The sequence below is a fragment of the Larus michahellis genome, chromosome 1, assembly GCF_964199755.1.
Source record: "Larus michahellis chromosome 1, bLarMic1.1, whole genome shotgun sequence".
Classification (NCBI taxonomy): Eukaryota; Metazoa; Chordata; class Aves; order Charadriiformes; family Laridae; genus Larus; species Larus michahellis.
In genome coordinates, this window is record NC_133896.1 from 202840282 (window position 1) to 202984460 (window position 144179).

The following is a 144179-nucleotide window of genomic DNA, read 5'->3' on the forward strand; positions in this document are numbered from 1 at the left end:
GTTATTAAATTAAAGCTATCATTTTAAGGCATTATGTTTTCTGAACTGTTAGTATCATAGTAGCAATGTACCATCGTCCATTACAAAAGAAATGCACTTTCTGGGTGCTCTGGTGAGCAAGTAACGTATTAAACCAATCTAATATTTAACAAATGTGAACTATGCTTCTGTTTTCACCCCATGCCAAAAGCTCAGGCTAGGACACTCTACACAAGCATGGAACTCATTTATTTTCTGCAAGGGAGAATTCACATCTCCTTCACATTCCACCTCCCTGTGGCTCACAGTTAACCCTAGTTATTTCCCCTTGTTTGTTCCACAACTGTTTTATACTGTCCTGCTCCTCCCCTCGGTAAACCCACCTTCTCTCCGCAGCCAGTAGCAGTTTTCAGCTCCTCACGTGGGGCAGCAAAGGAGCATGCTCAATAGAAAGAGACCAAAAACATGGAGGGATCAACTTTGCAGCTCCCAACACAAGTCAAGTGTGCTCCTACTGCTGTTGGACTTAGAAGAAAGAATATATACATTGGTGAGTGTATATTTGCTCTACTTGGGCCTCTCCTGCTGCCAGTACAAGCCCTGCTTTTAATTCCCTAATGGAGCCCAGGACCTTTAACCATATTATTGTTACAGGTTTTTGACATTTCTGAGCTTAGGGCACCTTCTCTTGTTCCCATGTGAGTTGCAGGAGAGGGAGGAGAATCACTGTCCCTTATTTGTGGAGGCTGCAAGTACTGGGCCTAAAAATTCTTATGCTATTACACAAAAGTGAAACTTTGCTCTTTTAAAAAAAATCATATTTTCTTCCCTTGACTTACACTTCTGAGAATTTAATTCTTTGTATTTTCTGTTCTTCTTGTGAACCTCTCTCTTTATCCACTTTTGAACTATTCAGTTTGGACTCATCAGTGTGTCTGGTCACCACAATGGGGAAGATGGCTGCTGTCATACTCTAATCAAATAACCAATGCAGAGCTACGCGGCTTTGTCACTAATATATGGATGATAATAATATAGTTCAGATTTTATTGCCATGGACCCCTTGTTTTGTTCACCAACAGAACTTAAAGGCCCTGTAATTGCTATTATGACAGCTGTGATTAGCTCTGAACCCCCTGTAATAACACCTCCTGAACAGTTTAATGGAGCTTTTAATTCTGCTGAATCAATTTGTCTGTCTGTAATGGCTTTTCTCTCTAATGGTCTATTACTTAAGACAACTTAAGGTATAAATACACATCTCAGGAGGTCAAAGAATATTAAAATAACTGGTAGGTACTTCCAAATGGGACTCATGGCGACCTTGTTCTGAAAACCATGTTTCCAAAGCCCAGGAGACATTAGTTTTGTGTTCTAGGAACATAATTTTATTTCTTTGAAGTAAAAACTTGAGTACACAAAATAAGTATACGTTGATTGCTTCAGTTACGCTTTGGCTAGAAAAAGGTCTTTGTGTTTTGAACACGTGCTAAGTCATGCCATTTTGAAGTAGTCTTCAAAGGAGCAAAGTTTGTACTTGCTAAAACCATAGAATTGCTTTCTACACAAGGTACGAGCAGCGGGACTGGCAGGGCATCCCACACCCATCTGTCCCACTTCCTTCGACCTTTCTATGGCCCAGTTATGGCCCCTTTGCTCCACCTGCATTTCCCAGCTACTGGCAGGTCTTGGGTTACGTGGATGGTGCTCAGGTTGGGAAGTCAAGGAGACGCTAGTTTGGTTTTCCACCTGCTATCCATTGAGTGGTCTTTGTGAAGCCTTTAGGAATTTATACTTTTGAGATCTCTGTCTCCTTGTTGAATGTATTTGGAATTAGCAAAAAGCTAGTGAGGACGATAGGTGTACAAAGTGATTATGTACGTCTTTTATCTTAGTTTTTTCTTGGAAACTAGAAGAAATGATAGCCAAACAAAGGTTCAAAAGATATCCAAAGGTTCACTGAACTTCACCAGTAACTATGAAATGTTTATTCTGGGAACAGATGTATTAATTTTCAACTTTATTTTTTTCAGAAAGCCAGAAACACGAAAAAGCTTGCAAGTATTTTTCAGCTATTTAAAAAGTACAGTAATATAATCTTTGATAACAAGTAAGCATTTGAAATGTTAACTTTTGTTTCTTTTCAGGAATATAAGCATGATTAGAGAGCAATACGCAGATGAGTAGGAACTACACAGAATTAGAAAAAATGAGTAATGCAGCATGCCATCAGGAACAGAAGATATTGTAGAGCAGCTTAATGAATTATGTTGATATTGTAATGTCACATTTTTGCACAATTATTTTAAGTTTTTCTATGAAAACCAAGGACAGCCAAAATATGTTTTTAATTGAGAATTCATGAAGGAAGTATTTTTAAGAATAGTTAAGGCCTTGCTTAATGTGAAAAAAAGTATGGAACTAGTTTCAAATTTAAACTTTAGTTTGGAATTCATATGTGCCCTTGTCAAAAAACAGAGAGCAATGGGTTTTGATGTATTCTAGTGCTATCCCTGGCCAAAGTGCAATGGGGTCTTTGCATCCTCAAAGGGGGCTGTGAATCCCAAGGCTCAGACTCTCTCACAGGTGTTTCATCAGGAGCTCCCATGGGGGTACCTGAACACCTTTGATTACACGGCCATAGGGGTCTACCCTTCTTAATGGTAGGGTAGGACCTTGGCCCTTACCCAGACCTTCGCCTTGTCCCACCCCAGGGCAGGTATGGTGGGGAGGCCTCCGTCCTGGCAAAAGCAGACCTCCTGCCCCTCATCCTGCAGGTGACCACCCTCATGGTGCAGCCCGAGGATGGACACGCAGGGCCTGCCTTCCCACGGGGGACAAACCAGCGCTGCCGGCACCTCGAGTTCATGGGGAAGACTCTGCTGATGCTGTGAGAGGAAGTGTCATGGCCGAGCCCCCGCAGCCTGTGGAGGTTGAGGAGGGGAAGGAGGCGAGCTGGCACTTGGCCCAGGTGAGAGCTGCCGGTAGGTGAGGGCCGGGGAGACCTTTCCGTGTCCGTGCAGGTGGGGGAGAAGGCACCTGGAGCCTGCGGGCGACGGGAGCCCGGTGTCGCCCGGCCGGGGCTCGCCGCGCCGCCTGGGGGCGGGCTCTCTTCCCGTCGAGGAGCGGCCGCTGAGGGGCGCGGCGCAGAGCCAATGGGAGCGCTCGTAACAATAGCCAATGGGGGCGTCCGTGACATGGCGGGAGCCGCGGGTTGGGGGCGGGCGCGCAGCGAGGCGGGGGCGGCATTAGCGGCAGTGCCGGCCCCTTGTCCCGCATCGCCCGGTCCCGGCCCCTGCAGGCATGGAGCCCTCGCAGGTTGCTATCATCGGCAGGTAAAGTTCCCTCTCCCGGAGAGGAGGTGCCGTCCAGGCTCGGCCCCCAGGGGCTCTGGGAGCCTGGGGACGTGCGAATGGTCCCGGGCGCCGTCCCGGCGAGGCCCGGCCTGCGGGCAGGCGGGTTTGCCGCCTCGGCCCTCCCCACCGCTGCAGGCGTCGGGCGCCGCGGCGAGGTGCTAACTCGGGGCGGCCGGTGCGTCCCGGCGTGTGGGAGAGCCGGGCTGGGGCGGGGGAGCGGTGCGAGAGAGGGCCGGCTGGCTGCGAGTCCGGGGTCTGGGAGCCCGGCAGGAAACGCACCGGTTTGGCTCGTTAGAAAGAGTGTCTCTGTCTCTGCTTAAGTGTCCTTAGAAAGAGTGTCGTTGCTTAAGTCCCTGACAGCTCTGTGCTACTTTAAAAAAATACAACCCAAAACAAACAACAAACAAGCATTTGCAGCATCTCTACTCGAAGTTGGTCTTCCTTCAGGTCTGAAAGGCTGCTGCCCTCTTCCATTGCTGTTTTGTGTGGGGGTAAGTGCAAGAGGAGTGGGGAAGTCTGAGCATGGCTTTAAGATCCTGCTCGTCAACTATGTCAAGAAACTCCTAAGTTTCTGTTGGGCACTCCTGCAGTAATACCATCTTGACGCAAGGTACAGCGGTATTTCAAACTTGTGTGGGAATGGATTGTTTCCTCCTCTTCTTGAGCTAAAACTGAAGTTCTCTAGTTGAACAATAATCTGGTGCAGAGGGGAAAAAAACTGCCCGACAGTAATAGCCCCCTACTCACTTCTGTAACTCTGTGTTAAAAGCACGGACTGCAACAAACTGTTACAGAGGCTGCTTGAGGTCTCGGAACACGTGTCTGGGTACTGTCATGTGATGGTGACAAAGCTGGCTCTTGCTGGTGGCGCTCGGGGAGCTTTTGTTCGCTGTAGGTGTGCGAAGGGCCGGGAGAGCTGGACATCTTTTGTACACTCTCTGGTTCAAAAGAAAAACAAACCCCACAATCCTAAAAACCTGTATAGAAATAATAAAAAAAAAAGTATCTTTTGGTCAAACATTGCTTTAAGGAAACTTAATTTAAAAGTGCAATTTGAAAGAGATGATGCTAACTTATAAAGATGCTGGTAACTCTGATATGCTTGTTTGAGTGATCCAAATGCTTTTATTTTAGAAATACATGTTACTCAGGAGGCTACAGTAGCTAACGAACCTTGACCCATAACTTACCTTTTCCACAAATGTGCTTGCTCTGTGGCTTGCTTGAGAACTTCTGAGGTCTGGGCTTGCTACAGTGAAGTTGTATGTGTGTGTTTTGTTTTATACACTAAATACAAAGTTTCACTATTCTTTTTATTTTATTTTCTTTTGTCACAGTTATTTCCACTGATTCCTGCTGTTTCCTGAAGCTTCCTGGTTTTGTTCCTTTTTTTCGTATTTAAACCAAAGGCAGAGCATGTTCTTGTTTTCTCTTCCTTCTTTTCTCATCTGCCCTATTGCTTTATATCTGACTTTTTACTCCCCTCTTAGTCCTTTATTGGTGCCCCAGTGGCCTTGCATTTTCCAGTTGCTAGAGATTGCTTAAGTTTAATACTACACATACAGTGGTCTTGGAGGTTACAGGAAATGCATGTAATTATCAACTCCCCTCCACCGTAGCAGTCATGGATATGGAGTTGTGCTCCTGTCTTTGTTAAGGAGATATTTAATTTTTTCATGATCTCAGGTTGTTTAAGACTACTACCCTGCTCCTCAGCGCTTTAGTTTGAAGTGACTGATGCCTGCTATAAATCTTATTAAGTTGAAACCTGCGTTGCTTTAAGAGACGTGATAAAATCGTCAGTTACTGCAAGTTTCCTCTGTGCATTTCTAATCAATGTGATTTCACCAAAAGATGTAGGCAGACTGCTCCTGCATGCCTTCAGCATGGTAGGGTGCCTTATCTAAAAATAAGGTTAGTGCTAGAGGTCAGTAGGTGGAAAAGCAGTATCAAACCCACAGTTAGTGTTGGTTTAGTTTTTTTTTTTTTTTCTTTTCACATTCTCATGGTACTTCCTGAATTGTAGAGGACTTTGGTAGCTGGGCCTTAGGTTTTCTGATCATCTCTGAAGCAAGATCCTGAACTCTTGGACCAATGGGCTGGTGTCTGTCTTTAGACTGTGGACGGAACAGATGAGTGTTAAAAATAATTAAAAACCCTCCAACTCTTTATTGTAATTCTGTGCACCAACTCCAGCTTAAGATTGCAGCCGACAAAACTGTTGATACTTGAGTCCGGTGTCCCAAAGTCCCTGCTGTTCTGAATTCTGCTGTCCTTTTTCTGCTTTGTCTTTTTCTTCCTCATTATCTTTCTTCCAGCTCTCAGAGAAGCTGCTACACAGCTAGCAAAGGGTATTTCTCTGTTAGAGATTTGTTTCTTATCAATATGTAACAGATCTTTTCATGAAATTTTGAAGAGTCCCAGCTCTGTTTTCCTTCTTGTAATGCTTGTCAGATCCCCTTCCCCAACATAAATGCTTCTTTATTAATTGTCTGATATTTATTTTCTTTTCAGTGGACTCATTGGTCGCAGCTGGGCCATGGTGTTTGCTGCCGGAGGCTTTAAAGTGAAACTTTATGATGTTGCACAAGAACAGCTAACAAGTGCACTGGAAAACATTCGGTAGGTCACCAGACTTGAAATGACCAGGACTGTAATGAAACTGTGGGATTTCTGTAATCATGAATGAACAGTCGCATCTTACTATTTAAGGGAACATAGTTTTAAGCTTGGAAGAAGGCTTTAGCTTAGAAGTACAGGATGAAGTACAGATTCTGTCAAGATCAGAAGAACTCTGCTCCCAACAACACTTCTGAAGAGCACTTTAATTCTTAAGTAATGATTTAAGAGCTTAAGTTTAGATCCAAATTCTTGAAATGATGTTTACCATGATTATGGTATCTATAGGCTGAGCTTAAAATACATGAAAATAAGAGTTTTTGCATAGAAAGACAACAGACTTTCAAAATGAATGTAAGTTAATATGGGCTGCTGAGGAGCCCTGCTACAATTGTTAATATCATATAACTAGAATTTCTTAAATTCTTAATATTTTTTTGAGTTCTAGAAGAACAGATTGTTAGTTCCACTAACGAAGCAACAACTGATCACTTATACTAGAGGCTGGGAAGCATCTTTAGGAAGAGTAAGTTTGAGAATGTAAACACTGGAACTATTGCACTGGTTCAAACCACCAGTCCTTCAGAGCTTTGCTGTGTTGCCGTGTGGCATTATGGCTAAAGCCACATGCTTTTGGTGTGTGACAAGTTCAAGTCCTGTCTATCTGCTCCCCTCCCCCAACCTTCAGTGCCTAGAAGTTCCTTGTGTATTCAGTAACTCTAACTAGATTTCTTCCAAGTATATCTCTAACCTTGCCTTGAACGTGTGTAAATCCTTTTGCAGCCTTCTTGCCAAAGGACTTTGTGTTCTGCAGGTTTACAGCTCACTGTGTGAAGAGCTATTCCCTTTTGCTTGTTCTCAACCTGTCTCCTCAGTTGCTTTGTTTGGCCCCTAGTTCTTATGTTAGAAGTGACAGTGGCTGGTTGGTTCTTTTCACCCTTTTCTTTCTGGACCTGAAATATAGCTTTTTATATGCCTTTGAGGGAGTGAGTGTATTTATAGAGTGGTCTGGTAAACAAACTTACGTTGCTGTATCAGCATTTAATTCTAATATGTAGGTTGTTTCATGATCAGCATCTCAACCTAAATGCATCGGTCCTCCCTTCGTGATGACCCTTCTTGGGTCCAGTCCTCTTCAATATATTCATCAATGACCTGGATGAGGGGATAGAGTGTACCCTCAGCAAGTTTGCTGATGACACAAAGCTGGGGGGGTGGCTGAGACACCGGAGGACTGTGCTGCCATACAGAGAGACATAGACAGGCTGGAGAGTTGAGCAAAGAGGAACCCTATGAAATTCAACAAGGGCAAGTGTAGGGTGCTGCACCTGGGGAGGAACAACCCCATGCACCAGTACAGGTTGGGGGCTGAACTGCTGGAGAGCAGCTCAGCTGAAAGAGACCTGGGAGTCCTGCTGGACAACAGGATGACCATGAGCCAGCAAAGTGCCCTTGTGGCCAAGAAGGCCAATGGCATCCTGGGGTGCATCAAGAAGAGTGTGGCCAGCAGGTCGAGGGAGGTCATCCTCCCCCTCTACTCTGCCTTGGTGAGGCCGCACCTGGAGTACTGTGTCCAGTTCTGGGCTCCCCAGTTGAAGAGGGACAGGGAACTGCTGGAGAAGGTGGCAGCAGAGAGCTACCAAGATGATTAGGGGACTGGAACGCCTCTCTTATGAAGAAAGGCTGAGGGATTTGGGTCTCTTCAGTCTGGAAAAAAGACAGCTGAGGGGGGATCTTATCGACACTTATAAATACTTAAAGGGTGGGTGTCAGGAGGATGGGGCCAGGCTCTTTTCAGTGGTGCCTGGCAACAGGACAAGAGCTAATGGGCACAAACTTAAGCATAGGAAGTTCCACCTAAACATGAGGAGGATCTTCTTTACTTTGAGGGTGGCAGAGCACTGGAACAGGCAGCCCAGAGGGGTGGTGGAGTCTCCAACTCATTCAAAACCTGCCTGGACGCGTTCCTGTGCAACCTGCGCTGGGTGACTCTGCTCTGGCAGGGGGGTTGGACTAGATGATCTCCAGAGGTCCCTTCCAACCCTATGATTCTATGCCTTGGAGTGAAATATGTCAGCTGCTGTGTGTCGGCTGCTATGGGGAGTAAGCTGCACCTAAAAAAGGTTGTGGCATGTTGTGTCCTGCTTGGTTTTTGTAACAAGGCTTACAGGAAGGAGGAGTGACTTCAGGAGCCCCTTGTAGGTCAGTTCAGTTGTTGGAGTTTAGAAGTTAAAGGGTATGTGATATCTAGTGAGATTTGCTAAAAATGGCTTGATAATGAAAGGGGAGAATCTGTCTCCTACAATTTTTTAATTTATTTTCTTTTATTTCCCCAAACCTTTCTGTCCAGGCAGGTGTTAGTCAGGCTGAACATCTCTGTTGCTACAGCTAGATGACAGACACTTGGTTTTTGCAGAATTGCTGCCGTAGTGATAGCCATGATGAGATTCCGGATTATTGTGGAGGGGGAAATTTTGCAGTCTACATTACTAAAGAGAGCACTTGCATCTAATTTTTTCTTTTTCTAATAGTGAAATGGGGACTTTAGGCTTCTAAGGTTTTTGGCTTAGAAAAGTGAAACATAAAATGTCGGTGTAATTAGGTAGAGTGCTATTTGGTTGTGTCTGTGCTGTCCTGTGCCTGCATGTGCTGCCCCATAGGAGTTCAAGTCAGGTTTTGCCTTTTACATAAGGTGTTCCTAACTCAACTTATAATTAACTTGTGTATCTTGGCTGTTGTAACATCTTAGTTAAAAAGCCTAGTTTCAGGTCAGTGTACTTTTTGTGATAAGAATACAAGCTATGCAGTTTCTTCAACCAGTATTTTAATGATTGTACTTATCAAAATATGGTTAAACTTGAACTTCTTTGCACTGATTTTATAGCACACAGCCTGCAGTAAATCCCTTTGAGTTACTGATATGATGCTTGTGTAAGGGCTGGAGCTTGAGAAGGTAACGAGGGCTCACAGTAGAGAGCAACTGACAAAGCCATCTGGTGGCTACTTCTCTGGACTTGCTGAGACTTGCTTTCCTTTTTCTCTGCAAGTGGCTAGTGCTTTTAGGGAAGTTTTTAGGCTTAGGGTTTGGTGGGTTTTTTTGTTTGTTTTGTTTTAGTATTGAAAAGTATTTGTTCCACTGTAGTCTGCAGTCCATGAACTTCTAGTTTATGGAGATGCTCTGCATATTAAGGAGAAACTGGAGTGTACAGGGGACTGTAGTTTCCTTATTCTAAACAAAAGAAAAACATGATTTGAGTAGGAAACAACATTCGCTTTACTTCTAAAAGGAGATGATACTCCTTTCATGACACAAATTATACATAAGTATTTATTAACTATTTTATGTGATGGACTTTTAGTACATCGACTTGTAACTCACTGTTCTGAATTTATATAAAGGGCATCTCGGGGTTCATTAACCTAATGAATTCAGCTCTCACACTACAGTAGGTGGGCAGCAGGGCTGTGTAGTCCTGCAAGAGGACTGGAACAAGTCTGGATGGACCTACAATGATCAGGAGAGCCTGCGCGTATCTGCATGGAAGACCTGAAATGTACTCTGTAAATTTATTCAAAACACTTGGATAAGGGTAAAAAAAAAAAATAAGGTTACAGTGTGGAATTTGGATCTACTGAAACAAGTGGAAATACGTATCATGTTATCACAATACCAGTAGACCGGATACAGAAAGAAAAGGAGAGTGTGTCTACAAAAGCCTAACATGGTGTGATGGATTTCTACCTACCTACTTACCTGTTGACAGGCACGTGGCAGGCAGTGCCCTGGCACACAAAATGACTGCACATTGCATTGAACTGGATGTACCAGTGGCATTATTAACCAGTGTCTGCTCTAATGGAACAACCTTTTGTTCTGTTGAAGAAACAAACTAATGAACGGCTTTATGCCACACTTGAACTACTGAAGGCATGCTGCAGTAACCCGTCTTGGAAAATGTAACTCTTCATATCCAGTATGCTTTCTTCTGAGTCAGTGTGATTCTGGTTTGAATGCAAGGTTGATGAACTTTAAAATAATGAGAATTAGAAAAACAAGTAGTACTGTGTTCCTGAAAGTAATATTAAACCATATGATGCAGAAATGCTTTAGTGCGTACCCCCCAAAAAAACTTTGATTCTTGTAATATGTAAAACACTTTTTCAAATATTTACTGTGCTACTGTTCTAAAGATAATTATGCTGCTGATAAAGATTCATTACAGTGGAAATGCTGTATTTTTTCCCCCTATGTAACCGATTCATGTTTTATGTGCAACAATTTTTGCATATATAATGAAAGACTATTGCAAGGGGAAAAAGTTTACTTGACTCTGAAGAGGACACTAAAACTTGGATATTTGCACGTCCATTCTGTAATCCACAGGTGGTTTACAGATCTACAGAAGTAGGTGCTGGTTAAATACAATATTTGCATAGATACAAAACTATATCTCCTCCAGGACACAGGAGCAGGTAAATATATATTTTAATATATAAAAACCAAACAGTTGTATGTATAAAGGTTATAGCTAACTTCAGGAAAAAAAGCCTGTAGAAGATGTTGGGAAGTAATCTTTGCTAAATTATAAAGACAAGATTATTTTTAAAACTCTGTGACTATATTTGACTGCACTAAACAGTAAAATTATTCTAAAGCTCTTTTCTGTCTTCGGATCCTTCTTTTCTTCTCTTAGCCCCAGTAGAAAAATTTTCTGGGACAGGTTGAAGTTGTCTTTGTGAAGTGGTAGTTGTATGTAGGGATATGGCCACATAAAATTACTATTGCTACTTTTATTTACATAGATACAAGTGAAATGCAATGCTAGTATCAAAACATAGAAATATTTGGTTGTGAGGAAAGCAACTTTGACCCTCTCTTTATTAAATAATAGAGACCTTCTCCCTTAAATTTAAATTAATTAAAATTTAATTAATTAAAATGAATAGTTATTAGTGAGTTCTGTTCTTCCAGAATGGACTTCTACAGAACTTTGCCTTCTGAAAACTGATAATATGGTGCTCAGGCTGCATCGTACTGAATCTAAACTCAAAAGTGAGGCTGTTCAGTGAGAATTACTTGTATGTCAGCTTTATCTGACAATAGGTTGTTCTGCGTGGTTCAAAGACATCGGGCCTTTAAAGAGTTGGAGCCAAGCAGTCTTGACATTGGAATATCACACTTCCTCTCTTCATTAAGTATTAATTTAACCATAAATTTTATTGTACTTAATACATAGTGAAGTGCACAATTGCTATGAAAAACAAACAAGGTGCAGGGGCTAGAAAAAAGCAGCATGTCCCCACTCACCTCTCGCCAAGTGGGGAGAAGTACTTTAAGAATTCTGTACCGTTGTGAATGGGAATCTGCAACTTGTAATGAAGTGCCCGATATATGGCAGGTTGCAAGGCCAAAGTAGTAAACCATATCTGTGACTTCATTATAGCCAAAATTTTGAACGACGCTTCCCCCTGTAACTCAAGTTCATCATCTTTCTCGTTCCAGGAGGAGACTAGTCTCTAGACAAGACACCTCAAGGTGCACAACTTCTTGCTGTCTGGTGCCCTCTTATGCTTCGTTCATATGAAAAGGGGAATAGCTCACTGGATCGGTTTTGTAGCGCGAGGAGTACAGTGATGTAGGCTTTGCCCTCTTTTCCTAGCTCATGGCATGTTCCATGGATGCGTGGTTAGAAACTCTTTCCAACCTGGCTTCCTCTTCCAGTCTCTGGTCTGTATTGCTGTGTTGTATTGACACTGTATTTGTATCAAGGGCAAAATGCAGCTTGGCTTAGGTCTTCCTTGATAGTTTTATATATCTCCTTCAAGGGGACACCTTCTAAGTAGGCAGTTCTTACCAAAGTATATTTTGGTCATGAGTGCCTGACGCTGGCAAATCAAGCTTGTGCTAAATCATAGGATTGATTCTACCTTTCAATTTTATCTTGGCATACCTAATGAGTGGATTTATTCAGCTCACTGGATCTGGAGGCAACACTGGAATTGATCTCCTAAGGGTAAGACATGACTTGTATTGGGTTGCAGACCTCACTCAGCTTTAACGATATCGGTGACTCTGCATTTACTGTGGAAAAACATAATGACTGTAACTGCATTTTCCTGTTACAAAGTCTTTGGTCTCGTTGCAGCATCCAGTTTGTGTAATGCCAGTATAGACATCCTGAGAGTGCCATGTCTGGAAAACAGTTTGTGTGTGTGATAACTTCAGAAGATCTCGGAGCTTTGATTGACTTCTGTGTGTCACCATGCTTTTATGCTGCATCCCGGCTCTTCTGTAGTCAAAGGCAGATGTGTAACTGTCCCTCTTTAATACACTGCCGTCGCTGTGGATGGAGTGTGTTTGACAGTGCTGGATCTCTCTTGTCTTGATAGGAACATACATGCTTTTGTGGTTCTGCTTGTACAGCTGTTTCAAGAAGGTGAAATGTGTAACAGCTTTTCCGTGGTGGTGTGTTGTGTGCTTACCTTTAGTCTGGGGAAATCAGGAAGGTGGGAAGTGGTTGCTAACACTTTTAAATGACCAATTGAAACTCAATATTAGCAGCTTGCTATTTGGCCATTTTATATATGGACAGTGAGCTGGTCCCAGTGTCAGGGGCTTTCAGTTGCCTACTTTGTGTGTCTCAGGCTAGATAGATGCGACTGGTAATTGTTGAGTGTTTCGTTGTGGTTTTTTTTTTTTTGCCATGCCAAGTTCCCTCTCATATAGATTGTAGTCTGTTGCCATGACTGGTTAATGGCCCTAGTCTTTGACAGTAGTGGTTGGCTGAACTTGTGAAGAATAATATTGGTGGTGTCTTCTGCCCTCCTTTGTCCTTGCTGCTTTGGGTAGTTAGTTTGTGATTCAGTGGTCTTTAATCTTGCAAGTATTTTTTGGTTGCAACAATGTGTGCTGAATACTATGACTGCCCGATAGTTGCTGTGGATGAAGGTGAGGCCATGGGGTGTGGACAAGATGGGGTGAGTATTAGCATCACTTGCAGGGTTCTTCTGGAAAAACTTCTAGAATAAGATTTGTAACCATGAGCATCCCAGGCAGTTTATGTGATCAGGAGTGTTGTTATTAATTGGGTGCCTTATCTTGAAGCAAATACCGTCTCAGTTTCCACAGTAGTGTTGACAGGGGCAGTCATGTGCAACAGTAAAACTCTGGAGGTAGACAAAGTGTGGGCTCTAAAAGGAAGTAATCTTTTCTTATGGATGTGAATTCTTCATTCTTCAAAGACCTTACGCATATGAGTCAAACTCTTCAAACAGTGCACATAATACAATTGCAAAGCAAAGTCCTATGGTGTGTTCTGTGGATGTGGCTGCAATGACCTCAGTCTGTGGTCATCCTCAGGGGTGATCACCCTGAAGGCTAGGCTGCCTTGAATAAAAAGTCGTCCAGTAGAGGTCAGTGGTGTACTGCTGTATGTGTAAACCGGTCTGGTTTGTGCCCTAGCGTATGATAAATACCAGGGGAAGCTCCCTTTCTTTGCCAGAAAAGTGTAGGCAATCTAATACCGCAGGGGAATAGAAAGAGAGTTTAGCGTTTGTAAGACTTAAAATTCATTTGTGGCACAAAACAGCCAAAATGTCAATAAATATATTGGTGAAGGAGGGCAAAAAACTTTTCTTAGGAGGGAAGGCCAAAATTCAAGTAATGCACAAATTGTATTTCCTATTCCATATTTTTAAATAACTATCCTAATTTAAATAAATGGCTAGCATGAAGATTGGTGATGTTAACAGGAAGATTTTGTTTAGGAGGAAAAATCAGTCCAGCCTTAAGTTCCAAAGTATGAAGATGGCAGTTTTGTGGATTAATTAAGAAATGGTGTTCTTGTGTACAGTGTAGTGAGTAATGGCTTATGATAGAGAAGCAGAAATGATAGGATGGTCATCATTGGCAGAGAAGGAAAGGTATGGAACAGGACACAGGTGCTGCAAACTTCTGTAAAAACTTATGGAAGAAAAATGAAAGTCAGATCTTTTAGTCTGTCACTCTAGCCCCTTTGAATCCCTCGGTTACCAGCCACGGAGTGGAGTTTGAGGACCAGGGAGAATGAGACTAGTGTTGTATTGCACAGAAAGTGAACAAGAATTCCACCCTCTTCCTTAATGAAAGAAATAATTCTGATGTGATCTCTTCAAACTTAAATTTTGCTTTTGTTTTTTAAAAGCACTATTCAGCCTATGAGCAAGAGGAGGATGCTGGATTTAGGGAAGTGGCACCTGGGAAATGAATGTTTGAATGGATAATTAAGACCTTTTGAATCAGGGAAATGGCCTCAAGTTGCACCAGGGGAGGTTTAGGATGGATGTTAGGAAAACTTTCTTCACTGAAAGGGTTATCAAGCATTGGAACAGGCTGCCCAGGGAAGTGGTTGAGGCACCATCCCTGGAGGTATTTAAAAAGTGTGTAGACGTGACACTTAGGGCCATGGTTTAGTGGTGTAGTTGGCAGTGTGCTGGAAGCCTTAAGTCTTGGGTGGAGCTCCTGCCTAGCAGGCTGTGCTGTACCCTGGCAACTTGGAAAATAGAGCTGAAGCTTCCCGTTTCCTATTCCTTACCACGCAGATTGTTCAAAGGCAGAAATCTGTGCTTTCCAGCTGTCCATTTGTGGTGTTTTTAAGAAACCAAATGGGGAACTCATCCAGAAACTTGATGGATTTCCTGCTTATTTCTGTGGCGCTGCTTGGAGCGGAGTGTTGGATCACTTTTTTCTGTCTGTCTTAAAGTGCTTTTAAACAAAACTTACCAGAAAAGAATTTCTGACTAGTGAGCCTAAATTAATATTTGAGAAAAGAAGCAGAAAGCTATTAATGGAACTCTTTTCATCAGTTTTGGACTGCATAAACTGGTAGGAATACTAATTTTGGCACCAAGTCTAAGGTACTCCAGGGAAGTAAACAGGACAGACCTGAGCAGTGTCTGAAAAGCATATGACTCAGCTTCGTTTTCCAGCTAAGAATGAACCAAACATTTTCAAAGCTCTGCAATGCCTAGCTGTTTATCCAGGTGTGCTCTGCCTAAGAGTCAAAAATCACTGTCCATGATCAGCTCTGACGAAAATAAAGAGGAAGTGTTAGAACTTGCAGTACAGAAACGATTATCTGGAGTTAATTGCTGAAGCAGCACATTGAAAGGTAGAAAGTTAATGCTTGTAGGAGTTACCGCTGTGTGTGCACATGGATTGTTGTTCTTGTTGCTTTTGTTCTTCTCAGTTAGAAATATGGGTGCATATTCTCATTTAGAAGGTGCACTGTCATCTTTACCAGCTTCAAACAGAGCCTCTGTTGGAATATCACCTACTCCCAAGTTACTGGAAATACTTTGATTCGTTGTACGAAGTCCACGGTGATCTGAAGGTGTTTGTTTCTTCCAACTGTTGTGCTAAACAAGGAGCAGAACTGCTCAAGGCATTTTTTGGCACCTAGGTGGCTACTGAGTGCTCCTTACCTTGACTTTCAGTGGGGTGGCTCCCAGGACAAGGTGTTGCTGCTCTGGATTTGTGTCAGAAAGATACATTAGGAAGGTGTTTTGTTTGCTGGGAAACAAATGTTCTCTTTTCCACTACTTTGAGTGGAAGAAAGGACATCCAAGTCACTTGCAGAGCAGCAGGTGTTTACGACCTCTCAATAAAGCCACAATAAAAGCGGTAAAGGCTATATTTGCTGTGTAACAGCTACATGGATGCTGAAGTAAAAGTCTGATTCTTTAGAAGTTAATGGTAGATTTAGTAAGGCAGTTCAAGCTAAAGATCCAAGAGCCCATTGAATCTCTGCTGAAATTTGACCTGTGTCTGTATATTTAAGTAGGAATTAGATTGTCTTTAAATAAATCCCTGCAAATTTTCTTCTTTGGTGACTTCAGAATACTATGATCTAAATGTCTTATTCTGAGCTATTTTCTCTTCAGGGCGGGGGGGGAATAGGTACTTCCATTACAAGACAAGATGGATTGCATACTTTGATGCCTAAAAAAATCAGACAACACGCTGAGAACACTTAGTTCTCCCTTCTTTAAAAGAGAGCTCAAGATGACTGTCTCAGATGTGCATGTTGACAGGGTAGGTGAGATGAATCCCACTCATTTTGTTTAGGGAAATCTGGAGGAGGAAGCTTAATATTTTTATTTCATCTATGGACTCAATACTTGTTGACAGGAAAGAGCTCTAAATAAAAGGGTGGTTTGATAAAGTGCAAGTGCATTATCACATGTTGCTCAGCAGGTGGTCTGAAAGGAGTAGAGAGAAAAAGAGGCAGTATGATCTACATCCCTCTCCCTTTTCAATTAATTTAAAAATGCTGCTTGAAAAATGTCGATGACACCTCCCACAACTTCATAAAGCAACTGAGAGCTGAGGTCCCATTGCTCCCTGTCTGGTGTGTTTGGGATTGCTGGTGGCTGCAGCACTATCATTGGCTGGGTTGAGGAAGTTCCTCCCCAGGGTATAAGCGCTGGAGCTGTACTAGAGAAGTGGTCTGGGGCTGACCAGCGTTATTCCGATGCTGTGGCTGGCTGCCTGTCCTGCTTCGTAAGGACTAATGAAGGTGTTTGGCAGCTGTAGATCGTGACAAGCATATGGGTTCCCATCTCCTCCCCATCTAGATAGAAAAATAAATCCACTGCTACTGTCTGGGTACATGGAGGCGCCTGGGCAGGTGTATTGAGGACTGAGGTGTGGTGGGCAGTGGAGATCATCTGGGCCTGTATAAATAAGTTCTGCCCATTTAACATGTACTGGCCCATAAAGCCCCTAATGAAGGCTGTCATGTGTACCCCAGTGCCACAGTCACTTAGGAAACACATGATGGATGATGGGTTATTTCTATATGCAGTTATATGATTTGTGCAGTACAAAAATACACTAACTTTTTCGAGGCAGTACAGCTTTTCCACCCTCCAACTGGGTGGCAAGTGCAATTTATTTATTATGTAAAAAGGCATCCAAAAAAGAAGCCAAAGTTTCAGAACTAGATTGGTATGGAGAAGAAAGGATTTGGGTTTTGATTTTTTTTTTTTTTTCCCCTGCTGCTAATCACTAGCTCACTTTCCTCTTCAGGATGAGCAATTTTTGCTGAGTAAAAACCAAAGGGTCCGAGGAGTTCTTGCTTGAAGTAACTAACAGATTTAACTGTGATAATGGCTGTATCAAATAGCTTTATGTTGATTGCGATCAGATAGTTTAATCCCACTTAATTTCTGTGGAAACTGCTCCTCTAAGTGACTTTTAACTGTCTTGAAAATTACTTGTTTGCTCTGGATTTACGAGGATTTAAAACTGTAGAGGCTTTTTCTGAGAAGGTGACATGTCCAGCCACAGCAGTAATGTGTACTTGAATGTTCAGTTCAAGCTCTGGACACCCAATTTAGTAACTACTCAAATTTTATGATACTCACTCTGTAGTCATTACCTCTGTTGGGGCATGGTTTTGGTGGTGGTTGTTGGTTTGGTTTTGGTTGTTTGTTTTTTTTTTTCTTCTTGGAAGGACTCCTGGCTGTATAGCGTGTATTTGTTTATTTCTATACCATTAAACAGTGTTCCCACAGCTAGGCTTCATACCAAAAGCGCTGTTGTTTTGTAAAACTACATGAAGTACATTAAAGAGACCTCTGTTCACATTAAATCTGAGTTGAAAAACTCTTGCTGATCTTGCACCAGTGAGGACAGGTTTGAGGTGGTAACAAACTTTTGTCTAGGAGTAGATCTTAGAGCTGGCTGTGCTTGAAGAGAAGAAAAATGTTATGTAAGGTGGAGAGAGCAAAGAGAAATGAGTGAATACATTATAACCTTTTATTTTTTGAGTATAAATATATGCAGTGGAATGGCAAATGGTATATTTTTGGGTTGTTAAGGAGCTTTTTAAAAAAATGAATGGTGGCTTAACAATAATAAAGTACTTAATTGTGTATGTTGTTTCTGTCAGCAAACAAATGAAAGAGCTGAAGGAGTCGGGATTCCTGAAAGGAACTTTGAGTGTGGAGCAGCAGTTGTCTCTCATTAGCATCTGTGCAGACCTGAAGGCGGCAGTAGAGGGTGCTACTTTCATTCAGGTAAGCAAAGATTTGACAACTCCTAGCAAACGGTTTAGAAAGATCATCAAGACCTGTGCTGTGCAGTCGATGGGCAATGGAGAGTTCAACATCCTGACTGCATAAGGATGGTTGTGCTTGTTAAATTAATGTTTTTTTCTAGCCTAGTATCACGACACGGGAGATAAAGCCTCTTTGCAGGATTTCCCTGCTCCAGAGTCTTTGCAAGTTTCTTCGCGTTATGTTGGAAGAGGCTGGTGGCTGGCTAAGCCAAGAGAGGATTGCCAACCTCCATGTGTAACAAAGACTGTACTGGTTAGAAAGACCAATATGAGGGGATGGGGGAGCAGGAGATTCTTGGGGGAGAGATCTCTTAGGGAGCACCACACATTCTAGTGCTGGGACTAAAACGTGTTTATTCCTCTCCAGGTACCTCGGGAAGGCAGGGAGTATGGTTACGCCCAGGGGTGACTTCTATTCTGACTGTGGGGGAGCACTGTAGCCAAAAGCAGCTATCTGACAGGGTGTTAGAATACTAAAAAAAATTCTGTGATTCTGTGTAAAAGCAGGGTTGATATATAGGGCTAGAATCTGTGCTGCTAAGTAAAACTGGGATGGGGAGCGAGTTGTATTAGCGACCCTGATAGTTCGTGGCTGCTTAACTATTAGTATGCTCACTGGTATGGGCATAGTTTAGGGAACAGGTGAATCAGGGACCATTTCTGGGTTAAAGTATGAATGAGTTTGCATTGGATTTGGCATCTTCTATGCTACATGGTCCCCCGGTAGTATTCCAGTGTTGTACCATCAACTGTCCTTACATGTATATGTGTTGCACTCAAGAGTTTACAATTTATACTGTTCCAGGCTGTAAATCCCACAATCTGCTTAGCTGCAACACATCCCTAACAATAAATTGAATTTAAAGGGAACAGATTTCCAGACCTTTTATTCCTCCCAAGTTGGTGAGGTGAAAGGGGAGAGAATGGGAGGCGGAGCAAAGCCTCACACAGGAGTCAAGGTGTGACTGCGCTGTGGATTTTTACAGTGGTATACTATTTTGTGTTCACTTGCTTTTCTCCGGATCATGAAACTATATGCTGTTATCCCAATATCTTACTCCTTCAACAGAAACGAGCTTAGAGCTTGTCAGTTCGTACTATTGTTTTCACATATGTATTGCTTATCTCTGCTGAGTTTAATCTGCGAGTGTATTGTCTAGTCACTCAGTCCTGTAAAGCACTTCCACAAATGTTTGTAATGACGATGACCGACTTAATATTACGAGCTAACTTTCGGGTCACTTATGAATGGATATAACAAAGGACACAGATACCTGTGAAACAGCACGGGACAGCATCTTTCACTGAGTAAGAACTAACTGTTCCTCCTACTGTCTGCTTACTGTCTCTTTACCAGTACTGTCCACGAAAGGACCTTTTATCTCACATGTGACCATGTACTGGTACTATTTTATGTTCCCTTAACCCTTTTGATCTCTCTTAATATGTAGTCATTAAGCATATGAATAAATAAAAAATAAGTAACTGCAGTATGCTCGTGGGTAACAAATTGTATGTGTGGAACACTGTTGGCAGTGTTCATATCAGCTCATCAGTTTCAAACCACAGCATCAAATTTTGGTTTGATGCAAAGTGTTGACAATTACACAGCATAAGCGGGCAAATTATTTGAACCTATTGAATCTTATTTCAGCAACGAACAGACTGCTTTCTGGCTCACCCATATTAAACTTCAGAAACATCACCTAGTGCAGCTTTGAACCTGGAAGGACAAAATGGACTAATTGTAACTTATGAGTGCAAGTGGTCTGACTTTTAGTTACTTAAAAAATAAAACATCAGTTGCATTAATGTTAGTTGAATATAGAGGACTCTGTCTTCTTGCTTAATGATATAACCTACTGATTAACTTGTTAGAAGACTTCCATGAGAACTACATTTCTTTACCCTAGATTTCAGTTGGTTAAATCTTAACTTCTTTTCAAATTTGGCCTTTGTAGGGTAAGTCCACTTCAAGCTTTAATTCCTTGATGTTTGCACTCCTTGAAGGAATTCTTCAGACAGTTGCCTTCTGTGGTGTTTTCATGGACATAACTTAAAACAAAGGGGATGAAGTAGTAAAAAGTGGAACTTCCTAAATGACATTAGTGAAGATATAAAAGTGGAAAAGATGAAAGAAACAATTAGGACTAAGTAAGAAGAAAATTCATAACAGTAATGTCATGAATCTGTAAAAACAAGGTATGCCTTGATGCATATTATTTGTTATGTTCCCTTTCCTGAGCATTTTTATGAAGTAACTTGTCTTGACTGGTGTGCTTTGCATCAACTTAGAAGGAAATCAGTCTGGCTTTTGCTCTAAAAGTGAGTATTCACCCAGTTTTGCTTCTCTGAGCTTTTCTATGCTGCTTAGAGTAAGGGCATAACCTATAGCATTTTGGTGAATGTGCATTGCAAGGTTCTTGCATCACTAAAAGCTTCTGAAATAATGTTTCCATTAGCTGAAAACACTGTGGAGACAAATTAATGGATACATTTGTACTATAATGTCCCTGGCACGGGACTATCATGGGTGAATTAAATGTTTCTTAATATTATGCTCTTAACTTTCCTGCATAAATACATGATGACTTTTGTCCTATTGGGTACTGAAGTTATTGGTACTCCTTCCACTATTAAGAACATGTTTGAGTGGATGTGCGTCTAGTTCCTCAATAATACAAGCTGAATAAAAATCAGTGCAGCATTTGTATGATCTCTTACCACAATGGTAGTAAGAGGAAAACACATATTTTTTAATGCTTTGCCTTGGAACAATTTACTAACAGAGTAATAAAGTTAACTAGCTCTCAGAGGAGGATAAGATGACTATTGGTAAGATCTTACTTGTGACCCCTGAGCTGCTGGGTATGATGGTGAGCTGTGAGGTCTGGCTGGGCTGGTTGAAGCCAGGCATGGGGGGTGGCTGAGAGGTGATCTCCAAGCCCACCTCTTGTGCTGTGACATGGGACAGAGCAGACTGGCAAGGGCATGAAATTTAGCTTCTAACTTATACCTGGCGGTCTGAGGTATTTATCCTTCTTCCTTTTGAAGGAACTCTGCCTAAAAGCCTTAGAACAGTTTCTTTTTTCTCCTCTCTTTAAAAAGAGAGGGTGTACCCTTCCCTCCCCCCCATTACACCTGCAAACTCTTTTGAACTGGTGTTAACAATGCTAATAGATCTTTAGCCTGTTCTCTTTTGGATCTTGCTGTCTCTTTTATCTCTCCCCATGAGACTCAGAAAAACAGTGTTACCAGCTTAAAAACAACTTTTAAAAAGCCTGGTGGTGCCTCAGAATGGGAAACTTGGGAGTCTTAACGGTAGGTGTCTCATGTCTTCTGTCATAAACATTTGTCATTGATTGTTTGATACCGGCTTCTACCTCTAGATTTTGTTTTACTTTCCTGATGGCTTTCAAGAACCATTTTACTTCTGGGAATTGAGGGAGTATCTGCAGAGAGCAGTGGGTGAAAATGTTTTCAGCTGCCCTGATCTCATAGGATATAAGAGCATCCTGGTTTGGAGGCTCTGCTAATGACATACCTCTGTAAATGCAAAGCTGCTGGAAGGCAGAGTATGCAAGCATTGCAGTAACATGGCTGCTTCTGGACTGGTCACTGGTCAGCTCTGAGCACTGGACAAACAAACATGGGTCTGTTTGCTGTCAGCTGGGTAAATATAACCTTAGGCCAGGTTTTACCCTACTTATCTTAAACGCTGACCTGAGGCACCAGAAGTTATGTTTTGGCTTCTGAGGGAGCTGGTTTTAAGCATGTGACCTGACTTGCCATCTTTGTAGAGCTTTTGAGAAAGTTCTTTTGCTGATGTTAGGGTTTGAAACAGTCTGATCTCAAAGACTTGCTGTAAAATACTTCATCATGTCGGTGTTTGAGTTGAACTGAAAGATGATGTTTGAGTGAACAGCTTGCCAGTATCATTGCTGCGGTGCTGCTGCTGAATGGACTTTTGTCCTTCCAGACTTTATAACAGTCACCCCCCCATCTATCCTGTGCATGTAACAACTAGTGTTGTCTACCATTACAGGCTACAGGAGGTCATCATTGCCATAACTATCATCCTGCCCAGCAGTCAGTCTTGCTATTCAGGTTCTCTTTCAGTGCTCCCTGGTTTTCTTTCTAGGGCTGTATTGTATTTCCATTGCCTTTCCTAGATCACTTCTCCTATTTTTCACAGTGGATGGGATCACAACAGAAGAAGACAGAGAAAATCTGGTCCTTTGAGAAAGGACCCAGGGCAGAGGAAGTCAATCAACCTGTTTGAAATCTTACTGCCCTTCACTAAGGGAACCAAAAGGATCTTCATCTCTTCTGTGGCAGCAGGATCAGCTTTTCTGTCTGTCTTCTGAAAGTTTTGTAGGGCACATGAACATAATGGAAAAAGATGGATCTCTTCATGATCTGGATACTGACACTAGATAAAGCAAAACTTCGTTTGTTGTATGTGCTTTAAACAAAAACCAAACCAGACAAAAAAACCCCCACAAAATCCCCAAACCCCTCCCAAATCTGCAAGTTTTGGTTTTAGAAAATGTAGTTCTAAGAACTAGTACTTCCTCAAATCCTGCTTTGTATTTTGTACTAAAGGTTGAACAGACACTAGTAATTCAGTCATTTATTCTGAACAGTATAAAATGGCAGTAACTTAATATTTTTATTGCTCCGGTTCCTTAATAGGGTATGTTTCTGAACTGTAGGAAAGTACAAAATGTTTCCATCTAAATGCTGGATTTCACCTCACTGAAGTGTTACTTATTTGTGCAGTATCATGTGGTAGACAGTCTTTCATGTCTCTCAAGAGGTGGTGATTTAAGAAGCATCAGATTTCACACTGGTATGAGCTCATAAATTCAAGACAACTAAGAAGTTATTACTTCTTTAGATTTGAAGTCAGTTACAGCCCTAAATCAATTATTTTTTTTTTAATTAGATTAGCCTGAAAGTACTGGTGTTTTAACTGATGCATTTACAGTTGTTAACTTATCTACTGTCCTTTAGTTGATGGCTTTGAAGCCTATTACAGCTTTTCTGAATATGAACTTAAAACTGTTCTAAAAGCCAGGCGCTTGCAGATTTGCTGTAAAATGCTTTTTTTAATAACTGCATTTTGAATGGAAATCCGAACAAGTTCAAACCCTGTGAATCAGAGTTAAACTCATACGGGGGATTCCCCTGCCCTTACGTTAGTCCTCTGCTCTACAGCAGAACAGCATATGAGAAGACCCCGGCTCTATCAGAAGATTCACCTTTATCTCTGCTGCCCTACCAACTACAGAGTAATCCAAAATCAGGCTGGAAGGGACTTTTAAGTCCAGCCCCTGCCCCAAGGCAGGATCAATCATACCTAGACAACTGTCTGTCAAAAATGGGTTCACATGTTCTTAAAATCTTCATGTGATGTGATTCCTTCTCCTCCCCTGTTAAGCATTTTACTTCAGTGCATACCTACCCTGTAGAAAGTCTGTAACGGGAAGCCCCAGGGTGTGACCATATGTGACCCTACCTTTGTATTTATTTTTTTTATAATTGTGTCAATTATAATGTGGCCCCGTCATTGACTAGTTGCCAGTCTGCTTTTCAGTTAAAGCTGCTGCTGTCCTTATCTTGCTTTCTTACCCTTGGATAAGAAAGGATACCAATTCTTGTTCATGTTGAAAATAAAGTCTTGGATGCCAAGGTTCAGGTGGCTTGTTTTGGGCTAACTAGAGTTGTTTTACATCTAAGGAGTCTTTTGTTGCCAAGCATATTTTTTGTTAACAATCTGGTATTTGGACATGTGCTTGAAACCATCTTGTGTACCCGGGTACGTGGAATGAATGTCTGCAGGGGGAAAAGGGGCAAACAACCTGATGAGTTTCTGCTCCCTTGTGTGTATCCATCCCATACGGTTTGGGTTCCTGCATCACCTCCAAGTGTTTCAGGGTCAAATCCCACTCAACGTCACCTCCCTGCTGTGGTGCCCAGCCAGCTGTTCTCCCTGTGACCCTAGCTCCTGGGGGCTCCGGTGCTAGTCGTGCTCTAACATGATCATGTCAATTATAAGCGTCTATGCTGTTGGGTTGTTTTTGTGGGTTGTGTGTGGTTTTCTGTGTGTGTGTGGGTTTTTTCCTTTTAATTTTCCTATTTAAAATGATGAAAGTGCTGATGCCGCACTGAAAGGTGTGCAGTAGCCTGGGGACTCCTTCAGTAACAGCTGTGTGTACGTGTCTCATGTTTCCCTGCTCTCCCAAACCCATACAGCAGCGTGCAAGGGTGTGGGTCTCCTGCCCAGCTGCTGTTCCTGCCTTTACCCTTAGATGTGGGTAGTAACACTTTCTAAAAGGAGACTGAAATAAATATGTTCTCCCCCCACCATCTTTGCAGTTTGAAATGATGCATTTTTATTTGTCACCTTGTCTTAATTGCCTGGTATATTGGTATATACACATGCTATCCATCTTTAAAGTATCTCAGAATAAGCGTCTAAAACTACCTTGCCATTCTAGGGGGGAGTACGATGTAAAAGTCCAAAATGCTTGCAGTCAGGTATTTGCATTTGAAATATGTAATAATTTATAATTTTTTTAAATTACCAAACCTATTTAACACATGAAAAACTTTATCTATTTGAGCTAAATCGTAATGGTTAATGATATCAGAAGCAACCTTGATGTTCTGATGTAATAATTTATCTGATATTAAAAATACTATTTTATTTCTCTGCTTGTTTCACTAGCTGAACTCCCAAACTCTGCACTCAAAATGTCACATTTTTTAAATGCAGGTGGTGTAGTTCCCCAGGTTCATGTGTGTCACTCTTGTTTACTGAGTAGAATGCACAGGAGTGTCTGACATGGAATACAAAAGAAATAAGCTGCCGTGTCCTTAATAAAAAGTGCATCTTCAGTCTTCCAGAGCAGAAGTATAGACCTAAAGCCTACAGAAGGCTAAACTAGCATGTCAATACAAAAGGCTATATACAAGTAATAATAATTAGCACTGAAATGTTAATGATAGTATTTTAAACACTATTTTGCTTAAAATATAATCCAACTTTGATATGGATTCTATAAAATGGAGGCAATGACAGAAACACAGCAGTCTGAATGCATCCGCAAATGGAGCAAATAGATGCAATCTTGTTTTGATAACTTCAGTAACCTCAGCTTTGCTGGTAATGTTGGGGGGGACAGAATTGGTTGTAAAACTGCAGTGTTTAATTTGCAGAGAGATTACTTTAGCATAGGTACCTTTTTTTTTGTCTGAAGTCAACTAGGTTTTTACAACAATCTTTTTGTTGTTATTATTTAGATGTGGTAAAAATATGGAATAGTTGTATTTGACTGTACAGTCGCTAGCTATAGTATTAATTAGATTTCCAAGTCTCCTTTTCAGGTATTTTTAATGTCTGTCTTTATACAGGTAACCCGAATGCTGTTTAAAATCCACATGTACCTACTTTATGTAGGTTGATGTTAATCAGGCTTTGCTTTAGAAATACGACATTCTAAAGTGTCTCAGTAAATTGAAAATAAGACAATTATGCCTGAAGTCTTTTCTGTGAAGTTCTTTTTCTAGTGGATTATAACTATAGATGTTAATGAAAGTATTTGTATAAATGGATTAGGCACCAAAACTTCTAGAAAAGCTGCTTTTCTGAAATTCGGAGCTCTTTGTCTCTTAATTCTGTGAAGATTTTTATATTCCCACAAAAAGCTGGACATAATGTGGTTCTTGCCACAGGAGTGCTGGCAGTCTGGGTCCAGCTTGTGAGGTAGTTCGGCGCTCTGAAAGCTGCTGCTACGTATCCTTTCTATGAGAGGAGAGGATTGCTGTCACTTGACTCTGGGACTGTTCTACGGAAGCGCTTCTTTTAAATTGTTGGCTAAATTGTATCACTGAAAAGCTGAGACCACTTAAAGTGCTGTCAATTATATGTGTATAAATAGAGGAACAGAGCCAGGGTTTGTGGCATGTTTGGAGATCATCACTTAACTGCAGAAGATGAAGAGCGTCCTTGTAGCAGTCAAAGTGGTTAAGGCGTCTAAACAGTTTACCTGCTACTTGAAGCCCTGTTGAATCTACTGGAAAGAGGGAAGTCACGGAACTCTTGAAAATAACTTTCTACCTCAGTTGTGGTTAGGGCAAGGCTGCAGGGCACTCCTGCTTGTGGCAGCTGCAGCATGACAATGAAGTACAGCTTTTGGCGATTAGGTGATGCAAGATGAAGGTAGGAGAGGAATAGGTGCCTAGGGTATTGATTACATACTGTGAGCTACCATCACAGAGCTCTGTCTCGGTTTGAATGAGGAGCCAGTTGAGAGCTTATGGGTCAGGATTAACAGGACCGCCGATACAGGAGACATTGTGGTAGATGTCTGCTACAAACCATATGATCAGGAAGAAAAGGCCTGCTTCAGACAACTGGAAGAAGCCTCACGTTCACAGGCCATTGTCTTCATGGCAGGGCTTCAACCACATCGATATCTGCTGGAGGGACAGCACAGGAGAGCACAAACAGTTCAGGAAGATTCTGGAATGCATTCATGGTAACCTCCTGACACAAGTGGTTGGGGAGCAGAAGAGGGGATATGCTGTGCCAGGCCTCACGCTTACAAACAAGCAAGAACTGGTTGGAGATGTGAAGGTCAGGGGGCAAGCCTTGGCTGCAGTGACCATGGGATAGTGGAGCTGAGAATCCTGAGAGGAGAAGCAAGACAAAAAGTGGGATCACAACCCTGGACTTCAGGAAAGACACCTCTGGTCTGCTCAGGCCAAAATCTGCTTGGAAGAATCCCATGGCATAGGGTACAGCCTGGGAATGAAGAGAGGTATAAGAGAACTGGTCTAGGAGAGCTCAAGACTGATCTATTTGCATTTGCAGGAATTTACATTGTCAGAAATCTTCATGTTAAGATTGCCAGGGAGGAAATGATTTCTTGATTATGTTTTGAATATGCAGCAGCCAGAATCTAGTCAGGACATGGGAAGTTGTCATTGTGCAGCGGTGGCTTTCAAACTTCTTAATTCTGCAATTCCTTGTGCTTGGTGGCTACCATCAGACTCCATACTTGCTACTGGGAGGGCTCAATGCTGCTCCCTGTGACAGCATCTCCAGCTGCTTTTACAGAAGGTGGCTTGCTTGTTGCTGAATGGCTGCTAATCTTTGACCTTCTCCATGCCAGTTTAAATCTTTGGCTTTCATCTTATAGTGCTCTGCTTGTATAGGACAATACCACTTATTTACTGTGTTGCAGTGCCTTACTCCGGGCCATGCTTTGTTTCTTTCACCTCCCAGTGCAAAGAAATCCATGGCCTTGGCAGCAATTCCCATTGCTAGTGTAAGGAGAAGGTATTTTGCAAGGTGGTGTTTTGGGGAGTTTCCTAGAAGGTGGTACAGGTGAGTTGCTACCTTGGCATATCTGAGAATGGATAGGAAGAGTCTGGGTAGATGCCAGCATTTCAATATAGGTAAATGAAGTTATGCGCTTAGATGAGCGTGGACGTGTGTGGGAGCACAGATGGCAGATAGCATGGTGGAAAAGCCTGTACAAAAACACAGAGCCACAGGGTTTAAACGGATAAAAATCCCTAGCTTTCCATGTACTGGCATTCAAGGGATTGTGTCGTATGAGCACAGCTTCTTAATGAGGGGCAACTAGACCTCAGTCACCTTGTTTGGGGATCAGTGTTGTGTGCTGCGAAGAGAGTGTAGTATGTGTTTGTCTTTGTGTAGCTCTTTAAGAGTTCACAGGTTGGTCAAGTAGCTGTTATGTGTTCTCTGAACATGTGCTTGAATAATGTAATGCCCGTTACCTTTAAGCCTTTAATTCAGTACAACGCTTCCAGCAGGTGGGTTTTAAAAATTAACAACTGTCATGTTCTGATCAGGCTGTTAAAAAAGACGTCTAATACAGTTTAAATTGGAAGTCAGATTAGTAGCAACCTTGTTCAGGTGCTCAGGCCTTGGAATAAAGGTGTACTGTTTACTGTTCTCTACAAAAAAGGCACAGAAGTATACAGTGTCACTTAAAATGCGTAGAGGTGTACGCTAACCTTCTTGCACTGATTCTTTGAGAGAGACTGTGGTAGCTTTAAAACCATATCTTATCTGATCTGCTCACTGTTTGATCTTCTCTTTCTCAGGGCAAACAGAATAGCTTCAGACCTCTCCAGGCTCTATAACTGACAGCAAGTGAGGTTCCTGCTTAATGGATTGTTTAGAGCTTAATTTTCCCCCTGTTCTTCAGGGAATTGGTGTCTCTGGGAAAATAATTGCATGCTTGATGAGGACAGAAACTTTATTGCAGTGGTCCAACAACCTGAATACAATTGTGACACTATACAAGAAACTTCAAGCAAATAGCCCATTCAGAAACCTTACGTAACCATGGCAGGTTTGAGTTTCCAGCAGATTTGAGTGTGCCTTTTTGATTATCATCTGATGTGAGAGGAGGCTTAGAGTTTCAGGTTCACAATAAACCCATTCAGAGACACTCTTTTATTAGCTTGAACAGTATCTGCATAGTTCTCTTCATCTTTGGCTTTACTAAAAGAAACTATTTAAACTTAACCAACAAGCAGGGATCCTGGAATTATAAGCAGAGTATCATTTTGTTTTGATAAGGCCATCTATTACTTTGGGCTCTATCTGGAGTTCTTAAATGACCCCGTTTATCTCTTCTGCATCATGGAACTTCTAGTACTGTTCCATGCAACTTGTTTTTTAAGACTTCAAATTACTTTTAACCCATTTACTCGGTTAAAAACTCTGGCCCTGGACATTCCTGCCACAGAGTCTGTCTGAAGCTGCAGGTATTAAGTGTAAATTTTGGGTTACATTAAATGTACAGCCTTTTCCCCTGTCCTCATGTGCAGTTCAGCATAACAGGAAGGACAGCATGAGGTACTGGCAGGTGGGAGAAGGTTGGAGTTGGAAAAGAGCAGGTATTTTCTGGGTGTTTCAAGGGGAAAGCTGAGGTTTTGTCAATTTGGGATCCTGTTTGTATTTCTTTTAAACCCTTCCAAAAAACCCAGAAAACAAACTGGCTTTGCCCCTCTGTTTTCTTCCCATAGACTGAAGTCTTTCCTGTTGATTGTGGGATCTGTTGTAGTTATTCTCTCATGTCCTTGTTGTTCCCAGCCTGGTGAACTTCTGCATGCTCTTCAGGCAACTCCTGGAGATAATTTTGAAATTCTAGTGACTGTACATTGTGGCTCTTGGCTTATACATGTGAAATTTTACACAATACTGCAGAGCTGAACGTGCTCAATAGCTTTTGAGCTTATAGCATGCATTCTACTTCAGAAGTCTTTCTCAGAGTTGACATGAATGGAGATATTTAAGCTCTTTAAGAGTGAGGATCACTGAGAGATGTTTCAGTGCAGGTTCTAGAACTGTACCTTGGAATCTCCTGCCGTAGTTCTGGAGATTGTAAGTTTGTCTTCTTTTGAGATACACCTATTCACTTCCATCTTCTCTGAGAGACAATATTGACTTCTATCATGTGAGATCCTATTTAAAAAATGGAGGCCAGGTCTTACTCCTCCATACTGCGTTATCTCTGTGCAGGAGTAAAAGTCTATATTTTAGACAAAGCGGAATCATTTGGTTTATGTTAAATTGTTAAGTCTCCTGTGGTGTTTGGTAGTCCATCTTCTGCTATAGAGAAACTTTTGAGCTTTTCATTTCTTTATATGTGGGAAGGTATTTTTGTTTTATGGCTCGCCGGTATATCTAGGCTGATTAAAATAGGTGGTTTGTGCCGAGTTCCTAGGTGTCAAGGTGGGATCAGTGAAGTCTGAAATATGTGAATAAATACTATTGAACTAGAAGACTTCTAATACTGATATTATTTTTTTTTTTATTCCAGGAATGTACTCCGGAGAACCTGGAGCTGAAAAAGAAGATTTTCAGTCAGTTAGATCTTGTTGTTGGTGACAACGTTATCTTGAGCAGCTCGACCTCTTGTCTCTTACCCAGCAAATTGTTCACTGGCCTTAAGCATGTTAAGCAGTGTATTGTGTCACATCCTGTAAGTATGATGGCATGTTTTGTTTTTGTAGTAGTAGTAGTAGTACAGGTGTTCAACTAAACTGCCCCAAACTCTTCTCTGCAGACTGGAAGATATAGAAGGCTATTTGGAGTGCTTGTGTGCCATCGTTAGTGTGCAGGGGCCTGACTTTGTCAGAAGAGCTTCAGTTTGGTCAATCTGTGAGCAGCAGCATCTACTAAATTGAGAGGATGTACGCATGTTTCATACTGTTGGCTCAAGATAAGCTGTGTAAGCTGTTGTGCTCATGTTGTTGTGTATTACTCAAACTACTGGCTCTCAAAATGTATGAATTCTTTGTTTTGAAGACAAACCTATAAAATTCCCTACTTTCTTCTTGTGGCATCATTAGTCTTTCCTAGTATCCTTTTTCAGCTGCTGTTGGGTAACACTAAGGATCCAAATAGTGAGCTGCATATGCTTATCAGGTAATATCAATAAAAGATGGAAGGTTTTGAGCCTGGTTTCTTCAGTTAGGATGCAGAAGCAGTATACCCCAAGAGGAAAAGCAGGAGGATGAAATGGAACAAATTGTACTTGGAGCTGAATTTGCATGCTGTGTGACCAGCTGGGACAGGGCAGTGATGCAGAAATGGCATGACTAGGGGTGGCAGCAGAACCTCGAAATGATGAAGGGCACCTGGGAGCCTCTGTAGAGGTCTATGTGGGGCTGCCAGACAGCAGTTTATCACAGCTCTCCTCAGTATGGAAGAGCATTTTGTCTTGATCACTGGGATTCTTACTGCTTCTGTTTTCCACTACTCAATAGCTAATGAAGTTGTTAGTCTAGTGTTTAACAGATCAGTTCAGAGGACTGTTGTTGTGAAGGTTTGCAGTATCTGGAGAAAGGTCTGCAATGTGGTAACGACATGTTGTCTGTCCAGGGCATCCCTCAAGGTAGAGAGTAAATGTCAGTTCCCTGGGCATGCTCAAGAGTGGCAGCACGAACGCAAAAAATACAGCGCTACTTTACTGTAATGTCTGTACGGCTACCTGTAGCCTAATGCTGCACTGTCAAAGCATTTGGTTAGTCCTTTTCTGATGCCCTTCCACTACCACCATTGTGCCTTGGGGTGATTGGGAAGCAAAAGGAACAAAAGGATTGGTTTCTTTCTTCATAATTAGTTTTCATTTCCTTTTAATTAAAGAAGAAAAAAAAAAAGTCAGACTTCAAACCCGTGTCTAGGTTTAGCTTTTCTCCAGTCTAAAATTCAGTAGTTCCTTATCTCCTGTTTCTAGGGTTGTAACTTTCTGTAGTGCAAGAGAAGAGATAATGTCTCATCTAGACTTCTGTATTAGGTAACTAGCTGTGATATTTTTTTAAGCAATTCCTGGGCTTCTGCCTGTTCTCTGACTGTTTGTCAGTCTTTACATTACTCTTTCTTACTGTTTTCCCAAGTTGGTCTGTACCAGTTGACTTGTTTAGTCTGAGCTGCAGTCTTTATGGGAGCCACTTCTGAAACCAGGTTTTATCAGATCTGGAAAGGTACCTAGTCCCTGCGTAAACATTTTCTAGGTTGCTGTTGTAAGGATTTTCCAAAACAAATACACTGGAGTGCCTTAAAATGTCTAATTGTTCTGAAATGGCTTTGCCATCCAACTGAGACTACTTTCTTGGTAATCTCAGCTTCACTCAAAGGGGAGTGTACTGGAGAAGCTGCGAGCCAGTGTAGTCTTCCAGGGGCCTTTCTGCATCTGTTATATCAGGAAACATGCTTGCTTTGTTGGCTTCTGGTGGATTTTGTTTTAACCATGGCCTTACAAACAGCTTGAACACAACATGGGCAGGGGGACATGGGGACAGTAGGACATGGGGAATGGTGGCTGCAGGAAGCAGGCAGCTCTGGAAGACACTATGAAAACAAAAAGTTTTGATATACCAGAAAAATTAAAAGCTAAAGTTGTCAATCCTCTGGCACAGGTGAGTGTGTTGGGGAGAAATGAAATGCCCAAAGGGCAGGAGCTCATCCCTTTGCTTAACGTAGCAATAGGTTCAGTAATTAGAAAAAAAAAAAGAAATCCCATAGCACAGCTGTGTGATATAAATGCACGCAATACGTGTAGGTACAGCTGTTCACTGCAGTTTCATGCAGTGTGTCGGTGGAGGTTTTCTGCAGAGGGGTTCATTTCTCATGTGCTGTGTATACCTGCTAGGTCACACAGCTAGAAATAATGAAGTAGAGAAAACTGTTTCCCATTGAGTGAAGTTCCTTACCGGGTAATCAAATCGCCTTAAAAATTTACTAACCTATATCTGTTAGATTTTTAACTCCACTACTCCTGTTGGAAGTTGTTTGTGTCTTAATTTTTGTTTCAATCTTATTAACAGTCCATTAAAATTAATTTGATGTGTGTTGGCAGCTTTTGTGTATCTTAATTCTTTTTCTGTGTTTACTTTGTCATATCCTTTCTTAGCTTTCATTTTGTTAGGGTGAATAAGGTGAACTCGTCTGTTCCCGGAAAAAAGGCTTTGCATTCCCCTTCTCATTTTTAGAACCCTTCCCCCACCCCCAATTTAATCCATGTTTTACCACTTTCAGTTTTTACCAACATCTATTATCTCACTCCTAAAAAATTGTCTTCCTCCATCTCCTCAGTGTGCTCATGAACACACCCGTATACTCCCTGTGCCAAGTTCATGAAACAGAATATTTCAGTAAGATGACTGTCAACACTAATCTTGGAATAAATTTATAATAGCCTCAGTCTCTCTCAACAATTAACTTGTCCTCTTCCTGATTGAAACCTGTGATACACTTAGGCGTTAGACAAGTCTTCAGAGAACTTATTGATGCTTGCAGGGGTTTGGGTCTTGCTAAATTGCCTGGCACCACACCTGCAATGGTGTCCATCGCACTGTTCTCAGCATTGGTAGCGACACTGCCAAAGAGACTGATGTGAGAAAGGTTATGTTGGAACACAGGGCACTTTAAAGGGGATGAAGTAAGTGTGTTACATCAGTAGTTAGAGCAGACGTAGCCTACAACGGGTTATGTTGGTCAGACCTTACTGTAAAAGGAACCATGTAAGTATGGAAAAGAAAGAACATACAGAGAGGAAAGACTGCCTGCACATTGCTACACGACTAAATCCTGTACTTGCATTTACATGAGCACAGTTAAGAGCAATTGACTATAAGGGAGGATGGTGAAAGAATCAGTGCTTAATTACTATCCTTTAAATGTCAGTGTTATTTCTGGTAGTAACTTTTGATAAATTAGCTCCTTCTATTGCCTGGGAACTGGACGGGGGGCTGAGTTTAACAGGTTAAGAATACGTCTGAAGGACTGCTGCTTTTGGAAAGAGTATGCAGGCAGTGTTACTGCCTGTAACACTATGACCTGAAGAACTTTTAGCTGTTTCTAGGATGTTCCTTAGAATTTTTTCTTTGTTACTTCAAAAATACATTACACAAAGGTCTTGACTTGAAGAGAAATTACATTTAGGAAGAGTCAAGGAGAGGTAACTTATTTTTTTTTAAAGTAGGTACAGTGTTTGAAGGTAACCTGTTCTGCAGCTTTTTCAAAGTATGTTTTATGTGATACCTATTACTGTGTTTAGCATATATTTACAGGCTTGGGCCAGTAGCAGCTTATCTATGAAGTGTTGCATCTTACAGCTGATGTTTAGCAATGATTTTGTTATAAAGTTCTTGAATATCTGAAAGGAAATGCCTTGCTTCATTTGGAAAGACAGGTGGTAGCCATATGTCTTACAACAACAAACAGCCTTGAATATTGAGAAAACATTGGTTACTCATGTCAGTATAAAGTCTTCTAGTACTGTTTGAGTGCTGTTATCTTTAGTGTAGCTCCATGAACTTTGCTGGGGTTAAACAGAGTTAGATTTAACGCAAGATTAATTATTTTTTTTAATTTGAATTAATACACCAGCTTTTATCGGATTGGTGAAGTCTTTCAGGGTCTGAAGATCAGGCTTACTGTGTTCACTGGAAAATATCCACAGTAGTAGCAGGCTCTAGGGATGCTTCGTATTAACTTGTTCTGTTAATCTGTTGATAGTTGACATTTTTCTTTTGTGTTTCTTCTTGAGGTGAATCCACCTTACTTTGTGCCGTTGGTTGAAATTGTTCCTCATCCAGAAACAGACCCTTCTACTATAGAGAGAACATATGCCCTGATGAAGAAGATTGGTCAATCTCCTGTCAAACTAAACAGAGAAACTGAGGGCTTTGTTCTGAATCGGCTCCAGTATGCAGTGATAAGTGAAGCCTGGAGACTTGTGGGTGTATGTATTTTATTATTTTTTTTCCAATTTCTATACACACAGACTGCCTGTTTTGGAGATGTGACAAACGAGATTGTGTATTTCAATTTTCTATAAATTTCTGTTTTCTTTATTAAATTGTCCCTTATGAACATGAAATACATACTAACATGTAAATTAAAAACAGTAAGCAGTTATGTTAGTTATAAATAGCAAAGACTGAGAAAAACAGTGATATGATCATAACAACTACCCTTTATCCCACTTTCTTTTCAGAATACTGTCATTTTCAGGGCAATCGAAAGAAAAACCTTAAAAGCACAGAAATCAAAATACTGGTTTTTTCTTTTTTCTAAGTTGTCTCATAATTTCCTATTATTTTCTGAATGTTGCTGGCCTACTCTGCAGTGGTTATGAAAATAATATTTTAAATGGTTTTCTCTTTGGTCTTTCAGGAATTGTACTCATAAGTTCAACAGTTACTTGATACTTGTAGTTAAAGACAAATTTCTCCTCCTTCTGCCCCTGCCCATTCAGACTTCTAGCTGAGAATCATTTATTTGTGCCCCTTCAGCTTTTCCCACAGTTACCTGTTCCTTGCTGCAAAGACTGATCTTTCATCAGGAAGAGCTGAATTATGAGTCTATTGCTATTGTGTTGAGAAGAGATTCAGTTGGGCTTGAGTAGGGCTTACTTTTTTGTCATGGAGAGTGTTTTGGTTTTTCAAGCTGTTGAAAACAACCATGCACACAAATATAGGTAAAGATCTTAAAATTAAGGTAATATTAACATATCATAAACAAAGCAACTAGTTTTCCAAAACAGTATCTAAACGTAGTTGATGAACTGATTTTGCTTATCTCTAATTAGCTTCTACTAGCAACACAATACGACAATATAAAGGAGGTGGTGAATAATAAGTAAAGCAGTACCGTTAGGAATCCATATGAATGGGTTCAGGGAACATTTAGACACACTCATGTTAGAGGAAAACCATGCAGAAGCAGCCTTCAGCTGTCGAAGTCTCAAAGACTGGGCTGCTGGGACCTGAGGCAGCGTGTATCATTGAAAGTATCTCTCTGTATTTGATCTTCAGTTACAGAGAGCATATAAGAACACTTCATGGGATACTATTGGGAAAGAGGTATTGATTTATGAACTGTATGGACGCTTTATGTGTGTGTGGTGGTATGTGAATACTAACAAAATAGTGCTTGAAGCACTGAGAGATAATAAAAGTTGCTCTTGTTGTGCATCATCAAAGTTTCCAAGTTATTCTGTTTTTGTATAATTTTATTGCTTTTCAGGCAAATACACATTTAAATTGTAACAACTTTGATGGCTGTATTTCCATTCCAGAAGCCTGGACAAAATAGAGCTATCAAAGGTGTATAGTTTCAGCTGTGTGACTTCAGGCTACACACTGCCTTTGATGGGAGGAGAATCACTGCAGATAGGTGAGAGCTGCAGGCCTGGGGCAGTCTCTCTCTTTCTACTGTTGTGTTGCCAGCTTAGTCGTTTTTATTGCAAGTCACGTTCTTTTTGTGTTTACACTTTCAAACTGGGGAAAAATACTTCTTGCTTCTGATTGTTAAGTCACTTTTCAGTCCTTATTGTTGAAAACGTCAGCCTCCCCAATTCTCAGTCTTTGAGAGGATCCTAAAAAACAAGTTTTACTTGCATTGATTCCTTCTGCTAACAAATGTTCCTTACTGTAAGAAGCACTGGGAGTGGAAGATAAACTACAAAAATTAGTAGGAGGGACATATTAATAAAGCATTCTTGTCCAAAATGACCACCCTATTAATCCTTTTGTGGTTAGATATGTAAATTGGATGAGGCAATCCAAGTCAGCTTGGATGCAGAACACAGACATTCTTATGAATACCACAAACACTGTGGTATTTTGCTAATAGTTGTATATTGCTTTTGACTATTGTAAAAGAACAATGAGACAGAGCCATAAAATATAATTTCAAGCTTTTATTAGTGGTTGTAAAGGTCTGAACAAGTATCTTTGTATGTCTGCAGTTATATGTCATAAAACTCATCAGTGCTCCTATTTCTGTTACAAGTTTTCTTTAGTTTCAACATGGTGAATGCTTGAGAAAAATCTGCGTCATTGCTGGAGGACTGTTGTACGTGCACTGCAGTGTATCAGTGCTTTGCCACATAGCAAAGACATAGGTATTACAGATATAAATGCTATGTATGAACCAGGAGAGAAACATAGCAGCAGTCTCCAAGTGTTTTGAAGCAACTTGAAATGATCTTAAATCAGCCCCTTCATGTAAACAACTATCTGGGTTTTTTTGAGGATTTTGCTGAGATGCAGGCTTAAAAGTTCTCATCTCACCTCAAAAATATTTATACTAAAGTCAGGAGAGTAATCTTACACATGTCCACATATACTTTTATCAAAGTTCGAATTCAAACACACTTGCATGGACCAAAACAGTCTCATCATTTCTGTTTTGGTTTTTTTTGGGGGGTTGTTTTTGTTTGGTTTCGTTATTTTTCCCATCAGTTGAGCTTATTTCATTCAAGAAACTAGTGGGAACTTCCCCGATAGAAGTATTTATGTACCGTTAAAAAAGGCATTGGTGGTAGGACAGACATGCAGGTACAGCTGTACTAACAACATTTATCTGGAAAACTTTATCACAAATGTCTGAGCAGCTTGCAGGATAAGTTTTAGTTCCCAAGTGTAGCTCGGCAGCTGACGACCTGCCAGTCTCTCTCTTTTCTTTAGCAGAGCTGTGGTGGGGACAGGGGTGATACGATGGGAGAAGGGCTCTGATACAGAGCACGAACATGGGGCTGTATAGAAAGCAATGTGGTAAATATGGTAGCTTGCTGGGTGATGCTTGGACCCAACTTCTGCCATGTGGGTCCAAGAGTAGGAGAGGCTATAACACAGCCAGAAATCTGAAGTAAGGGCCTGCCAGCAGCTTGGGTTCAGGCTCAGACTCCACATGGTGCTCAAACTGCATGTGGGCATGGATGCTGGAGCAGAGGAGCATCATAATTCAGAGCAAAGTGATGAAAGTAGTAATGAGAAACCTGGGTATTGGGATACAGTTTGTCTTTGCCAAAGATGCTGGTATCCCCAGGAGCATACACGACGGGGCTGAGATTTATAAGCTGGGCACTAAATGGGTGCTGTGAATGAAGGACTGGGCCAAACGTGGGAGCGGGAAGTACAGAGTTAAGATAGTAACAGATTTGGAGACCTGAAGATTAAGATACCGATTTGTAGGAAAGTAGCAGAATGAAAACTCGTTTGGAGACATACAGTTGGGTGCTGAGAACTTTGGCCATGTGGATAATTAGGAACGTGGATTTAAGGATGTAGACGTTTGAACTTTACAAGAAGTTAGAAGCAAAGACCGTAGATTCATTTATAAGTCTAAAAGAAGGAATTGAAGCAAGGGGTCCTCTTTGAGGGAAGAGTGTTACAATGAGGTGTTTCATTTTGGATCCAAGTTAGTCTTTGTGTGGCAAGATTTCTTTTTGAACATTGTTTTCACTTGCAAGTCGTGAGCGCTTGGGCAGTGGAGGTGTTTGTGGCAGAAACATTTTGCATCACGTTATCTCTGTCTCCCCATGCTCCACATTTAGTCCATGAAAAAGCAGATACAGGGAACACTCCTGTCTGTCTCTTTAAGGTCGTGTGTCTGAGAACTTTCTGTAGGACCTCATAGAGTGTGTGTGACTGACGTTCTTGTAGGTGTCTTATTTATGTTTTTAATTCTTAGGTCTCTGGTAGAAGTGTTGCGAAGCTGATCATGATGCAAGTAAAAGATTGTACTGTGAGATGCTGAGGTTGAAGATCCTTATTCCTGTCTTTTCAACCCTAAATTTTGATGTTAAAAGTTTGGAACCATTAGAATAATCTGTAGCCAGTAACAGGAAAAATATCTCCAACAGCTTTTTCTGTTATTCCCTGTTACCGTTTATTTACTTTCTCGTGTCTCCATTGACAGTGGTCACTGGTATATCTGATTCCATTCATAACCCTTGGAGCAGAGACTTACTGCCTTTAGTTGTCTGGGAAGCACCCTGTGCACTGCTGACACTATTACTTTTGTACTTTTACCAGTACCAATACATTCTATAGTAGCTTGGAATTATGTTGCAAAAGAGTGTTGGTTAAATAGCTTGACTTGGTCATGTTCTGAAGGTAAAGTTTTGGTTGACTTCATCCAGAAAATAACAACCAAACACTTTAACTAACGCTTTAGATCACAAGTCTCAAACTTTACTCTGAATATCTAGGACTATCCGTTTACCGTGGATTGCTGAGTGGAAGCTTATCTTGGTGAAATATTTTTCTAAGCATCACATGGAATTTGCAAGGAGGTCATGAAATACAGCAGCAGAGTTAGTAAGGAGAACATGGCAGTTTTTCATCCCTGATCTAATTTAGGAGTTTCAGCTGCTTTTAAGAACTTGATAAAACTATTTTTTGTGATGGATTGTATTATAAGTGTCTTAAGAGTCTGTATTTTCCTGTGTATAAGCTTTTGATACTGTCTTAATGTATATTTTTTTTCTTTAAAAGTGGGTCGTCTTCTACATTATAGTAATTGTAAAAGACAAGAAGAATGGCAGTCCTGCCATTTTTGTTAATCTTGGAAAATAAACAGTCATGGTTTGGCTTGTGTCCACTTTAGTTTGTTTTCACAGCAATCAGGTGCATTGGCTTCAGTCCCTAATTTATGTAGCTGTCCCTTCTCAGGTGACTAGCTTGGCAGTCCTTAAATGCTGGCAAGACTTTTGTAATTCCAAATACCTTATTATTAATAATTGTATTATAGAGTTATCCAGAGGATCTTTCCAAAAGATCAAAGGTAAGGTAGAGGGTTAAACATCTAGTTACAGTGCCCCATAAAAGAGGGGTATCATAAAAGGAAGGTTAAAAGGCCAGGGAGAAAAATAGTGTTGATACTAAGTGTTTCTTACAGGGTGAGGTGAGTGAGGGTGCCATGGAAGAAGGAAGATAAAGGCCAGCAAAGCGAGGAGGTGTGAAGTGTGTAGGACAACAAGTTTCTCAAACATGATGAAATGCAAAGAGATGGAGCTGGTAGAGGGATCTAGGAGAAAAGTCATATGCTCAAAATGACAGGACTGGAAAAAGATGTCATCAGGGCGTGGATGGAAGGGACTTGATTGAAGTGATAGTGAAGAGAAGGGTGTAACAAGTGCTGCTGAGACAGAATGCATATATTAGTAGCAATCAAAAAAAATACCGGATTTAGGAGATACAGAGGATGAAGTGGGAAATTTGGAGACAGAAAGTATGTGGTCTGGGCTGGAGTAGAGTCCAAAATAACTCTGTAGACAGACTGGAGTGAGTAGAAGAACATGATGAATTGGTAATATGAGAAAAAGGGAGATTGTTTTTTTTTTTCCATGTCACACTTAATATGATTACAAACCAATTCGGTGACAGAAGTTGTGATGTGGGTGTGACTCACAGATGTAAAGACTGTTGATTAAAACCAAGCAGGTTGGCTCGGGGCCTAAAGGTGGAGACTGCAGAACCACCACAGGTTTTTGGAAAGGAGAAAAGGGTCCCTGCATAGCAAGAAGCACTAATGAAATACCAAAGGAGCATTAGGACAATACTGTAGCATCACAGGAGATTAAAATCCCCAGGAAGATGAGATTGTGGTATATAAATGGTGCCATAAGAAGTCTGGAGGATTCTGAGCTCGTCTAGATCTTGACATTTGACTGGCCATTGGGGTCACTGAGGATTTTGATGGAATTTATTTTAAATTAAGATCTTAATTCTGTGAAAGCTTCTGGTTAAGTCTAACACACTTCCTCTTCCTTCTGACAAGTGCTCGAAGGGAAGGCTTACAGGAAGGTTACCCAGGATGAAGTGGATGAAAAATCCCCCTGGGAAGATTGTTTCACACCTAGGCTTAATGAAACTGGGTTGGAACTCTTTCTTGTTTACTTCTTAGCATAAGCAACCATCCTTGTGGAGGACACCTTGATGACCTTGCACCCACCCTGCTGAATCATTCCACCAACTTATGATCTCCTTAACATAAGTGGGAGTAGGGTTATTCCCTAGGGGAGGATGGTCTAATTTGTTTCTTATTTATGTGTTTTTAATTTCTGAAGAGAAAAACTAAAAAGCATTTATTTAAGAGGGGCTATGTGACAAGGAGAAACTGAGCTCACATGTATAGAATAACATATCCCTCAAATGGAGGGATCTGTCATGTTTTCCTGTGGCAGCAGGAATTTTTGCCTTTTAGCAGCTGTAACCATAAAATTACAGCTATAGGCAAAAGGCCAAGAGCAAAGAACTCATCTCATGATTGAGAGGGCACCTGGTTTTCAAATTTCAGTACCAAAGCTGAGGACTATGGTAGCAAAAGAAATAAATCCATTTTTTAATTTGAAAATCAATTTGCAATGATTCTGAAGTGTTTCAAGAGCCTGTTAACTCTTTAATGCTATGTTTACAGCTTTTAACTGCTGCTGTGGTTCAAATGCTTCTCTGGAACTTGTGGTTAATCTTTTGTCCACAAATCCATGTCAACCAGGAAAAAAAAAATCACTCATCAAGCACAGCTTTACCAGCACAGCTCATTGTTTGGATGAAGCACTCCCAACAGAAGAGTGCTTTTGTTGACTTTGCTGATGACATTCAGAGAAGTTGTGTTGCCATGTCAGGGGAAAAAACTTTCACAGAACGTATGGTGCCTGTGTTAGTTACACTGATGCTGGTCTGTAATCTGAATGCTGTCTGAGGTTTTCGTTTAGTCCTGTCTTTATGCAGACCTTCCTGTCTGACTCTAGATTAGTTACTTTACCATGCTTATGCCTTATCTTTATGTTGAAGAAAATAATACCTCCTTATCCCTGCCATTTTATGTCTAATTAAATTGTTACCAGAGCTGCATGTTCCATATATGGTGGGTAGATCTCAATAGTTACATTATTGTTTCCTTTTTAAGATAGAGTTCAAAAGCCACCTGCAACAGGGATTCAGCCAGGCTTATTTTTGTTAGGAGCAATGCCTACTAACAGATCAAGACTCAAGGTTGAGTCTTATAAAAGGCTCTATTTAATCCTGAGATGATGAAACTTCATGTCTGTAGCCAGCTGTAGAAGTTATGTTGCTCCTTGGCTTATAACTTTCTTTTAAAGTAACAGTAGATGATGTAGTTGATGAACACAGCAGAATAGCGTGGGTGAGATTCAGCTCACTTAAGGTGGGATTTCTACAATGTAGGCATTGACATCCAAGCTCCTTGCTCATCTTCCAGTTGGTGAGGAGAATTAGGCCCTTTTAGGACACAACTCATCTTACCTATTCTAGATGCCTGCTTTAGGATCATAGAACGGTTTGGGTTGGAAGGGATCTTAAAAGATCATCTAGTTCCAACCACCCTGCCATGGGAAGGGATACCTTCCACTTTACCAGGTTGCTCCAAGCCCCATCCAGCCTGGCCTTGAACACTTCCAGGGAACGGGCATCCACAGCTTCTCTGGGCAACCTGTTCCTGAAAGATGCTGATTTCCTTTTTCTCCCTAATGATTATAAAGAGTCTAGATGTCTAGCTCAAATGTCAGTGTCTAGAACAGGTAAGGAGAGCTGTCCTGCATGCCCGTAACTCGAGCCGATCACTGTGTGATACAAAAGAGCATCCACCTGCGAGATGGAAATTTAACAGAAAAAGATGTGTCTTTGGCCAAGCAGATGAGTATACCTACTTGTATTCTGCAGCTCAGAGGGGCTTGTGGAGAAAGAGGTGCACTGATTCAGGAAGGCACCTTAAGGTAGGGTGAGAAGACAAATTAGAAGCAATTCAGCATGTCTTTCACCTTCTTGAACAGAAGGAAATGTTTTTATGTTTCTGGGAATAAAGACAAGTTCTTGAAACCAAGCTTTATCTGATGGAAGCAGTTAGAACAGGTCTTAGTTAATTCCTGTCATTCTAGTAGGTGAAAAACAACCTCATATAATAAATATTATTCTTCTCAAGTAAATCTCTTAAGGTAATGAACTGTAACATTTATTTTTTCTTACAAGCCTTCGTGTGCTTGCCCTAACCTGATGGGGGCGTTGGCTTTCTTGTAAGTGCTACCATGTGGGTGGAACAGCAGTGCTCAACTTTTTAACAGGAAAAGAGCTTCGTTTTGCATGCTCTGTATCCTGCCAGCTCTGAGACGTGAGGCTGGCAGTGAACTTGAGAGCCTGGGCAGGTTGAGGCTGGGTAGGCTGAATGTTCAGTGAATTTTGTGGGAGGGAGTGGCAGCTGCATTGCCTACGTGTTTGGTCCCAGGCTTTTTTGGCCTCAGGAGTAGTATCCACTGGTGCACCCCTGTTCCGACAGTTGTGACTCTGCCCAAAAATCCAGAACTAAGAGAATATGAAGGGAGGTGTAAGATTTAGACAAAACTCCTGTATTTAAAAGGACTGGTGTAATACTTGGATTTGATATAAACTCTTTTGGTCGTGTGCTATTAAGAGTGTCATGTTTGCTCTGTGTCCTTCGATTCTCAGTTTCTGAGGAAATAGTATATTGGTTAACATGAATGGCTCAGTTTCATTTTAGTACATGAATTATTGTAAGTAATAAGTATCGGGCAAACTAGTGTGTACAAAGAGTACATACTGTATGAAAAAGTATTAATTTATAAAAATGTATTAGTTTATAAATTTAAAAATAAGATACTGTCAAAAAGTGTCAAAGTGTATTTGGATTATGAAGTACTGCAAGATTGGATATGTGAATGAGTGTTTATACTGAATCATAGGAAGGCTTGCATAATAGATGGACATTTCTGGCAAACAGTTGCGTTTCTGTTTGCAAGCTGACTGCTGTTTCTAGCCTTAATTTTTATGACTTCTTTAATTTTTTAACTATGTATAAAAAGCAGGCAATTTTGCATTAAACCCAAACATTCACAAATCTTCCATCCTGTTCTACTTTTGCTACTTAGGAAGGAGTAATATCTCCTACTGATCTAGACCTTGTGATGTCTGATGGATTGGGAATGCGATACGCATTTATTGGACCTCTGGAAACCATGCATCTTAATGCAGAAGGTAGGTAGTTAAAGTGATATGAATATGAAGGGAAGGCTTACGTTGCACATGACTCTGGAAATGTTTTATAACAAACCAGGTTAAGATTGCTGCAACTATGACTCGTCTCTCTCTTTATTGTCATGATAAGAAAAGGAAAATTTATCTAAAACTTGAGGATGGATGGAAAGAAATGGATATTGACTATCGTATTATAGGTGATCAGGTGAAAGATGACAAATCATTGCAACAGTAGCTCTGTACTTCATTTTTTCCACGATTTGTCCCAGTGCTTTGCAAACATTGCTGTACCCATATTTCAGGACTGTCTGAGTGTCAGGAAAAGAAAGTATTGAAAAAGTTTATCTGATAATCCGATGCCAACAGAAACTCACTTTCTGTTGATGAGCGCTTACCCCGACCCCGAATTCATAGCAAAGACTCAAGTGTAAATGTCACTGGTGCTAGTTTGCTTTAAGCTGACTTAGGTCCTGAGTGAAGTAAAATTGCTTCTGTCCACAAAATACTGTGCGTACAAAGTTGACTTGACAAAGCAGTCAAGTAACAGTTCGACATCTGACTTGTGTAATCGAGACAGATTTTAGATGCTTTTGGAATAGTATACATGAATCCCAGCTAAATAAAAAGTGAATTGTATAAAATGAAATAAAAATTACAGATTAGGGTTACAAAGATTTGAATTTAAGAAAACATGAAAACTTCAAGAAGTGAAGGTAAACTAAATACAACTTTTTAGCTCTTTATATTCTAGGCTCTGTCTTTATTCTGTTTTTGTATGATCCCTGACATGGTAGGCCCCTGCTCCGTTACTGGATCTTTTAGGCAGTGCTGCAATGCCTAATAATGAAATAGAAATAAGAAACCAAGATCATAAGCTATCAGTGTGCAATGAGAAGTGTTATCTTATGTCTACTGGTTGGTTAGTTACTTGGCAGAAACTTATGTCTCTTAAGGCCGATTTGACATGAATGTGCAATTGTGGATCCTCCACCAGAGTCTTTCATCTTGTCAGTTTGGTTGTATATCAGCAAATTAAATGTCACAAAATGTTTGCTTTATGCATTGTTAGGTAAACAACATTCATCCTCTAAACAGAGGCACCTTCCTAATGGTTTCTCTCTTCTGATCTATTAATACCTGGCAGTTTCCTGTCCTCTCTAGCGGTTTTAGACTTACTCAATATAAACCATAAGCATTCTTTACATAGAACAGAACAGATGCATGTAGTACTAGCCTTAAGCACAGCAATCTACCTGGCGTCTTGCAGGCCAGGGTTGTCCAGTCCTGTCCCCACCACTCCACTAAGCTGCCATGCCATCACCTGCAGGAACCAGCCATGCACAGGGTCTTCTGTCAGAGTAACTTGCCAAACTGCCTCTATTAAAACATAAAACCAAAACAAAATGCTTGTTAATACCAAAAATATTTTAATCTGTTTTAGAGATCAAATCATACTTGTGAATCCTTTTTTTTTAATCCGTGTTTTAGACTCGTTAATTCTAAAACAATGTTTACTTGAGATGTATGGAATCGTTTAAGTCATGTAGGTTGGTTTTGATGCTCTTCCTGGAGTTGCCTTTGCTATTTGATGTTCTGTCATGATTGAGCTTAGCTTTCTTCCTCCTACCAGGAAGCGGTCACTGGTACAAAAACATTTCTGAAAGTTCCCATCTCAGACCAGTTTTATGTAACACATGCAACTGGTAGGTCGCTTATTTGTGGCAAGGTTCTAGAACCCTATCCAGCTTCTAGATTTAATGCTACCTCTACTAGGAATTTTAGTATTCCAGATTAGAGGAAGAAAAATTACGAAATGTAGTCCAAGAGGCTGGTAAACTGGAATGGTAGTCTTGTGGTGGGCTTGCAAAATACAAACCCAAAATATACTTGTAGAGTTATTTTAACATTATATAATATTCTCAATTAAAAATAACCCTAAAATAACATTGTTACTACACTTGCGGACTGGGTTACTTACACAAAAGCACCTTGTCAGCTTGTTCAGTAACTCGGATCATGAGGAGTATTGCTTCACTCCCAGTCTTCAGATGCATTGTCCCTGAGTCTGGAGCTGCTCCTGTTTACGTGCTGTGCAGGCTGACTCAGGCTGTTGCTCTCATCAGAGACAGTTTAAATCAAAATTGCTGATTTCAGGATACACGATGGCTTATTGTCATAGTTCTGTACCAGTGCCCAGTGTTGCTTGACATAATATGGGATAGTGTGGGCCTCTTCTTGATTGCCCAGGACAGCCTGCTCTGATGCATTGTACTAATAGTGTGTATTTTTTATCAGTGGAGGGAAATGGAGGTAGAGATAAGAAATCCCCTCTATCCTGTTTGTTAGCCTGTCTAGCAGCTTCACCAACTTCACAAGCAGCAGCCATAAGATACTGATTACCTACAATCTTAAATTCTCTGTTAATCGGTGAGGAAGGATGGTGGGGATGCAGGAAGCACATGAGAGAAAAATAGTGTTATTTGTGGGAAACCTTGGAAGATGGAGAAGTCTTTCTTTTTTTCTTTTTCTTTTTTCCCTTTTTTTTTTAGTAGGGGTGATAATGATTTTTGTTCGGTTTTGAATAAAGAATGTTATTATAACAATTTTTTCCTGAGATGAGTGTTACTTCTTTCCCTGTGGGATGTGTACGTCAGGATCCTCCCATGAACTTCCTATGTGCTAATGCAAGGTTTCCCCTATGTTAGTTCTTATGTCCTTTTCTCCATATTCATAAATGGTCCTATGAAAAGCTATTATCTAGGCCACTTCAGATTAGCAGTTAATCCATGCATGCATATTAGGAATTTTGAATATATGGCAGTGAGCCACCAGCCTTGAACATGGAATAAAATGACAGCATCAAGTCACTAAAACGAACAGAAACGGCAACAGCACTTTGAGAACGGAATTGCAACAGACAAGAGACAAACCCCTTTTGGGGGGGGGAAAGCACATCCAGATTCCATAATATTATAAAGTTGATTGTTAGTTTCAGTAAATAAAATTAATGTTGATTTCAGTTTCAATAAGCTCTGTCTTCTGAGCCTGTCATCTTATGATTTCACATGACAGCATCGCAACAAATGCTGTTAAGTCTTTTACAGGGAACATCAATAGATTTCACTAGTGTCATTTTACCCATTTACTTACCGTGGGATTACGTTAGCAGACACAATGTCCCTCCTGTATATGTACCTGGCTATTTGTGAATATACTGAAGATGATCCAGCCTCAATAAGATCGTATCTCCTGAATCTCTTCTTTCTTGAACTGTCAGCTCCTTTTAAGCCCTTGCAAAAAATCATCTGTAAAACCAGAGGCTACACTATCATATACTGTCTTTTACAGTTTCTGTTTGCAGCAAGAGTTCTTCATACATATTTCACAATTGTCTGTCTTAGATCAGTTACTTTATTAGTGGGTTTAGTGAGCTGTAGTTGGAATTTAATCTTGATCTAAATTGCGAATATTAGCAGAAGAGCTTGATGGGAGGAGGTTGAAGGATCTTTGTTGCTATTTTCTCTCCTGCATTTCTAAAAACACCATTCCAGGATCATATTCTACCTGTCACTCACTGTGGTATTAGTACAGGTGACTAAAGGAGTTGTGTGAAAATTGGGTCTGATGTATGGTCCCTATAATATAAGTGCAAATACCTGGTAAGCTAGGAATGAGTCTTTGTAGTCAAAATTGTGTTTCTTTTATTGGAAGTGGGAATGCTTGCTTGTCTGAGAAGCACCAGCCAGATGAATTGGTTTTGGATGGTAGGAGCTAAATGACTGTGCTGTATGAAAAGCACAAAACATGAAAAGGGAAGAGGGGAGGAATCATAAGCAATAGTTCAAAAGAAGGAATTTTTTCTTGTCTGGCTAGGCAAAACATAGCCACGTATGTTTTTTAACAACTACTGTAGACAGGGATTCTTGGCTGGTTCAAAAGCGGAGATCATTTTCATTGCTATGGCCATTGCTTTAATGCTGTCATATAGGGAGCAAGCCAAGCTTTAACCCAGATCAGGAATTTTTGTACCACAAGCTAGTAAGCAGAAGGTGTGAGAACCTCTGACTTAAGGTAGTAAAACCTGAGAAAAGGAAGACTGCCTCTGTTTCTGTCCAACCCACGTGTTGTTTTAGGATAGTAAAATATCTCAACTTAATTCAGGAATATTTGTAAAAGGGTACTACTGAGATGAAACATCACAGTGTACATAATCATACAAAAACCTCTTCTTTCATGAACCCACCAGTTATTTCATACGTGTTTATGCACATTCAGTTCACTTCCCAGTAGGCTGGAGAAGGCAGTTTATAGTCATTCTAGAACTGCTTTTAGCCTCTATGCAGCTGCAGGGCTTTTCTGTATGAAAAAGTTTGTGTGCAGTAAGCAAAGGTGTGAATTTTTCAGCATAGTGGCTGTTGTGCACCAGTTTCCTTCTATGGACCCTTAGGTGACAAGTGGTTCCCTCAACCTTCTGAAAGGAGCATGTGGCTTTTGCACAGGAATTCTTAATGCTTTATTGCTCAAGTCATTATAGATGTGTCCTAAAGAACACATCTTGGTGCATCCTTCTCCCTTGTGCTAACAAAAGAATGTGTGTGGTCACCAAGTGGCTCAGACTGAGGAATTCATCCCAGATACGAAACTGATTGACATGGTTTCAGTTGGCATAGATTTAACTTTTTTACTAGCAGCTGGTACAGTGCTATGTTTTGGGTTTGGAATGAGAAATACTTTTGATAGCACACTGGTGTTTTCAGTTGTTGCTAGGCAGTCAAGGCCTTTTCTGCACCTTATATTGCCCCACCAGTGAGCAGGCTGGGGGTGCACAAGAAGCTCAGGGGAGACACAGCCAGGACAGCTGACCCCAACTGAGCAAAAGGATATTCCATACCGTGTGACATCATGCTCAATATATAAAGCTGGAGGAAGAAGAAGGAAGGGGGGGACTTTTGGAGTTATGGCGTTTGTCTTCCCAAGTAACTGTTAGGTGTGATGCAACCCTGCTTTCCTGGAGATGGCTGAGCACCTGCCCACCAATGGGAATTGTAGAATTGTTTTAGTTGGAAGAGGCCTTTAAGATCATCCAGTCCAACCGTTAACCTAGCACTGCCAAGTTACCACTACACAATATCCCTTAGCACCACGTCTTTCTTAAATACCTCCAGGGACGGTGACTCAACCGCTTCCCTGGGCAGCCTGTTCCAATGCTTGACAACCCTTTCAGTGAAGAAATTTTTCCTAATATCCAATCTAAACCTCCCCTGGTGCAACTTGAGGCCGTTTCCTCTTGTCCTATGGTGTGTGACTTTGTAAGAAGAGACCAGCCTCCACCTTGCTACAACCTCCTTTCAGGTAGTTGTAAAGAGTGATAAGGTCTCCTCTGAGCCTCCTTTTCTCCAGGCTAAACAACTGCAGCTCCCTCAGCCGCTCCTCAGTCTTGTGCTCTAGACCCTTTAACAGCTTTGTTGCCGTTCTCTGGACCCACTCCAGCACCTCAATAGCTTTTTTGTAGTGAGAGGCCCAAAACTGAACACAGTGCTGAAGGTGCGGCCTCACCAGTGCTGAGTACAGCTGGACCATCACTTCCCTAGTCCTGCTGGCCACACTATTTCTAATGCAAGCAGTGAATGAATTTCTTGTTTTGCTTTGCTTGCGTGCACGGCTTTTGCTCTACCTATTAAACTCTCTTTATCTCAACCCACGAGTTTTCCCTCACTTTTACTCTTCTGATTCTCTCCCCCATCGCAGCTGGGGGGAGTGAGCAAGCGGCTGTGTGGTTCTAGCGGCAGGCTGGGGCTAAACCACGATGCTAACCTAACAAAGGAAGTGGTTCATATTAACTCAGTTTAATTCCTTGATCCAGCTCACAGCAGTCCTGCACAAATATACATGCATTGCTGTTGAGATGGTAACACGGGAACAGTGAGAATAAAACTTTTTTTGGTATTACCACTGCCTTAGGGTAGTTGAAACTATTCATGCAACTACAGTCTAAATGAATTTATATGGGAATTAATGTAGAGTAGCAAGCGTCCTGTGGATTCACGCCCTAACTAAAAGCATGCATCTATGTTCAGACACACCCTTGATGAAGATAGGATTGCATTTAGAAAGTTTTCCTTGGAGCTGTAATGTCTAGAAATGTAATCCCTCTATCGGCAAGACAAAGAGTTTAGGACTTTTTTTTTCTCTGAACATAACTTAACCATGACAGATTCATCCATGATGTTCCTGAAATGTGCCCCTTCTTTTCTTTTGTCATCCATACACACCTTCAGTCTTACCAAGTGCAGCTTCTTCTTAGATTTTACCTGCTAAAATCAACCCCACCCCAGTCTTTTCAAATTGCTGATGCTATTACATCAGTGGCTTGACCATCTCGCCTACTCTTTGAGTCATTACAGTATCTTATTATGCTGCTCGTGAGGTTCAAAGTCATCAAGTTAATACTTAGTATTGTGAGGCACCCTCTGTCTTTGGCATGTTCCCTGTCCTTGCCAGTAACACTTGCTCCTGTCTCTTGTTTTCTCTCACAAATACCTCGGTGCCTTCCTTGTTTTGCCCCATGTGTAGTGTCCTTGCCAGACTGGTTTATCAAGTTTGCTTGCTTCCATCCTTCAGCCCTCATGCTTGTTGTCTTTCTTATGAAGAGGAAGGAATGAGACTTTGCATACAAGAAGCTAAGATACTTGAAGATGCTTACATACAATAATGCGTGAACATACTACATTTTATACTGTCATGTTTTCCGTTCTTTTTTCCTACTGCTCCTATCACCTTTACGTTTGTGAACCTCACTTGTGAACAGATCTTCTCGGGGCAGTGGAGCATTTTATGCATGCTTCTAAGCTAAATATCCGTCCTGAGTTCCTTCTCCTTCATCAATACCCTGTTCATCTTGATGATGCAACTAGAGGCATTTCACTGGTACCCATGTTTGCACCACACCAGTGCAAGTCCTTCAGGAAGGGACCTGCAAACGCGAAGTGTAGTTATGTGAACAAATTCTTGTGGGCCAGTTCATTAGCTATTGTGGAAACTGCCTGGACTGACACTGATGCTAAATAAGCAGCAGCTTATTCTTCCTTTCTTGGTGGTGTAAAGAGCCTTGCATTTCTTAGACACATATGAGCAGCTGAAGAGCCTTGAATCAATGCCCTCGTCTAGCTTGTGATAACGTGTTCCTGTAAGTGGGTTTGGGACTTTCAATGAAAATAGAGTATTCTCCTTTTCATCTCTATAATCCTGTGTAGGGGATTTTGTTACTCATTTCTCCTCTTCCACTCTCTGCCATAGTTGTAAACGTGGTGGAAGGAAGATTCAGGGAAATCCTACCTTCCCTGGAGGTATTTTTGTTCTGTATTCGTGGTTCTCTGGTGCCTGCTGCAACATCTGCCTTCTCCCACAGCCCCTTCCCTCCAAAACTGATGAGGTGAGTGTGCAAGAAAGATGGAAATTTAGACAGGGAGTCAACAAACCACATAGACAAGAAGAAACTATCATAATTCCTGTGCTGCGAGTTGATACCCCTTTTTCTCTGTTCCAGATGCATCTTGAATCATTCTTTTTCTCCTGTTGGAGATAGTGGGGCACAGTATTGGCACAGCAGCTGGATACAAGGAGTGGTGTTGGTTGTTTTTAACAGCCCATTTGTCATCTTCTTCCTCTTTCTTCAGCTCCCGTGTGCTGCCCTGTCTGTCTCACACTGTTTACAGATGCTAATACATCCAGCTTAAGGTGCTCTCTGGGCAGTATCAACAAGGATTAAAGTTAAAGGGATTCTCTCGTATTTGTTTTCCATCTTCTTGTCCCTGTGGTCCAGCCAAGTGCTCTTCTCATCCACCTCTGCAATAGCCCTGACCTTTGAACCAAAGGACTCCTAAGTCTAAAGGCCTGGAGTCAAATATTTGCCAGTTTTGAGTTTGCAGTTGAAAAGCAAAGTGATTTTTCCAGCATTATTCCCCATTGCTCAAGTGCCTTCTTGAAGCTGGCAGCATAGGGTTGATCTTGATTACTTAAACCAAGTTAAAGATTGCACTAGTCTCCACTGACATTTCACACTGGGAGTGCTATCTTGTGTTATCTATTTTGAAATTACTATTTTTTTAATCTTTGAGTGAGACCATGTGTATATCCTAACTTTTGGTGTATTTCTTTCACTTGAGACTCGAAAGATTTTGCATTGTCCGCCTCCTGCTTGACATGCAGCATACATGCCTTCATGTTGCCATTTCAGCCACAATGTTGAGATCAACTATACTAATGCTGCTGCTCTTCTCTAGACCCATAACTTTTTTTTTAGCCTTTCCTGTTTTGCTGACTTTGCTTAAGGCTTCTTTTCATTCTTACATTGCATGCAGTGAGTGAATTGTATTACCCAACCTGCATTTGGCATGTCTCTGTTGCACTGGTGAGCTACACCCACCCAGAAATTGTTCTGATTCATTCAAGATGTAGACGAGCTGCTGGTAAGAGCTCAGTTTCCAGGACTAGCTGGCTGGGTGAGCTTTGAAGGCCATTTCCAGCTCAGGAGTTCACATTCACGTCCAAGCATTCAGCTTTTACAAGATACTAATGTTATCTCTTTAGATTGAGGCTCATGAAAAAGATTTCTGGCACAGTCTTCACTTCTACCTTCTCTTGACTGTACCAGAATCAAAAGTACTCAGATCTGTGGTATTATTACACAAGCTTACCTGGTGGTTGAGAGGTTCCCCATGACTTTTGGAAAAGCACCAAACCCAAACTATTCAGCACTGGTCTAGGTGTCATAGACTTGAGTCAGCTGGATAAGGACCAGAATAACTGGTAACTGGTACTGCTCTGTTTACCATTCCTTCTATCGCCAGTAGCTTATGTGGATTTGCTTGAATTGCCATATTTGACTGAGTTGACATTTTTTATTTTGTGATTATCCAGCTGGCAACAGCTGCTGCCAGCAGCTGTGTGTTAGCACGGCATACCCAAGTCCACATAGTTCTGCACTCCTCAGCCTCAGACATTTCCACATCTACATCTGGGAACTTTCTGTGATGTTGGATGAAGTGGGGGCAAACTTTTTCCTCAGACTCCTCACTGTTAGAAGAAAAAGCTCACATGAGCAAGGTGAAATGTAACTATCATCATCTTGTGGCTGGTGCATGAGTCTCATCCAGAATTGTCTTGGGTTCCCAAGATTGCTCACGCAAATAGAACATCCCCTGTAGGTAGGTCTGGGCTGGCTTCAGGTGCCAAAGTCTGTAAGCCCAGCTGTTAAGATATAACAGGCTAGCACTTATGCTAATGACAGGGTATGGTCAGTAAACCCTGATAACCAGTGGTCCTTTCCAGAGTGTTTATGGAGGAGGATGGTCTCTGCTTATTCCCTCAGTGAAGAGATAGAATCGTTCCACATCCCACCATAATGCTTCTTTTCCTGAGTCTCACTTCCTGCCAGTGATGTTTTGGAGCCCGCTAGGCAATTTGAAGGTTTCTTGCTGTGTGTTAATTAAGAAAATTGAGCAAAATACTAAATTTCCATATAATTAGAGCACTGATATACCTGTATGACGGACTGACCTCCCTTTTTGTGTTGGAGAAGGCCAGAACATGCCAGAGTGTGTTCAGGAACACATATGCTCCATGGGTAGATAATATAAGGAAAAAGGCTGACTAAATGCCGATTGGCACACTCTTGGCACCAAATATAGGTTCAAGCTACTTAACAAGGCTGCTAGTTTTCTCAGAGCCTCCTTCTCTCTAATGCTGGAGAATGTTTCTAGTCCATTTTTTAAGAGAGTTCAATAGTTTCAAGTCTCTCCACATTGTTCTCATACAATGGACATGTTCTCCCATTCTGTCCTTTCCATTGTTTATCTGATGGTCATCATGAACTTCAGTGTGCTAATTTCTTAAAGGAAATTGAGTACTTCTTGAGCATCTGTCCTTTGAAAGGTCTTCTGTCTTTGGTCCAGAAACAAGAGAATTCTCCATCCTCATACTGACCTTAGAGGCCTTTTGGAAAACACATACTTCATCGATTTCAGACATGTTGAGCAGTGTAAGTGTTGTATATAAGTGTTGTAGGTTATGATTCATAGTTTCCAGAAGTCAGTGGTTTCCTTTCAATCATCCACCATTCAACCTCAACCATTTAGGGTTAGACAGGTGTGACTTCTACAGCATTGATATCACCCAGTATTGCATTCCAGGGAACTGTCTACAAGCTGTTCAGGAAAGAGACTGCTTAATGACTCTTGACCTGAGTTGCATTCTTTTGTGTGGTAGTCAGGCCACCCCAGTTACATTTCCTGCATTTTGTGGTTGGATAAGACCATGAGCAGTTCAGGTTCATGCTTCTCAGTCTGTACGATCTCCTGAGTCTTCGTGAAAGAGTTGGTGACCGTAACTGCTTGCCTTTGTCTTCTGCAGGTTTCTCCTCTTTGCTTTGGTAATTAGCTAATAAAAAGAGAGTTAAGGATACAAATTCTTCAGTCTCTATGGTTCTCAGAAAAGGGAGATTGATTGTCAGAGCTTTTAGTGGCTATCCAGAACTTCCCTTCTCAGATCTAGGGTGTTCATCAGGATAATCACATTCTTACTCCTGTTGGCTTGCTTACTGCCAGACAAGCATTGCTCATTTACTGTTGTGGTGCAGCTCACGACTTCTTTATTGATGTACAGTGGGAAAGGCCTCCTTATCCTTTCTTGGTTATGTGGTAGTTAATAGCACTAAAAAGTCTACTAGTTGTATATGTCTGGCTAAGTGACCAATTTCTCTTTTTGGTGCATTTATCATTCCAGTTCCTCTCTAGTGCCTCAACAGTAATTTTTTTGAGATTCTTACTGGAGCTGATGAAAGGTGGACCTTTCCCTAATTCAGACAAGGCCTACTTGACTGCCATTTTACCCACTATTACCAGGTAGCTGGTTTTCAGGCTCTCTCACCCCGTGTTTTTTAAGATGTTCACATCAGGATCAGCTCTGAGGTCAGACCAAGCTGCTCAGAGCTTCCTACAGTCTTGAAAACCCACAGAGATGGAGACTGCACAACCTCTGTGGGCAACCTGTGCCAGTGCTTGAGTATCCAGTCTGAACCTCTCATTTAAAATAGTGCCTGTTGTCTCTTGTCCTCCTGCCATGCCACAACTGTAAAGAGCCCATCTCTTTCTGCTCAATGACCTACCCGTAGGCAGTGGGAGCTGCTGTTAGGTCCCCCCAAAGCCATCTCCAGGCTGAACAAGCCCAGGTTCCCCAGCCTCTCCTCACAGGGCAAGTGCTCCAGCTCCCACCATTTTGATGGCCTCTGCTGGAGTTGCTCCAATTTGTCAATGTCTTTCTTGTATTGGGCGATCCCAAACTGAATACAGTATGCTGAGTAAAGGCGGGTAATTACTTCCATCAATCTACTGGCTGTGCTGTTAACACAGCCTAGGATGCCGTTGGCCCTCTTTGCTGCCAGGGCACACTGTTTGTTCATGTTCAGCTTGCTACCTGCCAGGACCAGGCATTCTTGGGGTTCACAAGCCTGTGTTGTTGCAAGAAACTCCTCCTTCTGAGGTGCAGGATCTTGCCTTGTTAAATTTTTAATGTTTTGCATTGGCTCGTTCCTCCAGCCTGTCTAAGGGCAGCCCTGGCCTCCGATGTATCAGCTGGTCCGTTCCCCCCCTGCCTCCCACCCTGGCCCAATTTGGTATCATTCACAAACTTTATGAGCAAATGCTGTAAGGCAGTACAGGTCTCAGGATGGATTGCTGCAGTACTCCACTTTTACTGGCTTTCAGGTAGATTACAATCCATTAACCACTACCATCTGAGGCTGAGTATCCAACCCATTTTTTGTCCATCTAGTTGTCAAAGCATACAGACTTTATGTCCTAACTTTGATACAGAATATCATAGGAGACAGTGTCAAATGCCCTTCTAAAGTTCACATAAATGATATCCACTACTTCACTGTTTTCCACAAATACAATGATTTTATCACAGAAGGCAACAAGGTTGGTTGGGTGTGATTTACACCATGGTGTACCCATTGGTGACTATATGCTGACTGTCACAATCACTTTCTTCTTATTCCTGTGCCCAGGAATTTGTTTCAAGATGACTTGCTCTTTGGTTTTCTCAGGGACAGAAGTGAGATTGGTTGGCCTGTAGTACCCCAGATTGTTCTTTTGACCTTTTTTGAAGGTGGGTGTACTGCAGTCATCTGGGCATCTCAAATGATGAGATTGATGCGTTGACTGGCATGATTTTTAAAATACAATAGAAAGCAGACTTGCAAGGGCATGGGCCATTTCTCTCATATCCTTGGATATAGTCTGTCTCGTCCCATGGTCTCGGGTGGGGCTGAGTTCTTGCACATAGTCACTGACTGGATCGTCATCTGCTGCTGATCACTCCCTCTCCTCCTTGAACCCTGCCTCTAAGCACAGAGGCATAGGAGACCTTGTCAATGAAGACTGAAGCAAAGAAAGCAACGACTAACTCCACTTTACTTGTTTCTCCTGTCACTAAATCACCCACCCATTCAGCAACAGGCCCACACTTTCCTTGTTCAGCCTTCTATTACTAATGTAACAGTAGAAGCCCTTCTTATTGCCCTTGACATCCTTGCAAGTCTCAACTGGAGCTGAGCTTTGGCTTTTCTGACACCATCCCTACATGCCTGGGCAGTGTTTTTAAACTTCTCCTTTACAGCCTGTCCTTGCTTCCACCTCCTATATGCTGCCTTTTTGCACTGGAGTTCACCCAAGCCAATCTCTTGATACATCTACTTGTCTTGCTGAATATCAGGATGGACTGTTCTTGCCCTTGGAGGATGCTGTCCTTTACTGGCCTCTCCGTTGACGCTGACCCACAGGCTCTCACACAGACAGTTGCCCATTCCGTAGAGCAGTTCCATACATCTGAGCTGGTCCTTACAGAGAAAGCCCCTCCTTGTCTTTCCTGCAGCGTGTATCTGTCCACTGCAGCGCTCCAGTTGTGCAAGCCATCCCACCACACCCCTGTTGCTCCAACAGTGTTGTAGTTGTGTGACCACACATGAAGCTCTCATTTCCCCTGCTTGTTTCCCAGGCTGCATGCATTTGTGCACATACACCAGAGGTGGACTCCTCCTGCCTTTTTTTTTTTACTTTCTTGAGGTTTCTCTTGTACCTGTTAGCCTGCACTCCTTTCTTTTCACCCCAATACACCCCTTCCTCACTTGAATAAAGGTTGTAATCTCGCTTTTCCAGTGCTCCTAATATAAAGCTTTTCTCACCAGATTGGCCAGGGTTTTGGCAAAGATGCTTTTTCCCCCACTTTTTCAGGTGGATCCCATCTCCCCCTAACAGTGCTCAACCCCCAAAAAGGGTCCTATGGTCATAAAAGCCAAATCCCTGTTGCTAACCCCAGTTGCAATACAAGGTGTTGATCTGCAAGATCCATACGTTCCTTCTTAAGCCTTTCTCCTTCACTGGAGACTACCTGGGTCTCCATGACCTTTTCCCACTGAGTCATGTTGCTTTGATACACTTAAGTCAATAAATAAAAGTAACAACAGGAATGCTTCAACTGGTAAGACACAAAGAGAAGGAAAGGAGAGGAGAGGGGGTGGGAGAGGGAGAGGAGAGGAAGAGGAGAGGATACTCTCCTCGTGGACACTGGTTGGGGAAGCTTTCTGGTCTCAAGTAACAAAGCACGAGTATATCCATGGTTGGGTACTACACCCCTCACATAGCATTGCCCTCCGGTATGTAATATTAATTGGTTTTGCAGTGAAGGCATGTCCTAAATGATTTTTATATGGACCTTAAAGGAAATGTGGTGGATAGAGTCCTTTTTTCCTTGATGACAATTAGGTGTCTTAAGCATAAGAGCACACCTTTTTTTGGACTCTGATTTAAGACAGTGCTCAAGCACAGGTAGCCTTACTGAACTTAAGTAGGAATTTCTGTTGAAATGCAATTTTTCACTTATTTTTAGGTATTTCAAATTACTGCAAAAGATACCGTGATGGTATGAGACTTGTTCTGAACACCTTTGGACCAGTTCCAGAATTTTCAGGTGAAATTGAGCAGAAAATCAATCAGGTAAATATGGAGTTGATAAATGCAGTGACATTCAGAACAAAGAACTTTTTAACATTTGTACCATTTCAGTTTAGTGTTAGAGGTATCTGTAGTCTGTATTTCTTGTGTGAATGTATCTTTTGAACGAAAAGATCGGTATAAAATGCATGTAAATCTCTTTTCAAAGCACTTTGACATACATCAAGGGAAAGTGATCTATCGGCTGAGGAACTTTATTACTAGACAGGGGAGTCAGCTGCTAATGACTGTGGGTTACTGACATTAAATCCTCCACACTATTTCTTACCACTTCTGTCCTGTGTCCTCTACCATAATATGTGCAGCTCCAAGCTTCCTTTCCTACAAGACTTTTCTCCCCGTGTCTTCCTCCTACTTCATCTTCCTGCATAAACCCTTTTTTCTTCTGAGTGTTCTTTTTCTTGTTTTTGTGTACTTTACAAACTAGAGCTCCAGTCTGTAACACGTGCAAATATGTGTTTAAGTTAAACATATGAGCAATCCGATAAGGTTACTTGCATGTTTAAAGATAAGATATGTTTAAGTGCTATGCTGGATTGGGACCCAGTTTGTCTATTAACATTTCTAAGCCCACAATTTGTTTATATTCACTATATAGGCTGTTTTGTGTGATCATAGGAATTAACTGAAGTATTGTTATTTCCTAAATCTGCCTTTTCATAGTTGGCTTTTTTAACGCTTCTCTAAAGAACAGGTGTATGTGTTGAATTGAATAGCTGTCAGATTAATTCCACAGGTGGAAGCTCTCTGTCTGGAACACAGCATTTTTATTCCTTTTTTTCATTGTTTATACAATTTCAACATCAGCTATGTTAAAAAGGAAAAAGATTCTTTTATGCATAAACAACATAGACTGCTTATAATTACAATCAATAATAATTGCGGAGTTATTAATCATTTGAAGCTTTTGATTACTATGAAACAGTTTGGGTTTCTTTATGGAAAGCTGGATTCCACTTCAGTGTCTGTTTCTTTGTCTCTTTATTATCTTTGCTTTTCAATGCCAAAGATGGATCCGCAACAATCCTCTTAAAAGTAAAACATTAAACATTTCTTATCTTACTCCTCTCTCCCTCTCCCTGACTTTTTTCTGGAGTGACTGCAACTTGCCAGTCATTGGTAGCAGGTCCAGGTTTTACCCAGTTTCTCAACCCTTGCCTTTTAAACCTAAGACCTCAGGTGCTATTTTGGCAAAGATCACCTTGTGATCTCTACCTGCGCTCTCAAACAGCTTTTTTTTCTTTGAAAGAACATCTATTACAATGTACTAGCCGGCCAGAGCTTACTACCTCTTGTTCTGCTTTCAGTGACACATTTAACTGGCACTTCTCAGACAACTTTGATTATGCTGTCAGAAATACTTTTTTTTTTTCCATTTTGTTTTAAATACCGTTTTTGTCTGATAACTTGTTCAGACTTCTACCTTTTGTGTCCTCAAATAGTGCTGCACCTTCTCTCCCCCATATTCCAATAAACAACAAAAACCATAATTCTGGGTTTCTTATGTGTCTTCCCCTGTCATTTTGATTATAACTGCCACTCCTAAGAAAAAATGTTTTTAATAAACATGGTATCCTTCATTACATTTATTAGGAGCCAGAAGAGAGGTCACAGCTTTAAACACACACACACAGAGGAATTTGGTTTAGAGCACATTTTGAGCCACATAAATGGCCAGGTTGCCTCCTTCCTATTTAATAAAAGGTTATTATCAAAGAGACTAGAGAGTGGCTGTGTGGGGCAAACCGAAAGAAGAGGCTGATGCTTTGATGTTTCTGTAGGCACCTTCATAGCCACGTTCACGCAAACCACCTCTAAATGCGAGCACTTTTCTTCTCATGCAGGTTAGCTCATTTCCACTCACCAATGTTAAGAATTAGCGGCCTGTTGCTTTTGATAGACTAAATTATGGTTTGTGTGGATGGTTACTTGGTCTGACGCAGGAAAAGCAGGAATACGATGCTGGTGAGAAACTTTTTACTCAGAACATGAGATTTAATCATCTTAATTTTCTGTTCTAGGCAATGTCTGAAAAAATTCCAAGTGTTCCAAAAGTCCTGGATGCCAGGAGAAAATGGAGAGATGAATGTCTCACTGGTCTTGCCAAACTGAAAAAAGAAATGAAATCTGACTGAGGTGCACCTTGTCTAACAGGAGAGACCAAATGAAGACCAGATCTTCATAAAAAGTGGAAATTGTTGGTGATGCGGACGAGGAGACTGAATGTGCAACCAATGAGATGCACAAATGTAGAGACCAATGAAACATTTGGTCCAAATTTGTCTTGACGTAATTCATGAATAACTGGAAACAGTTATTAAAAAGCAGTTAAAATTTATCAAATTATTATATATATGCATTAGATGTGTAAGCACTAAGTAGCTTTAGCAATATCAATATTGTGCAATGCTGGAACATAATCATGTTTTAAATAATGCATTTTTCAGCTTGCTTAGGAATTCAGCGCTTGAACAATATTTGCTTATGCAGGGATCTGAAATAGGCAAACATCAGCTGTTTGTCACTGGAGAAAATAAGCCCTCACCCGCCAATCACTGTGACAGCGAAGTTAATTTGTAAAGCACTGACGGTAGATAGCAGAAGGCTGTGTTGAGCAAAGAGTAGATTCACTGGCTGGTGAGCTGAGACCTCAACAGCAGTAAGGGTCACTTAAATTTAGCTCTGTAACTGTTCCACAGTGTAGGGGAAAGAATTACTCTTCCTTTCCCTCTGTTTGGCACTTATGTAGCTGTAGGGTGATGTTAGTTTGAGTAAATAAAGCAGAATTCCCCCGTCATCCCCTGCCCCTGGTTCTGTAAGACTTAGCAGATACCTGCTTGGTCTTTAAGACCACGCCCTTGATACCCCATGGCTTTGCCCCCAGCCTAAGACAGATGTCTGGTGCTGGCCGTTGGTATTGCTGCATAAATATGTGCACCATTTTAAGACTTGTCTATGAGAGAGACCTGGATAAGACATGGACCTGTTGGAGTGGGTCCAGAGGAGGGCCATGAAGATGATCAGAGAGCTGGAGCATCTCTCCTATGAAGACAGACTGAGAGAGTTGGGGTTGTCCAGCCTGGAGAAGAGAAGGCTCTGAGGAGCCCTTATGGCAGCTTTCCAGTACTGAAAGGGGACCTACAGGAAAGATGGGGAGGGACTCTTTATCGGGGAGTGTAATGATAGGACAAGAGTGGAAATTTAGATTAGATATCAGGAAGAGATTCTTTACTGTGAGGGTGGTGAGACACTGGAACAGGTTGCCCAGAGAAGCTGTGGGTGCCCCTGGAAGTGTTCAAGGCCAGGCTGGATGGGGCTTTGAGCAGCCTGGTCTAGTGGGAGGTGTCCCTGCCCAGGGCAGGGGGTTGGAACTAGATGATCTCAAAGGTCCCTTCCAACCCAAGCCATTCTATGATTCTATGATTTTGATTTAATAGCTAGTTTGGGAGACAGTATGGTGTAGTGGATTGGTCTGGACTTTCTCCCAGCCTACTTCATGACTACTCCTAGGCTGCTCCAGTTTACCTCTCTGTTGCCATGCCTATTTTGTACATTATCTGAAGCAAGGAGTGCTTCTTTAGGACTCAGCTGTACTGAATTTAACAGCTATAGCTAAAGGGACCCCAGGTATCTGGTGTTTTGCTCCCCCACAGAAGGAAAGATGCGTGGATTAGATGTAGCATTTATGCTTTAATGCTGCCCTTCCTACAGGAGACACAGCATCTCCTCCGTATGCAGGGACGCAGTATACACCTGGAAGCAGTGATATCCTCAGTGGCTGCTGTGGCGTGTTTTGGTCCACAGCAAAGTGCTATTATGAATGTATGCACCCTGTAATATAGTTGGACTTTGATCTTAGCTGGACCCTTGGGGCAGTATTGGTAGGCAGACAGTAAGAATAACTTGAAACAGTGCATTGCACCCACACTGCTTGAGTTAAGCGTTTCTAAATTTGTGCTAACTGGTCATGTAGCTTCAGTCGCAGCACAGACGCAGAAGTGTTAAGCTCTCATTTTGCTAATGCTCAGCTCAGGGGCATTTCAACTCTTGTTTTTTTACGGAGGGTGCAGCACACAAACAAGTTACTGAAACTTAATTAGTTGCCATTTTGAGCTGAACAGCAGATATGTCTGCGTGAACATACCAGTATCACTTATTTCTGCTTTGGTCACAGTAAAAGAGACCTGGGATAAATTGTATCGCTTGACATAAGTGGTGGGCCAAGAACACATCTCTGGATGTGAAACATGGGGTGGGAGGCGCAATGCTGAGGTTGTCCTGTGCTCCTTTATAATCAATGAAGAGAAAGGAAAATTTGTAAGCTCAATTTATTTTATCCCGATATAGACTTAAAATTTTCAGGTTTCTTCTATTGCTTTTTATTGCCACAGCAACTGGTTCAACCTGCATTTAGATATCTGCAGTTGGGGAGGTCAATCCTTATTCCCAATGCCTTATTAACCAATAGAAGATTAATTATGGGGCTGATTTCCTAATTTTATATACATTTTTGTATTTCAGACAAGGCCATAGAAGGTTCCAATTACTTTCAAGATTAGTCCTGTTTTTCTATTGAGCATATGACATTGTCATAACTAATTAGCTCACATCGCTTCTGTTTATTCTATTTTAAAGCTTGATAATGTCATCAATTATTTGCCTCCATCTTTATTATTTACTTATGAATAAAATATATTAATGAAGAAGATGTGAATTTCTGTGCTCCAGTGTGGTAGTCTAGTGGTAGCACTACATAATATGTCTTTAGAAAGCAGTGCCCTGGTAGAATAATTTGTAGAAATCAGTGGGAGTAAATAGACAAGAAATAATGTGTACTGTCCTGTAATTCATGTGTTGGTGACCAGTTGCTGCAGACGTTGGGCCCTGCAGTGAGGGAATAGTTTTGTGTTGGGGGGAAGAGCGCTCTGGAGAGGGCCAGAGCACGTCTGTGCAGTGAGCGGCTCCTCCACAGGGTCTGCCATACAGCAAAGCTCACCTGGGAGCACCAGTTCCCAACCCAGGCTCACAGCTACAAGCTGGGGGGGGGGGGCGTGATGCCTGACAGAAAATGTACTTTAGTTGACATTTGTTTAGGATTTGAAGCACACAAAATCATGAGTTGGTAAATACAACAACAACTGGAAAGCATTAGGAAAAGGTAGCTAAAGGAATGAGATGGGCTGTCCTCATCCCAGGGACCTGTACCCCGTTCACAATGAATTCCCTTTACTTGTCAGTTTTCAGACTGTGTCTGAATCCTGTGCCAAGTTTGGGGGTCCCTGCTACAAGACAGGCATTGGACAAGTGTTCGGGGAGGCCCCTGAGATGGTGGGGCTGGAGCGCTGGTCCTGCAAGGAGGGGCTGTGGAAGCTGCGCTTGTGCAGCCTGGAGCAGAGACAGCTTCAGGAGGACCTACCAGCAGCCCCCAGTGCCTGCAGAGAGGTCATCAAGGAGACAGAGACAGGCTCTCCAAAGTGGGGCCAGGTGGGAAGGCAACGATGATGGACATAAGTTGAAACACAAGTGTTTCACCGTGGATGTAAGGAGACAGTTTTTCCCCCATGAGGACAGTGAGGCAGAGGCACAGGTTGTCCACAGCGGTGCAGTCTCCATCCTCAGAAGTTTTCAGCTCCTGACTGGATGAAGCCCTGAGCAGCCCCGTCTGACCTCAGAGCTAAGCCTGCCATGAGCAGGAGGTTGGAGCAGAGACCTCCTGAGCTCCCTCTCAGCCTGCGTTAATCTCATTCCAAGTTTTGTTTCATTTTGACTGACGTTGTATCAGAAATATTGCTCTGGTTTAAGTAAATTAACTCTAGAGAATATGTATAGATTACTTCAAATTGTCACATACGTTGAGGACTTCTTAACCTAAATCGTAACTGAAATTTAGGATGGTGTGAATGGATGTAAATAAATCTGCATTCAGGTTTTTCCATGCATTTTCCTGGGTGGATTAATGTAATATCGCCAAGTTGTCACAAATTTTCACATATAAAGAATTCCTTACAAAAAAGTCTGAGCCACCAAAAATCCCATGTTGTTGGTCCCCAGGGGTGGCCCCTCCTGGTGATGGACATGTGCTTCATTCACCTTGTTCAGCATCTCCACTGCTGGGGGCTGCTGCAGGAGCAGGGTTTACCAGGAGGGGAGGGTTCCCCCCTCTCTCTCTCCCTTTTTGCTTTTTTCCTTTACCACCTTCTTGGTTCTCTGCTTCCCATAATAGTCCATCACTAACTTCTTACAGGGTATTTAGCTGACAATTTGGACAGAATAGATTTGCTAATTGGATGGTGAATAATCCCTTCAGGGGAGCAACCTGTCAGAGTTGAGCTGCTTGTAAGATACAAATACCAATTCTATTGAATTAATTGGTTTAATTATTTTCTTCAAATTTGTCTTACTCCTTTTATCCCATTGCTTTTTTCCTCATATGCAGTAAATTTCTTGGGATAGATTGCACCTGGTATCTTATGAGGACTCTTTTAGAATTAACATCAGCAGCCCTACAAAGTTGCAGAACTAACGCAGATATGGTCAAATATTTGATTGTCAGCAGAAGCAGCGATAGTTCAAGCAACTGTTTTATGGTAAGCTATGAGATATTTGGAAGAATTTATCACAATTGCATATTTTAAAATCCTGTATTTTTTAAATCGTTACACCGACAGAATTTTCTACATCTGTTTTTTTGTTGCCCTGTGTTTTTGTCTGTTTTACCAATTTGATATTGTTTTCCTTATTATGTGTACTTTGCTATTAGTTACTGCTGCTTATTGGAAGCAGCGTCCACTGTGTTCATACCAAAGCCTTTGATATAATGCTGTTGGAAATTAAACCACCTATTATGTGTAAGATAAGGAAGAAAGAGTGGATGCAGGGAAATACTCACCTGATTCACTGAGGGAAGTTCAGTATTCTGTTTATGAAATGTCTGAGTGTGATGGGATTAGTTGTTTACTTTCCCTATTCTGTAACTATTCTTCTGGACCTGTTGGAACGGGTCCAGCAGAGGGCCACGAAGATAATCAGAGGGCTGGAGCACCTCTGCCATGAGGACAGGCTGAGAGAGTTGGGGTTGTTCAGCCTGGAGAAGAGAAGGCTCCTGGGAGACCTTATAGCAGCCTTCCAGTACCTGAAGGGGGGCTACAGGAAAGATGGGGAGGGACTCTTTATCAGGGAGTGTAGTGATAAGACAAGGGGTAACAGTTTCAAACTGAATGAGGGGAAATTTAGATTAGATATCAGGAAGAAATTCTTTACTGTGAGGGTGGTGAGGCACTGGAACAGGTTGCCCAGGGAAGCTGTGGATGCCCCATCCCTGGAAGTGTTCAAGGCCAGGCTGGATGGGGCTTTGAGCAGCCTGGTCTAGTGGGAGGTGTCCCTGCCACTAGGTGATCTTAAAGGTCCCTACCAACCCAAACCATTCTATGATTCCATGATTCTGTGATGCCATGATTCTATGATTCTGTTCAGTCATGATAACAATTTGAAAGTTAAAATGTGCGTATTTTCTGATTGCCATATTATCTAATTGGAATGGTATTAAGAAATTGCGTTACCTTATCTATACCATCTTTTAGGCAAAAAATGAACTGTGCTTCATTAGGGAAGCAGGACAGTGCTTGTGGTGCTTGTTATAAAAACAGAAAAAATCATTCTGAGACGAAATTATGTCATTGTCAGTCTCAGTTTCTCAAAAGAAAGATGAGATGTGCTGCCAGTGCCTATACAGTTACATGTCAGGATTGCATTGCCGTAGCGCGGAGTTACAGAAAGGTCTTTGAGAACATGTAACTGGTACCTGTGCAGAGACGGAGATACGGAGGATGGGAGCCCTCCATGAGAAGAGGAGCCCAGCAGATGTGAACCTAGCAATTAGTTTGTCAGTAGGAAAAATAAATGGTCTTTGGCTTTCAACAGCCTACCAGGCCCAAAGGGAATGTTTCACAAATTAATTTGGATCTAGTTAGAGTAAACGAGTGTAAATGAATACGTTTGCGCTCGCTGCCTGCTCATCTGCTCCCATTCCCCCAGGCTCCAGTCAGGCTGGCGCTCGCCTGCGCCGTCCGTTTCGTGTGTGTGCACGCTATTGCGAATCAGTCACAGTGAGTGGAAAGACAAAAACTGACCCCAGGGAAAAACTCACGTTTGATTTGGTGAGGCTTTGTATCAAGCCAACAGCCAAGGATTTATTTTGTGATTTCAGAAAGAGAAAGGAATTCCTCCCTTCAGCGTGTTACTCAGAGTTAAGTGGCAAAGCCGCTCAGAGCACACCGCTTAGAGAGACTTACCCGTTGACTGGTATTTCTTATCCCTCATTTTTCAGGTAGAACTTTCTTCTCCTCTCCAAGTTTTTTCTTTTATTGTACAAATTTAATTTGGAAGAGTCATTTGACTGTCGAATACAAACTAATATTCATATATGAATAATGATAAATACTGATTTTTATAATAAGGAATAGCAGAGAATGTGTATGTTTAATCATACAAAAGCAATATTCGAATGGCAAGATTTAGCTGCATATCTTAATACTCACGAAGGTTTAAATGTCACTTACAGCATGTGCTGGGAGCAGACCAGTAGCGAAGGTTGATGCCTCACCGCTATGTCCGTACAAAGCTATCCACTGGGAAGAGAGTACCCGCATCCTCCACTGCTGCGTGTGATGCCGTGAGGCACAGAGCCGTGGCTACACAGACCTCTCGCTTCTTTTATAAACGGGAGGTCAGAAAAGAAACTAGCAATTTAAATAGCAAATGCTGTCATATCAATAGTTTCATAAGAATTGTGGGGAAAGGATGCTTAGAGTGCCTTTTCGAGGCAAAACAGGGCAGCCTTGAATGTTTGACCCCCAGAATTTGTGCTGAAGCTCCGGTTTGCACATGCTGATAGGTGGTTGTGAAACGCTCCGGGGATGGTTTCAGCTGGCTCCGACTGCAAGCTGGCTGCAAGTGAAGCCATGAACAAACGCAGCTGGACTAGCATTTTTTTGTATAGAGCTCATCAAAAATGGGTCCAACGTCCTCCTGGCTGTGAGGAAAAGCCTGCACCACTCCTATGGAAACGGAGCGAATTTCAAGGAGAGCTGTTTGTAAGGGCACTGTTTCCACAAAATTCAGTGAACTTTTGAAATACATCGAACTGCTTTGTTTTCTAGTTTGCTAGAAAACAACATTACTTATTTTCTTAACATATATTCAAATAAATGCTCCATGGGGTTGCACATCCGTCAGCATTTTCCCTTCACCAAACACTGAACTAGAGGGACGCTTGGAATAAAATGGCACTTAGCATGCATGGGGTTTCCTCTTCAGCCTGAGTGTGAAATGGAGATTTTTAATGCGTGGCTTTGTAGACTTCTTCCAGCTACTTGGATTTCAGACCTGTATTTACAAGAAGCGGAGGTATGAATGGAGTGGTGAATGGAGTTAAATCCAGTTGGCAGCAGGTCACGAGTGGTGTTCCCCAATACCCGATATTGGGGCCAGTTCTGTTTAATATCTTTGTCAATGATCTGGATGAGGTGATTGAGTGCACCTTCAGTAAATTTGCAGATGACACCAAGTTGGGTGGGAGTGTTGATCTGCTTGAGGGTAGAAAGGCTCTGCAGAGGGACCTGGACAGGCTGGATCGATGGGTCATGGCCAAAGGTATGAGGCTCAACAAGGCCAAGTGACAGGTCCTGCACTTGGGTCACAACAGCCTCATGCAGCGTTACAGGCTTGGGGAAGAGTGGCTGGAGATCTGCCTGGTGGAGAAGGACCTGGGGGAGTTGGTCAACAGCTGGCTGAATATGAGCCAGCAGTGTGCCCACGTGGCCAAGAAGGCCAACAGCATCCTGGCTTGTATCAGGAACAGTGTGGCCAGCAGGACTAGGGAAGTGATTGTTCCCTTGTACTCAGCACTGGTGAGTCCCGACCTCGAGTACCGTGTTCAGTTTTGGGCCCCTGACTACAAGACATTGAGGTGCTGGAGTGGGTCCAGAGAAGGGCAATGAAGCTGGTTGAGGGATCTGAAGAACAAGTCTTATGAGGAGCGGCTGAGGGAGCTGGGATTGTTCAGCCCAGAGAAAGGGAAACTGAGGGGAGACCTTATTGCTCTCTGCAACTACCTGAAAGGAGGGTGTAGAGAGGTGGGGGTCAGTCTCTTCTCCCAAGTAACAGGCGATAGAATGAGAGGAAATGGCCTCAAGTTGCCCCAGGGGAGGTTTAGATTGGATATTAGGAAAAATGTTTACACTGAGAGGGTTATCAAGCATTGGAACAGGCTGCCCAGGGAAGTGGTTGAGGCACCATCCCTGGAGGCATTTAAAAGATGGGTAGACGTAGTGCTTAGAGATATGGTTTAGTGATGGTTTTTGTCAGAGTTAGGTTGATGGTTGGACTAGATGATCTGAAAGGTCCCTTCCAACCTAGGCAATTCTATGATTCCGTGATTCTATGTGTAAGATGCAGAATCATCCAGCAACTTTTTGTCCTTTGTCTATGAGTAAAATGTAGTCTAACACGGAAAGGTCAAGAGCCCATACTTGCATGTGGATATAGGACAGCTTTGTGCAGAAACTGAACTTACTTTTTTAAAATACTTCATTAAATAGAGCTGTAAATTTGCCCTAAATTAGGTGTTTGATCTGTTTAGCTTAAGTCTAGATGACGACTACTGTTAACATTATTAATGTACTGCCCGAGGCCTCCATAAGGATCCAACACCTCTGTGTTGGCACAACAAACGGATATGTTTTCCAACAGAAAACTTTAAAAAGCCTTTGTAATTTAAAACATTGTGAAAGCCTTTCTTTGCATTCGTAATGTGTTTAAATTTTAACATCAGGTCTTGCACTATTGTAACAGTACATACTTTCCACATGAAGACATGGCTGCTTATTCTTGGTCGGCTTTAACAGATAATACTCTGAAGGAACACAATGGAGGCATTTTTTTGCAGCCCAGGGAGAAAGTGATGAGGCTGGAGAATCCTCACTGCCACTCTGATGTTACTGAAGTACCTAAATTAAAACTGGCGCTACCAGTGGAAATGGTTTACCATTGCCTTGTTCTTCACTCCAGCAGCTGCCTCAGTGAAGACCGTGGCCATTTCCATGTAGCGCAGACGAGTCCTTTATGTGTGCATTGCTCCTGTGCGCACCAGCAGCAACCGGTCAGCTTTATGCCCAGCTGTGTTGCTGTGGAGCTTGTATTTTCATTTTAAACTCTACTTAAAAACTTAGTGGGGCGCAGTCTGTCTACTGAGTTCTTCTATAGTAATACAGAAAGTATTTCTGTGCAGTTAAAAACAAATTACTGGAATTACCGCTATAATACAAAGGCGGCAGACCAAGAAGCGCAGAGCTTTCCACACCACCTTATAACCACAAAAACAGATTTTCCGATATTACTCAGCAGTGTCATTTCAAACCCATGCAATAATGGAAAGATGTAATTGTGCCATTTCAAGCATATGGGGTAGTGGAAACAGGGAATTGCATAAGCAGGCAATTTAACCAAGTGGGCAGCGCCTGTGCCTGATGGGAATCATACAGAAGTTTATGGAGTAGCATGAAGTTGCACTGTGTAATTCTGTAAACCAGAAACATTTCTTGCATTTGCTTTCGGTTTTCCTTTTTTAGGAAGAAAAGTTAATTACAAACATCATCTCCCCCCTACCAAAATCTGTATCAGTGCATAGTAAAGGGTAATTACAGAAGTCTGATAAATTTTTAAAGTCTGAATATAGCTTCAATTGCTGAAAGAGACAACATCATACTTCTCTAAACTGTCGTTTACAAAACAAAAGCTATAAAAAATATGGCTTTGAGAGCAAAGAAAAATTAAATATAAATTTTCTAACAATATGCAGGTTTTATTTATATTTCAACAAATAAAAACACATTTCATTAAGTAATAACCTGAGCTTATGTTTTAATCTGATTTTAGTGTCTGAATAGTGTATTATAAAGAAAGCCATTAGATTGGGATTAATGCAATCTTATTTAATGATCAGTAAAAGTGAGGTACGTGTTTATTAGCATTGCCCCGGTGCACTGTATGAACAGCGCTTACTGTGTCTGCACGTAGCTTTAGGTTTCAAGTCGCTTCTTAGAAAAGTTACAGTCCAGCCCCTCTGCAGAGCACTGCCTTGGGAGAGCGCTGCCCTACCAACTCATCGCACTTACTGCCATCAAACTTGCCGTGACAACTGTCCAGCCAGTGGTCGGTCGCTAACTGTATCCTCGGGTGCTTATTGCCACGTCCACCCTGTTAGCAATCCCATCCCCACACATATGCAGAGCAAAAGAAAGTGTCGTTTCCAGCCGCCACCTTTCCTGTAACCTGCTGATGAGCTTCTGGAACGGACCTTCCTCTGCCAGCCGGCTGCTGGCCGTGCCGGTGCAGGTCAGTAAACAGGCAGTGTGGGTAGCCTTCCCACAGGCATGGGCTTTGCTCCATTTCTTGGGCCTGATGGGTCTGTGTCGGCATCCTGCCTGGCTTGCTGCCCTGTTTCTGTAGCAGAGGACTTCAGGTTGTAAAGTTTAAATAGGCCAGTCTGACCAGCCCAGCTCGTAGGAAGCCCAGACACAGCCTGTTGCAGAGCTAGAAACAGATGTGAATAGTTCATCCTCATTCACCTGTCTTCCAGGCTAACAAACTTGGACTATTCACCTGTAAAATCAATTTTTTCCTTCCAAGATAATTTACCTGCAAAAGCTAAGTGAGGTCCCTCTGCCCCAGCGCTACACTGCTCCAGGCTCTCTCTTCCATGATCCCTGATGCAGTTTTTCTGATTTTCCCTAATGCAGGTTACCACCAGCTGCCACCCATCTGATGGCCTTACTTCAGCGTGAGGAAAGCTTGAGAACTTGCCATGAGACAAATATTCATCCTATCAGCAGCATATGGCTCTTTTGCCAAGGTGTGTGTCGTTGTAGGACCTTCTTCAGGTGGTCATATCAAAGGCTCAGAAGCCTATATTATCATAATTAAAAGGCAGAGGTGATCACCACTGGATGCCAGAGCCTACAAGAAGGGCTTGAATATGACCATGGTCATGATTTATGAGTAATATGGGATAAACAACAGAGATAATTTGGAAGCTACCTAATTAAGGCAGTGTTGAGAGACTTCTAGAACAATACATGATCACGTTGCTTATAGTAGGAAAGCACAAAGACCAGAACTGAATAAAGCTCAGCTACGATGGGAAGACTGTTTTGTTTATCATTAAGTCCATAGCTTTTCTTACTTTTGGTGACACTCTGTGAGCTTGTTATTAATGGTGGCACTAGAACTGCATTACTCTGGTTGCTTCTCGTAACTCCTCCTTCTTGGATACATTTCCTTTAGAAGTTTCTCTGAGGGAAGCAAGACCTTGTATTTTCCAGCCTTTTTTAACACATGATCCTCTGCATGATTTCCAAGCTCATGTAACCATATAGTTATACATTACACTTTGTTGTATTTCTTCTTTTTCCCTTTTTTTTTAAACTTTCCTTTGAATTGTCCATTTGCCATTTACTATCCAGCTCTGTTTCCACATTAGTCTCTTCTGATGACCCTTTTCTTTATTATTGACGTTTCTCAGCTGCTCAGAGGATCATCTTTAATTTCAAAACTACCCATGTGCATTGTTACCCAGATGTTATACCAACCTCCCACTCCAGCCTTTTCGGGCAAACTGAGTTTGTGGCAACCACTGATTTTTTTCCACTCAAGAGATGGGATTCAGATGCCAAACTCTGGCCATCTGGACCCTGCTTGACCATGGCTGATGTCCCAAGAGCCTGTTTTGGTCGTTCCCCAGGAGCACACTGCAGTTCCCCAGGCACAGCCCAGCTGCCCATTGGCAGCAACTTCCCTGACTCACGTTCCTCCCGGGAGAGCGCTGCGTGCTGGAGAGCCACACTGTGCGTGGAGCGCCAAACGCAGCCTTTTCCTAATCCTCGCTGTTGACAGTTATGTTTGGCTTCTCCGATTTAATCTCATGACATATTCCAAGATGAAGCTGCTCCCTGTTTTATGGCTGAGTCAGTATTTTTCTGTTGACTTGGTGCCTGCTGAGATCATTGGAGATCAACCGCTCTGTGAGCCTTAAAACAAAGTTATTGGCAGAAGGCCTTTTTATACCACAGGGGTTTTATATTCGGACCTAGAAAGCACAGAGCAGTAGAAGCAGGACCCTGGTGGCAAGCATGATCCTTGTAATGGGGGACATTATATCCCCTTTTTAGGCTCCCAGGGCAGTTCTTCCACCCCCCGCCTCCTGTTATTTGCCTTTTCAACTCCTTACATCCTCCCTGAGCAGCAGAGAGCCCACTTGTGTGGTGGATCTAGCAGACTGCGGCACACTGCCCTCGCTTTTATCCATCTTACTGGTGCAACTTCTCTGAGCCCCTTTTCCTTCCAGCTCTCACTTCATACCCTTTCTTTATATTCTCCACCCATGAGATATTTGCTCGTTTCCAGGCCTGTTTGGCAAATATCGTCCTTCCAAACATGGTTTTCTCAGGGAGTCCTTACTCTTTTTGTTACTTGAACTATTATTTTCACCACGCTTTTTGTAGTATATACTACAGTTTCTCCTGGAGAAAACGATTTGTAGCAAATCTGTGACACCTATTCCTCTTTTTTATTCCTTTTGTGGGGAAACTACGAAATGCTTAATACACGCCTCTACTTTTGTGAGTCTTTTTCTCCATCTGGATATGGAACCAGCCACAGTCGCACAAACTCCATCCCCAGCTCGCATACTTGGGAAAACCACAGTAGCTGGGTGGAGAAAGTATAGTCTCCACAACTAAATTGCAAGCTGACTTAATTAAAGCAGATTTATTAGGGAGAATTTTATGACAGTACGTTTTCAGCTTTGGCAACGATCTAGTAGGCAGCACGGCAGAGAGCGTGGGGCTGGGTAACAGCCCGAGCGCGGCCCGGGGTGGAGGGAGCCTGCACTGGGCCGTCCTCATGTCCATGTCAGCATCTCCCTTCACCGCCCAGGAAGATGGGCAACAGTCCTGGCCCACTCTCATCGTTTCTCTCTGCCGCTTATACATACACAGTGTGCTTTATCCTAGCAAACTTTTTTTTTTATTTGTGGCCTCATCTAGTTCCTGCCCTACTACCTTATCTTTTTCTTTTTTTTTTTTTTTTTAAATCCATGCCTGTTTGGGCGTCCCTTACATCCTCCCTAATTTTTCAGCCACCCACTCACTGCTCAACTGCATCTTTCCATTCCTGTTCCCTCCCATCCCAGTGCGGCTCTCGCTGGAGGCCAGTGGCTGCCTGGGTCATCTGCTCTCCCAGGGGAAGCAGGTTGGGGACGGCAGAGGGAACTGCTGCGAGGGCTGCACAGGAGCCTGATCCGAGGGTGACACCCCGGCAGAGGTTGTCAACTCAAGCCACGGTCTCAGCCCTGAGCGTGACAAGTTAAAAAAGCCTGGCTGGGGACCCCAATAAGCCAAGGAGCTTGATGACCTGCTGCTCGTACTTCCACATCTCCTCCTTCTAATGCCAATGATTTTGGCCGACAGTTATTTTAACTGTCCACTTGGTCATGAGCTTTTGTTGAGGGATATTAGTTGTTTAGCGTAAATAAGCAAGTTTTGATTAGAATAAATTACTTAGGATTATAATATGGTGTGATTTGTGCTGTTTGCCTAGCTTTACTTAGCGTGAGTAACAAGATTTGCTGAAGCCTGTAGGCCGCAATAGAGTTATTTCTCTTAGTAATTTTCCTAGCAGCTGGTACAGTGCTGTGTTTAGTCTTTTAGTATGGGGAAGATGTTGATATCACACTGGTGTTTTGGTAGTGTTTTTCCCAAGTCTGGGACTCTTCAGTTCTCCATGTCCTGCCAACAAGGACAGACACACAAGGAGTGTAAACCAGAAGATACAGAGGCTCCAACCCTCAGCTGAAACTGCAAATCAACAAGATAAGAGCCTGCCTGCCTGGGCACAGAAGAAGAATCCAATAAGATGTTAGAAGACCCAAGACCAAAAATCACCATTGGACTAAAAGACGCATGGACAGCACGTGAAGAGCGCGAGGGGCAGGTGTACGGATCACAAGGGTATAATTGCCAAGGAATTTCTTTGTTCGGAGTCCCTCTCTTTGGAGGCACCCAGCCTGGGCTGTTCTTGCTGCTGTACCTTTCAAGTAAATTAATTATTTTATAAAATCTGACGCCTGAGACTCTGCTGCAGGAAACATTGGGTCGAGCCTGAAGAAGGAAGCAGCGTGCCCGAGAGTGTGTGTGTGCGACAACATGAATGGTGTGTGAATGCTCCGGCAGCGGCTTCTCCTTTAACACTTTGTTCCTTTTTGTGGGCATGGAGACCATCTTCACATATGTACCTACAGTCTTGGGTTCACTGCTTATGAAAGAGGTTTAAAAATATTTTTCAAGCTTTCACAAGATTGTACAAAGTTCATCCTAGGTGAAAATACAAGCATTAAGAGGGTTTGATCCTGTCCAGTTTAGATTTTTTTTAAAATGTCTTCCAGTGTGTAAGTTAAGCAACCGAAAAAGCTATTTAGAACAGTTGCAAAAGTCTCCGAGTTCTTTTAGGGAAGGTTAGATACACATCTTTTGGAGATGATGCAGATATGGTTAGTACAAATCAGAAATCCTTCATCCCTATAAGCATGCAAATTAAAAACAATTAAAATATACAACATTGCCTAATGCTTAATATAAGCATACACCCAATGCTCACGCAGCCGGCAATTAGTTTATCTAACAAAGGGACCAAGAGGAAGACCAAGAAAAAGGTGGGGTGACACTTGATCACAAAAAGTAAAGGCTAGATCTGAGAAGGTGGTTTCCAAAGAGATATTTTGGTAGCATTTCAGGTGATTGTAAGAGAAAAAAAAGCTCACTGTAAACCACAGGATAAATATCCAAGGAAGTGATCCAAGAGAGCATGGTGGTGGGCTTTGCAGAAAGGTGTAAGCAAACACGGTAAAGCTATGCAAGCAATACAATAAAATAATTTCCGGAAAGGTATGAATAAGCCAGGGCTGCTGAGACACCACCATTGCGCAAAGTAATGAAGAAATCGCCAAGAGTGGATACTCATACCTTTTAGAAAGGGGAAGTCATGAAGGAAATGGGAAATAAAGTCAAGACAGAGGAATGTAGGCCAATAACACTAGTCATAAGGGAACAAACGCTGTGAAGGTGCACGGAGTGTGGAAGGAGCACTCGAATGAAGGACTGAACTGCACGGTCCATCCCAACACAAGCACTGGCGTGTTGAAATAACCAGGGAGCCTGTCGGGAGGGACCGGTGTCAACACTGAGGCTGTGACAGATGAGGGAACAGAAAAGGGAAACAGCTCCAGAGCAGGACATGGCTGTATAACTAGTGGGAAAAGGCTACTGAAACATCAGAAAAGATCTCCAAAAACAGGCAGAGTACAAAGAGGTATCCACTGGCAGGTTTTACTGCTCTTTCCTGATTTTGTGGAGGGTCACCTCAATGCTTCCTTAGGGATATGATGGGAGTCAGTATGGAAAGAAGCCTCGGTGAAAGTGGATTCACATCAGTTTAAAGGCAGCAGCGAGCAAAGAACAGCCAGTCACCGCCAACAGCTGGGCAGGGAGCTGGAGATGCCATGGGCTGGTCATGACCACTCCTTGCAGGAGGGATCGGCTTCAGTGTGCAGCAACTTACAGGGAAAGCAATAAATAATGCAGACGCTCAAATGACAACACTGTCATTAAAAAGAAATATGTAATCGCCATTTTCCAAGAATTGGCAAACCTTTAGGCCACTATTTGAGGTCAAGTGCTAATGGCAGCCAAGGAATTGTGGAGGTCCTGTGCTTGTCATTTTCGTAAACAAAGATTTTGGGGCTGGGAGAGTTATCCCCATGGAAGATCTGAATGCTGGTCACTGCAGGTAACACAGTATAAATAGCAGGAACATTTAAATTAGTGATCTACCTGGACTTGTGCAAAGCATTTGCCACTGTCCCACACAACATCCTCGTCTCTAAATTGGAGAGACACAGATTTGACAGATGGACCACTTGGTGGATAAGGAATTGGCTGGATGGCTGCACTCAGAGAGTTGTGGTCAACGGCTCCATGTCCAAGTGGCGACCAGTGACAAGCTGCATTCCTCAGGGGTCGATACTGGGACCAGTGCTGTTTAACATCTTTGTTGTTGACGTGGACAGTGGGATTGAGTGCACCCTCAGTAAATTTGCTGACAACCCCAAGCTGAGCAGTGTGGTGAACATGCTGGAAAGAAGAGATGCCATTCAGAGGGACCTGGACAGGCTTGAGAGGTGGGCCCATGCAAACCTCATGAAGTTCAACAAAGCCAAGTACAAGGTCCTGCATGTGGGTTGGGGCAATCCCAAGCAAAAATACAGGTTGGGTGGAGAATGGATTGAGAGCAGGCCTATGGAGAAGGACTAGGGGGTACTGGTGGATGGAAAGCTGGACGTGAGACAGCAATGTGCGCTTGCAGCACAGAAAGTCAACCGTATCCTGGGCTGCATTAAAAGAAGTGTGGCCAGCAGATCAAGGGAGGTGATTCTGCCCCTCTACTCCACTCTTGTGAGACCCCACCTGGAGTACTGCATGCAGCTCTGGAGCCCTCAGCACAGGAAAGACACGGACCTGTTGGAACGGGTCCAGAGGAGGGCCACGAAGATGATTAGAGGGCTGGAGCACCTCTGCTATGAAGACAGGCTGAGAGAGTTGGGGTTGTTCAGCCTGGAGAAGAGAAGGCTCCAGGGAGACCTTATAGTCCCTTCCAGTACCTGAAAGGAGCCTACAGGAAAGGTGGGGAGGGACTCTTCATCAGGGAGTGTAGTGATGGGATGAGGGGTAATGGTTTCAAACTGAAAGAGAGTGGATTTAGCTTAGATATTAGGAAGAGTTTCTTTACAATGAGGGCGGCAAGGCACTGGAACAAGTTGCCCAGGGAAGCTGTGGATGCCCCATCCCTGGAAGTGTTCAAGACCAGGTTGGATGGGGCTTTGAGCAACCTGGTCTAGTGGGAGGTGTCCCTGCCCAAGGCAGGGGGTTGGACTAGATGATTTTTAAAGTCCCTTCCAACTCTAACCATTCTGTGATTCTAGTGACAACACTCTCCATCACCCTGCAGACATAATTTTTGCTAGCTTGGATTTGCAGCCTCTCATCTTCATCTAAGGCAAAGGACAAAATGTTACCATACAGCAGCAGGAGTTCATAAAGAACAGGAAGATGCCATGTTAGCAGGAGCTGGATTCTGCACCACTAACTCCTCCATGGATGATGGCAAATGGAGATGTGGCTCAGCCACCCGTGTTGAACAGACACTGGTACATGGAACCATTCTTTGAACTTTTCTTTGGTGTTGAAGTGCAAAATGTGTCCTATCCTGTGTGCGACGGGTCCATGGGTGGCATTCCACAGAGTGAGGATGGCTGCAACAGGCAGCTGGATAAAGGCTGGCTAAATTAGAGACGTAAATTTGAAAAAGCCCTGCAGATTAAAAGCATTGGTTGTAAGACAAATAAAGAGAGTATGCCATGAGATAAAGGTACATAATGGGCTACACCTGAAAAGATTATAGTGGTGATATGTAAGGAATGTCCTGAATTAATCACTTCCTTTTGTGTAAGTATTTATGTTTTGCGAATTGTTATCACTTAGCAACCTACGCCGTCCTTTTTATTTTTTACAGACTTAAACTGTTTCCTGAGGGTATTATCCTGAGGCTATTGCTGAGCTGTCTGGCTCAGCAAAATTAAAACAGTGTCTCATTTAACATTGTCTGTAAGTGGACAGAAATAGTTGGCTCCAGATGTGTTATAAACTGCGCTCAGAGAACTAACATGGTTTAGCTCATAGGAAGTGGGGCATACTTCGTGTTCAACACTTTCTTATAGAGCAGCAATCTGTGTTTAGCTTTACGGAGCTTATCAAATGCTTGGTCAAGCCAAGTTACGACTCTCGCCAAGCATACTTAATGCCACGTTTCAGGCTATGAAATGTAAACCAGGAAGGGACCTGGCAGGATCGCTGGGTCCCCCCTCTGTACTGTGGCACCCCCTGCCTGCCAGGGAGCCCTGCCGGACCCCCGCCCCCAGGCACCCTCGGCGCAGGGAAGCATTGCGGGGAGTTTTGTCGAAGGGCTCCTGAAAAATCTCCCTGGAAAGGGACTCTCCAGCCTCTCCCCACGCTCCACACCTTGTACATCTTGGAAATGTTCCCTAATAGTCAGTCAAAACACTCTTTGTTGCAGAAGGAAAACCGATTTCTTCATGTCTTTGTCTCTGCAGATAATATAAAATTATCATCTCTTCAAGGTTTTATGTGTTAGAGGATTGTTTCCATCTTTGTTCCTAATATTCTTTTCTTGGACTAAATGAGCCAAGTTCCCCAGTTTTTCCTTTTGAATCCCTTGGTCTATATTTCTCCTGATTCTTGCGCTCCTTGAATGCTCCTCACTTTGTCCAGCTCTGCAAGCACTGTGTCCAGACCAGCACCCAGCACTCCAGTTAATTCAAAGTTCTTAGCGTATATTAAATCACACCAAATTGATGCTGTGTTAGAGGAATGATGACAACACTTGTCTTCTCCCAGTCCTCAGACCCATTTGCTGCTGTGCCAGGATGACCCACACTGGGCTCGACGGTGACTCCAGCTGGACTCCGGCACACGCCGACCTCCCGCCCGGGCCACCTGCACCTATTGCCCTTGCTCTTGCACGCTGCTGTTTTCAGTCCCATCTAGATGAGCAGAGAGCGAATGGGTGGAGGGCAGGGAGCGGATGATAAGTGGCTTTGTCCTCCTCCCCCTCCCTGAAATCTGCTGCCTGGCACTTGTGGTCCGCATGGAGGGAAGCCTGGGCTGGGCTGTGAGTCACCCGCCGGGTGCTGCGCATTTCCTGACGGCTGCAAACTACGTCCGAGGCCTCGGCCCCACACTCTGTGGGAGAAAAGTCTTCCCTCCCTGCATGTATCCACCGCCATTGCACAAACACGGCCCCATTTGGAGCAATGCTCTCTTCCCATTCTTCTGGCAGGTGAGTCCTGCACCCCTCTGTGGCACCGCCGTCAGCGGACACATGCTGCAACCCTGCTGCACAGCCCAAGCAATGGCCTTATGGGGACGAATTCCAACATTAAAAATGGGTCAAGAAGTTAGAAGAAAACGAGCAATCATCCCATGATGTTGTAATACCTGATGGAGAGATGAGACGGTGCAGGTCTGCAGTGTGGGTACTTACAAATCCACAGAAAGCCACCGTTCCTGCCCTGATTATTAGCAAGGAACACTTAAACATGTCATTTTACTGACAGCTGCATTAATGCCAGAGACAAAGGTAGAGACGAGTGGAGGAATTAAGTATTAGATAGATTTTAAGTGTTAAATACAACATATTTATGGCCGCAGCATTCCACCCTTTAATGCCCGAACCTCTAAAACGTCAAGCTATCCACTGAAGGATGCTCTCCACCAGTGCCTCTCCACGGTCCAGCTGTGCGTGGGGCAGGATGGACCCTGCCCGGGCTGCACTGGAGGATCCGTGCATCAGAAAGTGGGTGCAGACACCCTGGCACCGCTCCGGTACTGCCAGCTCGGGGGCATCAAACAATCTGGAGCCTGGCCTAGAGATCATGCCTGTTTTTATTGTAAAGAACACTTTTTATTGGCTGTTATTAGTGGGATTTTTTTTTAACTAGTTCTTTTTATTAGACCAGCTGACTACTTTAACATGACTCTTTGTTTCTTTTATCCACAATCTGCAGGATTATAACTGCACTATGGGAGCTGGTTTTGATTTGATGACTTCTGGTTGCCTGTGTTCTTTGCAGAGATTTTTCCCGTACTCCAGGTGACACAAGCAGCCCTGGCTTTTCAAAGAGGGCATCCATCATCAGCCAACACTTGTGAAATCCTGCAAACCCATGAAGAGCATTGCATGGCCGTGCCTTGGGCTTTGCTTGGCATTTGTAAATAATTTTGAGATGGTTCTGTATGAAGGTGGCTGTGCAAGAAGCAGCACTGGTTCTCACGCTGCAGCGGTATTTTCTGGTTATTTCTTCCCTATGTGAAACCTAAGGCCTCCCCACCTCTGAAGGGGAGGGGAGACTCCCACTCAGCATCCCTGAGGGAGGGGAGGCTTCTCTCACCCTGCTCCAGGGAGAAGTGGCACTTCTCTCTGCAGGGATGCACGGGGCTGCCACACAAGGAAGCCGCCTTGGCGCTAACTAGGCCAGTCTGGGGCTATTAGTCATCCGCTCGTCCCGTGCCTCATTGCCTGCACCCTGAACAGACGTGTTTGACTGCCTTTACAGAAAACCCCCCTGAAGGGCTGGCTGGTGCCGGGGGGTGGCCACCTCCCCCACTGCCTGCCACCACATGCCACCCCAGCGCCCATCAGGGACCTTGTGCTTTGATTGACCTTGAAGCCTGCCAAGAAAAGGCAGAGGTGCAGGAGGACCTGTTGCAAGGTGCCAAGGTGCCAGCCCTGAGCCAAAAAGCCCACCTGGAGCAAAACCTCCAGTCCTGGCTGGTAGGGCTGGCCCTCTCCGCCCACCCTCCCAGCTGGGGACGCACTGTCGGGATAGAGGGTCACCATCAATTCTTGTGTCAGAGGAGGTGGGGGGGGCAGGGCTCAGCACCCTTCTGGCCCCACAGCCTGCAGGCTCTGCCCCATCTCAATCCAACAGTCCTGGTGGTTTTTTAACAACCATGAGGGATTCGGTTTTGTCTAATCCGGCAGCTGGCAAGCAAGCTCTTACCTTGACTTAACCTACAGGTAGAACGACTCTGGTCATACTGCTGGCATATTTCAGGGGTTTATGTCCACACCCCTGTGGCGTATGTGCTCCAGTATCCCTCAGGTAGTCTTTCATCATCGGTTATGCTTCAAGCCTCTGCAATCAGATACGGTTATCTGAGCAACAGGGAGAAATGTTTACTGAAATGAAATTTAGAGGGGGAAATGAGGACGAAGGAAAGGAAAAGGAGGAAAGGAAGGAAGAAAGGAGAGGAGGACAAAAGAATTGAAAATGAAAAACTCAACATTATTTGAAATATGCACTTGTGTGTGTTAAAAAATTAATTGGTTTTGCTTTTGCACATTGGCAGTTCTATATGTGAAAATTTATCTCGTGCAACGTATCCTTTGCCTTCTGGTTTGCACAGTAACTTGATTTTTAAGATACCTGTTTATTTCTGCTCTCACCCTTTTAACTCCTGCTAATGCTGAGAGAAGTTGATGGTGAGGACCTCAAGAGAACTTGGATTGTGACAAGCCCTGAGGATGTCTGAAATCCAATTCTGTATAACATTTCTACATTTTTACTGTTCTTCAGTAAACATCTACTAATTCTTTCCCAGAATTTCCTCTTACGGAATGTTGTCTTGGCCATGATCCACAGGCCGAGATAGCCAAGATCTGGGTACAGATTGCTAAGCATAGGTGATACCACACACTGAGATACCCCTGTGTGCAGGTGACCAACCCCAAATACTATTCTTGTGCAGAAGCAGCCCGTTAGGCTGAGGAACAGGCCTTCCTCAGGACCCTTTGGTCAGGAGCTTTTCGCCCTTGTATAAGAAAACAAGACCTTGGCTACTCCTGAGGCCATGACTTTGGGTAGAGCAGCTCAGGGGGGACGGCTGACGACATTATCTGTCCACCTGGTGTCCTGATGGGAGCCAGGGGAGACAACGGAGAAGCTGTTATAAACAACAGTTTAGTAGACCATCACCATCTCTGTGTGTAAGCATGCTGCTGTGAGGAAAACTGCTCCTGGGGGGTGTCAGATGCTTTGTACTTGCCTCTCCCCCTGGCTGGTCCCCTCCGCACCCTGCTACATCGCTTCCGGATGCCTGGTTTTCAGGAGGTGTTGTGTTGTACCTGGCAGTTGGGTAGGATAAACTCTGCTGTGCTCTCCTGCAACCACACAGCTCAGGGTAGGACAGACAGTGACACAACGCATGATCACGTTTTTCTTGTAGCTAGGGAACAAAGAAAAAGAAAGAGTGACAAAGCCTGAATGGTCTTGTGGAGAAGATGGCCTTAGGAGACAGGTTTTTGGGTGGTCGCAGGCCTGTCTCCTGCTCCTGTGCTTGATGTTAGGGCACTCAGATTGCCTTCTCCATGCTCTGGCGTTCCTCGCCTCTAAAATGGAAATTTCTGCTTTCCTGATGACAGATTTGGCTGGTTAATCACCGTGGGCTTCTTTGAGTACCGGAAATGGGAAGTTGCACCAAAACTTAGTGTTCTTGCTGCTGGTACTGTCCACAGCCCTGCGGAATTCAAATGGGATTTCTGCTCTCTGCAAAAGTTGCTCATCTGGCTCTTCTGGATGCACCCTGACTTGTGACTGCCATCTCAGCACTTAATGAAGGGGTTAATGGACATCTCCTCCTCCTCCCTGCTCAGTGCGGTGGTAATGGCAGCCTGGGCCCTTTGGGGGGAGAGCGTGAATGAATCTCATCAGGGATCTCCTTTACAACACTAAAATGCATTCCTGAAATCATGCTGTTGCCTTGTGAATATCTGATGTGGCATGGGTTATAGAGACATCTTTGTGGACATGGAAAGTGTTAAAAAGTACCTACTTACTGTGTTGCAAAGGCCATGCATTGCAAACTTGGGAAAGTATGTTAGGCAGCATGAATTTTGCCCTTAAGCAATAAGTCATATGTGAATTACTTCTTAAAATTAGTGTCCCATGCTTGTTAGGATTTGTTTTTTTCATTAAGTTCCTTTGCTACCTCCTCAGCCTGTGTATGTCTGACATGTATTATTATTCTTTCAATTACTGCACGCTTTATACCAGGCCCACAGGACCTGGGTGCTCCATACTGGGTTTTTTTACCCTGGGTGATTGCGATCTGCAAGGACAAGAGCTGTTGAAGAGAACTGTGAGTGCTCCACAGCAGTCTGAAAGCAGGTAGGTACATGCTCAGAGCCCCCAGCCAGCCAATGCCAAGGTGAAAGCGTTGTCCTGACTTTGCAAAGGGGGAAGGTGTCGAATCAAGGTGAGACTGAAGTAGCTTGTGTGAAGTTTTCCTTCTTAAGGCTCCTGCCTTATGCCAGTGGGTCTCCCCAGGAAAAACCCCATGGAATACTTGTTCTCTGGAGTTAGGCTGGGCGGGGAAGCCAAGCAGATGTGTGATTTCCCACAATGGTTTGGAAGACCTTCTACCCATTCACAACGGTGTCAATGGGTGGGAGGTGATATGTGTCCTGACAAAGCCATGGAGGTATGCAAAACACAAGCTGGTCTGATTCCCTCTCCTCCTTGAGCTTTACTGTATGCTGATGAGATAGACTCAGAGTCACAGTGCTTAGCACAGAGCGGGCCCAAGAGCCTTCGGAGATGGGGGAAATTCTGATGGTTCAGAGTTTGGGCTTAAGTTGGATTGTATCCACTTCAGACAGGCTGTTTTCAGGGCAAATATTTATAAACATGGTAAGAAAAGGAAAATAGAATGGGCTTCTTGAGGGAATAGCAGAAGTGGAAGGGTAGGTCTTGGACACCATTTGACAGACCAAGACTCAAGCAAGATGAGAAAATACTTTCCACCCCTGCTCAGTCTGTGGAATGTTCCAGAGGTCGCACAGGCTTTGGAGACACCAGTTTCAGTCCTGTCACTAACCCAGCGATTGCCTGTGTAAGCAGTGGTTCTGTGTCCCAGGAGGAGGTAGGGTTTCTGCTGGAGGTGAGCCCCTCAAGCGGTCACAGCAGCCTGGGTCTGGGGCAGCCAGGTAAGGCTGGTCCTGGGAGGGTATGGGCCATGCTGGGAAACACCACAGAAGCACTTGGACAAACCGAAACCCTCTGGACATCTGTGCCTCACAGCTCTTCTTCCTGCTTGCATTTGGGATGCGGATTTTATGCATGGGACTCATCTCTCATAAAGGCAGGGAAAGTGCAGTGATTTACCTCTGCCTGGTTCATAGAATCATAGAATGTGTTGGGTTGGAAGGGACCTTTAAAGGTCATCTAGTCCAACCCCCCTGCAGTAAGCAGGGACATCTTCAACTAGATCAGGTTGCTCAGAGCCTCATCAAGCCTGGCCTTGGATGTCTCCAGGGATGGGGCCTCCACCACCTCTCTGGGCAGCCTGTTCCAGTGTTTCACCACCCTCATTGTAAAGAACTTCTTCCTAATGTCTAGTTCTCTGCTTTTGTTAATTTACTATATAATTTTGTTTTACAGGTAGGCAGTGACTTTTATTTCCTTATTGGTGCAGTTATTTTATGGCTGAAGAAGGGGCAGAGTTGTATATGAAGTACCAGGTAAAGAAGGAGTCCCTGATGCTCAAAGTCCTGGTGATGGAAAACATACTGGAAGAGAGAACACCTCTGCTCATGTAAAATACAAAGGCTTTAACAAAAAAGTCTCAGGTTTCCCTTTTAAAAATTCAGAATTTACTAGAGTCTCTTGAACTAAGAAAAATGCATTCATGGGAAGGGAGTGCCAGTAATAACAGGCCTGCACTCACCTCCAGTGGTAAAAGCAGCAGTTTCCCCTGAGGAAAGGGGGATTCTGGATGGTAAACAAGAAATGTTTATGGTTGTGAAGAGTTAAAAGGCTTCCCAGGCACCCTGGCTTCCCTTTCATATCCTGAGCACCTCGAGGTAACGCATCACCCCCCTGGCACAGGGAAACAGCCCATCAAAGAGCTTGTTTTCTGCAGCTCCATCTTCTGCAGGGAGACAGGAAACACCAGAACAGGGAGGTGGGTAAGAGTGGACTCAAAAATTGCCCATGGGGATTATTTACATGTTCTTTCTGTGCAGGAGACCGCTGGTTTCTCAAGAGCTGAAGCCTTCACCTGCTCTAGTTGAAAACAACTACTGTTACGGGATTTGCTTTGTTGAATTTAAGGCAACACACAAAAGTGAAGCAGACTGAGTTCAATGTGAGTCACCCTTTACACAACGATCAACCTCCCATTCTCATTTCTGCATTTGAATTATTCTGTTAAATTTGCATTTAAGACCTTTCAGCAATGTGACTTTTGGCTTGACACCAAATATGAGTAATTATCCTGCTCTAATAACATCTATATTCTACGAGCACTCCTCCTGCAAATGTGCCACGTAATCTACACACGCATCGATCCTAAATTAAAAGACAGCATCAAAATCTGAGTCACTTCTTCTACACATTATTAAGTGTCCATTTTGGTTAAGCTGGAGACAGTTGGCAATCCCATTTCATACCCACCCTTCCCTTTTTTCTAATCTTTCTCTCCTCCTGGCAGAGAACCACATAGGTGACCAGAACACAGTCTAACACATCTTTGTGTCTGCCTTTCACTTGGTTTTCATATGGATTTTCTCTGATGTCTTATATCAGGGATGCTCCTGTGGCCCCACTCAGTTGATGGTCTCCCCTCTTGCACATCTCTCCAGTCCCAGCTGAGATGAGTGGCTGAAAATCTTGTATGGAGAAGCTGAACTCAGTAGTCCAAAGCAAATTTCCTGGCTCTGTTTTCACTGGGTGGAGAAAAATCTACAATCAAAGCAAATCTGGTTTCATGGCTAAGAGGCAAATCTTTCCTCTCCTGCAGCTACGGGAGATCCCAAACGTCGTGGAAGGAAAACAGTTTTGCTGCATGGGGTGAAGGAAGGAAAAGCAGAAGCCAGTTTCTAAAAGGCCATCTCACAAGACAGGAAGACCCTCTGCTGGGAGGACACCTGGGAGGCTGGGGATTTGCAATGTCAGGAGATCATGGCCATGCCCTGTTGTGTCCAACCACAGAAACTGCTGAGTGCCAGAATTGCAGAGATGTTAGCCAGGGCATACTACAAAGGGGATGACTGGCAGGACAAAGTAAGCCAGAGTCCATTCATTGCTGGGCTGAAGGTTGGGATAAATGGGAAGAGTCCGTCCTTGGGAGGCAAACCGGTTTGCTGGATGACGAAGAAAGAGGTTCTCCTGTAACCTAAACATGTCTAGCACAGACTCAATGGGGACCTTTAAGTGTCATGAGACAAGTTGTCTCACCACAACCTGAGTCAGCTCTGCAATCCCCACACTGCAGATTACCACACAGACATGCACCCAAAAGAGCAAAAAAAAATCAGAGATTGCATCCCTCAAAGGCCATGGGTGCTCCACAGGCCTTCCTGCTGCTCCAGAAAATATCATCACCATGCCAAACCAGGAAAAGCAGAGGGTGTGACCATCCTGCATTGCCCAACCTCTGTGCACTCAGCTGGCATGTGCTTGGCCAAGGAGAGGAGAGGAGAGGAGAGGAGAGGAGAGGAGAGGAGAGGAGAGGAGAGGAGAGGAGAGGAGAGGAGAGGAGAGGAGAGGAGAGGAGAGGAGAGGAGAGGAGAGGAGAGGGCTGGCTTGGCACTGGGGCAGGGGAGCATGTTGGTGTGTTATCCCATGGTTAGTTAGTAGCGCCTGTGGCCCGGGATGGTTTTTGATGGGGTGGGCTGTCCCCAGGTGTAATCCCTTTCTACTGAGCAGGTGTTAGATGAGAGGTACTCACTGGCCACTGAAAATCAATACTGTTGGCTGAATTAAAACTCTTGGATAATATTAATGCGCTCAGCGGACAGGCCAGAAAGATGCTAATAGTCGCTGGCTGATGTCAGCACCCTCTTTCTGCCAGCGGCCCACATGCTTCAGGGGATGAAGGACACCCCATGGGATTTCTGTAATAACCTCCTACAGGGTGAGGAGGTCATTTCTTACCTCTTCAGCCAGGATCTCATACAGGCTATGAAGTATGAGTTGTACCTGACCAAGTTAAAGAGAGGCTATGATTTTAACTGGGACTATTTTGTCAAGACTGGTTCGACTACCCTGGCCCATCCACCTGGGGAACCTGGCACTGGAGGAGAGATTATCTCAGTGGCTTTGATTGATGGGGACTGAGGATCATTGCAGAGACATGACAGCCGGGAAGATTCCTTCCTCCTTTCTCTTCCTGCAGGGCCTGGCAGCGCAACTTAGTCATTCTCTCCCAAGAGGAAGAGGGGAGATCTTCCTTAGTCACTGCATCTGCGTACCTTAAGTCTTTCTAAAGTTAGGCAAGTGTTGGGGCTGGGGACAACACTGCTTGAGCTGGAAAATGCTGCTAGCTTTCTGCTCAGCCCATACCTACGTTGCAGAGCCCAGTTTACTCAGCTTGTGTAAGGAGTGTTTTCTTAAAGCATTTCGCTTTTGAGATGCTTTTGTAAGGACGTGCTGGGTAGGGCTCCTGTTCAAATCCGGTAGCTGACATAGCAAAATCTTGCACCTGATTATTGCAAATCATTAATTCAAAGTCACAATCCATTTGGAGTAACTCATGGAAACCCATTATTATTTTGCCACTGCTTGTTGAGCTGCTTAGATAATCAAAATACTTGTGAGAACAGGCAAAAACTCTTGCTCTTGGCCTAAAATGTATAAAGAGCAGTGACACGTCCCAAGCAAGAAGCAGCAAGATGCGTGGGAGGAGAGAAAGAGGACAGGGGAGGATAACAGCCATGAGACCCCCCTGGAGCCTCAGTCACATGGACTTTGTTACTGTTGAACAGAACACTTAGTTGAAAGGCTCTTACCTGCTCTCTCATTCCGTTGGTAAGGTGCAAGGGAGGTAAGGGAGGAATGTAACGTGAATTATTTATTTTTTTTAATAGCTAGTAAGGCAAAAGCCCTTGCCACGTTTTGGAAGCCCAGCTCTCCTTCAGAGACAACATAGGAGGCCTGGCCCAGCTGTCCAGGGAGAGCTGGGAAGCTCCAAGAGATCCTGCTGATTTTTCATCCTGGAAGTCTGGGAACGGGCAACAGATTAATGGGGAAAGTTTCCTTTAAGTCATGAGGAAAAATTTGAATTACTGCTGAGGTTTCCGTTCTGCACCCGTAGGGAGACATGTTTTTACTCTAGCCAAAGATGTTAAGGAATATTTGGCATATGAAGACAGCAGTGACTTTATGCATTTCTATCACATGGCTTGAGACTGATGACATTTAGTGATTTAGGGCTTGATTCTGCAAACATGTAAGTAGGTAAATACCTGCTTATCCAAATGGTTCCTTTGAATGATTTTGTAGACATAAGTAAACATCCATGTCAGACCCTCAGAGCCCTAGGGGCATCAGGGAAAATGCTCGTCTGGAGCTCTGAAGATTGACTTTAGTTGTGACACTTTCAATAGGAAGCTAAATAATGACATTTCTTAGATACGACCATTTACAAAGTGAAAATGTCGATGTAATAGCTTATATTTGAAACTATTTTCTTATGACTAATTATACATCTGGAAGTGAATATGCAGCTGCAGTTACCAACTGATGGGGCAAAGTCAACGGCTCAAGAATATACTCTAACCAAATCATCCTTTTTGCCAACACAAAGCATGATCTCTCATGGCTGAAACATATATAACAGTATAAAACATATATGAAAGCAGCGACACTGTAATTATGCAGTTTCTATACAAAGCTATGGAAAAAGAGAGCAAAGCATTTGAAGGAGCTAAGTCATTCGAGAACTTTGCTGCTAATTCATTGTGGCTCACTCTTTGCACTTCATAAGCTCCTGCACATATTGTGTCTCTAAGGCTAATTTCTGCAGGCCCTTCTCAGCTCACATTTAAGGGTTAATTTATAGAACCTCTGTCCTGCAGAATATGGAATGGTTATTTGCACTGCTGCATAAAACACTGTAAACATTTAATAGCAAATAATGTTGGACTATGAAAAAAGGCTAATCTTCAGAGGAAGACCAAGTTTTTGTGGTATGCTTGGATTCTGTGAAAGTGAAGTAGCTGAATTGGAGGGTTATACGTGTTTACTCAGACTGACTGAGACAGTAAGGAAAATGGGCAATTTGTGTATTTATATAGCTCTCTATTTATATATTCTTTCCCAAATTCATATGTCTGACTGGCTGTCAAATGGAGCACATACAAATTGTTAAACCCCTTTGCCTAAACTCTGCTATCTATATCCAGCAGCGTTCACTCAGGTCTTCCAGATGTTGACTGCTGTTGCTTCTTGGCTTTTGCTATCAAGCAGAGTGCGTGTGTGTGTAAGGAATGTGAGATCAAACTTATTTCATTTTCTACAACCTCCACAGAACCCCCTGACCTAAGCCCTGAAATGTTGCCTCCATGAGATGCCCCCAGCGATGCCCCTCTTGCTCCTCAGAAGTTGGCCTTCTTTCAGAAGAGTCTAATACTTTCCAAATTAGGGGTATTCAACCACCCCTGCCCGGAGTCAGAGAAGATAATTACAAGCATGATTTAACTGAAAAATTTCCAACTCTTGAACATACTGTGGTGACATTCACAGATGGTATCGTTAGTATGCATGGGAGGAACCAGGCTTTTTGTTAGCTTGTATATCGAAGGTAATGTGTGTAGGATTTGGCCTTTTCAGATTGCTGTACTAATGTTAACTAAGGGTTGGCACGTTAGTAGGTGCGCTGTGTTTATAAAAATCATTTGGCATAGACATTACTAAGGAAAGACAGGAGGATGCTGTGGTGGAATGGGAAGTTGTTGGTGAAAACTGCTGCTGCTGTCACTGCCTAGCATGAGGGGAGCTCCCACAGCTCTGGAGACACGGGCTGAAGCCACACACCCACCCAGAGATCCCAACTCCCATCAGGGCAATGCAGAGAAACATCTTGTCCTTCACCACAGTCTTGTCATCTGAAATGGAGAGGAAGGAAAACCACAGGATGAAGACAGAGGAGGAGAGAAAAGTCTTCAGACTTCCTTATGTGGGGAAAAAAGACCGCAGCTACCTCCCAGTGCATGACCAGTACTGCCTTTCATGACTGCATCAGGATGAGCATCCCACAAAGCACCACGCAGGGATCCAGCACCCCATGCACTGGTCCATGCTCCAGGTACTGTGCCTGCACACTGGGGAAGGTGGCACTGCTATTCCAGGTGACAGGGTGACCTCTCCAAGCTACACACCACCCATGTGAAAGGGAAGAACCATGTCCCTATCCAGCAGGCAACAACTCCTCCCCGCATGCAAGTGCATCAAAATGGTTACAACCAATTTTTTGTTTGTTTCTCAGTTTGAGATAAAACTATTTGCATAAATAATCTTGTAAAACTTTTGGGGTTTTTATCTCTGTCCTTCTCTTCATTAGAGCATATTGACACCACGATAATTACATCAATGCAATGATACCAATGAAAACCTCTGATAAGCCTGCAGTGAAGTGACTTGCACAGATTTAGCTTCATTTCCAATTTCTGAAGGAAGTGTAGAGTGCTTGATATCAGTGTTTTCCCAAACTGCAGAAGTCTCTGAAGTGCAGGGTCAGGCTGAAAAAGAGAACAACTTTAGGCTGTCATTAACATTTTAGAAAAGGACAAAATAATTCACACCAAATAAAGGTAAAAGGCCATAAATTCTTTCTTTATGTTAGCCATCTATGCAGCTATTGTTCTTGCCACTGGGGTGCTTTGCAACTACAAATGGAAAGGCTGGTTGTACATTGAAGGGCTGCTGTCCCCATTTCTCTCTTTCTTAACGCGTGCTTGACACTATGAAAAACCTCGAGCATCCATATTTTGCATGTATCAGCTCAGTGAATGGAACCACTATCAGGAAGATGCCTTTCCAAATGCAGAAGATAGAAGATGTCAAGAAGAGTCTGACACCCGCTAATTCTAGAGCTAGTTTTAATGTTATTTTAATTACCATCATGGAGAATGGAATGAAGCGTCTGTGGCCCAGTCCTTGTTCTCATAACATTTTATGAGAGTTTTGGCACCAGCTTTCATGAGAACAGGGCTGAGTGTCATACCTTCATATACTAGTAATGCGAGAGGGATTGCCAGTATCTGTATCATCTGTAAAGTCAGATGGCCTTTGTAATCAAGAAAATGAGCTGAAGCCAACAGCAGGAGGACCTGCAAAGATGAATTCAAAGGGGGTTGCTTATATAGGGGAGAAAACAGATGTTAGAGCAGTGGGAATACGAGTGTGTCGCATTAACTAGGGTATACAGAAGCTTTGTATCCTGCCCTGCCTACCATGCTGGGTCTCCCTTAGGGAACTGCACTCAGGTTCAGGAGCCTGTAAGAAAAAGAAACAAACTCAAATGAATTTGGAGCTGAAGGAAACAGTTTTTGGCGAAAACTTGTGTGTCTGATTTTAAAAAACCCAAAGACCCAGATCTCCTGAAGCATCTTCCAAGGTTCTTAGGTATTTGAAATCAATAGAGCCTGGCATCTGAAAACCAGAGGGGGACTGACCAAAATGCCCTAGGAATACAATGGCTTTTACATGCATGAAAAGCAATGCAGAAACAGGATAATTCACTGCAAGTGAAATTGAAGTGCATCAGCCATGCAGTGTGGGATGAGTAAGGGTCCCTTAAAGGCTGGAGGGGAAGAGAGAGGTGTCTTTGTAGACAATGAGATCCTCTCTTCAAGAAAACTTTGACACTAGTGAACATTAGTGAAAAGAGAGAACAAGAGGAAGGAGGGGCAACACACCCTGAAGCTTCCTGAAGTTCTCAGGAATACAGAAGCCAGCTGTCACTTGGCCACTGAGTGATGGGGATTACTCTGGAGAGACACGCAATCCTTTCTGGACTTTCTTTCAAGGCCTTGACGACACAAGAAGAAGAAAAAATGTGTAAATACAGAGAACAAGGATGGGCCAGAAAGAATGACGTGGCCATCAGGGCCAGGTCAATGCAAAGCCAGCAGGGATATATGCTCACAGAAGATGTTGCGCATACTGGACTGACAGCACAGGTAGAGCTGACTTCACCTATTGCACCGAACTGAAGTAGCCAAGGGAAAGCCTGGGCTTATGCTGCTCATTGACATAAATGCAAACTTACAAACTGACACAACTACTTTGAAAATCAGTAATTCTCTGCTTGCAGAAGTCCATGTCCACTCCTAGTATTGACATCAGATGGCTAGTGGAGCAGAACAGCAGAGAAAAGAAGGCAAGATATACCTAGATTTCATTTTTCTGCTGAATGGAGACAAAGGGACATGCAGAGGGATAAGCCAAAGAGATCTGGGGGGACTGGGGAATGAAGTGAGAATCAGCGAGTAGGGGGCCAGCAAGAAACCTGAACCATCACCAGATCATTTTAGGTGAAAACAAAAGGCTAGAGTATGAGCTAAGGAGCAATTAGAGAATCCTTGGACATAGAAATCTCAAAGGAATTGAATGGATCCGGAGCAGGGAAGGAAGGAAGAAGGAAGAGCCAAGAGCCTAGATGATGCTAGGTAACATCCAACAAGGGGAGGGGCTTCTGCATGATACCTTAAAGGAAGAGAAAACTGGGAACAGGCAAGTAGTGGAAGTGAAGAAAAAGGGAGAGCACCAGGTAAGTGCTGCTGCCTGCATAGGATTTTCAGGCAGAACAGGATGAAAAAAATCCCACTACAGGAAGGGCAATCTGGGACACATGAAGCAAGTGAAATGCAAAGCCTTTCGGGGAGCTCAGGAGCAGCTTTAGAGGAATCGCAGCATGGTGGGTTACCGTGGGACACAGTGGTGACAGCTCTGGCAGGAAAGTTGGAGGCAGGCCCAGGGCTAAAGACAGGGAAAAACAGAGGAGAAGGAAGAGGAAAATTAGAGGATGAGTGAGAAAAAGCTCCTTGTAACAGAACAGAGAAGCAGGAAAAGAACAGAGGACCGGAGAGCAGGTTGGTACAGGGGAAGGGACAGAGACAGATAGCATGGATTAGGAACCATGAACCATGCTGGCAGTCGGCAGCAGGAGCTTGCTTATTCAGCAAGTCAGGCGGCAATTAATTAAATCAAGTCAGGCAGCAATCAGTCAGTTAAATCGGGTAACAATGACTCAATTAAGTTGAACTGGGGAACAATGAACTTATTACATCAAACCAGGGAACAACAAACTAATTAAATCAGCTGGAAGCCTCCATGAATCCATCCAGAGCATGGGCTAGGTGCCACCAGAGCTGGGGACTCTCGCTGCAGCTGCCCGCTCCAGGAGAAACATCACAGCAGAAACTGTGCATCACTGCTGACAGCCTTTCTTGTCCCCCTTTGCCCAGAGCAAAGAAGGACACGGCAGACTACAGCTGGTCTTTTGAAATATTTGTAATAAACCAAAGGGGTGGGGAGATGGAAACTGTCAGCTCCCAAATTAGCAATAGCATTGCAGAAATTACTGGTCTGCCTAAGGATGGAGAAAGCTCTGCCTTTCAAATCAAGCTGATCCTGGATATCCAGAGCTGTCAGCTTAAGAAATTAGCTGACAGGCTTTGATGCATGTCTGACGATGATTTGTCTACCCTACGTAGCAGGCAGGAGAGGTACACTTTCCAGTGGCGTCCTGGAGGAGCGTGGCCATGTACTACAACAGCTGCCTCTGTCCATTTAGAGGTATAAAGCGTAAATCATATGGATTGGCGTGAGCCAGGCCGGTCAGGTACTGGCAGTGCTAGGAACCATTTTCATCCCTTTGTTGGAGATGTGCCTTCCCCCATATCATTTGGGGTTGGGGTGGGTTTTTTTGCTCTCTCCTGTTCCTTCTTCCATTTCCACAAGCAGGGAGCATCACTGAGCTTGCCAAGTTACCTCGGCAGAAAAGCACCCAGTATGTTTCTCTTGGGATATTTCATGAATACCAGTTAACTGAAAATAAAAAAGGGAAGGTCTCATTGATAAGGACAACCTGAGGTCAAAAAGATAAGGGAGACAGACATCTGCCCCATTATTCAAAGAAAGTGCAGTCTTAATTGTTCTGCAAGAGCACCTGTAAAAGGCCCTTGCAGGTGGGAAAAAGTACTGCTTGTCATAGCAGTACAAGTGGTTGGGGAGCTGTAATGGTTAATAAACAGTGATATTACATGGGCAACCTTTGTGATACCACACATTGTCATTAAAGTAATTGTATTGAAAAGGAAGTGACTCTCTGGGTGTCATTTCTGGCTAGATGAGGTCTTGGGATTTGCCAAGAATGCATAAATCAGGAATGTTGGCCAGTAAATTAAACTGAACAGAAAAGCTGAAGAAGAGCAGCTTCCTGAGCAGCATACAACAAGGATGGGGCTTGATCCCAGACTTCGTATATAGTATCAGTACCACATGTATGCCTGCTGTCCCCTAATAAATGTGCCACAGGAGAACGTGCGCTTTGAGACACACCTGCACAACAGTTTCGTACTGAGGGACTGGACTTAATTTTCTTTTTTCCCCCTTCTGAACTGATAAATAGTCAGAAGGCAAAAAGAGTCTAATTAGAGATGTGAAGGTCTGGAAAGGAACCAGAAATTTTCAGGAAGAAAAACGTCCTGCTTCCAGTCTTCACCACAATGTTGTAAACAGAAAAGAAATTTCCTGCTGGTTTTTTTTTTCCCCTTTTCCATCCCTTCTGAATAAAAAGATGACTGAGAAGTTGGATTTGTTTGGTACAAATCTTTAATCTAATGAAATCCAGGAAAACGAGGTTAAAATTCCAGTCAAAAGTGGTAGTCATCTCAGACTCTGGTTTGATTAGAGTGGTCAAGAGGAAAACTTGTATTTTAAAACACCAGTATTTTAAAAAACGTGCTCATCATTTAAATGATTTAAATGGTCAGCCTTGCCTGTGATTATGAACTTTCATGTGACGATATGCATTACCAAAGAGACTGGCCTTTAGGCTTTATACCTAAAGCTACTCTTGGCCATCAATGTTATGTTGTGACAACTCTCCATATTTTCCAAAAAATGTACTTATGAAGATGTTTCTTTTGTACTTGCATTATCATGTGAGGCATCTGGTGACACAGAATTTCTGAACCCTGTAGCTTTAATTTTCCTCTTTGTTTCTATGTCAGTAATAGATGTTTTCTATGTTTATCTGTCTCATCTCCCTTTTTACTTAAAAATTATGTCAACAAACAAAATACACTCATGCACATTATAGTGCACAGCTGCAGCTATTACAGGAGGAGGGGGTGTCATCAAGCAAAAGTAATCAATTTACATGTATTCATTTCACAGGTTTATCAAACTACTTCTTACATGCTGGCTAAATAATACACAAAACATTCCTCATCTGTAAAGGATTAAGTACAATTTAGCTCTGATTACTAAGTAGTCAATTACTAAATATATTTTATTTTTTCCCCATAATTAAAGAAAAAACCCTGGGATTAAAACCAGGAAACTCTTTTTTTGTTCCTGAAGTTTACCGCACTGACACATCTCTCGTTCTTTCCATCTAGTGTTCCTAGCATCATCACTTATAATCAAAGAGCATGATGATGTTACGCGGTCAGAGAAGTAGCATTCAACAGACAAGAGACGAAAAAATTATCCAGCAGAGGAGACCCTGGCCCGGTGCTCGCCATCATGGTTCCAGCTAAAGAATGCCTAGTTCATTATTGTCTCATTTTTGAAACACAGAACATCCCCAAAGATTTTTTCTTTGCTGTCAGAATTGGGTGGTTTTGCCTTGGGATAAACAACAGGTATTGGCCTCTAACCATAACACCCTCCCAAAGCCAGTGCAGTGAAGACCTGATCCAAGGCAGCTCAGAGAGGTCCACGCTGTACCTCTGCCTGTGGATCTTCTCCTTTAGTAATTTCATAGGATCTTTTCTCCACCAGCTTTTCATAATTCTTTTCTTACTGCAAAAAACCTCTTTTTGGCAGCAAATGCAGCCTTGAAAAGCAACACAAAACCCAAAATCCTCCACTGCAGCTAAATATACCTGACGTTTAAAGTATTTTGTCCTTGGAAAGTCAGAGATGGGACGTGTTTTACTTTTTCAAGTAAAAATCAACCTGGAAGTTGACTGGAGAGTTCCAGATGTCTCATCCAAAGCTTTTCTTACATTAGGAGATGGGCTTTTTCAAAGTGCAGACACGTGGCCAGGTCCAGAGCCACCTCCCTTCCTCACACAAGCTGTACACATGAACCTTAAACGTCATCTGAACACACAACTCCCACAGAAGTCATCGAATACAGGAGGACTCATGCCTCTGGTATTTATTGCTTGTCTAGCTCAGCGTACCATCGTGCACCTTGGGACTGGTCCTACCGTTGCCACAGTGAACTGACTCCAGCTGCAGCAAGTGATGGGTCCCCCATGGATGGGGCATGACTATTGAATGGTCCGAAATAAGAGCTGACCCTGCTTTGCCCAGGAGGTTGGATAAGAGGCCTCCTCAGGTCCCTTCTGAGATGAATTTTCCTATGGTCCTAACACACAGGTTGCATAGATCTAAGTGCAAGGGTAAGGGGTGGTGGAGGAAAGATGAGCACCACTGAGACAGAGGCTAATGTTTAAACCACAGCTGATGGCAATTTGTTGTCCTTCAAGTATAAGATTGAGTAAATCAATATATCCAACTGAATATCTCCTTCAAGTATAAGAGTTGCTTGTGCTAGAAAGTTCTACCTCTTCCTCCTGAGCATGAGATGAATTAAAGCATTGACTTTTGGCTTCCCTGGGTTTATTTTTATTCTAGGAAGTAGAGATAAAGGACAGACAAATTTAGCTGGAAATCGTTTATTATTTGAGCCCTTATACTGGTAAACAAGTGTAAAGACATGCATTTTTCATCCAAAGCCTGAGCCAATGTACTGTTATTGTTGCAGTTGTGCTGTATGTTTTCTTTGGACATTTAGTTAAGAGGATTCAAGACCATTTATTTAGTTGGATATGCATGTGAGCAACATGGAGAAGTTCAGTTTCGGGCACAGATTTTTGAACCCAAAGTAAATTGTCTCCTCAGCAACTGTATTCCTTGGAAACAGAAAACTTTCCAAAACAGGTCTTTGCACTGACAAATATCTGCAGCTTGGTGAAAGCCTGCGAGCTCGCCGGGCACTGCTGCAGCATTTCAATCGTACTCGAAAACAAACCTGAAAAAAGCCAGAAAACTTCTGGCTCTCCCTTCTGCGTTTGGCCAGAAATTCCTTAATGATTTCCGGGAGAAAAGGCCTGTTTGGGTGAGGTGGGGGTTTCTTTCGGTCCCAAGGCCCTTTTAAGTACCTGGATTTAACAAGATAGAAATACGACCCTGTTATCTTAAACAGATATGCGCTTCTGGAAAAAACAAACAAAAACCCGACAAATCTACTGTTAATTTTGTGTGCCTTTCCCTAAGCAGCCCCTGGGCGGCGGGAAGCGGCCGGGGGCGTCCGCCCCCCAGCCGCATCCTGCCGCCCGCGGGGGGCCCGTAAGCCTTCCCGCCCCCTCTCCCAGCCTTAGCTCAGCCATCCCACCCTTCGTTTTGGCCATTTTTCCCTCACCGATCGAAGCCCCCGCTCTCCATACTTCCCCTCCCCCGAGCACGACGCTGGGGACTAGCGCCCAGCCCCGCCCCGGCCTCCCCACCGCCTCCACGGGCGGCTGGAGGAGCCGGAGGCGGGCGAGGGGCGGGTTAAAAGCGGCGGCAGGTGAACGGGGAGGGACCTTAAAGCGGCGGGGCGGCGAGGCTGGGACCGGCCGCTTCTCGGGCACCACCGGACCCGCGTTGAGCCCCAGCCGGGAACTCTAAGCGGTGGGGCTGACCTCCCCCCGCGGCTGTGGGCACCGCTGAGGTGAGGGGCGCGGCGGGACCGGGTGAGCCGGCAGCGAGGGAGGCCGTTTCTGTGAGTCGAGGGCCCGGTGTGCGTGGGGGGACGTGGTGAGGCTGGCCGGGCCCCTGTACCCCTGCTGCCATACTTGTTGCGCCCCAAGGCGGGTTGGGGACCTTCGGCAGTGGAGCCGGGAGCTCTGCCCGCCGCGGGGAGGGAGCGGGGCCGCCCGTGGAGGCGCGCTGGGCTGGCGGAGGAGCGCGGTGTGCGCTCCCCCTTCCGCTTAGACGGGATTTACCCCCGCAGCTCTGGGTTTCGCTTCCCGAGCTTGAGTATGAGGGGGGGAGTGATTGAACCCCGCGAGCGTTTTTAATTGGGGACACTCTTGTCGCTGCTAATTATCCATTTAACCCCTAACGATCCTCCCTTTTTTTTTTTAATTCATATACTCCCAACAGCTCTTTGTAAGTACGTTATGTGAAGTACTCGACCAGCTAAAACACCAAGTGAAATACAGGCTTCCGCAATTACAGGTAATTTGCGACACGCCTACAGATGTTAAGAGAGCTGCATGGAGGTAAACAGCTTGCATCAGTAAAACTGACAGGTCCTGTGAGCGTCTGATCACACACTGGAAACATTCCTCAGAATTACAGGGGGAATAGGAAATGCGAGGTGTGAGTCAGAAATAAACGTATTTTTGAGTATCAGGCCTGGATAAGATCGCACTAGGTGTGAGCACTCAAACCCTTAAATAAAAGGCGAGGGACATGTTGGAGTACGGGCAGGGGTGTGCGCTGAGCTGACAGCAGTAGCCGGTAGCTGACTGCGTTCCTGTGGTGTGTATTTCCTGTCATTGGGCTTTCCCAGGTTGGGTGTTACTTTTCCAATCTCTTGTGTTGAAGAACACCCTTTTTTTCCTCCCCCACCCGCCCCCCAAATGGATGAATTAATTTCTTTGTCTTGTGCTCCATTAGTTTTCTCAAATGTAGCCTGGAAGTACTCTTAAGAGAACAGGTAAGGGGTTGAAAGAAGGAAGTGGCCTTTTTGTCTTAAGAATGCTCTTTCAAACCCAGTTTTTGTGACTGTGGTTACTAATGAGACTGCATTGGCTGTGGCCTGTGTGAAGTGGTACGAGGGTTTGGGCCCAGATTCTGTATGGGATTAGCACAATGTACATGTGTGTTTTGAGTTGACAGCAGAATAAAATATATTTTCATCCTTGATTTTGTTAAAGAAGTTATACGTGGTTTCTAGTATCTCTTCCTGGAAACCCTGCTTGCCAGATACTTACCTTGAAGAGCCCCAGGGGAAAGGCAGCAGGATGTGCATGTGGTTGTGTTAGGTTTAACTTAGAGGACAAGGCAACGGTGGGCCAAGCCTCAGCCTGGAAGAAGGAGGCTTTGTGTCAACTAGGCATTGCAATGTAATTTTCCAGGTAGGATTTCCAGCACACAGAGGTGCGGAGCCACGAGGTTGTACCCCTACTGCATGTGTCAGAGTTTCTGGGAGACTTCAGTCCCCAGAACTGTTAGTCCCATAGTTGGTGGAAGGACTACATATCACAGAGCTTAAAGATGGAACAATAAAGAGCCATGAATTAAAATATTTCTCTGGAGGAATTAATTCTGTTCTGACAGGGCTAGCTCACTCAACTTTCTAAAGCTTCGGCCTCTGACTGCTTTGCATCCCTTGGAGCATAACCCAAATAGATTACCCGGGCAACCTCATTTAATTTGTGCAAAAAGTGATTGTACAGTGAAAAAGGTATAGCAGGCTATCTCAGTAGCTGGAAAAACAGCAGCACTCTGAGATATAAGTACAAGTTATTAATAACAGTTGTTGCATCAGCTCAGTTGGTACCTGTGAGTACAAGTTGATTCTTTCTGTTATTCATATGAATAGTTCCAATGAAATCAGTGATCCCAGAAAGTGTACCAAACAGGAGCACGGGTGGAATGATTGTTTTTTTCTTTTGATGTTTTTCCTTGTTCTCTTCCTCGCTGCTTTTAATTGTTATTTAATGATGACTGATGAATTATCTGAAAGGAGGAGATCTGTGACTCTTGCCTCGCTAAACACCAGTTTGTGTAAGGAAAAACTTGAAGTGATGATGTATGAGGAGAGATAATGTGCTGTCAAAACAGAAGGAATGTGTAACAAGAGAAACGCATCTCCTATTAGTTGATAAAAGAAAGTTGAAAACTAATTCTATTCCTTATCTCATACAAATGTTTCTTCCTGTAATAGATTTTTTTAAAAAGGAAAAAGCAGCTTTTGTCTTTACCTTTGGAAAAAGTAATAACAAAATACACACTCAAGGAAAGGTTGCATTGCAGTATAAAATCTTAGTGTTTATAAATTTAATTGGCATTTCCAAAAGGGTGCAAGTTCTGTCTTTGTGGGAAAGAGACAGTGACTTTCCAGTTTTGAAGTGGGAGTGGGCAGATTTGCAGAGGGGATGTAGGTATTTGCTTAAGTCTGGGGGGAAGGAAATAAGAATTAAATAACAGGTTAAAAAAAACAGACCATAAAAATGTCATAATGAAAAAGTTGATATTTTCATGACTGGGAGCAGGGCACAGTGTGTATAAAACTTTATTTTAAAATATGGGAAATAGGACACTTAGATCAGTGAAGACATAGTCCTCAGGAATTTGACTTTCTTTCAAAGTGAGAAATTTATAGCACATTCTGAAGGAAAGGTTTAAAGGGGAAAGTGGCTGACAGGAGCCAAATTCTAATAGGATGTGTGCTGTCTTGTTACACCTTCAAGTGTAACTGGCACTTCTAATTTTCTGTTTTCCACAAGTGGGGGGAATTTTGTGCAGAGATGTTTTGGAGGATGGTAATCCTCCAATTTACAGCTGTAGGCTGGTAAAGTAGCTATGGGTATTTTCAAACATACGTGGAAAATGATTTAACTCATGTAGGGGCATGGATATGGGGCAGTCATAAGAGGGTCATTGTGGGTAGAACTGAACCCTTAATGCTGTTGATATTTAACTAGCATATTTTTTTAACGTTTAACTGCATACATATTGGGTCCTAATCTGTTGTGTTAAGGGCCATATCTGGATTTCACACTGGGTTTAATTAGAGCACAGAATGCCTCCTGTTTTCATGAACTTGAGTAGAAGAAAAGTACAATGCTTGCAGTGTTCAGACCTGCAACTGTCAGAGGTTTCCTGTTGCTGATTAGTCTTTGCCTGTTCTTGTGTCAAATCAGATATACTGTAATACCTCTGTCATGGCTCTTCTGTTCTCCAGTTTCCACTCTGATGTGGAGATAGGTGCTCGGAACAAAGTTTAAGAGCTACTAGAGAGAACTGCACAGGCTTTTGTGATTGTTAGACATCTCTTTTGATCTTTATTCAACTCTTTAGGAAAGAAGTAGAGTTGGTGATATTTCAAAGTGTTCCAGCTGCATGCTCTTTGGCATTTAACATACAGCTGCAAAATTAAATAGGTGGAAGCTGCCTATAGGAGTGAAATTCAAGCATTTTGTTTGCCAAAGTCTGAGTTCAAAGCTGCATCTTCTTACAGTTTGAACTATGTATTAAAGCTATAGCAATGTAGGGAGCTGTGTTCTTTTTCAGGTAGCAAGAACATCCTCGATGATTGAATTCAAGCTTTGTACTTCCAGCTTTGAACTGGTACTTATCTGTCTTGGTCCACTGATAACAAAGAGTCTGTGAAGCCTGTAATTGTAGTGGAGCATTTCAGAACAGCCCCGTGAGATGATGAGATATTGTTATCCCCAGTTAGTGTCTGGGAAACTGAGGCATGGGGCAGGCTGACAAATTAGGTAGGAAGTCTGAGAAAGTTAGCAAGTAATTGCTGTAGCCTGTATGCCAGTCTGTCTTGGTGAAATAAAAGGATGCTGTCCTCGGAAGACGTTAATCAATATTTATTAGAAGCTTCTTTGGTTCAGTCCTGGCAATGCTACTGTTCTTGTGGTACAGCACCAAAACTAACTCAGCAATAGGAATAACAAAATCTACTTGCTAGCAATTAAGTGCTTGCTGTTTTGTTTAGCAATAAACTAGATCCCAGCTTGTCAGAGTGACAATACAAAACTGCTGAAATCCACATTTGTGTGATCTTCAAATCTGGGTATGAAACAGCATATATGGTATAGATCTAAGACACCTTGATGCTAGTTATCAGCCCATATGTGAGCCAGTGCTCCCAGCATAACTGCTTAAATCAGGACCCAAAGGGAAAGTTGTATTAGCAGCACCTTTGAATGCATGCTGGACCTCAACGTACAGTAATACTTCTTGCATGAAGTTGGGTCATAAAATAATTTTGGTAATGGTCTTGGGTCTGATGCAGCTTAGATGTTCTAAAGCTTTTCTATGGCAAAAGTTCTGCATTAGAACTGCCACTCTGAGGCATTTTGAGTTGTTTTGTGCCCAGCCTGTGGGGTGGGGAGTGGCACTCGGGACCAGTGATTTCTGTGTTTAAAAATTATCTTGGTTAATGCATTCCCAGTTGGGATAAAGTGACTTTTGTCTTGGCAGACTGCTGATCTTGTGTCAGTATCTGGAGGCACTGCTGAAAGTGGTGGAGTGTCACACCAAACTGTTAACTCTTGGTACACCCTGCACTAAAATTCTGATAGGAGTGGAGGCATCATGAACACCCTCTACATTTCTGTGTAATGCCAGTAGAATAAGTAAATTGGTATCAAGTTTGTAGCTGTGGGGAGAAGGGTATAATCTTAGTCTGAATTTATGCATATGTTGTCACACTGTGGGACCTCTTCTTGACTGGGACTCCTAGGTGTTCCTATGGCATAAGCAAATATAGTAACACTTGCTAATGGCTACTTTTTTTGCTTGATAATAGCAAGCACCATATCGTGTATGTGAAAGGAATGTATCTTCTGTTGTTTTTATCTTCATTGTATTCTAGTTGTCATTTGCTGAAGCTGTGGATTTAACCATTGACTAATGATTTCCCAGTATAACAGTCTTTAAAAGAGTAGGGGAAGAAAAAAAAGCATCTGCCAACTAGTTGTACTCTTAAACACAGGAGCTCAATGGTAATTGTCCTCAGTGTTGTGAATTGTGGGGATTTTCACTGGGTGTATGCACAGCACTGTGGTTGAGGTTTGGTGTAGGCTTACAGGAGCTAGCTTTTAAGTAGAAGGCAGTCTAGCTGTGGCAGCAGAGTTCAAAACGACACTGCCCAGAAGCTGGGGAACTACAGATATAGTTAAGCTGTAATTCTCTTGCTGCTGTCTAGCCTACTAGTATGTGTGTGGGAGGCGAACACAACCCCCCAAAAAACAAACCCAAAACAAACCATCTGCTTATGTGCTTCTTTGTGATCATATAGAACCATTTGCCTCATAACTAACTCTTCAGTGGAGCATGGTGATCTTTTATGATTGTCTTTAACTGCTATTGTAACAGCCATATACTATTGTAATCCTCCGTTTGTTGAAATGGAACGGAAAGTTCAGCTTGTAGGAGAACAGAGATCTACGCTGAGACTTGGAAAGGCTTATTTTCATGCCCAGTTGCAAACTTTTTAAGGAAAATTCAACACTTAAAGATAATACACTCCAATGTTAGAATGGGTTCTAAATGTTCAGTTATTCAATCTCATTCACTTCAGCTATCTTCTGTTCTTCCCAGCTTCTTTCTTTATAACCAGTCCTTCATTCCTACTTTACTTTTTCCCCCCAAAATTCACTTGAGTCTTTAACTTATTCTTGTACTGTACTGTACTTGGTTCTGAGACAAGCAAAGCAGGTAAGTCCTTAACTGTCTATGTACTGTTATTTCTGCAGGCATTTAGCTGTACTTGCTCACATAAAAATAGTATCTGGACTGGCCCTATGAATAGGCGGGCGTGTTGATCTGCTTGAGGGTAGGTTGGCTCTGCAGAGGGATCTGGACAGGCTGGACCGATGGGCTTAGACCAATGGTATGAGGTTCAACAAGGCCAAATGCCAGGTCCTGCACTTGGGACACAACAACCCCATGCAGCGCTACAGGATTGGGGCAGAGTGGCTTGAAAGCAGCTCGACAGAAAAGGACTTGGGAGTGTTGGTTGACTGCCGGCTGAATATGAGCCAGCAGTGTGCCCAGGTGGCCAAGAAGGCCAACAGCATCCTAGCCTGTATCAGGAATAGTGTGGTGAGCCGGACTAGGGAAGTGATCATCCCCCTGTACTCGGCACTGGTGAGGCCCCACCTCGAGTACTGCGTTCAGTTTTGGGCCCCTCGCTACAAGAGGGACATTGAGGTGTTGGAGCGTGTCCAGAGAAGGGCTACAAAGCTGGTGAGGGGTCTGGAGGACAAACCTTATGAAGAACGACTGAGGGAGCTGGGGTTGTTTAGCCTGGAGAAGAGGAGGCTGAGGGGAGACCTTATCACCCTCTACAACTACCTGAAAGGAGGTTGTAGAGAGATGGGGGCTGACCTCTTCTCCCTGGTGACAAGTGATAGGACAAGGGGAAACGGGTTCAAGTTACGTCAGGGGAGGTTTAGATTAGATATTAGGAGACATTTTTTCACTGAAAGGGTTATTAAACATTGGAATAGGCTGCCCAGGGAGGTGGTGGATTCACCATCCCTGGAGGTGTTTAAAAAAAGGGTAGATGGGGCACTTAGGGACATGGTTTAGAAGTGGCTCTTGTCAGGGTAGGCTAAAGGTTGGACTCGATGATCTTAAAGGTCCCTTCCAACCTCAACAATTCTATGATTCTATATAAGGGTTACCACCCTATAACGGGAAGTGGCTTTCCTGCTTCCTTCTCCTTTGGTGAGCAAGACAGTTAATATTTTACTTGCAAGTAAAAAGGTCTTAAAAGCAAGTATCTGGAAGAAACATAGCCAGCGTTCATGAGTCAACATCCTAGCTTTTGAGTAAGTTGTGAGTAAATGAGCCATCACATCAGTACAGATAGCCCAAACTTGTTTAGCTGGAGTGATCTGCACTGATGGCTTAATAGGCTTAATATGGCTCTTCACGAGAGCCATACATGGTTAACTTAAATTCTGCTTGGCTCACTCTGTTTATTGGAGAGAGGTGGGCACTTCGTCAGTCTCTGAATTGCCTTTGTTAGATCCTCTACATTGCATTGACAAGAGCTGTTTAAAGCCAGCTAGTAGGAAACGCTGTGGCCAAAGTATTTGGATGGAATTCAGACCTGAATACGGCCCTACAATCTTAACTGTGCCACCCTTCAGGGGTAAGATAGTGAGACTTTACTGCTATCTGATTAGTGCCTGTATCAATCTCTGGAGTGACCCAGGAGTCACATGACTTTCCACCAGCATAAAAACATGCCTGAGAGGCCGTGAGGATACAGCAAGAAGGGGCAAAGGTTGCTGACTAGATCTGCAAGGAGCAGGAAGAATACAGGGAGCTGAAGAGATCATTGGAGGATTTGGAAAGGTAGGGGGGAGGGTTTGGGCAGATACGAAAGACAAAGGGATTTTTGGGAAGGGAATGAGATGAAATCTCACTGGGAGACTTGGGGCAAAAGGCTGCTTCTCCAAAGTGAGATGGCTTTTTCTGCATTGATCCAGGTACAGACATGCTTTTGCTATTACTGAAGCACCATATTTTGGCTTAGCAAGCACAATATACTCCCAAAGGAGATGGAGCAAGTCAGCTGAAGAGTGGAGTTTCATGATATATTTTCCTCAGCAGTAAAGCTTTGCCAACCCCTCTTCCACGCTGACTGTTTTTCTTTCCCATGCTTTGCAATGTGCAGCCTGTTTTTCAAACAAATTGCTTTTCAGATGCTTTGTGGGTCTCAGCTCTAAAGCAGATTGGTGAATTGGATTTGGTTTAAAAAAAAAAACAAAACACAAAACAAACAAAAAAACAACCTCAAACAAACAAAAAACCCAAACAAAACAGAGCATACTAGTACTGCTAGTACTGGGAATAACTTTTGACCAAGCCTGCTGGTTTATAATGCACCCCCACAATGTTGTAGGAGGTGAACTGCAGTGTGACTTCAAGAGCAAACAGTGGTGGGGAAGCACCTTGAGCTAACTTTGTCACTGAAGGCAAGGTACCCTTTAACTACACCCTGAGGCACTAGTGTATTTTGAATCCCCTTCTGCCCTGGGAGATAGGAAGGAGTGATTGCATGTGGAAGCAAATTCTTGCGAAGCTGTGGTAACAGAAAGGCAGCAGTATTGGTGTACAGCAGAGGTGAAGTGTAAGAAATGAGGCTTATCAGGAGGGGATACACAGGGTCCACTTCTCAGCCTTTCACACTGTTAAGGAGATGGCTGACAGGCAGAGAGAAGGAACAGTCACTGAGAATGACTGACAATTCCACCACTGACTGGTGGAATTAAAGGATGGGTGAATGATGTGTGTAATACCACAATTTACATGGTGTCAGTCTTCTACAGGATTTATATTCAGCTGTGCATAAGTATTTCTAGTTATAATACTTATAGTGTCATTTTATAAGTACTGTAATTGCAATGTGTGTGTAACAGTAACAGAGAACACTAATAAAAACACTAATAAAGTTGTAACTGTTCTTCTTTTTAACATACAATGATCTCCAAAGCAGATCCTGAAAGAAAGGCTGGTCTGATTGATGAAAGATCAGATGGCAAAAAAAGGGGTGGAAACAAATACTTGAAAAGCTGGCTAGTATGTTTTGTAAGCATCTCTGGTGTTAAGGGTCTTTCCTGTGCCCTCGTAGGGTTGTTAACCTACAGAGACTTTCTCTATATCTGTATGCTAATAAGAAATAAACTGTCGTCTTGGAAAAATAATGTAGGAGGGTAGGAAGGTAACTCTGCTTCCAGGGCTTCCATCTTCAGAGAGATTCAGACGTAACAGTCCACATAGGTTTTGCATCCTGAAGGAGGCTCAGGAAAGGTTCTCCCCAAGCCAAAGAAAGTCTTGGGTCTTGATTGTTTTTTATCTCCTGAAGTATAACCCGTCACAGTCAACCAGCATGATCTGAGGGAACCGTTGAAGGGAGATTATACTTCCATTCCAGTAACTAAAGAAAAAAAAAAATAACCTTGTATTCACATAACAATTAAATATCCTTATTTTCCTTGAGCTGTTGTGTACTTTGACTGATGCTCTGTATTATTGTATGTGACTTATTGATTATATATAATTCTGCTGTAAAGTAGAAAGGTTTTTGACATTACTCAGAATGGGAGTGTGACACAGAAAACAACTGCAAAGAAATGTCTTCATTTTCTTCCTCATGCAATGTGATACAGCTTGGATTTAGGAAAATCTTAAATTCTGTCCATGATGGATATGATGACCTTTGCACTAGTGGCTGCTCTTCTGTAGAAACCTTGAAAATGTGATTTTTTGCTTATTGGTGCCCTGTGCTGTAAAAGCTGAACAAAGATGGCTTCTGAGGTACAAACGAATTAACAAAGTTGAGGAATAAAAACCGTCATGAAGAATTTCAGAGCAAAGAGATTTGTGAGCGCTTTTAGAGGTCCTGGCAGACCTATCTGAAGTGGAGGGGTGGGGGGCTGAAATGCCTCTGAATGCTCTCTCTGAAAGGCTATCGTTTGTGGAAACTGAGCAAACCCACACAATTGTGGTGTTCCTGGGGAGGTATGTGGGAGACAAAGGTGAAATCCTTTAATCCATTACAGTCATAGTACTTTGAAACTCACCTGCTGGAAACTGTATGCTTCTGTTGAAAAGTCTCTGAGGTACTGCTGGGCTGTCTGAACTCTTCAAATGTTGACTTTAGCACTCTCCCAGCCTCTGAAATGTCTCTAGGAGTTATGCAGTGTGTGTTACGAGGGGGGGACAGATCCAAACACCTGCCAGGCATTGACAATGAAGGAGTCTTTGTCTAGTTACCCAAGGCTCTCTTTGTAGTTGATGAAGAGAAATGCAATTTTGGGATGAATCTTTAAGCACTGACTTTTTTAAACATCCAACTAGAGATGGATAATGACCAAGACTTCACTTTCATTGCCTCAAGTTGTTGTGGAATTTGCTTCAACTAATAATACTGAGCGCTACAGTCACTTTTTTTAAATTTGTGAATGCTGATTATCCAGACCTGCACATGGAAGGTACAGAGCATCAGCAGCAGTTCCTCAAGGTCTCTCTTTATTACTGGAATGTACTCCTGAAAACTTTGTTTACACTTCGAAGCTAAGGATGGGCCAACTTGGCTTAATTTATATAGGAATTCTAGCAGTCTAACACTTTATTTTTTTTTTAACGTAACGTACCTTACTTTTGGCTGATGTCATCTTCTAATCCTCTGTTACTGTTACCGAACTACCAGAAGTTGTAGCTTTTAATTTAAAGCTGTTTTTCATCAATTTCCCGTGTCTGCTTTTCCTACTTAATGTGGCCAATAGCTGCTTTCGGTTGGCAAATACACCTAGAAGTTGAACGAATGTGATACCATGGGTGTAATCGAGTAATGAAATATTACCTGCTGATGTGTGATTATTGTTTATGACTGCCTGTAGGTAAGCCCACTGTATCAGCAAAATGTTACCATAGCCGGTGAATATGCTGCAATTATATGATATTGCCTTTTTTTATACCACATGCTTGATTATATTTGTTTCCTGTCTTGATTAATCTTAGTTTTGTTTATTTTTCTTGTCTTAGGTCAGACGGTTAAAACAAGACAATGGATTGGGGAGCTCTGCATACCATTTTAGGAGGTGTAAATAAACACTCCACCAGTATCGGGAAGATATGGCTCACAGTCCTGTTCATCTTCCGTATCATGATCCTGGTTGTGGCTGCAGAGAGAGTTTGGGGAGACGAACAAGATGATTTTGTCTGCAACACGCTTCAGCCTGGGTGCAAGAATGTTTGCTATGATCACTTCTTCCCCATCTCTCACATCAGACTCTGGGCCCTGCAGCTGATCTTTGTTTCCACACCTGCGCTGCTGGTGGCCATGCACGTAGCTTACAGGAGGCATGAGAAGAAAAGGCAGTTCAGAAAGGGAGACCAGAAATGCGAATACAAGGACATTGAAGAAATCAGAAAACAGAGGTTTCATATTGAGGGCACCTTGTGGTGGACATACACTAGCAGCATCTTCTTCAGGCTGGTCTTTGAAGCAGTCTTCATGTATGCGTTTTATTTCATGTACGATGGGTTCCGAATGCCTCGCTTAATGAAGTGTAATGCTTGGCCCTGCCCCAACACCGTAGACTGCTTTGTTTCTCGACCTACTGAAAAGACGGTGTTCACTATTTTCATGATTGCTGTGTCCAGCATTTGTATTCTTTTAAATGTGGCTGAATTATGTTACTTACTGACAAAATTTTTCCTCAGAAGGTCTAAAAAAGCTGGAAATCCAAAACATCACCCCAACCACGAGAATAAGGAAGAAACCAAGCAAAATGAAATGAATGAGTTAATATCTGATAGTTGTCAGAACACAGTTATAGGATTTTCAAGTAGCTAAGGTGGTATCAATGCTGGTGTTCACTCTTTTTGGAGTGAATGTTCTTTGTTTAAAGGCTGCAAACAAAATTTGTTATATGAAACAATTTAGGTTGGGCGAGACTTTGATGCATAGTGTCAGATGTCAATTATGCATGTGTCTGAAAAAAGGGCAGCCTAAACATGTGAAAATTGTGTGAGGATTAAATAGGAAAGTGTATCTTCCTATGAGTATTCTTACAAGCTGACCATGACAAGTGGGAAATCTACTAATACCTTTGAAAACTACACGCAAGAGCAATAAGAACAAAATTCTTTCCAAGCTAGATATTCTAGTGTTACAAGATGTTTTGTAATAGTGATAGTTTTTATTTGTGAACTGACAATTAAAATATTTTTCTAAAATCTAAGATTCCATGTTACTTAAGGTGTTATAGTACACAACTGAGTGTGTTTTTTGTTTCTTAACCAGGCATATGCAGATGAACCCTGTAATACCACATCCATAGGGAGGAGACAGCGATAGGCTACATCTTTACAGCTTTGCAAGCGCTGCTTCAGTGTGGACAGGTAGCTTGAGACATTTGCGCACACACTGCTGGTCGTAGGGGAAGCTTTTTGAAAACCCAGCGTCGTGTAGTGTGGATAATTGAGGTAGCAGCTCCTGAGTGCAAAGTCATGCCTAAAACCAGCATGAGAATGTAGATACAGCCTGAGTAGACTTGCTTTAAACATCTAGCAGATCTGGTAATTATACCAATCTTTTGATTGCATACTGCCACTTTTATAGCAACATACATAACTTTATGTAAATGTTTGTCTCTAATGTATTAGCTGTATTTGTTTCTTTATGCTATATCACATCATGGAACTCTTTTGGTTTTGATTTGTTTGCTTTTTTGTGGTAGACTGATGGTGCTGTTATGGAACTAGGGGCTCTTTGGTTTGAAGGACATGGAAAAGTAAAAACACTGGAAACAGAACAAGTCTTCTGAATAAAAGGCAAACACTTTAACCTTTCTCAATGTAGTGAGAGTCTGTATGTGAATGCTAGTGAAGTCTTAAGCAGGACAAGTGCTGATGAATTACTGTTTTCAAGCAGGAAATCTACATCCACAGTGCATGTAGCCCATGCGCTCCCCTCATTCCCAGCCCGAGCACTGATGCCCTGATTCTCTTGTCCATGCTCTAACAGAGGTACACATGTAATTCCAGTGTGTTGGGAGTATGTGCGTGCAGGAGGGGTGTGCTGTCGAAAGCAGGGGCTCCCGAAGGTGAAAGGGGTGTGTGTAGTACAAGACCCTAGCTATAATGTCTTTTGTGTTCCCTATTTTGGATCTCTTCACACCATGATAAAAATGTTACAGACACACTGACCTCAGCAGAGTTGGTTTTTTTTTCATTTTAACACCAGTGCAAGTGGATTAGCTTTATTGTTTTTGTATCACAGAGCTACTCTTTCAAGGGGCCAGTGCTGGTAACAAAGAGCAGGTATCCCTAGGAGCAGAGATTACACTTTTTTTTTTTTCTCCTGCTGTTGTATATATTTTTTTCTTACGGGTGCCGGCACAGCTTGCTGTGTGCCCGTTCTCTAAGTGGGTTGGTTGTTTTCTGTGTGACCAGCAGAACTGTAACAGGGTGCAGGCACAAGCAACAGGAGAGAGAAAATACCTAGAGTCAGCTCTGTCCCTGCATGAGGGCCTGAGCTGAGCTCTCTCATTTATCTATTCTCTTCCACTGGTAAAGTCCTGATCTTTCCTGCCTTCGCAGCACATTTTCTTTTCTAATTGTTCTTGTGAAAAGAAATTGCTGCTAGTCTTCTGAACGTGTCTACCTACAAGCTCGAGGAAAAAATATACATAAAACTGCGTATTAGTGTGCTTGTATTGTTCTCCCTACAGACTGAAAATGCAAGCAGAAGTGAAAAGTGCCACAAAAGTTTGCCTTTGTAGGTGTTGTTCCTGGTAGTCTCATCATGCTCCCTCTCCAGGCTCCACGTCCGGCTGTGGCAATGGTTTAAATCTTTACTTAATGGACCGTAGAGTCGGGAAGGTGGGTGCTCAGGCTCTACCTCGCTGCATCACCCTGAGTCTGCCCAGGGGCAAACTGCAGGGGCTCAGATCTCTTGTTGTGCTGGTCCCAGGGCGTGGAGAGACAGTTACTTCTGTTCAGAACTGTGTTTCACAGGGCACCTCGAGCCATGGACTTTCATCCAAGGCATGCTGCAAATCACATACCACATAGGGAATGTGAATGGAGATCAGTTAATGATTATGCCTGACCATGCATCATCACTTTTAGTGATCAGATCGAAATAGCCCTATGATGAATGACAATAAACCTGGAAGACACCGTAAGGTGGGTATGTTTTCCTCAAATGGAGGAGGGGTAGTTTTTCTTGGTCTGTGATAAAGCACAGGCCTGCTAAACCCCACATGAGGATACTGCAATAATCTCTACATGGCACTTTCATTTCCTGCTTACAAGTTTTCAAACAGTGTTTTTTATTCCAGCATTTGGATTTTTCTAGCAGATCAGTTCCACGTTTGTTGTTATTGTAAGCCTGGATAAGTGGCCAAAATTTAAATGAAGAAATTGGGCATACGTGGTCCTTTGTATGCCGGCACAGCTATGTGCGGGGCCGCACTGTAGATGGGTTTGGGTTGGTTGGATGTTTCCTGCATGGCAGCAGGACACGGTGAGGTGCAGACAAGAAGCGCTGCCCCGCTGCTGGGGTGTCTTGGCAGCCAGGCAGGTCAGGAACAAATGTGCCGGTCCCTGTCCAACCTATGCCAAGGGCGGCTGTAAATCAAAGAGCCAGAGCTTATCCCAGGTACGCCAGTGCTGATTCATTGACTCAGCAGGGAGGGCCAGTTCTGACTGAGATGTGTTTGGCTGGGAAGCGACCCAAATTATGGGCACTCTCCTTCATCTGAAACATCCCCTGACTTACGTTACTGACACGGGAAAGTCCCTGATAATTTCAGTGCCCCCTTTGAACAATTTCTTACTTCCCGTTGTGTTAGGCTGAAGTAGACGGCATCATGAAGAAATGGCAGCTTTCAGTGTCTTGTTTCTCCAAGTCACCTTCCCACCATCTCCCCGTCCTGTGGCCTGAGCAGAGGAGGGGCTGTTTGGCGGGTTGGCAGTTAACCCTTTCTGCAGGGAAAAGCCGAGCTGCTTCTCTTGGTTTCAGACCTCCCCCTGCATTTTTGCAGGCTGGCTGGGGCTGCTCCAAGCTCACAGCCCTTCTCTGTGCCTGCCCTTGCTCCTGCCCCATAGCCTCCCCCTTGGCAGAGGGTCTCCCCCCAGAATCTCTGACCCACTGGTGACCTGCAGTTTGTACTATACTGGCACCACCACCACCCTGTGGTAGTTCAGCCAGTTCCTCTGATGGCAGCTGGCTTAATTGTCCCTGCCCATCCCTGCTGCATCTCCCCACCCTGTGATTTCCCCTTTATTATGCCTGGGGCAGAGATGGCTTAAATTGGCTGTGGTGCCAAACGAGCAATCAGAGCCTCTGGAAAAACTTTCTTGAAAATTCCCTGAACCCCCCTCCCACCCCACTTTCTTGCTTTCCCAGACTCTGCTGCCATGACACACAACAGCCCTTGACTCCAGCCCCACAGCATGTTCTCCTCCATCCCTCTCTCTTCTTCTCAGCCCAGTCCCCCCACAACTTTGACTGTTTTTCCACTGACCCAAGCCCTTCCCAGCAACCCTGCATGCCAAAGCACTAAGAAGCAAATGAGACCAGTTGCAGGATGGTCTGAACCCGCTCTCCTTTTGCGTAGTTAAGCTGACTACCCTACCCCACACGCTGCAGCCACGAGCTCTTTGCTGCCAGGTCGGAGGGAGTTTGGCTCCCCCAGTCCCTCCGCTGTGCCGGCCCAGCGCCTCACCCACCCTCGCCCTGCAATGATGTGCTGGAAAGCACCGCCACAGCCAACACGAGGCAGACCTCTGCTCCAAATTGCTTGGTATGTTTTTCTATTACAACTATTACCTCTATTTCCCTTACTGAAGCAAGGCTTTATTACAGTGCTACTGAAATAAATCTATTTCATAGAATCATAGAATAGTTTGGGTTGGAAGGAACCCTTAAAGGTCATCTAGTCCAACCCCCTGCAGTGAGCAGGGACACCTTCACCTAGATCATGTCGCTCAGAGCCCCGTCCAACCTGATCTTGAATGCTTCCAGGGATGGGGCAACTACCACCTCTCTGGGCAATCTGTGCCAGTGCCATTGTAAAAAATTTCTTCCTTATATCTAGTCTGAATCTCCCCTCCTTTAGTTTAAAATCATTACTGCTTGTCCTATTGCAACAGGCCTTGCTCAAATGCTTGCCCCCATCTTTCTTATAAGGGCCCGTTAAGTATTGAAAGACCACAATAAGGTTTCGCCAGAATCTTCTCCAGGCTGAACAACCATAACTCTCTCAGTCTGCCCTCATAAGGAGAGGTGTTCCATCCCTCTGATCATTTTTGTGTCCTCCTTTGGACCCACTTCAACAGCTCATGTCCAGCTTTTCATCCACCAGTACCCCCAAGTCCTTCTGGGCAGGGCTGCTCTCAGTCCCTTCATCCCCCAGCCTGTATTGATTCCACAGGTTGCCCTGACCCAGGTGCAGAACCTTGCATTTAGCCTTGTTGAGGCTCATGTGGCCACACTTCTCGAGCTTGTCCAGGTACCTCCCATCTCTCAGGTGTGTCAACCACACCACTCAGCTTGGTGTCATCTGCAAACTTGCTGAGGGTGCACTCAGTCCCACTATCTATGTCATTGATGAAGATACTGAACAGTACTGGTTCCAGTACTGAGCCCTCAGGGATACCAGTTGTCACCAATCTCCATCTGAACACTCACCACTATCCTCTAGATGTGACCACCCAACCAATTCCTCATCCACTGAACAGTCCACCCATGAAATCCATATCTCTCCCATTTAGAGAGAAAGATGTTATGGGGGACCGTGTCAAAGGCCTTACAGAAGTTCAGATAGACAACATCACAACATCCGTAGTTCTTCCCTTGTTTACTGCTGTCGTCACTCCATCATAGAAGGCCACTATGTTGGTCAGGCAGGACTTGCCCTTGCTGAAGCCATGCTGGCTGGCTGAGATCCTACACCATACTGGCCACTGCTGTCCCCTCAGGTGGGTCCGTGGGTAGAGACCATCTCCACCTCAGCAAACTTCCTCGTAGGGACTTTGCACCACTGACTGCAGCGAGAGCACTGCCATCGTAGTGGCCTTTCCCCTGCCAGAGGCAGCGCGTATACCCATCTCCCTGCCCAGCCCTGTATTGTCAGGCTGGTATTTCTCAGGTTAGGCATGTAAAGGTGAATGGCCCCCCTTTCAACTTCCACAGAAGCCAAAAACTGGCCAAGTTCACCAAAAAAGATGGGGGTGGGATGCAAACAACACTTGTGCCAACTTCCCACCTACTTGGCCCTGCACCCTTGATGCTAGCTGTGGAGTGGGACTGCTTCTTCAGCGTGCAGGCACAGCTGGGTGGGTCGGGGGCGTTTCTCTGCAGAGAAGCACCCAACATGTCTTCTGACACACAGAGCAACGGGCAGGTTGGTCCGTGGGAGGACACAGGGAGAGGTTCCTGCAGAGCCCTGACTCAACTGCCAAGTCCTAGCAAGGGTGCCAGTCAGCACCCTGCATCATCCCTGCCAAGAGGCATACGGACAGGAGTGCCGCTCCCTGCATCTTGTCACCGCCCGGCTACCACCTGCCTGTGCCACTGGGTCACCCGCCTATGCCAGAATTTCTACTTCAGCCTCCCCCCACCCATCAATGCTGTGAAAAATCACGTCGGCAGTTTCTGCAAGCTTGCAAATGTCTCAGGGCCGGATCCAAAGCTCCTCACTGTCACTCAGCAAATCCCTGTTGATTCCAGCGGGCTTGGGCCAGGCCCGTAGGAAGGGTGTAACTCCTTGATACCACCCAGCCGCTTTCTGCGCAGCCCTTTTGCAACATCAGGTCCCATTTCACACAGCAGGTACAACCTCCTCGCAGCAGATCTGCAAACAGAGTAAATAATTCCCAGTTGGGGCCATGCCCACCCACCGCAGGCAGCAGTGCTGTCCCGGTGCCCTGCGGACCAAAGCGCCCACGCTGACACACGCGGTCATGCTCTCACAACCATTTTATCCTGTTTCCAGTGATTTGCTGGTGGCCGCAGAAAAGAGTTTATTACTTAGGGAAGCGTGGGCGGGTAGAGCTCCCTAAAATGGTTTGGCTTTTAACAAATCTGAGGACGTTCTTCTCCGCTGGCTTGGATGTTGGGTAGCCGTTAATTTGTAGATGAGCCCACGGATCAGAGGAGCTTGGGGCAGCAAGCTCAGTAAAGCAGGAAGGCTTTACACCCTGCTGGCTCCTGACCTGCCATGACTCCCGACCTGTGGGAATCAGGCTATTTTACTTCCCTCAGACCCGGGGCAGGGCTGGTTATGCTCTTAACTCTCCAGAGCAGCGTGGTGCAGCCTTTCTGTATTGTGAAAACCACAGTGGAATCCTGGCTAATCTAATTTCTCCTGGTATCTTACACACGCACACACCCCTTTCTTATCTTTTACGTGATGCACTTCTCAGACCAGGGCCCCGTCTCAGTGATGTCTGGGAAATTTAGGCAATTATTAAGTAACAGTGACAATAACGACAACATCATATAAAGCATGACGATGACTTTGGGAAAGAATTGGACTGTGTCCTTTAATGCCGCTTACAATATATGAAAAGCCAGGAAAGAAAAGCAACTGGTGAACCCTGCGTTCCAGGTAAAATTCCCTGTGTGTCCCTGGGGCTGAAGTTCACAACAGTGAAACCTGGACCGACTCTTGCAGTTTTTGGCCGGACCTGGGTGACACAAGAGGGAGAATTTAATCTTGTTATTAGGGCTGGTGGCTTGAGTTTAATCAAAACATCTCCCAGGTAGGCACACAGTATGCGTTCAGTTGGGGATAATAAAAAACAGTTTAAAAGCATCCAACAGAGCTTTAATAGGCTGTCTGAAAAAAATGCCCCATTCACGGTTACTGAGTTTCCGGTTTCTTATCTAGTAAAAATTTAACTAATTCGTCAGTCCCTGCAAAGTTTCCCAGTGCAGATAAGGCTTGAGCAAGGAGCAGGAGTGCTCATGTCTTACACACTGCAGCCACCCGGATGGGACTGAACCCAACTCCGGCACTGTGGTCCCTTGGCCAAAGGGATGAATAATAATAACAGTCTGTATTAACACAGAAAAAAAGCAGCAAGAATTAGAATTCCCAGCAAATGCTTTAAACTCTGGGTTGAATATTCAGTTTATTTTGGCGTCCCTGGTTAATTATTTATGTTTAAAGGGATATTTTCACCAGAAGAGGCTGACAGAAGACAAAATCATCAGATGATGAGAGAGAATTAGTTGAGATCAGAGAATAATAAAGGAACTTTGGGAAAAGATCATTTTATCAGCCATCACATGTAGATGATACACAGAAAATAAAAGGCACTTCAAGGAATCATCATCCAACTCCCTGGTTTCCAGTGCCCTGAACTTCAGGAGCGAGAGCTGGCCAGGCTGGCACTTCAGTCAGCTCTGCCCTGTGCCCAGAGTTGATAGAGGAAAAGAACCCCAAATATTTAGATGTATAAAGGAGGAAATTAATAATGAAATTGATAATTATGTCACCCAATTGTGCTGGCAGGTGGGGGGCAGGTTCAGCTACCCATGGAGGGGTCAGAGACATGACGAGTTTTCTCTGGAAGACACATTTGCCTTCTGGCACTGAGCTGGAAGGTGTGCCCACACCCAGCAGAGGTGAGGGGGGATGGCCAGAGACACCCTTCTATTTCTTGGTCACTGTAAGGAAAAAAAGAGACATCGATAAGAGTAACATTTTCACTTGTCACAGACATATGAAATCGGTAACCTGGAACCATGTGATATTTCCCAAGAATTAGGGATGAAAGGGGAATACTGCATAACTCAGGTTTCCCTCCTCACAGCCAAGGGACCTTAGTCCCAAGATTATTTTTGTGTTTATCCACTGCTTATTGCAAAACATAAAGTCATGGTAGGGCTTCCTCTGGAGGGAGAGCCTGACCTGCCAAACTGACGCCCACGATTTCTCCCTCCCCTATTTCCCCTCTTCTTCCCAACACCGAGGTGGGGTTGAGGTGAGGGGGACGCCCCTTCTCCACCCTCCTGGCTCCTCTAGCGACACCAAGAAGAGAAGCTGTGGGTGAATTTGCAGGTCATAGAGGGCACGCTGGTGAATTTAAGTGCCTGGAGGGCTGGGTGGCAGCTGTGTAGGGGTTTTCTTTATCGCAGCTCTGAACATAGGTGTCTGACATTTATTTAAATCCTACCAAGCACTGAATAGTCTCTTGGAACTTGTCCCAAAACCTATCTAACCCCCTTATCACTGTGTAGGAAAACCTTGATTAGCCATCAAAGGTTTTGGCAGTCAAAGACATCGTACCAGCTACCCATGAACCTAAGGGAGATCCTCAGGCCCGCTGCTGCCTCCAGAGCAGGACTGACACGAAGGATGACGCAGCCATGCGTCCCTGGGCCTGAACGGTCTTGCAACATCCACTGGTTCACACATGATTTACCAGCTTCATTTACTCCTCAGCAAGCTAGCTCTCGCTTTTGGCTTTCTTTTAGCAGTTCTGGTATTAGACAGCCTCCTTCTCCAAAGAGCTGGGAGGCATTATTCAATTGACCACTGAAAAATTAATGACTGAGGAATAACCATCTATTAAACATGATTAAAAAACAGCAGCAAGTGCATTTTTTCCTAATGGATCTGTTAGGAAGAAATGTTACTTTTTTACACACACACACACACACACACACACACACAAACCAAGCAAAAAAAAGTAAATATTAGAAATGAGAGGTCACACAGCCCAATCTGCAAAACTGAAGCAGAACCAAATTCCCCTGGGTTATACCTGAGGTGTATTTGTCTGACATGGTGTCGTGGTTTAACCCCAGCCAGCAATGAAGCACCAGACGGACGCTCGCTCGCTCCCCCCTGGTGGGATGGGGGAGAGAATTGGAAGAGTAAAAGTGAGAAAACTCATGGGTTGAGATAAAGACAGTTTAAAAAGTAAAGCAAAGTCTGTGCACACAAGCAAAGCAAATCAAGGTATTCGTTCACCACTTCCCATGGGCAGGCAGGTGTTCAGCCATCCCCAGGGAAGCAGGGCTCCATCACGTGTAATGGTTACTTGGGAAGACAAAACGCCGTAACTCTGAACATCCCCCCTTCCTTCTTCTTCCCCCAGGTTTATACGCTGAGGATGATGTCACATGGCATGGAATATCCCTTTGGTCAGTTGGAGTCAGCTGTCCCAGCTGTGTCTGCTCCCAGCTTCTTGTGCCCCCCCAGCCTGCTCGCTGGTGGGGTGGTGCGAGGAGCAGAAAAAGCCTTGACGCTGTGTAAGCGCTGCTCAGCAGTAACAAAAACATCCCTGAGTTATCAACGCTGTTTTCAGCACAAATCCAAAACAGGCATGAAAGATAAGGGCTATCTGGGTTTGCTTGGGCTTTTTCTATAGCAGAAAGGCTGTTTGGATTAACTAAATTCATTTTATATTTATCTTGATAAATTCCTGGAAAATTCCTGTGGTTGATATGCTTCAATTAGTCTAAAGCTTATATATATTATTTTAGCTTAATTCGGTAAACCATCAGTGCTGCTAAACCAATTTGAACATTGGATAAACTCTCAGCACTAGCCAAGCCCAGCAACACTGTCAGCAAAAGCCTGGATACGTGTTATTTTTGGGATTAACTATCACTTTTGGAGGGAAGCTCTTCAATTTGCAATTCCTGAAAAAAAACCATGCTCAGGAGGTCACTTTTCCACTTGTGTGGACACATATAACATGGTTCCTCAGGACAAACTTCAGTGAGGCACCTCTGAGAGCCTTCCCCCTCAGCCCCTGGCATGGCTGCAGGGTGCCCTCAAGACACCTGCTCCCTTTTGCACCATAAACCCCTGGTCATGAAGAAGGAGCCACCGATGTCCCTGAAGGATTTCATCAGAGTGCTGCAGACATGCCTGTGTGTGCTTGGGCACAATCTGGCACCTCACAAAACGCCTCCTTTCCTAATGGAGCTGGCTAGATAGTTGTCTATCCCTCTGGGTATGTCTGTGTCCCAACAAGCAGGAGACCCAGACCTGTATTTCCTTTCGACTGCAGGGCTCAATCCCACAACTCCATCAGTCCCACATCTCCATCAGTTCTACATTTCTCCTTTCTGAGGCTGGTGGCCAGGTATGGAGGCAGGGAAGGAGGAAGGGACACTCTTCGCTCCTGTGGGACACAGGAGGACAGGGAGCATGCAGGACAGGTCCTGGCTCATCTGGTGGTTAAGATCGACAGCTAGGAAGGAGTAACTGTACTTAGTCTTCTGAGTCCTATTTGCTGCCTTTTACTCAGTGTTTAATGTAAAATGCATAAACAATCCTGGGAGCAGAGACTCCAGAGCTTCCTTCCCTTTCCCAGATGAGTCCCCACATCCCTAGGGAAAGTTCTCCCACAAATTATCTCATTCTCTCCCCTGTCCTTTTGTCCTGCTGACTTTTGTTCCTCTCTGACCAGCTGAATAAATTCTGCAGGAGACGTGGAGACCAACACCAGCCCGGGCTAACCTACAGCCTGGTGGCTACGGCATTGTGTGGGGAGTAGGAGATAGTGTCCTTTCAGGTCAAGCAAAGCACAAATCTCCAAATCTTGGGTGAGTTTGGGAAAATCTAAGGATGTTTCTACACTAGCATTTTAACCGGGGACAGGGATATGTAGCTGAAGTGAATCCCCTGATTACCTCCACTCCGGTGTTTTGGTTCACACTGAGGAGTCAGCCTGGGTCTCCTTTGGATTAAGCAGAACTGGAAAACCCTCTCCTGGAGCACAGCATCTATGCTCCAGCTGCCCCGGCAGTCACTTCACGGGGACTGGCCTGATGCAAACCTTCTAGACATGCATGTGGTGTGACTGCTGGGTCCTCAGCACAAGCGGTTTCTGCAGAGTGCTCTTGCTGGGCTGCAGTGGTTGCGGATGTCTGTAGCTGTAGCCTGTGTCTGCAACTGTCATACTGCAATGTTGTCTGCTGTAATTACCATAACGTAATGCAATGGAGGCATAGCCAAAAGTTATTCTATAAATGAAGCATGTGTGAAAAAAGAGAGAATCCTTGATGCAGGATTCTGCATTTTACATCAAAACATCAGGACCAGCAGCTGCTTTTAGAAGAAAGCAAGCTGCTCAGCTTTTGCTTGGAAAAGTTGTGGGAGTGTCTTCCATGCCAAAGGAGCGGCTTCTGGCCTCCACACATCCAACAGGGTGGTCTAATCCCAGGAGAGAGAGGTGAGAGTACACCCCCACGTTGGCACAGCTCACAAGGCCTCCCGAGCTGTCCTGGGGTGCGGTATAGAATGTAATGCTTACCAGGAAGTGCCGGATTTCAGAAATCTGGTCAGTAGCTTCTAGGACTTACTGGAGAGTGTTTAGGTGACTTTCCCCATATCTTCCTTTGCTCTCTGGAATTTCAAAGCGAGTACAAGCTGTTTTATTCCTGAAGCCGGACTGTGGCCACAACTCCATCATAGCACATATCAAATGAGCCAAAGGAAAAAGAAAAAAATAATTTAGCTGGTTTTAGTGATCTTGCTGTGATTTTCACATCTGTGGGCAGTGCCATTATATTAGTGGGTAGTGCTGGAAGTGTTCTGAGTGCCATAGAAAAGAAAAAAGAGATGCAAATCTAATTAAGCAGGCCAACTGGAGCTGTGCATAGCTAAGCGGGCATGAACGATCTTGTTTTTTATGCCAGCATTTCTGGTCTCTGAAGTTATAGACATGCATGTGTATTTTGCTGATTTACAGGCAAAATTCCTGTTCCCAGGATGTACAATAGGCTACACAACAATGCAACATGTCTTGACACAAGGAAGAATGACCTCACCTGAGACTGTGGGTTGCAGTTTGGAAATAAAGTGTTTCAACAGCCATCGCAATCCCTGATGGGAACTGGAAACTCTGCACATTCTGATCTTGCCTGGAATTTCCTTGTAGCTTCACATAAATGCTGTCGATCGGAATAATTTCCATTAGATTCTATCTCTTTTGAAATAATAGAAACTACTGCAATTGATTTATGAGCACCTTTGCCTGACACTCTGCTTATAACAATAAAATACCTAGCAGTAAAACGACTTGTGTGGTTTAGGCCTGATTTATTTTACATTTTTTCCACAGGCTAGACATGTACAGAGTTGCTGTAAAGTTGTTTTAATGCCATTTTTCTGTTGTCCAAACAATGCTCTTTGTACAACTTAGGCCATTTGCCAGCCTGTATTGTGCAAAAGCCAGCAGGGCCACTGTGTTCCCCATGCCAGTCCTAACAGGTGGGTCTCACCAGGGACCAGTGTCCTCCTGGCAGTGCCTGGTCTCGTTTTGGTTTTGAACCAAGACCTGAAATTTGCCTCTTTTCCCCTCCTCTCCATTTTCTCTGAAAGTCCAGCATATTTGGGAAATGGCCTTTTCCTGCTTTTCACTTTTGCAAAAAAGCCGTCATCACTATGTGCCCAGACAGCCCAACACGCAGTTCCCCTGTGCTGCCTTGATCAGGAAAGACACCCCAGTCCTTCACAGTGCCATACTGAGAAGGGGCTGCACACACAGGTGGGGACAAGAGAGAAATCGAGGTGTATGCAGCAGAGGGACTGCGAGCCTGGGGCTGCCGCTGGGATCAGACAGAGCAGCATGGGACAGAAGTGAGTCTGCCAAAATGGTTGGGAGTTATCTGGGGCTCTCTTGGAGGGCATCCCATAGAATCATAGAATGGTCTGGGTTGGAAGGGACCTTAAAGATCACCTAGTTCCAACCCCCTGCCATGGGCAGGGACACCTCCCCCTAGACCAGGCTGCTCAAAGCCCCATCCAGCCTGGCCTTGAACACTTCCAGGGCTGCATTCCTGGTGTTGAACACTTCCAGGGATCCCAGCACAGCTATGATCTCCCTCTCAGCAGCTGTGGACAGCCTGCGTGACACACCAGAGTGTACGTGACCGTGCTGGGCAGCAGGGACGCAGGAGGGTGCAGGACAGAGCTGTGGGCAAGTGCTGCTGTGGGCTGAGCCAAGAGAGGGGTCTCGCTGGGGTAGTCCCAGCTAACACAACACTGCATGCACTCAGTGTGGGGGGTTTGGGCATTTGCCCTTGACGGTGCCCCAAATCGCTCCAACCTCTTTCAAAGTGTTACCTGTTTATGTAGTCAGATAACAAAGGAATAGATTTTCTTTTTTTCCATCGTCAATTTATTCTGCTACCCACCATTTACTCATAAAAAAAGTGAGTTCATACAGGAACCACTTAGCAGTAGGCACATTTTGGTGCTGAGAAAGAATCTCAAATAAGAGGGAGCAGCAATCTGTCAGAAATGTATTTCTTAAGAAAAGAAACGATCTACAGACCCATTAAAATATGCCAGCAAGTCACCAAGTACCTGCTTAGCTGGAGCCCTTGACTTTTAGCAATAAGTACTGAGAGTACACGGGTAATACAAACATTGCAAAAGACAGTGGTTTTTTTGGATGTCCACCTTTCTCTGCCTGAAGCAAATCCCTTTATGGTGTATGTGGATACTTAACCTTAATACTTAACCACTTAAAATGGTGAGCAGAGGCAGAAACATTCCTGACCCAAGGGGGTTCGGTTTTCCTTCTCCTGGGGTGCTGGTTGAAAGGGATATTTCTTGTCTCTGCCTGGAGTTTTTGTAAACCTGAACGAATACATTGCTTAGGAACAATCTCAGTGGCATTTCTAAGGAGATGCTGTGTGGCTCTCTGTCATTTCTTGGCATGATGGCTCTGTTTCTTCTCTGTCTACAAGATCCCTTCCCACATATCTCTGCAATGGGTTCTGCTGGGACTTCTGCGATTAGCAGCGTGGTGACAAGCAAGGTGGAAAGACATCGGTACCTGGAACATTACCTGCCCTGTGGCTCCACCACTCTTCGGAGCCAGAAATCGAGGACTCCTTCCTTATATTAATTTAGCAGTAACTACTGCTCCAGTCCTGAACGATCTGGTCCCGCTGGCTTTGTCCAAGTCCAGCTGATTCAGTCTAAGTGTGGACTTGATAACCTCCTGACCTCCTTTCCCTGGTTCTGTGCAGCTCAGACACACCTGCAGCTGCACAGAAAGCTTGGAGAGATCTTTCAGAGAACATCCTGGCAGTTCAGAGCTTATCTTTTCCTTTCAAATCAGCAAATACAACTGTCTCCCCAAAGAGCTTGGAAGTCACCTTCTGCTGTCCGAGTCAGGCCCAGGGAATGGCCTTTCTTCTCTCTGGGAGTATTCTGCACACCAGGGACTTCTCGGTCCTCAACAAAAAGAAATGCAGAAGTGAGACGAGTTCTCAGTTTTACCAGACTGTGGCAGCTGCTGACAAAAAGATTAGGGAGAGTGACAGGGCTGAAAAGATACTGTCCCTCGGGCAAGGAAAAGTGGCTATTAGGAAAATCAGGACGGGGAAGCACAAATACAAAGTTCATAAAGACGTCAGGGAGAGCCTAAAATAGCAGACAGACAATTCAGACTACCGGGGGAAGAGTTCCAGGGATTTCTTCACCGGCAGCCTTTGTACCCCAAGGATACTGCCATGTTCAAAGTGTTCTCCACCTCTTATTGCACAAAGCCAGGGAAGAGCCAACATCTTTATTCCTTTACAACCTGTTACAGACAAGGCTATGAAACTTCAATGAATACAAAACAACCACTTCACCCTTCCCATGCCTGTTTGCAATGATTTATACTGTCATAAATTATTGACTCTTTTCATGAATCGCTGGTTCAGTCCCTAGCTGTTATCTCCCCTTGTAGACCAAATTTATCAGTGAGGGTCATAAACCACAAGCATTGATCATTATTTAGCCCTTAAATATTAGAAGTCCATCTATTTATACTGAACATTTGTTTATCACCTGTAGAAATGCAGCAAAGGGACATAGCAAAACCAGAAAAATTTGGGCCTGAAAAGGGTCACACTTACTAGACCATGAACATTTTAATCAACTGCAGAAGAATTATTTTAGTAAAAAGTTCTTTTTTTTTTTTTTCTTACTTAGGTTAGCAAGGTGTCTAATATTTCTCCTGTTTTCACTTGTGTGTCTATTTATCAGTTTTTACATATCAAATACACTGAGACTTGTGCTTCTAGTGTGGGGTTTGCATATGCTGTAGAACATAGAAGAGTCCTTCCAAGCAGCAATACCACACTGTAGTCCAGCCCCACCTCCCCCAAACCCCAGGGAAGCAGGATCTGCCTTCCTCTGACAAAGGAAGCTGCCCTCAGCTCAACAGCATTTTTGTGTACTTTGCTATTTGCTTTGGTGTCTGGTTGTTTCAGGTCAGCAGAATCATTCCAGCAAGCTGACTTCACTCCCCACTCTGCTGGTAACATCTCCCTCTTAGGTATGAGGTAGCATATAGATCATCACTGGTATCTCTTCTTTTGTGGAACATCAATGAGCAGACTGTATCTGAATCCTTCCTTAATGTTGTTTGATGTCCAGCATAGACATTGATGAACCATGGCTGTCACTCAAAAAGCACTGCTCCCAAAGAGGAGGAGTGGATCTGGGCAGATACTACCACCTCACCTATTTTGTGTTCTTTGAAGTGCGCATGGCTTGTACTTTCCCAGTGCAATCTCTGTTACTTTATGTGTCAGGCTTCCGTTGACCTTCCCAGTACAGGTATAATCTGGGAATATACACTTTTTCGTTATATACTCAGTGGCCTTTAGCCAAAAAGGTCTTCCTGAAGCCCATTTCAGCTTCCTTTAGTATTTCCTGTAAAATGCAGAGCCTCGCAGTCTTGCATAATTTCTGTTGACTTTCCAGCTCCAAATTGTTGCCCATTGACTAACAGCAGTCAAGCTCGAGCACGCAGCTGCTTTGTTGGTTTTCTGTCATGAGCGGAGCTCTCCTGATGTTGTTTCTGCACAGGGGCGCTGGTGCCAGCCTTGCATGTAGCTTTGTGTGCTTCAGCACCCGAGAGCGCAGTGGTCACTGTAGGTTTTCCCCAACCAGCATCACTATCTCACCCCGTCACGCTGTACTCTTTTTTAATCTGCTCCACTGAATATAAATGGCCACCAAAAGCCAGCAGATTTTGAGCATTCTCCAAATTATGTGCATAGCCCCCGTGCAGAGTGCTAAATTGTCTTCACCACTCAGTGGTGATGGAGCCCTTGTTTTTGAATACCCACAGATAAAGAAAGAACAGCTTGGCTTCGACATGTGAAGGAGCCATCTGATGGGATGAGTGACAAGCGCTGTTTGACAAGTAGTTCAATTGCCAGGAAAAAAAATGTCTAAAAATGGGCACTGTGGAAAAACTAGGGAATGAAAAATCAAACAGTGGGCATTTGAAAATTTGACTTGTCCTTGTTTCCTGGGACATTGGCCAGATGCATCCCACAGGGCTTCACAAGCCTGTTCCCAGGGGCATTGCTCCAGGGAGTAGCACTGGACCTGCGGATGCCACCCAAAGGGCCCTGGGATTGCAGCTGACTGAGAGCACCACACAGACACGTGATCTCCAGGTCACCTGTAATCCAGGACAGATCTGCTGGTGGAACATGTTGGTGTGGGCTTGACCGTAGCTTCTGCCTGGAAAGCTCTTTGTAATAGCCCCTGCTTTTATTTTTTTTTAACAGTTTGAGATTTTAACTGCATCCTCTTAGTTCCTCATGACTCTTCCTTCCTAAACCCAGTTCAACTCCTTTGTCTCTGATTATCTTAGCAAGAGGAAATGTTTCCCATTATATATTTGCATTCAAGAAATGACTTGGTTAATATGATGCAAACATAGGTGCAACCAGGCAGTTACTGAATCATCCTATTCTTGTTTTTAATCTGATTCAGGACTTGCACTTGAGACCTCAGCAAACTCTGCTAGACTAGTCACGTAGTCAGTGTTTTGAATATTGACAAAAGGAACAAGATAATGTGCTTTATTGGGGTCGAATTAAAACCATGCAAAACGTGAATCCAGCCCGCTTTCCATGTAGGAATCGTACATCATTCTCAGATGCTGCCTGCTCTCCGCCCCATTCCCCTTGAACTCCTGTCGCTGAGTCCAATGACTCACTGCAGAAATTTTAATCACAATTAAGTCTTCCCCTTCCCCTCCTGTGGGGTGTAGAGGATCAGTCCTCCTCCCGCTGTTGGCACCCAGCCTCTCCTCAGCCTTCACTGGCACTACCCTTTGTACTTTGCAGCCTTTATGGCTGCTCCATCAATAGGTCTTTAGCAGTTTCTCTCACCAGGCTCCAGCGTTTGTCACCTATTTTACTTCTTCCCATTCTTATCTGTGAATAAGTAAACTAATGTGGGTTTCTTCTTCTATACTCTGTGTGCTCCAAGAGATACAGAAGAACAAAACCTCCTCAGATAAGCATCAAAGAGTAAAGCGTTCTTGGCAAACCTGGGAAAACTTTGCCTGAACTCTAATAGTGCATTTACAGACACGGAATATGCATGACAAAAGGTGGGAATTAGTGAAAAGTAAGGTCTGCCCCCAGCTCTTGCCTGTACCCTGCACCCCTCTTCTTTGGGGACAGATTATTTCCGAGGCACAGTGGAAAGCACCTTCCCAGAAGCAAAGAAAATCATGACCCTCCTTTATAATCCCTCCTCTGTCTGTCAGTGCCTGGCCCTGTGGTGCATCTTCACGATACAGCTCTGGTGAAATGGGACCCTCTCTGTGGAAAGGTATCATGCCACATCTCTCACAAGAGACTCTGCTACCCTCTCCCAAAACGTTTGGTTTTTTTTTTTTTTTCTTAGCAACAGGCAGGAAATATGGGTCCCAGACAGGCAATACTGGTTCTACCCACCAACTCTGTTTTACCTGTGAAGGGGTTTGAGCCTTTGTGCGCAAGCAGGGTGGGGGGCTGCAGAGCAGGGCAGTGGAGACCCTGCGAGCTGCGAGGCCGGCCAGGTGCCCCTCAAGAGGGAACAGGCATCAGCCCTGGGAAGATGTCTCTGCAGCTGCAGGACTTGGACAAAGGACCCGGGAAGTTGAGGGAACCATACTGACCTGTGTGAATTAGGGAGAAAAGGCAAACAGCCCCTAACCAAGTAAATTCTGGTTGCCACAGGGGAGTGAAACAAGGGAGTGGACAGCTACTGACAGTGTCACGCTGTTGGTATCATTGATTTATTTTCTTTTTTTACAGCTGGATGAAATGGTGAAACCTGTTTAACCTCCTTGCTATCCTGCACAGCCAAGATTTCACCAACAGAAAAGACAGAGCCCACGCTGGTTTATGGAGTGACTTTGGACAATAATTTTGAGGAACAGTCTGGTAGAAGACAGCTCCAACTCATGGATGTAAACTACGTGCTCTCCAGAAGCCTCCTGATTTTTTGAACTGGGCAGTGAACATAAGAAAAGATTGATGTCTTCTGCACTGGCTTCTTTTTTCAGTGGTTTTAAGCTTTGTCTGACAGAGAAGCTTTTGGAGACTGTAAGGATTACGGGGTCGATGCCCGTGGCCAGAGAAGTGAGAGTGACCTGCAGCAACACTGATATAAACCAGGATCTTTGCAGCCCTTGTGTTAAGTTGGGTTTAAAAAGCACACTGAGTGCTGTTTCACACTCAGACCAGCCTCACGTTCCCTCATCTTCCTCCTAGAGTGTTTAACCACAGTGGTATTTTTATCAAATTAACATTTTACTGTTAAAAAAGCTGAAAGATGATGAGGTAGCAAACAAAGTATTTCTGTCAAGCAATAGAAGTTTGTTCTTTGTAAATAAAACATTCCTTGAAAATGACGCATGAGCCCATTTCTTCTGTGCGGGAGGGAGGAGGCAGAGTGTACTCAACATGGTGGCTGTGTAAGCTTTAAGAATTCAGTATTTTATAGCAAACACAGAACCTATGGCTTCATGGATTTGAGCTCCTAAAACGATGTATTTGTATTAGCCAGACCTTGCCAACAACACTACAGGCGCTATTCTATAAAATGCAAAGGCCTATTTTTAAAAGGCTGGGAGGGCAACTAAAGTGAACATGAAAATAATGGCTGGGTACCTGTTTCAGACACTAATGTGCATGTGAAGATATTGAAGAAGACAAAATGGTTTGCTCAAAGGCTAAGCAAGTATGGTATTTTTGGTCTTAGTATGACTAAATCGAGTGTTTGGAAAGTAAATGCAGAGGCAAACTGGTTACACATGTTGAGTTAAACTGGGAAGGTGTTTTTATTGCTGATGTTAGTACAAAAATGTCAGGTGTAACACATGTTTAGCTCAGTCTCAAAGAAACGAAAGCTCGTTCCAAAGTACAGCTGAGTCTATAGCTGCATTTCCAGATGATTAACAACAATCATGCATGACAAGTAGCAAGTAAGCTGGTAGGTGTTGAAAGAGCCCCATTTTAAGCAAAAATGATGAATAAGGAGGTTGCTACGCCAGTGAATTAGCAAAAATCAAAATGCTTGCGAATAGCACATTATAAAAAGGATGCTTCATGGTAGTCAAAACTAGACCTGGCCATGAGGAATAGCAGAAGATCTTATCCAGCATGAGTAACTGGCCAATGAAATGGCAAATGAACCTCAGCGTCTGCTGCTGCAAACTAATACACAGCGAGAAAGTTAATCCAAAGCACACCTATTCAAGTATATAGGCATATATGTACCCCAGGAGGTATTCTTATAGTTTCTAGAAACAATTAGGAAAAATTCTTGGAGTGACTATGAAAAAGTCAACTAATTGCTTTGAGGTGTCTGAAAAATTAAAACAATTAAATAGGAATTACTAGAAAATGCAACAGACCGCATTGCTCTGTGCATATACAAACTGTGCGGGTACTGGGACTGCTTTTGTAAAAAAGGCACAAGAAGTGGTTATAAGAATAATAAAGATGTGTAACAGCTCCTGCATGACACAAGATTCAACCAATTAGGCTTTTCATCACAGAATAAAAAGGATGGAGAAAGGATATGACAGAAGTTTGTGCACTCATGGAGGAGATGAAGAGGAAAGACAATTAGCTATTACCGCCAATGGTGAGGAGTCAAGAATGTCGCGTGAAATTATATAAGCACAGGTTTTCAGTAAATTAAACCATTTTTTTTTTCACCACACATGATTAAGCTATTGAGTTAATTCCTTCAGGACCCTGTGGATTTTAAGACGTATACGAGATAAATATTAAATAATTATATAATCCCAATACAGGTGACATCAAAACATGGTTAGACAAAGCAGAGAGCGAAGCAAGGGCTGTTAAAAACATAGATCCAGACAGAGCCTCTGGAGGTGCCTGGAGGCTGTTCAATGAAGAGATGCAGACACAGTCATTGGGAAGCCATAAGACATTACTGGAAGATGATACCAAGATTTCTGCTATCTTGAAAGAATCTAAAACCTGTTTCTGTGTTGAGAAAGTTGCAACAGTATTTATTTTCCTATTTTTATGAAGCTTTTATTTTTGCATTATTTTACAAATCCACAATAATCAATGTTTTATACATATATACACCAGAATAACCCTTCCTTACAAATGCCAGAGTTGTTAACACTTGGCTCCCGCACCTCCTGCCAACTCGCCAGGCGTTAAGCAAAGCATAGGCAATAAGTCTGCACCCCTGGATTTGTGCTCTGGCAGAATTCCTTGCCAGGATTCCCCCTCCTTCCCGAATAATGCTTTACATACTTCCCCATACATACAAGCAAGCAAGCAAGCAAACACAAATGAAGGAAAGCAATGGTAGCACTCAGTTTTACTGTGGATTTTGTTTGGTTGTAAATGAAAACCACTGTGGCAGCACTGAGCAACACCAGCTGTGGATTTCTTTCAAGCATTTACATTTACCACTATCAAACTTGGGTATTATCTTATAAAACATAGTTGATTCTTACAGACATTTCTTCTTAGATTATTTAAAGATCTTACGTATCTGACTTACTTAATTTTCTAAACCTCTGAGAGCAAAACCAAATTCACTTTGCCATTTGGCAGATATACATGCAAGTTCTAGTTTCCTCTAATTGTTATCTATACTAATTACTAGATCAAGCTTAAATTTTATTTAAATTGCTTGTGATGAAAGCATTTCTACTTCCAGACACGCCTCATAAAACCAAGCTCAGTACTAAGTGCAACATACAGGACAGATCTTTACTTCAATATACAGAAACAAAACCACCATTTTCGGCAGTACTTTATATACTTAGACAAGTTTCTATTATCTCGCAAGTCATATGCATAGTATTTCACCACCTTCTAGCTTTCCTACATACCCTCCTTAACACAGCATTATTTTCTGGTAGGATTTTTGGTCACAGCGTTTTAATAAGCAAAGACTCTTTACTGTGTTGTAATCGAGCGTCATTTAATAGAAGTCACTCTTGGTTGGATGTTCTGGGTGAAATGCAGAGTGTGTGAGGCAGACCAGAGCCTGACAGCAATACTGGACATACTTTACAAACAAAGCCCAAGGTAAGGACTGCAGCACTGATCCAACTAATTCATGCCTGCCTGGCCATGGCCTCCATCCTCATCAGCTTTCCTTAAAGGCAGGATTTAAAGGACACTATAACTGGAAGAGGCATTTTTTATTTTTTTTTATTGCCAACAGCAGACCTCAAGCTCCATAAAGATAACACCTAGGGACTTTTCACATGGCGAGCAAGTCTCCTTTGATTCACTCTTCATACTTTCTGCCAGATTATCTTCTCCCATGAAAACAACTTTAGCTCCCTCCCGCTTTGCGCAGTAGCAGTGAAATCAAGGTTCTGCATACTAGTGGGGCTACCAGAAAAGTTTCTTACAGCTGTAAGAAAGCCCACAATATTTCAAAGGCAAAACAACCATCTGTCTTCTGTCCTGCCCTGAGTTGCCTGCTGCCCTTGTTATCCCTATATCTGGTTTACAAGACCAAATTGTTAGTATCAAATTGGCAGTTAATTTATCTGTTCCATGTCTTCCAAACTCAAGCCATCTAAGAAGGTCCCTGAGGTTGTCCCTGCTGGACATGTTCACTGATAACACGCGGGAATCAATCCCGGCGCAGGGCCGCGCTTGCAGGGTACCGAGCCCGCTCTGCCGGATGCTCGTCCCTTGGCAGGGCTCTGGGCAAGAACGAACGAACGAACGAACGAACCGGGCTCGACCCCTCGGTCCTGCCCCGCGGCGGCGATGGCCACCCCTCACCCGGCCCCCGCCCCGCCCCGGGCTCCCCACCGCCTCCGCGGGCGGCCGGAGGAGCCGGAGGCGGGCGGGGGGCGGGTTAAAAGCGGCGGCAGGTGAACGGGGAGGGACCTTAAAGCTGCGGGGCGGCCAGACTGGGACCGGCCGCTCCTCGGGCACCGCCGGACCCGGGAGCGGAGGAGCGCGGAGTAGCGCGTCCCGGGCGCCCTGCCGAGCCGTGCCAGGTGAGGGTCCAGAGCGGCTCCCTTCTGCGAGAGCGGTGGGATCGGGATTAGGCGGCGCATCCCCTCGAGCGGGTCGGGATCGGTGAAGTGGGCCGGGGGTGACCCCGGTGGGGCTGGGACGGGGGCGGCCGCAGGCAGCGGAGCGGGGTGCGGCGAGGCCGGGGCAGTCACCGACCCGCCGGCGGGGCAGCCGCGCTTGGGTCAGTGCCGGCTGCCCCCAGTCCCGGGACCGGTCGGGGCAGGTGGTGGGGCTGCCGGGGCGCTGCCGCAGCGCAGCCCGTTCCGCGAGGAGCCCGTCGGGCCTCAAAGCCGAAACCGGCGTTTGCCAACTGGTGTCTGCTGACAAGAGCCGATGGCAATCGGCCGTGGCGCTTCCCGCTGCAAAAGGCCGGCTGGGGGCTCCGCGCCCGCCCCGGCGCTCCTGAATCCAGCGGGAGCAAAGCCCGGGGCGGAGCGGGAACAGGCTGGGAGCTGCCTCAAGGCGTACAGCTTGTGACAAAGTGAGGATTTCCAGAGGTTTCCAATAAATGATGTCTCGGTTGGCAGGGTGAGTGTCCCGGTAGGTTCACTCAGTCCCTACAGCCAATTTCGGTGTTTCCATAGTCGCGGATAAGCAGGGAGAAATGTTGCGTTTTACCCCAAAACTTGCAGCGCTGGTTCAGAGCTGCAATGTGAGACCGCACTTGGAGACCAGGTTGTTCATCCCACTGGGCTATACGCTTCAAATACTCTCCTTCGGTCCTGATTAGCCCCTTTGAATGTTTCAGTGACTTTCTTTTAATGACTATGCAACAGACATGAGAAAATTCCCAACAGAAAAATGCAGGTATCTGGTCATAGCCTCGAGTTTAGGTCAATAGATAAAGTTGCATAAAATGCTGCCAGTTTCAGCAGAGACAAAACATGAGAAGTCTAAGGAATTCCAGCCACCTTCTCAAAGCTTTTTTTTTTTTGCCTTACCCAATTTCACCTTTCCTTGTCGCAGTAAATCTGACCTCTCCCTCTTCCCTCAAGGCTTGTCTGTACAAGCTGGGCCCTTATACCAAGGGTATGTGCTGGGGCACGTTGGTCCTTTAGTTGTGTTGTAATGACACCAGGGTAGAGTTGTTCTTTTTTTTTTCTCTATTATGTGAGAAGGGGAGACTTTGAAAACTTTGCGCAGCGTGGTGTTGCGAGGCACCATGCTCTCCCCATAGCACACAGCCTGCGCCAAGAGGAGACAGAGCTCTTATCCATGGCCAGTGTGGCTCTGCCACACGGCAAAGCTGAGCCCTAGCCTTGAAAGATGATGGACCAGCTATGCAAGTTCCCAGCTCTGGTTTCAAAGTGTTTTGTCTGATTCGGTGATAGTTTCCAAATGGCTGCAACCAGTGAAAGCTGAGCCCTGAGACTGAATTCTGACTTCAGCAAAGCTTACCTTTAACTTTCAAAGGGGCAAAGAGTGTGGATTTTAATTTTCAAGAGCAGGAGGAAAGGAGAAAAGCTAAAATGGAGCTTCCCTGACGTTTGACGTCCTGTTTATTCCGCTGGGGTGTGATAGCATCTAGAAAATCAACATAAACTCTTTAGCTGAGGGCTTTTTCCTCCCAACTCTGTGGCTCTGCTTGTCTCCTTTTTTGGATGAGATAGCAACGAATGTGGAAGGGCAGGCTCTGCGATATCTTCCTTTGCCATTTGGTTTGTGCTATATAGGCATGCAGACCTGACAGGGCTGGCTTGAGGCTTCTCAGCAGTGTTGGCAAAATTAAATGCTGTACTTCTGAGATGAAGGGCCTGCCAAGAAAGGGACATGTCTGAGCTGCAGCAGAAAGCCTTAGAGGCCTGCTGGAGGTGTCTGGGAGGAGCGAGGGCTTCTGCCAAGTCATATTTACCTCGGAGGCAAATAAAGCACCAGCCCAGTTTTCTAGGGCTCTGGTGTTAGCAAAGAATTCCTGTGACAACTACTAGACAAGTCTCTACTTTGTCTAGATGTGGCCTTAACTTGTGCAGTAATAGTAATTTTTATTGCTTTTGGGAAATAAACTGAGAGGCAAAACATTGACAGGAGTCAACCACAGAAAGGGAAATATCTCAAGAAAGGGAAGGAGGGCAAAGAGGATGCACAGAGGAAATGTATTTGAAGATGTAACTTATTTCCTGCCCAAAGCCTTGCTGAGAAATATATCAAAGTATGCTTGTCCCGTCATAAATACATGGAGAGAGTTTAATAAGCTGTTTGAATCCATAAACATATGGGTGACATTAATGAAAATGACTTGCATTTGTCTATGACTCTTGAGTGAGTGCTAGGAAGCCGCCTCATTTGTAGAAGGTCTAGAGCTGATTTTTCACCCTTTGAAAAGTGACCATTTGATGTATTATGTCATCCTGCAGGTAAAAGGCCACAGAAAAGAAGATGGATTGGGGAAGTCTGCAGGCCGTTTTAGGAGGCGTAAATAAACACTCCACCAGTATCGGGAAGATATGGCTTACGGTCCTGTTCATCTTCCGTATCATGATCCTGGTTGTGGCTGCGGAGAGAGTCTGGGGAGACGAACAACAAGATTTTGTCTGCAACACACTTCAGCCTGGGTGCAGAAATGTTTGCTATGATCACTTCTTCCCCATCTCTCACATCAGACTCTGGGCCCTGCAGCTGATCTTTGTTTCCACACCTGCGCTGCTGGTGGCCATGCACGTAGCTTACACCAGGCACGAGAAGAAAAGGCGGTTCAGAAATGGTGAGAAAATTGATATTGAGGAACTGAAAAATGAAAAGATTCACATTCGGGGCCCCCTGTGGTGGACGTACACCAGCAGCATCTTCTTCAGGATCATCTTTGAAGCAGTCTTCATGTACGTGTTCTATTACATGTACGATGGGTACCAGATGCCTCGCCTGGTGAAGTGCGATGCATGGCCCTGCCCCAACACAGTGGACTGTTTTGTGTCTCGGCCCACTGAGAAAACCACATTTACTATTTTCATGCTTGCTGTGTCTGGGATCTGCATGATGTTGAATCTGGCTGAGTTTTGTTACCTAGTGATAAAAATCTGCATGAAAGAACCCAGGAAAACAACGGTTTTAAAATAATTCCCCAGTTTCAGGATTTCCTAGCTCCCCATTTCCCTCAAACTTTCTTAGGTGTCAGAAAACAATCATCAATATTTTCACACTCAAGGAAAAGTATAAAAATGAAAGTTCATTCACGTTTTAGAAATTATAGCCTCCCTGGGAAGCTGCCACTGGGGCAGGTTTTAAAGATTGTGAGCAAATTCAGTATTTCCGCATCCACAAATAAAGAAAGCAGCCTTCTGGCAGCAGCTTTTCCAAATATGCCTATAGCTGGGATCCTGTTGTTGGGACAGAGTCACTTTTCAAAAAGTGGGAGTGGAAAGGCTCTAATGCCCAAAGGAGAGCCAGGAATCACAAATGCACTGTGTCATCTTCAGAGGCGAGCCAATAACTGAGGGTTTCAGTCACAGTGGGGTGAAGGGATTTTTGCGGGGAACTTACGGCTTGTGAAAGGGAAGAAGACAGGGAGGTGACTTGTGTTTGTCGCAGGTATCCTGTTTTCTCTCAAGTATTCTCAAGAACAAGGAAAGGGCCTAAGAACAGAGGCACTTTATGGCAATGCATGCTATCAGCTCTGCTGGACACCAGCAATGCTTTTTATCTTTTTATCTACTCAACTGCACTGGGGAGCATCCCCTACAGGGTTGTGGGGGGGCAGTCTCAACTGCTGTGTATGTCATTAGGTCAGTGCTGCTTCCCTCCACTCACAGGGGCTGCAGCAGTGGGAGGAATTAAGTTTGGTTTTGCATTCTCTTGGTTGGGTCAAACAAAGGATTGTCACTTTTGAGAAGGTGGGGGCAGTGCAACTGTCTTCCTCCGCCTCTTGTCCCCCAGTGCTTTGTGAAGATTCTCAGTATAGTAGATTTTATTCGATGAAGAGACTTTTTACCACCTGACTGTGCCTCCTTCAGCTATGTACCTTTAAAAGTGGGATTTTTTTCAGTAAAAGCCAAGAAAAATTGTCTCGTTTCATTCTGTTTGTTATCCAAAAGAAGTACTTAAACACTTACAGCATGATATGCAGTAGATTGCACCTTCCAGTGCTCCTTCCATCAGTCCCTTTTTGCTTTCTCACCTGCACAGCTTTTCTTCATAAAATCTTTTCCCTATCTGAGGTACCTTTCAAGTGAGTCCATCAAACCACTCCCAATCTCTCTGACGTTCCACACTGTAAGACTGAATCACCCTTCCTTTTCTTACAGTAGGTCTAGCAAGAATTACAGACAGCCTGCAGAGCTAAAATAGCAAAGGGACCCAATCAGAAATGAGGAGGAACTTGATATTTTTCTTAAGGCTTACGTTGCTGAGCTGTAAATTGTATATTACTAACTTGAAGAACTATGTGAGTCAGTCTGGTCTTGTCTCTCCAAAGTAGTCTCAGGCGTGTTTTATGCCTGTTATAGGCAGCTACACCAGCACATACAGCAACAGTTTATCTCCCAAGTGCCTGCCTATTGACTCAGTTTCTAGAAAACCAGCTGTTTTTCCTCCTTAGCTTTAATATGTGGCTTTTCCCCAGAATGAATGAGTGCTACCTCAGCTTTTCTATTTGCATCCATCTCTTACTGTACACTTAAGTTTATCACTGTTGGAGTAAACAAAGCTGCATTAACTAAGACCCATGATCCCTCACTGTGCATTGGAAGCAGAACAGAAGCAGGATCCCATTGCTTGTGAGCTACATCCAGTGTTACAACTTGACTGCAGACGGAAATCTGTCATCTAAGAGGGGAGCAGGAAAAAATAAAAACACCATCCTCAGAAGCATGAAAAAAAAGATAGAAAGTCAATAATAATGAGCTGAACTGGAAACTTGGACTGTGAAAACATCCTTAATCCAACTGTAAAGAACAAAGCCTGGCACATATCAGGTTTGTGCTTGGTAAAGTTCCTGCATTGTTCCGTGTACAAGTATGAAGAGAACAAACTATCTACACTCCCAGTGCTCTAGTATTACATGTCTTTTCTAACAACAGGACTTTTTTTTTTCTGAAATTATAATTAAAGCACTCTTGTGGTGTCTGTTTTTTCTGTATTACTTGTATGTCCTGTGTATTACTTCATGTGTCTAATGAAAATCTGTTTACCGTAATGGAAAATGTATGCACCAATACTACATTTAATAGCCAAGGGCTACTATAAGGATTTAAGTCTACTGCTGCAGGTTGGTTTTTCAATTGGCTACATTGCCTGTTATCCTGAAGACTTCATGAGCTGATAGAGGAAGGTCACATGTGACCCCTACTAGAAAGCAAATGTGCTTTGTACTAGCAGAATTGCAGCTGGAAAAGGCTGGTGATAAATAACTTAACAAGCTCCACAGGGGAGAGAGTTTGTTTTCCCAGTCTGCCTTTGAGTTTAACTGAAACTTGGAGCAAGACACACCAAAACTGGTAACAATCATACAATGAGATTTTCTTCAACTAGCTGTTTGGCAACTAGATTCTCACACAGGGAAAAAAGACAGAAATAGAGAAGGTGTTTGAAGTGGCCAAGAGAGGGCTTTGATCCAGAAGTGCAGCATCAGGTGACAATAGCTCTACCAGGACATATTTACTGTCTGAGATTTCCTTTCTGTGTATATTAGATTTGACTAAATAGCTGTTTTGTAGGGAAAAAAAAATTCAGATCCTTCATAGGAACATAGGAATGGCACCTATTTCTACATCTGCTACATTGCATGGTTGACCTCCTATAAATGGATTTCATACAGATTAAAATACAATGCTGTGTTGGAATTGTGTGTGTTCTTTCCTGAAATACACTAGAAGTGTCTGCATTTTTGGCACTTTGTTACTAGCCTCTTGTCAGAATGAACGCTGCAAGAATGTTGAAAACTGAAGCGGCAAATCTGAAGTTGTGACTGTAAAAGAGGCTGATTCCTCACTGTCTGGTGTCCAGCGTAGCCAGGATACAAAGCATTAAATAATGTGGTATCAGAATTGGGAAGTGTGGGAGTGGGACTGGCTAAAATTATACCGTGATTGAAATCACCAGGAGAAATCACCATTGACTTCCTCAAGCTAAACTTTCATCCAAAACCATGAAACCAAAACTTCAAATATGTTTGTCAGAAAGGGGGCAGGGGGGAGGGGAAGCAAACTTCACTCTTGATTCATAGACCCAGCTTGAGAAAAAAACCCTAACTCTCATGGGAGAAAGACTACTTTAAAAGGAAATCAGAAGTATAAATTTGTATTTATGATTTCTGGATACAGAAGTACCTTTATTAAAGGTTTTCTTAGACAAAAAAAAAATCCTTCAGATGTTTTACAGTTATCATGAGCCAAGGTACTGTGTTATTTCCTATCTGACAGCAAGAATATAAAAGACAAATTATATGGTACATACAGACGAGCACTCCTGTACAATGGACATTCAATTCAAAATAGCTACACTGTTAGAAGTTGCTTTATTTCGTAAAAAGTGTGTTGCAGCAAATAAGCAAGAGCTAAGAGCACTTTACTACAAACTGAACTTCGTGAAAATGAATCTCTTTTTTTTCCCTAATTATAATTCCCTCCCCTGCAACTTAGGCTAATGTGTTTTACCAGGCAACAAAATCACACTCAAAGAATTGCACAGTATTTTGTCATCACCTGTTCTGATATTCAGGACAGCCACTACCCTGAGTGCTAATTACAAGTTTCTCTGGATTTTCACCATCTTATTAGCTCTACAGTCATTTGAACCTGTTTGTAGACAGTGGCAAAAGTAATGGTAACTATCTGAGGCTTAATGAGCTAAGACTAATGGTAATGATCTTCAAGATAAGTTCCAGAGGTAGGTAATGATCTTCAAGATAAGTTCAGGAGGTACATATACTTTTTTCCCCATCTGACCAACGCAGCTTGTCATTGTCATTTTCTTTTACAGAATGTATTTCTCTTCTGTAAAGCTGGCCCAACTCTGGTCTGGATATTTTCTCTATAAGACATCCTAGCCATCAAAAAAAGTCTTTATAACCTAGGTTTGGAAATGTATTAAGCTTTAATCAGCAGGCCCAGATGAGGTAACAAGTCACATCTCTGACTTTCCACCTTGGAGAACATAGCTTGCCCCTGCTATGATTGGTCCCCCAGTACTACCATAGAACTCAGCCTCAGAATTAGCCACATAATTGTACGTACCTTCTTAGTTTTTCTGTCCATTAAATCACTGACACTAACTCAATGATTTTACATCGTCCTGCTCTATGCTCTATGTGTTTGAATAAGCCATCTACTAAAAAATATCCTCTCCAAGAATACCACCAGGTAGACAGAGGTTTGCATAAGCCTTTCTGGTAAAAGAGTGATAAGGTATCAATATGACATACAGTTTAGGGAAATATGCGGTTCAGCTATGAATCAGCGCAGGTTGTGGATGAATGTTTCAAACAGCAGTGTATATTCTGCATGCTGCTAAGAACTAGCATTTCACCCATAGCCCAGCACAGTACCCAGGATAATAAATACTGTAGTGCGTGAATGCGGTCACACTGGTCTGAAGCAGGTAGCATTTTTCAGTGGAAAAGCTGTGCTGGGCAGGCTTACTTCCTTAGGCAAGGTTTTTTTTTTTCTGTTGCCTTGGCAATTATGGTAATACAGGCTTGTCAGCTGGGAAAGACAATTGCAGTCCTAAAACTGTTTAAGTCAGGATCATGAAATTTGGTTTAAAAGTGTTTCGCACATCATTTTCTACTGAGGTTCAATCTTTAAGATAACACATACAAATCCCTCTCACATCTCCAAGTGATCCACACATTAGCAGGAATGCTGCACCTTCTTTTGATGGTGTGACTGGAACATTTGCTATCTTGTTTGTTATCCAACTACCAACATTTCTTTTGTCACAAGACTTCTTTCACTTGATTTGAAAGTATTATAGCAGTCCTAGTACACAGAGTTAACCCTGAATGTCACCATTTCTGAGTTTCCCCAACTGAAAGATAAAGGTGACAACTGTGTCATGTTCACAGGGAGCAGAACAGTTTAACCAAGTGTTGTTTGTTAAGATCATTGCAACAGGTGCCAGAAAAAAAATATTTTATAATTATTGTGTGGTAAAGATTTCAAACCTATTGTATGTTGCATCATTAGTGTAATGTCTGCTTATGGTTAGTCATGTCCCTGCCCTAGGTGTTGCATCCTTTCCAAAGACTGAGTGTTTAATATCCAGTTTAAAAAGCTTCTACAATCTCTCCAGCACAAATAAACAAAAACAACCTATACGCATACCCACACATTTGTGCACACAGACACAGAGGAACAAACTGAATAAATCATTATCACATTGTTACCTGATAGAAGGCTGAGACATTGCAACATGGATTTGTCAGGAGTAATTTCCGCCTATGCCATGATAAAAGCTTTTGTGTATAGCAGTAAAATAGTTATTAATGACACATTGTCAGAGTGTAAGGAACCACCAAATGGGATAAACTATGCAGCTGGGAGGAGCCGCAGGTACATGGGAAGATAGACCTGGAATTCAATAAGATCTTTATCACTAGGAGAAATGGTTTAACAAAAGCAGTTTGAGAAGTTAGGAAGGACTAAATGCTGCTCTTGTGAAACACTAAGCACTTGCAGAACTGTAGGATGGAGACCTGTTCTGAAGCAAAGAACTGTTTAGTGGAGAAGAGCTGGAGTTTGTAGTAGATCATCAGTGGAACATGAGTCAATAACATTGTTGACTTGGAAAAATACCATACTGGTATGCATTAAAGGTTTGTCAAAAATACAATGTTTGAAATAATGTTTCCACTCTTCTTAGCATCTGAAAGTCCTTATCTGGACCCTCCTTTGGTATGCCATCTGCCCAAAAAGCCCATTTATCAGCTGGGGAAATCCAGGGGTCAGGAACAATATATGACCAAATGTCTAAACCACAGAACCTGTGAGGAAAGCCTGAAAGAAATTATTTGGCCTGGAAAAGTCTGAGGTAAGACCCAACAGCACTCTTCAAATATGTAAGAGATTGTGGCAAAGAAGATTAACATGTTGCTCTTTACATCCACTGGCAACAGGACAAGAAATAATAGGCTTATGTTGCAATGAGACGTAGGCTAGTCACAGCAAAACCTCTTTGTGAAGGCAGCTAAGCATTGAGTTGGATAACAAACTTTCCATTACTAAAGACTGTTAAATGGCAACCCAGCCCATCTGTTGAGGATGGTCTAGGTATAACACTCTGCTGTAGGACAGAGGGAACTTCTAAAATCTATGAGGAAGGGGACCCCAACTGAAAGAGTCAGTTGTACAGATTTCTTTTGCTGCACCAAAGCTCAGCTAATGAATCAAAACCTTTTTCCTATAAATTCAAGTCTACTTTTCAATGCAGGGTCTAACTGGTATGATCTCTGTCAGCATGGTTCCTTTGTGCTTTTAGTAATTGTAATAATACATTCTTGCGTTATGAAAAATTCCACCTGACAAAGCATATGAGGTGGCATTGTGAGTAAATAAAATTGTAATTCATATAAATGAAGTTGGTGACAGATTCTTTTTTTCTCCTCAGCACAGTGGGTAAAAAGCTCCTTCTGCCTCAGTTTTGTGTCTCACAAAATAGGCATTCCTTCCAACAGGAGGAAGGCTGAAATCCAGATCAATTTTCAGTTTTGCTGCCCAGTTGACTATACATGCAAACATTGGTAGAGTTCACTGAAGCCTGGTCTGTGTCCAGGAGAAGTTTCACAGCAATAGCATGCCATTTTGAGTTACTGGTTTCTTTCATTTCAAAGGCAGACCATTGTATTGTGCAGCAGTTTGAATTTTGTAGAGAATTTTTCCTACATGTGAGCTTTTTTTTTTTCTATTTCAAAGCAGAATATCTATTGCTGTCCTTTTCTGTGGAAGGTAGCCAGTATTTGAGGCCTTTACAAATTCATCATGCGTGTCAGCAACGTAAAACATACTGTATTTGCTTTTATCCTGAATACAATGAAAAAGAACATCCTTGTTAAGGAGCTTTGGTTGTAATTTGGCACTAAGAATTCTTCACTGGTTTAAGGCATTAGAACTGATGTCATCCCTTCCTGCTCATTATTATCCTGTCTGTATCTCTGTCCCACCCCATTCAACACAGTGCCTCCACTCCAGGACCTTGACTGTTCCAGCACAGTTGTTTGCACAGCTGCGCTCAGCACTGGATTGGCTGATGGTTTTAGCTCATGAAGAAACAAATATTTTGCTTTGCTGTATTGTTTTTTAGCTGGATCAATTCCTTGATCTAGCTTACAGGGAAGCCACATGAACTTTTGCGCTGACGTGACCGCGGGGCAGTAGGCCATGGTGCTGGGCAAGAAGAGCTGCAGGGAGTGAGTGGAACGGGTGGAGGGAATGGGAACATGTTAAGTTGTATTTGCTGCTACACATATTGTAATTTCAAACCACAGCCTCTGGCTGCATTTTCATTAAGTGATTGCTACTAGAAAGGCAAAAGTCTTGCCGCCTTTTCCCTCTTTCACTGCTGTACCCCTCCCTGCTCTCTACTCCTCTCTACTGGCCCTGCTTCTCGTCTACTGGCCATCTCCCTTGCTCTAACACTCAACCTTTGTATGAGTTGATTTAACTCACTAACTCAGCAGAGAACTATTTGAACTCTGCATTTTGATTTGTTTTCAGCTCAGTTAGCTTTCTGCCAGGCTTGTGGCACGCATGAATGCGTTTCTTTCAATATTTTTACTTCTTCATGTTTCTGCCAGTAGTGTGGATAAAAAAGCATCACACCATGACAGAATGATAAAAAGCATCATTCCTCTTAGAATCCTGCACATCCTGTGTCTCTCTTTTTTGATTCTTCCTCCAAACAGATGCCTGGCTTGTAAAGGCATAGTCTTTCCTCTGCTACAACTCACATGGAGCTTTTGCTCCACCTGAAAGCATCTCACTGCTACATATCCCACAGCAGTCTGATTTTTTGGTTGTATTAGAAGACCTCCCACAGTTTCCAAAGGACTTTCAACAGAAAGCCTGTTCTGATGGGTAAAACTCCAGCCTAGGATCTCAGAGCCATTCTCAGAACTGTATAACCTAGGGCGAGTCATTAAGTCTTCCTGTGCCTCCATTCCTACAAGCTGGAAGTCACAATAACTCTTCCTACAAACTAGAAATAAGAATAATTCTTCCTGTCACCAGTTCTTATTTGTTAATACACTGTGTTCTCTGATGTGCTTGTCAGTAGTATCTAACAGAACACTAATGACTGATTGGGACATATAATAATTACTATATTTACTGTATTTATTTAATAAATTTATATTTACTATATATTACCTTTTTATTTATTGGTTAGTTAGTTCTAAAGTCTTTCTACTGATCCATGTAGAAAACAACTAGAAAAGATTTAAATCCTTCTTGCTTCAAACTGTGCCTCCTGAGGTAGCAGTAACCTTTTCAGCATTCAAATATCTTTAGTGCCACCTTCTGTAGCGCAGCGGCATGTCAAGCGCAATTCTTTTTACTGACATACCATGCAGTGCCACAAGCTGAACTGAAGTCATTAGTAGCTCTTTCTTTAGGCTGTGTACAGACAGAACTGCTATCAGCACTGCTGAGCCATGTATCATTTAGGCGTGGCTTGTTTACGACTAATGATGTGTACAGCAGTTTAGGGGTCCTTCCATTAAACTGTGTTTGCATGCACAGTTATGGTAAAATTATGCTTAAATTAGGAATAGCATGGGGTAAACACTGTTTTGGATCAAAACTGATCTGAAAAAGGTCCATTTTTCTTGTTGAGCAGCAGCTCAGCTTCAGACTAAGATCAAGATGTATGTCCTTAACTTACGAGATCTTTTTATCATTTCATAAAGCTTGGTGTCTATTTTTTATCGTTTTTTTTGTACCTTGCCATGCAAAACTGATTCTCCCGATCTTAAAAATACCTGCCTGACTGTTCCGTCTACACAATTCTTGAATTCACTTTGGTTTTGTGCCAGCCAAATCATATACTGCTAAAGGTCTGTCTCTGCGTGGAACATGGGTTATCACCTGGGTGGAGGCTTCCATCCAGAAGATGAAAAGTGATACTAAAGAAGATAATTAAAGGAAGGCTTAAAATTATGTAAATATGCATTTTAATATAAATATTTATATGTCGCCTTAAGTTTTATGTTGCTGTCTAGCATTAATGACAATGGAGGGAACTCTTTAAACATAATAAGTACCTTGGGGCACACTAAAGTGGCATCTGGCCATTGGCAGAGCTGTGCACCTTTAAAGATAAGTGACAGTGAGGAAGCTAGCAGGACGGCTCTTCCATGGGAATCCTTCTGTCAGAATGTCTGTATGAATAGATGCTTTTTAACATCATTGTTTAAATCTGAGCATATCTTCCTTTGGAATAAATTCCTCAGGGAGACAAGTCTTGCTTTTTCTATTTCTCCCTTATTTGGCTTTAGATTCTCCTATTCTAGTATGCAACTAACAAATACTCCTCCATACCTCCTCAACATGCTTTCATGCTTGGGCTTTCACCGGTACATAATTGGTCCTTTATTTTAAAAGCTGCTCCCTTCAAGTTTCCCTCGGGAATTTTGCATCCTTGCCTGTCTCACTTTCTACAAATGTACCAGAGGGTTTTCTCGACAGCCCAAACCTATTCCTCTAAGAACCCAGAAGGGCTCTTGGAAAGGAAATTGTTAGCTGATGGCTGTAGTCCCATGGTAAGCAGTCACTGCATCAGGTTATCCCTGTTCAAAATGTATTGAATTCTATCTTAAAAACCTTCTGCAGCAGTACTAAAAGGTTGCTATAGAACCTCGCTGCTCTACTTAGTGAGAAAATTTTTCTTACAAAAAGGTGTCTAGGCCAGTTTATACAGATGGTGCGAAATGCCACTTGAAACCTTCCAGACACTGAAAAAGCCAATTAGGGAAACACCCAGTGCTTCATGCTATTAAACCTTTTGGATAGATGGTTGAAAGTCAGAGATCTCTCCCTACCTCTCCCTAAAATCAAACCTTCCGCCATTCAGCTGACCTGATGAGCTAAGGGACTTCACTGCACAAAGGAAGTTATAATGTCAGGAGTTGCTGGGACTGCCGGGATTTCCTCCCATGCCCTAACATGGCCCCTCACGCCCCACTGCTTCAGGATCCACACTGCTATAGTACTACATTTACAATCATGGCAGCACCATGTTTCAGATATATCACCCATCTCTGAGTAAAGTCGTTTGTCCTTGTGCCACCACTCGTGCTTAGGTTAACAGAGATCTTCTTCCCTAGTGTTTTCAGCTGAAAGATTTGTAGGGAGCAGCTAAGCCTTGCAAGGATACAACAACATGGGGATGGTCTGCTTCAGTTTCTCACCAGTCCTCTGCTACTCAGAG

At 43.4% G+C, this 144179-nt stretch overlaps 3 protein-coding genes across 8 annotated transcripts; all 3 read left to right on the forward strand.

Annotated features, from left to right (window-relative positions):
* The first annotated feature begins 2843 nt into the window (after positions 1-2843).
* CRYL1 (crystallin lambda 1) lies at positions 2844-62191 on the forward strand. Of its 3 annotated transcripts, none has more exons than XM_074569606.1 (8): positions 2844-2950; positions 5850-5957; positions 17888-18014; positions 29926-30087; positions 34159-34353; positions 43306-43411; positions 57359-57465; positions 59505-62191. In XM_074569606.1, the coding sequence occupies exons 2-8, from the start codon at positions 5875-5877 to the stop codon at positions 59616-59618; spliced, it is 894 nt and encodes a 297-aa protein (XP_074425707.1). In that variant the 5' UTR covers positions 2844-2950; positions 5850-5874; the 3' UTR covers positions 59619-62191. The 3 variants fall into 3 exon arrangements, with proteins under 3 accessions (XP_074425707.1, XP_074425689.1, XP_074425698.1); XM_074569588.1 differs by lacking the exon at positions 2844-2950 and adding an exon at positions 3174-3314; XM_074569597.1 differs by lacking the exon at positions 2844-2950 and adding an exon at positions 3216-3297.
* Positions 62192-96825: 34634 nt separating this feature from the next.
* On the forward strand, positions 96826-109363 carry LOC141736013 (gap junction beta-6 protein). Of its 4 annotated transcripts, none has more exons than XM_074569636.1 (3): positions 96826-96965; positions 97400-97518; positions 107552-109363. In XM_074569636.1, exon 3 carries the CDS (start codon positions 107574-107576, stop codon positions 108363-108365), a length of 792 nt encoding a protein of 263 aa, XP_074425737.1. In that variant the 5' UTR covers positions 96826-96965; positions 97400-97518; positions 107552-107573; the 3' UTR covers positions 108366-109363. The 4 variants fall into 4 exon arrangements, with proteins under 4 accessions (XP_074425737.1, XP_074425728.1, XP_074425746.1 ...); XM_074569627.1 differs by having other exon boundaries at positions 97400-97474; XM_074569618.1 differs by having other exon boundaries at positions 96879-97016; positions 97400-97474.
* A 21354-nt stretch (positions 109364-130717) lies between these two features.
* LOC141737951 (gap junction beta-2 protein-like) lies at positions 130718-136600 on the forward strand. Its single transcript, XM_074572963.1, has 2 exons — positions 130718-130807; positions 133181-136600. The coding sequence occupies exon 2, from the start codon at positions 133203-133205 to the stop codon at positions 133878-133880; it is 678 nt and encodes a 225-aa protein (XP_074429064.1). The 5' UTR covers positions 130718-130807; positions 133181-133202; the 3' UTR covers positions 133881-136600.
* Positions 136601-144179: the final 7579 nt, after the last annotated feature.

Bases quoted from the DNA above. Each gene is read 5' to 3' on its own strand.
- CRYL1 (XM_074569588.1), top strand. From the start codon at position 3,283: ATGGAGCCCTCGCAGGTTGCTATCATCGGCAG. The intron at 3,315-5,849 runs GTAAAGTTCCCT...TTTTCTTTTCAG, and splicing joins CAGGTTGCTATCATCGGCAG to TGGACTCATTGGTCGCAGCT. The intron at 18,015-29,925 runs GTAAGCAAAGAT...TTTTTATTCCAG, and splicing joins AGGGTGCTACTTTCATTCAG to GAATGTACTCCGGAGAACCT.
- LOC141736013 (XM_074569636.1), top strand. From the start codon at position 107,574: ATGGATTGGGGAGCTCTGCATACCATTTTAGGAGGTGTAAATAAACAC.
- LOC141737951 (XM_074572963.1), top strand. From the start codon at position 133,203: ATGGATTGGGGAAGTCTGCAGGCCGTTTTAGGAGGCGTAAATAAACAC.